The sequence below is a fragment of the Gouania willdenowi genome, chromosome 12 (genome assembly GCF_900634775.1).
Source record: "Gouania willdenowi chromosome 12, fGouWil2.1, whole genome shotgun sequence".
Lineage (NCBI taxonomy): Eukaryota > Metazoa > Chordata > Actinopteri > Blenniiformes > Gobiesocidae > Gouania > Gouania willdenowi.
Genome location: NC_041055.1, coordinates 27,599,452 through 27,733,393, shown reverse-complemented (window position 1 = coordinate 27,733,393; position 133,942 = coordinate 27,599,452). Strand labels below are relative to the sequence as shown.

Here is a 133,942-nt window from a genome sequence, read left to right as displayed (position 1 = left end):
TTTCATCCAAATAAGCTAAGTTTTGCCCAATAATACCACTTGTTTCATTTTTGCCCTACATTTTTCATCTTTATGTTTTGCATTTTTGCCCTTTTTCACTTTTTATTTGCCACATTTTGCCCATTTTAGCTACCCTTTGCCATTACATACTACCTGGTTCCTCATTATTTGCCCATTTTTGGCCACCTGTCACTATGCCTCCACTCACTCATCAAAAAAAAAAACATAGCAAAAGTAGCAGACCAGCCTATTTTGGGTCGATGGCCCACCGGGACGATGCCCGGTATGCCAGATGGCCAGTCCACCCTTCGTTCATTTTGTCCTTTGAGAGGAGCAGAAAGAAATTGACTCTGTCTGAAGATCTTCCGCTTTTGTGGAGATTATTGTGGTTCAACCATAGATAAGTGCAATATTTATATGTGAAATACGATCCACTGCCACCCTGTCCAGGGTGTAGCCCCGCCTAGCACATGAAGAAGGCTGGAGATAGGCACCAGCAGACCCCTGCCACTCTAAAAATTAGCAAGCGGGTTGGAAAATGGATGGAAATACGATCCACCTTGAGTGTTTTATTTTGAAAATATACCGGATGTTCTTTCTATGCACTACTTCCTGTCGCACACAAGCTTATCTTTGCTGAATTTATACGGTGTTTGGCAAAAATAGAAGGTCTGCGGATCTATTGCGTAGGGTTCTGGACTGGCGGAGTAGTTGATGGACCACTCATGCATGCGGTGGAAATTGATACATTGACTTTAATGGAATCGTATCAACTCTGTTACTTTTATGCATCCAATAGATAGTGGGGATCAGCCAAGACGGCTCCTTCTGTTGACATCATCACTCGCCCTTGTAAAATCCAACATTTGTAAACCCTGCTCTACACATTTTTTTAAAACATCCAATTTGATTGGATTGCTATGCCTACACACTGTAACGGATGTCCAAGCTTAAGAAGCTGGCAATTTCTCAAAGCTTCTATTCATGATCATTTTTTTATTGGAACAAAACTTCATTTAATCCCCCCCCAAAAAGGAAAGAGTTTGAAATTGCCGCTCGATAGTTTGCTTCCATCTCCACCGTGAACACTCAGTTTGTTGAAATTGTAGGCCATTGTGGGCTATGGAGTCCCATAAACATTCTGTATTTTTGCTCATTTTTTAGGGTTTTTGCCAGACGAGGAGAGTAAATCGCTTGACACCATTTTATTTATGGTTTGTCCCCAATACTTCCTGTAATATCAGAATGAAGTAAAAACACTTCAACGCATCCGTCTCCCCAACTCCACTTCCCAGAATGCATTGCTTACTGTGTCGATGAAAAACAAAATTTCAAGTGGCAATTGTGACCCTTTTTCCTTTCTTTTTTTAGATTAAATGATGTTTGATTCATAAATATTTGAGGTATACACTGATTTTATTTAAAATATTAAATAAAAATATTAGGGGTAGCACCTTTAATAGAATGGCCTAATGGAACCAGAAATCTGTGTCTATTTTAGTCCTGTGATGCACAAATGATGGATGGAAAGAAAAGCTTTCCTTTGCCTTCTTTTGTTTGCATGTGACGTCTGAGCACACATTAGTGAACGGACATGGTTGGCGTGTTACATGTGCTGTTCTGATGAATGGAAACCAGGTGGGGGTTTGTTTGTTGTTTTTTCTCCACCAAGTCAGGCAGTTGTTGCATTGTCAGCTCGGTGCATCTACCAAGAGCTTAACAAGCCCAGCAGGAGCCCTCACATCAAACACTCCACTAAAGAGCGATAAAGCCACTGCGTCTGGTCAGACAGGACAACAAATGGGCACCTTTACATCCCAAGCAGACTGAAAAACCTCACTGTGCCTCTTTTTAAGCCATTCATTTAGATCTGAGATAACTATTTTCATTACATGGTAAGAGGAAACAGTTTTTGGTTTATGAGAAAGCAATAAAACGTCGAACCCGTCACGGGTCACAGCTGCAGTTGGTTGGGAAAAAGGAAGACGAAGTGAGGTAACCAATGACGAAGGCAGATGGAAATAGCATGTGAAAGTGATGTCATTTGTGTTTCTGTAAGACCTTAGCCAAGAGTGTGCACATGCAACACTAGAGGAGCCAAGAAACATATCAGGACAAACCAACAGAGCCATTTGCTGGAAATAGGCTCATCTGGAAGAAGGAACAAGTAGAAAAACAGATGTTCTGCTCATCAGGTTGTCAAGTAAATGGCAGCTTGTAAATGTCTATCACTTTGATGTCCTTAGCTGCTCACACGTTGCCTCTAAAGTAGCTTAATGAGAAAAGTGTGGCCAAGCTTACTTCAGCAAAACTTTACTGGCTTCACTTTCTCTACATTGCTTTTTTGATAAATGCCTGTAAGGCAGTGTTTCTCAAACTTTTTCAGACCAAGGACCACCTAACCAAGGGATGTCAAACTCATTTTAGTTCAGTGGCCAAATATGGACCACTTTGATCTCAAGTGGGCCAAGGATTTTAGGTGGGAAAAATAACCATTTTAACATAAATTGTGCCATAGTTTTTATCATCAGCCCCTGTCAGAACTGCCCTTAACAATGATTGATTTTGTAACCAATTTGTGTAATTTAGAGGAATTTTGTAAAAATTGTTTGCAAAAAATTGCAAGATTTGTGGGAAAAAAAAAGTTATTTCCACAATTTGCAATTAAAAATGGCTGCATTCATGTGATATAAACAAAGAAAAACTACAAGCCCCTAAAAATATTGAAGAATTTGATTAAATTAGTGAATTTTAGATATCTAGAACTGGATTATTTGGTAATTTACTAATTTACACAGTAATTTATGTCATCTCATTTTTACTTTATCCTTCGGGCCAAATTGGATCCTCTAAAGGGCCGGATTTATATAGTTATAAATTATATAAATATACATGCCATTGTCTCAAAATGTTGCTTCATTTTAAAAGGCTTGATGGCCTCGTTTACTTGTGATGTAATAGTTGGTTATTTTCTTTGGTTATTTCCTATTTACTTGTGATTCTTAGTAATAAAAATAACTATTTTAACATCAATTGTGCCATAATTTTTATCATCACTTCCTGCCAGAAATTCCTTTTAAAAATGATTGATTTTGTAACTAATTTTTGTGTAATTTAGAGAGATTGTGTAGAATTGTTTGTAGGAAATTGCAAGATTTGTGGAAAAATGGAAAGTTCTTTCCACAATTTGCAATTAAAAATTACTGCTTTCAACTGATAGAAGAAAACTAACTCGACAAATATCCGATACCCAAAAGATCTGTTTCCTTCTACAACAGTATGATTAAAAAAAATGATGATACATTTTTATATAAATATATGAATATACAGGCCTTTGTCTCAAAATGTTGTTTAAGTTAAGGTTTCTTGGCCTCGTTTACTTGTGATTCATAGCAATAAACAGAGTCCCAGTCCTAAAGAATCCAAATGTAATAGTTGGTTATTTTCTCCTCACTTCAGTGCTGGTTTTTTAGCATTCGTAGAATCACTTTTCACTGTAGCTGCACCCCTTTAGGGGTTTGAATTACATGCATCAGGATGATGCACCTTTCCTGTTGTCAGCTTCTTTTTATTTTCCTTGAAATTGACCCTGTCTTGAGCCACCGATTCCTCATTTTGACGAAGATCGTAAAACGCACACCTGCGCAGCTAAAAAGTGGTGTCGTTAAATATCCATAAAACGATTACCCTCATTAGACACCTCATTTTTTATATAGTTTATATCGTTATGGTGTATAGCAGGGGTGTCAAACTCATTTTAGTGCAGGGGCCAAACACGGAGCAGCTTGATCTCAATTGGCCACAGAGTTTACGTGGGAAAATTAGTAATTTTAACTTTAATGTGCGGTTTTTTTGAAACCGAGAATATTCTAGCAATAATTGACATATATCAGTCCCTACAGGATCTTCACATTAAATTTCCTAGAGTTTGTGGCCAATTTCTATTTAATTAAGGGAAATGCAAATGTTATGAAGGAAAATTGAATGATTTTGTAAGAAATGTGAATTTCTTCAACAGTTTAACACTAAAAATGACTGGTGATGAGTTTTATTTACACAATGATTCATGTTTTTTCTGTAATTTTCACTTCCTTCTGCGTGTCGAATTGGATGCTTCCCTAATTCCTCTAGTGACGCAGTTTCCTCACCCACTGCGCCGAATCCACTAAGATTGCAGCAATGATTAGTGCACATGCAGAACTGGTGCAGACCTCCCTTATTTAAATGAGCATTTTGTATGTGTTGTGTTGAACATGGAGGGTGAACATGAGTGCGCGGAAGCAAAATTAAAAATTTGAAGCAGCAGAATTGGAGGTGTTAGTAGAGGAAACAAATAAAAAAATGGATGAATTACAGCAGATAGATATTCTTTATTCATCCCGCAGTGGAGAACTGTGACTGTGAGTGACGGATGGGTGCGTGCACGTGGCTGATCACGTGCGTGTGTGAGACAGTGATCGGCGAAGGAGAGATAGATGCACATCTAGCATTTTTCTCTCTCTTTTTCTCTCTCTCTCTCTCTTTCTCTGTCACACATACACACACACAACTGGAACCTTTTTTTCCATCTCCGCTATGTTTTCTGTCCACATTTACTGGTGCAATCTCTGCACCTGCTTGTAAGTCGTGCTATTTTCTGGTACTAAAACAATCACTGCAAACAGTTCCAGATTTCATGAATCGCATTGCTCCCCCTGCATAAATGTATTTGCATTTCCTCCTCCTATATTTTTGCTCCCCCTGGGAGATCCGCCTACTACGCATATTCATTAGGGGGAAACTCGCTAAATGGATTGAGGGCGCATTGGGAAGCGTAGCGGTGGCGCACTCCTGATTCCCTGGGGTTTGTACTCATTAGTGTGTGGAGTGACGTTTGCTCACGTTTTAATACCACTAAACCTTTAGTGACTCCGCCCCTTAGTGTAATTAGCTGACCACTGACCAGTAGGGTTCTCTTTAGGACCACCAGTGGTTCGCGTACCACTCTTTGAGGTGATTTTAGAAGGGAAGTAAAGGAACACTGCTAGGATGATGTGAAAATGGGGAAAGAGAGATCCAAGCTGCTTATTATGGTTTTGAGGAGTGAAGTTTAATGGGATCATGATTTTCTTCGTCAGGGGTCACAGACTCAATTGTGTTATTGAACAAAAAAGCACAAGCAGAACCATCTCTACATTCACTCAGCCAACTACAAAGTCTCTAGATTAGATCACCCATGAGGGCAGACAAAAACTCAGGAAACACTTTGAGCTCCTCCGTCCTACAGACGGTCATTACTTTTGACAAATGACGGACATTTCTCGTCTTTTTTTTTTTTTTTTTTTCAAAGGTTGAGGAAATGGTTAGCACATATTATCTTTTTCATTTTGTCTGAGCACACCATTCCCATGGAGCCATCTTCCTATTCTCCTATCAAAGTGATTTATTACTTTTGCTGGCTAAAGTTCTCATTCTTTCTTTCTGCCTGTTTTCTCCGCTTTGATTACACTTGGCTGCATGGCTGAGATCAGCGTTACTCGGAAAGAGTAAAAGTGATTTCACTCTGTGTCATTGGTCATCTTAAATCCTCTCTCTCAGCCATATAAGGCGATTTATAGAAACAACAAACAGACGGGAGAACTAGACAGACAAACAATGGTACAGACAGGCAGGGGCATAAGTTTGCCCCATCACAATAAAAGAGGTGAAGCTATGGCCCTGCTGGTCAGACTCTGGGTGGTAGGTGGACTGTCTTGAAGCCGATGTCACAGTGTACTAGTTGTAGAAGCAGCTAACCGCTTTCCAATGTAGATACTGAAAAGAGAAAGCAGAAGTTAAGAAAAATATCACTTTAAATCTCTTTTAAAACATGGAAAGGTTTATTCGGGTCATTTTAGGGTTAAAAATTTTTTAAGAGAAGGATAAAATAAACCTTTATTGAAAAAATGTAGATCAAGATGCTGAAATCTGGAGACAAAATTGTCAAAATTAGAGCTTTTATTATGAAATTAGGCCTTTAACTTCCTGCGTTATTATAAAAAAAAGGTGGCAACAAATATTGACAGTTGTTTCTTCGTAATTGTAGTGGTTAGACTTGATTTTGTTTTGAAATTGAGCTATTTTAGAAGAGTTGAGTTGTCCGTTAAATATGGTGTATACTGCCTGAAAGGGGCATCTGTTGTTTAAGGCTAAAAGTAGTAATTGATGTTCTGTGTGTGCTGCACTTGACTGTGAGTTTGACAATTTAAAAAAAAAAAAATGGAGAACATCTGTTCACGTAACAAATAGTTTCTGTTATTGGTTTTATAATGGTTTATCTTACAGGAAGTTGCACCCTTAAACAGGAAGAAGTGGTTCACAGAGCAGTACTTGCAGGCCCTGGCCAAGACCAGCACACTACATTATCAGCCGATACCACGTAGAAGTCGTTATTAAGTCAGTTATTCTCAACATGAGGCTTTTTATGTCTTATATAATTAATATTCCCCCAGAAAACCTTAAAAGTGGGAAACTTTTTAACTCCTATTTCCTTTGGCCATTTTGCAACTCTTTTGTCCCATTTTTGCCCATTTTCAAAAATTTTGAATACTTTTTTCACACTTTAGCCACCTTTTGCCAATAAAAATCCCATTTTTTTCCTTATTTTTTTTATCTATTTTTCTAAGTTGCTTTTGACACTTTTCTCCAATTTTTGTCTTTTCTTTAATTTTTTGATCATTTTTAACCAAAATAAGCTAGCTGAAGCCCAATAAATATACATTTAACCTCTTTTTGTTCCACATTTTTGCCCTTTTTCACTATTGTTTGCCACATTTTGCCCATTAAAGCTACCCTTTGCCATTATATACCACCTGGTTCTTCTCTGTTTGCCCATTTTCTGGCTACTCTTGACTGCTTTTGGTCCATTTTAGTCACTTTTCACTCTTTTCTTGCCATGTTTTTGCCACTTTTGGACCATTTTTAGACCCCTGTTACCATGTCTTCCTCCACTACCTCACCTGGTATGCCATATGTCCATCGCTGGTACTTGGTATTGTTACCTAGTCCAATGCATTGTTAAAGGTAGCTGTTAGCGATTAGCTAATCAATACTTTCCAGAAATAATTTTGTGCTTATTCTTTTTGTTACACAGATGTAAGCTATTTTGTAATTATAATTAATGCCTGTCTGAAGGAGCTGAACTTATCAGTTGATAACAGATGGAAAGCCAGAACCAAGGCTCTTGCTTTGTAAAGCAAAGATTGGTTTTGTAATGGAATTCGTACGATCATAAATGACCTTTTGTCTGTGCACTCTTGCTTTTCCTGTGTGACTTGTAGTTTTATTCTGTTTTATTCTCACTAATCTTTTTTCCACACAGTCGGTTTAGTGCATCACACTGACAGGAAAAACACTCATCTAGAATTCAGCTGGTTATAAAAGACATACGGACACCACTAAATGACGGTCTGTTGTGTGCTGCTAAAGCTACTGTAAGCATATGTCAGCGTAGACGTGCCGTCACGACTGAAGCCCCTGTTGGTTTGAAGAAATCTACTCTCCAGACAACCAGGCTGTTGTGTCGGTAGATAAAGTCCCACATGTGCTAAACAGATGTAAGTGCTCTTACACCTCGCAGTTCTCAAATCTGTATAAAACAAGCTGGGAAAAGTGTCTCATAATACAAAAGCGTAAGCTAAGAGCTATTTAGATGTTGACATCAGTGGATCGTTCAATACAGCTATATAACGTTGAACATTCACCAAAGCCATTGTACTTTATTTCGCAATATTTTGTCAACCTTGGTTGCCTACGGAAGCTTATTGCATTCACAGAAGAAAAAACGTTTTGGTGTTTCTGAATTGATGAGATAAAAATAAGTGAATAAAAAATTTGGTCCCGTTTTTATAGGAAATATTTTTTGTTTTTTCTGAGTTGATGAGATACATTTTATAGGAAATTATCTCATTGAAAATCGAAAAATATTTCCTATAAAAATGATCTCATCAATTCAGAAAAACTGAAAAATATTTGCTTTAAAAATGTATCTCATCAACTCAGAAAAACCGGAAAATATTTCCTAGAAAAACAGGGCTATTTTTTTAATTAACTTATTTTTATCTCATCAACTGCATGCACTAAGCTTCCGTAGCTGCTACGATGTGTCTTTGCTAAAGGTAAAAACAGTCGTCAAATCCCAATGTTGGCCAACAAAGGCAGGATGCTTGTTTCACGAGTCATTTTTCCGGAACGTTCTGCCTCCAGACTTACATTTACCCGTACTTTCTGTTTTCTGGCTGGGAATGGCAGGGTTCATCATGATTGTCATGGCTCCTGTTGTGTTTAGCTTGTCTGATATCCCAGCGCTGTCCAGAACAGACGTTTCTAACATTGTGAGGGCCCAATGCAAGATGCTGTTTGGGGCCCCAGTTTGTCAGACTATGTAAAGCAGGGGTGTTAAACTCATTTTATTCAGGGGCCAAATACAGACCAGTTTAATCTCAAATGGGCCGCAGATTATAGGCGATAAAATGAGCAGTTTCATCATTCATGTGCCCTACTTTTCACTTCTAAGTATTTAAAGTATGTAAGGCAACGACAATATCCATGCATTAAGTGACAGATATCAGTCCTTGCACGATCTTAAATTTTCTTGATTTTGTGCCCAATTTTTATTCAATTTGGGTAAATTTGGTGGAATAATTGAGGAAAATTGTAGGATTTTGGAAGAAATTGAGATTAAAAATGACTGCCATCATGTGATATATGCATGAGAAAACTGTGAGCCTTGGGGAAAATGTGCAGTTTCATTGAATTTGTGTATGTGGAGGTATTTAGTTGGTGATTTACACAATGAGTCATGTTTTCGCTGTCATCTTTACTCTACTTTTCTCATTCCTCAGTTGTGGCTGACGACTAAGCTTTGGGGCCCCCTAGTGGGTCACGGGGCCTAATGAAATTAGTCCACCTATAGACAAAAACCCCTTTAACTGCCAGAACAGTGATAGAGGAAGTATTTCCCCACAGCAGATTTAATTCCACACTCATCTCTGCAGTAATATATTTTTTATAACCTTTTTTCTTTATTTTATTCAAAAATATAATGACTTGAATTACCATTGAACTTGACTGCAGCAAACCCTCAGAACCCAGTCTTCAATTTCCTGTCTCAGCAATTTCTTCTTTTATGTAAAACGACTTGCTTGAGTTTGCTTTTATGAATAATAAATAAAAAGATAATATTATGATAATTACTTTAGCTTGGTATTTTTTTAAGGGACAGTGAGTGGTTTTCATTCTATTTCTCATTCATACATTTAGCGCTATTTTATAATCTTTTACCTAAGGTTATGGTACAGTTTCACATTTTCAACTAGAATTACATCAAAAGTGCTTGACATATTTTGACAAAATTTTAACTAAAGATAGACCTTACACCATGGAAGATTCCATTATCCAGATCAGTATACTGATTCTGGATCAGCTTGAAAAATCAAAAAATCTGTCATCATTGGCAAAAATTCATATCTTGCTTCTGAATTGAATGATTTTTATTAAATTGGTCTCAGTTATGTTGGGTTGGTTTCTCAATTATTCCACCAAATTTCATCGAAATCGAATCTGAATTGTCCATTTCATTGCATAGATTTGGACGTACTGTCATTATTAATGACGATCACATTTTTTTCCAAGCCTTTAAAGTGGGAATAATCATTGATCCAGATAACTGCCAATATCTGACCAAGAGGGTCTTATATTCTTACTTTATCAAGGTGTAAACTTGTCAGAAACACTGTTCTTCTTTGTTTTCAAGATGCTCGCTCAGATGCACATTCATATGCAGGCAGTAATGACATTTTTTCTGTATTTATGAAGACTACACAGGGGTTTGTTGTTTGTAATTCTTGTGAGCAGACACATCACATCTGCCTTGTTGTGTGGACTGGGTGCAATCGTACAAAGTTTTTCCAATGTGAAGCTTGCACTGCTCAGTATTATTTATTTGCTGTGTGTGTGTGTATGGTGGGAATCTGAGCACAAACATAATATAGATTTTGCGACATTTTTTTCGATGTTGCATCTGATATGTTTGAAGACGAGCTCACAGAAAGACAAAAGCAGCAACACAAAGACAAAATATAATCAGTCCTCTAAGGCTAAAAAAAAAAAGATTCATTACGAATTGAAGGGAATCTTACCCGACTCCAAGTGTAAGCAGGTGTGAAGCCAGCAGCGAAGGGATGAGGATGAGGAGAATGTCTGAAGAGAAGATGCCCCTCTTCATCACCTCTGTCTTCCTGACACTGAGTGATGTTTGCTGCTTCGGGTGCTGAAAGACAAACTCTCTGCAACCAGAGAACAGAGGGTTCACAGCTAAGTGATAAAATAGAACTGGAAAAAAAGCACCAAAGATGGAAATGGATAAGTGAAAACAGAGATAATGAGAGCACAAGAGAGGAGAAAACAGAGGAAGTCTGAGACACCAGTCTGTCAAAAGGAGTTTTCCTACAGCAGGAAATCTGCCAAGAGAGGCAGAGTAAAAATAAAAAGTGTTTGATTCAGGTGCATCAAAGGAGAGAAAACCATTAACGATATTAAAAATGCATTACGTAGAAATAAAAGAAGAGAAAACAAACCCAGCGTTTTGGCACTCCAGTGTTTGAGAGTTGGGCCTTTGAACCAACATTAACAAACAACTAATCCTGTTACTTTTTAATGATCATCTTTCATTCATGGATCTGAACTCTTCACCACAAAGAGACAATAGGATGAACTTTTACAGAACCTCGTCAGCACACGTCTCAGTGCATTTGTCACATTCCCTAATCAACAGTGATAGGCTAATGATGAGAGAGCTGTCAGGTTAGCTAGCGCTCTATTGGGAACATTTTGAGTTTTATCGTTTAGCCTGAGGTCGTTTTTGAAACTTTGCAGGGTAAACTGGGAATTGAACCAATTACCTCTTATTTTCAAGCCAAGTATCTGAGTCATGAGTCATGACTACCCATAATACATCATATATTCACCTTTATCTTTACCATTTAATCCTGCTTCAGGCTAATAACAAATGTAATTTTAATAGTGCCATACGACTTTTTACTCTTATTTCCTGTGAAATGTGAAATGATTAAAGCCAAAACAAAATTGAACCTAGTGGTTCTTACTTTGGTGGCATATTTTCGGGTCTACTGGACCAGTCCCACACCCAGTCCGTGTCCACTCGTCTCTCTGCCTCCTCCTGCAACACAAACAAATCAACAGAAAATCGTTTTTTTTCCCGCAAAAATCTGACAACTGGAGCTAATCAGATAAGTTGAACACTTCGATATGACACCTACATTACAGTGTAACTAAAACCCAAACTTTTTTCTGCTGAAAGTCCAACTCTTGACATTTTAGTCAAAGTATTACAATTTGGCATTTTTTGTTGAAAAATGTAAAAATGACTGCCCTCTCTGGGTTTGAACTGGGCTATTGCGATCATATTTTGCTATTTGCTGAGAATGGTGGTTTGTGATGTTTTGGTGGCTTATTAAATCACCGTAGGCCCCGCCCCTCCTAAAAAAACTAGCACCTGTCGAGTCAGACTTTTGCGAATTCTTAAGAAAATTGTAAATAGAGCGGTATAGTGCAGTGTTTATATTGTCTACTAAAAGTTTTTGTTGACTAATTTTTTTAAGTGACAATAACTAGACCATGACTAATTTAAAAAAATCACTATTTCAAAATATGTTTACATTTTCATTGACTAATAAAAGCTAAACTATGATTTACACATTGATCACATCAAGTCTGTCTTTGTGCATTTACAAACATTACCACCATCCAATGATCAATGGTAATTTAATCTTTGGGAAAAAAAAGGCGTAAACTCTTCTGCTTTATATTATAAAATCTTAATGTCATTTCGTTGACTGAAATAGCCCTGATGACTTAATTTTGACTAAAACTAAGTTGCATTATAGTTAAACGACCATGACTGAAACAAAATTAAAATTTGCTGTTAAAATCAACACTGGTATAGTGAGTATTGAGTAGCTAGTTAGCATAGCATAGCATAGCATAGATGTATTACCTGTATGAGAACACAGTCACTGTCCTGGTCACTTGGAGTTCTGGGTGAGCCGGTAGACTGAGGGGTCGGAACCTGTGGAGGACTGTGGGTAACAAACAGTTTGGGTTTAGAATCCATGAACAGAAGCAGGGGCTGAAGCAGAATTCTGTAGAAACGGGGGAAGTAAACACACATTGTGAGAGAAAAACAAGTTTCCTCTGAGCAGACTGAAGCTCATCACTGTGCAAATGATTTCCACCCCTCGCTGTGCAGCTCAGCCCCTCAGACAACAAAACCCAGACAAATAATAGCAACAATAATGTGTATCATCACCTGTCTCGACTCCTCTCACACTCCAGCTGTGCCTCCAGAAGGATCCTCTCCAGCTCTCCCTGCAGAGTGCTGGAGATGCTGTCCTGGGGCCCTGTGAGGCTCTCCCTGCGGCTCACGGCTGCGATCAGCTCCTCCAGCTCCACCCAGGACCCTGAAAACAACACAAAGCCACTCACTTTGTACTGAGAATCACATCGAAAATGGACTCATTGGTCTGTAGTGGGACAAAAATGTAAGTTATTAACCACACAACTCACAAACAAATGTTGAAGGTAGAAATTGCCACTTGAAAGTAACCACGTTGCATTGTGGAATTTGTAGTCTATAGAAGAACGCAAAGGCAACGCTAAATAATATCAACATCCGCCATTGTTTTGTCAACAACCTTCAGTCCGTGAAAACCCCAGAAATGTTACACTAGCATTATGCAGATGAGATTAACTTTCTAAAATAAATGCCCACGCACTTCGGTCTAAAAGTTCTGAAAACTTTACCAGTTGTTCCATGATTATTCAATAATCCATGATTATTCAAAATTTTTAGTTTGATTGGATGAATATTTTTTGAGATATGCACAATTTAGTGACGGGGGGTATTTGTTATTTTTCTTCCATTTTCAGCTTCCAATATCTCAGGAATTACTTCACATAGGAAACAGAATTTTGGTATAGTAATACAGCTCCACCTACTCTCAGAATATACAAAAATATCTGCAATACATCCTATCTGGTGGACATGACAGCCCTTCAAATTTGGAAAAAAGTTTTTCGGGGTTTGGGCCTTCAGTAAAAGACTTTGCCTTTGCCTCAGCTCCCTGTAATTTGATCAGTTTCTTGAAATCTGAAGAAATACTTTTACTGTTTTTCATTGGCCCATAACTGCATGTGAGAATGTAAAAAAAAAAATATATATATATATATTTACTGTTTTACTTATAGTATAAAGATTACTCTTTCTTGGGATATGAAACATTTTTTCTTCATGTGACTTCTTTATTTTTATTTTGGACCCCAACTTTTGGTTATTTCACCACTCGTGAATATTGAAAATCCTTTACTTGAGGCCATTTTTTTTGTATATTCTGAGAGAGTAGGTGGAGCTGTATTACTATACCAAATTTCAGTTTCCTATGTGATGTAGTTGAGATATTGGAAGCTGAAAATGGAAGAAAAATAAGGACTCACGAAAATTGACACATTCCCCCCAAACTAAATTGGCCATATCTCAAAAGGTATTCATCCAATCAAACTAAAAATATACAGTGTGCCTATTGAATAATCACAGAACAATTGGTAAAAAATTAATATTCTTTTCAGACCGAAGTGCATGGAATGTCCTGAGAATTTGTTGAAATGACATGGAATGACCCATGTATAGTGTGTGTACTACAGTTTGTATTTATAAAAGTTGGCTGTTTATCTTGTTTATCACTAAAACCAACAGGCCTGTGAATGGACAGGTCAGGTGTGTGTTATGTGTCATGTTTGACTGATCGGCATTGTCATGAGTGTCCTGATGTAACGTCAGATGACCTGAGGGACCTCAATCGCAGGTTTCATTGCACTGTGTGCACTGTGATGCACTTGGTCAGTGAGCTGTGAACACACACACACCCACACAAAATAATGAATGGACACCTAGGTTCACAGGGTGCAGGAGCAGGAAGGGATTTACACACGTGTGTGTGTGTGGCGTGCACACACACACCCGGAGCTAAACCCATTGGGCAGGGCTAACTCGGGCTGACAGCATGCTGCTTACATAAGATCTTATTTCTGTGTGAGATTAGCCACTCGCCCTCTTCAGGCTCCCACTTGTTTCTCTTTTGTCCAAATGTTGTTTTGGGACACAAGCAGTTTCTATAAATCAATCCACAACACCATCCCTCGCTCCCGTCTGATCCTCTTCCCTGTCGACCACACCATGTAATCACCCAAACAGCATTAGGGGGGGGAGTTAGCATGAGTTAGCACAGGGCTGGAGAGTGGAGAGCAAACTGTGCCAATGCCCCACTTATTTTTCTGCAGAGGGTGAGTTATGACATAACTGCTTTGCTGCCTGACTTATCTACCCATCACCGCTCTGCACCACTGGATGTGTGCAGTGCAATCCGGCACATTCATCATCAGCGCCATGCACAGCCAAATCAACTTGTTATAATGTAGGCCCAAGATAAGCAGAGGTGTGAAGAGTAGAAGTACTGTTACTTGATTGAAATTGCACACAAGTACAAGTAAGTCAAATACTCAAGTACGAGTAAAAAGTTGCTAAATTAAATACTCAAAGTAAAAGTTACTAGTTACTTTCACCCCCCATGTATGTTTATTGTTGGTAATAAAGCTTGCCATGGTTCCCTTGCATACAGTAAACATCTCATGTATAAAACTTCAAGTAAAGTGTTACCATTTATTTTCCACAAAGACATCTGTATAAAATAATAAGTGTTACTTTTTAAAACAAATAACACCAATGAATTAAATTAAAATAAAAAAAATGCTCAGGGTCTAAGTCGAGCTACATTTATGAGCTATAAAACCGAGAAAATAAAGGCATTTAATGCGCCGTGCATTACATTTAATCTGGTTGGTCGCTGTGATGTGATGCATTTGATTGTTGTGTGGTTATTTCATTTTTTGTAGTTTCACAATACCTGTTGACCATTTTAATTAAAAAAAACAATAATTTACTCATTAACACTTGGGTGTTGAAATGTAATGAATTACTTGACTTCTTTTAAAATGTACTTAAGTACAAGTAAATTTACTGATTTAGAAATACATTCAAAAAAGTGCAAGTAGCCATAAAAGCAACTCAATTACAGTATCATGAGTACTTGTGTAATCCATTACTTTCACCTCTGGTGATAAGGCTGAATGCTAAAAGGCTCAATGGTCTTGTTTACATTCGAGGTGCATTGAAAAGCATTGTGTGATGTGCAAAATATGGTCTACTGGTTTTACAGAAATGTACTTTACAAAAAGAATCAGATCATGTCAGAAAACCAATACTGTATGTCTTAAGTGTGTTGGTGCTAATATATACAGTAGATGTTTCTCTTTTCTGATTGGAAGAGATAAAACATTTTACTTTTAAGTCTTTCACCTCATTTTTCAGACTGTTTACATCTTTCTATAGTCTGCTTGGTTCTTTTTCTGCTTTAGTGATTTAAAGGAGCCTGTCTGTGATAATTTGAATATGACATCCTAATATTTACAAAGCCACCTCTGATGCAAATATGCCAACTTTTTTTTTTCTTGCTTGCTTATTTTATTTGACATTTGTCCAGACTATTGGATTATAATAAAACATAAAGGTGACATTGAATTTAAATAGTGACTAAATGTTTTAAATACAGCTTATAGTTTAAAGTGTAATTACATATTCATCTATTCCTCTATCCTCTGTTTATCCTCCACAGAGTTCTGCTGACTCCGCTATTAGCAGACATTAATGGAGCATGTTTATGTTAGACTGAGACAGATGATCACTTTTACACAACAGCTCATTCATTCATTCTATTTTAAAGATGAAAATAAACCTCAGATAGTCCTCAATGATTTTGGACTGTTTGAAGACACTTAAGGGAACCAACAAAACCAGTGGAAGAACCTCTGGTAGTTAAAACCACTACTGCACAATCCCACCAATAATATAGAATGAAATAAAAACTACATTAAACTAATTTTCAAACTAACTTACAAATGCAGGTTAAAATCTATTTACATTTAGATAGAAAAATAAATAAACAAAATAAATCAGATACATTTGATGATTTAGATAATATTGACACTTTTTTTTTTTTTAAAAACAGATAAAATAAATTATCATGGAATACATTTCCCAAAAAAGTAAAGAGCTAAAAGAGCTAACTACTGCATAATACCACAAATAATATATCATTAAATTAAAACTGTTAAGATGCTTTTTGAACTAACTTTAAATATAGGTGAGAATCTATTTACATTTTGATAGATAATTAAAAAACAAAACAAAAAGTAAAATAGAGAATTTTAAGGCTTTTAACCGATTGATGAGAATTTTCCTTAAAAAGTCCCTGAAGTTTTTTAACACTACAGAATTTTTTTCCTTCATATATATATATAACATTTCCATTGAAAACATTTTTACTTCAATAAAAAAGTGTCTCAAATTTTATTTTATTTTATGTTTTGCATTTCAACACTTCTTTTGAAAAAAAAATCTTTTTGATTGAATTCAAATTTTTTGGATTGAAAATGTTTTTGTTTTTTTTTTTTAATTGAAGTGATTTATTTTTTTTTCTTTTAAATAATAAACGCACACATCTACCTCCACACAGAATAAAGTATTGAACGAATCAGTTTAAATAAATTACATACATTTGATGATTTAGATAATTTCAGATTTGAAAATAGATTAAAAGAATTATTATTAAAGTGGAACATATTTCCCCCCCCAAAAAAAGGATTTATAACTTTCAATCTATATGCAGATACTAATGTGGCGTCCAGTTCTCCCACTGATCCACATGTTCTCCATCAGTACCATCTGTGCCAGGCTGTGTGCAGCCAGCACAGTGGGAGCTATAAGTGTATATCAAAGCTCCAGCAGCTTAATTGGCTTACAAAGATACAAACAGGTGAGTCAGGGGGAATCCATTTATACAATGACGGCGTCACTGGCAACAATAATGACACCTACAAAACACTGGCAGCGCTTTATTCAGGATGTTGGTGCCACACCTGCTCTGATAAGCAACTGTTGTTGGACATCACACCTGAGGACACACTGGGAGAATGAACAGCCCTCATTGTTTACACAGATTGCTGTTATTTACATGGTGAGAATGCTCTAAACCAATGTGTGCGCACAGAATTGATTCAGGCTGTGCTATTTGAGCAGACCCCACACCTCAGTAGGATGACAAATATTTAAACAGTGATGATACATAAGCTAAAACAACAACAACAGCAATGGCCTAGTGGGTGTATCTCCTCCCATCACTCACCATAGAGTCCATCTTCTGGTGTCTGGGAGCCAGACAGAGACATGCTGGGATGCCAAGGAGGAGGTGGAGAAGGACGTTAGAGAGATGCTGAGCAGGAGGACTATAAAGCAGGTGCACTGGAACCAATTCTCCCTCAATCACCCTTGTGTTTGTTGTGCTCTGTAGATAGAGGACACCGGGCAGTGACGCTGTACTAATCCCCTCCTCCTGCACCATCATCCTCCTCCCCCTCCTCTCCCTCCTCCCTTTGGCCTCCCACGTGTCAGGATGAGAGAAGTAAACAAAAGCAAGCTGGCCAAAAGGCAAGTAGCATGAAACCAGCACAACGGTAAAGACAATCTGCACGAGAAACACACTTATAGCATAGAAACATGGCAATATGCAGACATATAGAAAATAAGGTAACACTTTACTTGAAGTTTTATACATTAGTTATCTTTTATTGTGCATGAATAAGGTGTCATGTAGGCTGTCATTAAGTGTTGTTCGCTAAAGTATGACACCTTTGGAGCTATGTTGGCATTTTATTGGGGTTAGGTGGAGGGATCTAGTGGGGTTAGGTAGTTGGAGTTGGGGGTTAGGGTAAATAATGGGTTGGGTTAGGATAACAACACTTAATGACTTCTTCTTCATGACACCTCATCATGCTAATGACAGGTGTCATGTCATAATAATGACAGCATAATGTCAGCCTTTATCTATCAAACTTCAAGTAAAGTGTTCAAATCAACACGTTTAGATTAATTTAACGCGTTCAGAAAAGTGCTTCACTAGTAGGAAGTTTAACGATCTAGATAGAAATGATCAAAGATCATTCAATATGTTAAGGTTTGATTTATTCAGACGTTATCAGGAATTTTATTTTGAAATTTACTTTGATCTCCTATCATGTTTCGACTGCCAACTGCCAGTCTTCCTCAGAGGCATTGATTTTGACACATGTGCATTAGGTGGACATCTAGGGTAACAAGAGGCAATAGATAAACTACATATCACTTAGATCCTCACTCACTTATGCATGCACTGTGCATTCACACATTTATTTAGAATGTTGACTTTCTGATCCAGCAGGAGCATTTGAAACAGACTCCATTAAAGATGTGTGTTGTGGGCGTTTTGTCTGTTCTCCTGCCAAGGAATGAACAAAACGTGTGTTGTATTAGCAACAGAAATGTATACCATGAGAGAATGAAGGCTTCAGGATTGGGTTGATGTTGGGTTTTTTTAATCTCTTGCTTTCGATGTGCTTCTTAGAAACATCAAATGCATGGAGCAGAGCTGATCAATATATAATATGTTCATGGTTGCTGCATCATCACTTTATCAGTGTTATTATTTTCCTTGAAAATGCAAGACCTTGTTGCTATAGCTACACATGTAATTGTATTCTTTGCTGAAATATGTGCTTCAGATGCTATTGTTTGGGCCTGTATTGAGGTGTAACCCTAGTATTCAAAGTAAAAGTTACTTTCACCCCCCCACGTTTATTTTTGGTAATAAATCTCACCACGGTTTATTTTCCACAGACATCTGTATAAAATAATAATAATAATAATAATAATAATAATAATAATAATAATAATAATAATAATAAATAATAATTTTCTAATCTAAATAACAACAATTAAATTAAATAGTACTCAAAGTAAAAGTTACTAGTTACTTTCACCACCCACATTTATTTTTGGTAATAAATCTTGCCACGGTTTATTTTCCACAAAGTCATCTGTATAAAATAATAATAATAATAATAATAATAATAATAATAACATATTTTTTAAACAAAGTAACACCAATGAATTAAATTAAATTGTACTCAAAGTAAAAGTTACGAGTTACTTTCACCCCCCCCATGCTTGTTTTTGGTAATAAATCTAAATATTAAAAGGAAGAGGCCAAATCTTGCACAATTGGAGCTTAATTTATTTTCCACAAAGGCATCTATATAAAATAAAAGCTTTGTCAAAATGTACAATTCTCTTTAAAAATAAATTCAATTCAAAATAATAAAATTCTCAGGCTTTAAGTATAGCTACATTTATGAACTCTAAAACAATGCCATGCCAGTAGAAATCCCAACCTGAACCCAAGAAAGTGGCTGGGTGTTGATCAGAAATGGCACGGCTAACAACGTATGGATTATGTTCAATGAAACGGAAATATAATCGAAATAATAATCACAAAAAATAACAATTTACTTGGTCACGGTTGTGTGTAGAAATGTAAGAAATTACTTCTTTTAAATTGTGCTTAAGTACAAGTAAAATTACTGATTCAGAAATGTACTTAACAAAGTACACATGAATGCTACAGTAACGTGAATACTTTCACCTCTGGTAGCGTGTGTGTGACATAAGCCAATGTACAGACTCAGGGTTGGAAAAGGTGTTCATGTAATGCACTAAAACATATTTATCATCCTTACTCTACACAGTCAAATAGGTGTGTAAGATGTTGAAGGCTGTTTCCATACTATTATGAAAGAATGCACCGCTTTAACACTGCACCAGACTTTATGAACAACATCACCACCTGGTGGAAAGAGTTATTAGGCAGCGTCATTCATGTCCTTGGGCAACACATTTTAATTTCCAAAGCATGAAAACTGATCATATTACAGCAGCTTGTAAACATCTCCTAATGTAATACAAAAAAATATGTATTGTTTGAGTGAGGAATCTCTCTACCCTCACTGTAAATCATTCTGTGCCCACCTCAAGCTAACAGTCATTATTAAACCCAGAAAACATAGAAAAAGCTTCTTTCATCAATCAGCAGAGGTGTAAATAGTACTGATATACCCTAGTGTAGTAGAAGTACCGATACTTGATTTAAAATTGTACTGAAGTACAAGTACAGGTAGGTCATACATGAAATACTCAAGTAGAAGTAAAAAGTATCTCAATGAAACAGTACTCAATGTAAAAGTTACTAGTTATTTTATTACACAGTACTTGCATACAGTAAACATGTCATGTAAAAACTTAAAAAGGAAGAGACCAAATCCTGCACAATTGGAATTTCAATTATTTTCCACAAAGGCATCTGTATAAAATAAAAGGTTTGTCAAGATGTACGGTTCTTTTTTTAAGAAAAAAAGATAGCACAAAGGAATTCAATTTGCTCCAAGTATAGCCACATTTATGAACTCTAAAACTGAGAAAATAACCTCCATTCAATGCTTAAGGCACAGTGCATTACGTTTAATCTGATTGGTTGACTATGACGATGCATTTGTTTGTAGTCTGGTCATTTCATTTTTTTGTAGTTTCACAATGTCCGCTGATCATTTTAAAACAAAAATAATTACAGTTTACTTGCTAACGGTTGGGTGTTGAAATGTAGTGAATTACTTTACATCTTTTAAAATATACTTAAAGAGTAACTAAACCCAAATGTATTTGGTTATGAAGTAGTGCTGTTCATTGGTCCAACGCTCAACATTTTAGTCAAAGTATTTCAATTTGGTATATTTAGTTGTAAAATGTCAGAGTGACTGCCCTCTGTGGGTTGGATGGTTTGGTATGTTTGAATATGTTCTTCTCTAAGGTCCATAAAATAACATGTGGTGTACCTCAGGGATCAATTTTTGGACCTGTTTTATTTAATCTGTAAATGCTCCCTCTTGGTGTTGTCATTAGGAGGCACGGAGTGAACCTCTACACTTATGCTGACGATACACAGCTGTATATCTCTGTGTCTCCTGATGCCACCAGTTCAATAGATGCTCTTTTTAATTATATTTTAGATATCAAATCATAGATGGCAGAAAACTTTCTTCAACTGAAGTTTTAGTTCTCGGTCCTAAGGCCCAGAGAGAGAAACATTTACCTCCGGGACTGGCCTTTTAATAATCCCTAAAGTATGTCCATATTTTTAAGAACAGACTCAAGACCCACCTTTTCAAATTAGCTTTTAACTAATTATTACACATTTTAGGATTGAGATATTTCATGTTTTTACTGTTGTCCTTTGTTGTTTTTATAGTTTTAGGATCATTATCTTTTGTTATTTTATAGTTTTTTTAGGATTGTTATCTTTTATGTTATTTTATAGTTTTCGAATTGCTATCTTTTGTTCTGTTTTTATAGTTTTAGAATTGTTATCTTTTATGCTGTTTTCATAGTTTTAGGATTGTTCTTTTGTTCTTTTTATAGTTTTTAGGTTTATCTTTTAGGATTACTGTCCCAGTGTTTCCTCAGGGGGAGCCCTCTGCACTGGGGGCTGTGATGGGCCGTGGCTGCGGTGGTGCTGTATCGTGGCCCGTGTTGGTGAATATATGAAAAGTGCTTTTTATAAATAAAGATTGATTGATTGATTGATTGATTGATTGATTGAAACCCAGGTATTACAATCGATTTTTGCTATTAGCTGAGAACAAGATCATGTGATGTTTTGGGACCGTCTTGCATCACAAACAAGCACTATTAGCCCCACCCCTTTTATTAAAACTAGCACCTGTGGGCTCTACAATCTGTGGTGATTAAGTTACATTGAGAGAAGAGTGAATAGAGAGGCATATTGAGTAATGAGTAGCTAATTAGCGTAGCATAGATTGTTCATTGGAGATCTTAAAGTATAGAATGGGCGTGTCTTAACTGCTCCAGGAACCACGCCCATAATCAAGGCATTTTTTTGAATTTTCCTCCTAGTGGCAGGTCAGTAGAAACCAGAGGTTTAGTTACTCTTTAAGTACAAGTAAAATGACTGATTTAGAAATATACTCAAGATAAGAAGTACCCATAAAAGCAACTCAATTACAGTAACATGAGTACTTGTAATCCATTACTTTGACCTTTTTCAATCAGATGTCAAAATGTTAGATGTTTTACTTAGTTTTAGCCCAAATCAAATTTCAAAAGAATGATGCTAGCTCTGCTCATACTCTAAGTTCCCTCCTTTATTCATCATGATTTTAACAGATAACACAATATTTCAACCTCATACAACGGTAATAGTCATTCACACGATTGGACTTTGTTGTTTTGTTGCCCACATCCTTAGTACAAAGCTTTTGATTGATGACTTGATGTGAGCGAACATAATAGAATTTGGTTGAACTGTTCCTGTTTTTGTAACAAAGTAGACACACAGGGTGATTAATGAAGTTAATGTTGCTCTGCAGGCATTCTGAAGCAAGACCTGATTAGGTATATGCTGAGTAGCCATTGGGTATGTTTGAAAAAAATTGTAATTATAGTCCTTCAACTCAATAAGCATGAGTTAACTGTGGGCAACAGAAGAAGAAGAAAAAAGCTCAGGCGAGGAAAATTTATACAGAGAATGAAAGGAACGCAGCCTTATATGTAGTAAATGCTTGATTTTTATAAAACTATGCAATTGAAGGCTTTAACATTTATAGAGGAATGTGAAAAGAAAAGAAAAGAAAGGACAGTGAGGAGGTGAATGGATAGAGTGAGGGATGAAGAAAGAGGATGATGGTCTGTGGTGGAAATTCAGAGAGTTTGCAAAAAGTAAAGAAGAAGACGAAGAAATTTTCACATTTTTACGCGTATTTTTTCTCAAAGCTGTGTGAGCAGTGCAGGCAACCTAGAATTTTTGGTTACCATCACATTTTCAATTACCCATGTTCAATTACAAATAAAAAAATTTTTATCCTCAGAAAGTCAATTACAATTACATTCTAAATTACTGAGAGTTAAATAAATAACCAAATAAAAGTTAACCTTCCTCTTGTGTTAGCTTTTTGTTAGCATCTCTTATGATAAAATACACTAAAAACAAATCTATCATCCAATTTCTTATCAATTGTTTAATCTAAATGTTATGGGTAAAACTAAATATTTAGCTCATATACAAATGTACTGTTTAGATTTAGCATTTAAGATTTAGATTTAGCATTTAACATTTAGATTTAATATTTAGATTTAATATTTAACATTTAGATTTAGCATTTAACATTTAGATTAAACATTTAACATTTAGATTTAGCATTTAACATTTAGATTAAACATTTATATTTAGATTTAGCATTTAGATTTAGCATTTAGATTAAACATTTAGATTTATCATTTAGATTAAACATTTAAATTTCATATTTAACATTTAGAATTAACATTGACAATATTTTTACGAGAGGAAAAAAACATCACAAATATTGCTGTAAATGTGGTCACAAGTAACATTCAAAAAAATTACATACGCTTTATAGACGTGGTTTGTTAAATGCTGCAAAAAGTTGTTTATTTTAACATGCGCAACTTTACAATCTGCGACCCATATAATTAATTGTACCCCTAAAATTTCTTTCCTATTTATTGGTTCCCTTGTTAGGCCTAATCAATGAAAATATAGGTTTTAATATTTTTGGTGTGGGCGTCTGAGCTTTTTTTAGTGTCAGTATACCACTAGATTTCAATTTTTTTAAATTGTTAAATGTGGGAAAGCTTGATATGAAACATATTGTAATAATTGTTAACTACATACTGTATGTGTAGAACTGTACATAGAACTGTAACATGGCTCCCCAGTTTTGCGTTGAATTATAATTGACAATTTTTAGAGAATTTCATGGCAATTAAATGTACAAAGTCATTATCTAAACTCAATTCTAATTTCATTAAGATTACGACAGCAACAGATTTTTAAAATTACAATTACGTAATTAATCATAAATTACGAGATTACAATTATGACTGATCACAACCCTGGCTTATACACACACAGAATGGTGTTTTTAGGTCACCCAAAATGTCCATTAACTATCTATACTAAACTCTGTGTCTAAAAATGTAACAGCTGAGATTGTAGAGAGCTTCAAATATCATCAAAACCGAATGAAGAACAAAAACAAATTGTGCTCAGAAACACTGCCTGTGTGTGTGTGTGTGTGTGTGTGTGTGTGTGTGTGTGTGTGTGTGTGTGTGTGTGTGTGTGTGTGTGTGTGTGTGTGTGTGTGTGTGTGTGTGTGTGTGTGTGTGTGTGTGTGTGTTTGATGTTGTCTTCCCTCCTTCCACTGTGTCTTTCATTGGTCCATCTGCTCTTCCTCTTTCTATCAGGCTGACGGTGTCCCACAGACGAGGTCAGGCTAAATCTGGCATTGGCTCGTCTTTCAACTCTTGCAGTTGGGTGAAAGCATAAAGTCTTAATGCAGTGCGTGACTGATGTCTTTTATCTAACAGCCTCTATCACTCTATTAGCTAAGTTTAGCTACAGCAGCATGGCCAGGGCTCAGATAAACTGCCTTGGAGTGGGAACATGCAGACACATCCAAATCATGCAATCAGTACAGCCTATTGATGTGTTTAATTATAAGGTGTAGTACTCTCTCTTCAACCTATTCCTAAAATTAGTATCACCATCATTAAAGCCAGGTAACTTTTACCCAATATATTCTACCCAATAAATAAAAAATTATAATCAAAATATGACAATACATGAGAAATTAGAGTTATTCCTTCTTTTTCTACTCTGCAGTGCTTAACAAAAAAAATACATAAATTTATGAGATTAAAGTCAGAATATTTCAAAATTAAAGTTAATTTCAAAGCTTCAGACTTCAGTGTTAATTTTAACAGCAAATTAGATTTAGTTTTAGTCATAGTCTACGTATTATCACAATAAAGAAAACCTTAAGTCAACAAAATAAAAAATAAGTTATTGTTAAAATTCATTTAAAATATATTACAATGTAAGTTAGACTATATTATGTGGGCTATTTTATGTTTATTAAATTCAAAACACGTTATTGTGGATTGGACACACATTTATTAGGCTGTAATATTTTCTCTTTAATTTTTTTATTTTTGAATCCCAAAAATCAATGGTAACAAAATCCGAGATATGATTTTTCTCTTCTTAATTCTGAGCAAAATGTGGATTTTATTACTTTGTTACTGAAACCATGGATCCGTTTTTATTTATTTTTAAATGACGTCCTCGACAGGACATGAAAAGAGGATTTATGTCTGAGTTAACCTAAAATTGAAGGAATACCTATTGTTTTAATGTTCTTTAATGTCCTTTTACATAGTGGTACATCATCCATAACACAACTTCAATAAGTATCAGGTTTTTGCAGTGAATGGTTTAGTCTTTTCAGCCTGGATTACTGTGAAGTGACTTTTTTAATAAATATTTTTGGCAAAACATCTTTGAAATCCTGAAAATTAGCTTGAAAGTGGAACATCTAAGAGATGTAAAAATGAGATTTACAGGAATGTTCATCCACATTTGATAAAAAGTGAAGAGATGGGACAAGATAAATGATCATAGCTGATAAAATGAGATGAGATGTTTTAGCCCTCCAGGCATGTAGGTGTAGACTTTATCTTTCTATCGCTGCTGTGTCGACTCTTTCTACTATCTTAGCCTCAGGTGACGACAACCACTACAGTGGAGATAGGGTCCATGTGCAACAATAAGAAGATTGGGGGAAAAGAGGAATTTGCTTGTTTGTTTTTTTACTTTCTTTCTTCCAGTTTAACCCTCCTATTATGATAAAATAATATTAACAGTCTGACCCAAATGATATTTGCATCCAGAAAACGATTTTCAGAAATTATTGACCAGGTTTTTGTGTCAGGTAAGGTTACACGTGTCTCACACAGACAAGTTTTATGCAGCTATAACAGCTTAGGGGGAAATTGATAGCGGAGGAACACCAATGTGTGAAAAATGTATTCAGCACATTGAAAAAATATCATTATGATAATTTTATGCTTAATCATATGGGGCGTCGATTGTAAAGTTGCTAGATTTACTGCAATATTTGTGAAATTTGTGACGTTTTTTTCTTATAAATATAAATCTATATGTTAAATATTAAATCTAAATCTAAATAATATATTTAAATATAAATGTTTAATCTAAATATTAATACAAAGTGTTAGATCTAAATGTTAAATCTAAATGTTAACTGTAAATGTCATGGGGAAACTAAATATTTAGCTAATATGCAAATTCGCCATCTAGATTTAGCATTTAACATTTAGATTTGGATTTAACATTTAGATTAAACATTGACATTATATTTTTACAAGAAAAAAAGAAGTTGCGGTTTATTTTATTTGATTATTTATTTTATTTCATGCACAACTTTACAATCGGCGTCCCATATAATCAAAAGTACCCATCAAATTAGAAAGCAATGAAATACAAAGAAAAAAAATAAAGTCAACTATTATTTTTTGAATGATAAACATTGAACGGGGTCAACTTCATGAACGGGGTCAACTTCATGATAAGAGTGATAAACAAAACTAGCAAGTTCCTGATACATTTAGATTTAGGTTTAACGTTTAGATCTAACATTTAGCATTTAGATTTAACATTTATATTTACATGTGACATTTAAATTTAACATTTAGATTTCATTATCATTTAAAAGAGAATAAAAAATCACAAATTTGACAAATATTGCTGTAAATCTGGTCAAAAGAAACATGAAAAAAATTTACATATGTTTGTAAACAAAAATCAAGAAATATAAAGTAAAAAAATATTTTTTTTGAATGATAAACATTGAACAGTGTCAACTTGACCCCAAGGATAATATGAGGGTTAAACAAAGTTAGCAAGTTCCTGCAGCGCATATGTTTGAACCACAAAAAGAAAGAAATGAAAGAGAATGTGGCAATGATTTAATCCAAGCTGCTGTTTTTGTTTGTTTTTTTAAATTTGCATGCACAGCACTTACACACGGGCCTGAAGCACAAGCACAGAAGCTGTTTAACCTTCGGTAACAATGGAGCTGCCTCTGATCCACAGGGCCATTGTCCATGTGTCTCTATTATCCTGCTGGTCACGGCTCCCCAGCTCTCATACGGGGGGAGATATCTGTAGAATAATTCCACCTGTCTGTTCCTATTTCTTCTACCTCCTTTCCTTCTCCCTCTCTCCACATCTGACCTTTTCTTGCGTTCTTCTCCAGCTGACCTTGCTGTCGTGTCTCTTCCACCACCATCCTCCCTTAACACCCCGTGCCCTTTTGTTGCCCCCCCCCCCCTCCCCCCCGCTGACTGCCTCGTTCCTTCCCGTTTCCGTTGGTTACGCCCCTGGACCACTTTTGCTCCCCTCACTGTTTTCCTCTTTGCTCTCTGCAGCTGTACATACTCTGCTTTTTAATTAGACTGGCTCCTCCTTCCACTGCCTCACATTTTCCATCCCACACTCCACCACTACTCCTCTTCTTTTGCTTGTTTTTTTTACTAGAATTTGGGGGGGGGGGGGTTCTTGGTGCTTGTATGGCGACACAGAGAAGAGGAGGTCATGATAGAGAGTTGCATGCACAGAGGAGGAGGAGGGGAAGAGAGGAAAAGGAACAAGATGGGAAAAAGCTAGAAGAGCATCTGAGGGGATAAACAGCATGTATGCTCACTCTTGTCTTCTTGCTCCCCCCCTCCTGTCATTTCCCTTCCACTCACAGCAAAAACGCTCAGACTACTAAGGTAGGCACAGCACAGCAGAGTTGGGTAGAATAGATTCCCACGTGTGAGCCATGAATCCACGAGAGGACGGGAGGAGAGTGGGATAGAAGATCACAACCAGAGGAGGAAAAGAGAGGAGCAGATGGACTCTGACACATAATAGAAGAAGAAGAGGAAACAGTGCACCAGTGAGTGACAAAGAGGTGGGAATAAAAAGCAAAGCCAAAAAAAAAAAAAACATGAACGCCAGAGAGATGGAAGAATGGGAGGCAGCAACGGGAAGGAAGGAATAGCTGAGAAGAGAAGCGAAGGAGAGGAGAACAACACAGAGAGAGGAGGAATCAGGAAGAGACAGATGTGGTATGTGTGACTCAGATTCTAACAGCCATCTCCACACTAACCTTCTCTTATAGCATCACCATGTTTGCCGTGCTTCACTGTCTCATTCTGGAAGCCAACGAATCAGGATGCCACTGAACATCCATCCCTGCATGCGTGCAATGCATGCATGTGTCCCTGCATGTGTGTGTGTGGCTGCTGAATGTGCGTACGTAATTACTTTGACAATGGAGGTATATCCTGTGCATGTGTGCGTGTGTCTGTGTGTGTGGTGAAGCCAGAGAAATATACGTGTGATATGTTGGACTGCAGCTCTGGCACTTATGCAGCTTTTTTGCAGCTTTTTTAAACCTGGCAAAGATGAAGCTTTGCAGGTTCCTGCAGCGTGCATTTTGTATTCATCATTAGCAGAGATGTGAACGACGTGTGTCAAGCAGGAGTGCACGTGTGCGTGCGTGTGTGTGAGCGTGCACACAAAGTTTCAGCAGAAGGCACTAAGTGAGGGAATCCCATTTGTATGGATCTGTGTGTTTGTGTGTGTGTGTGTGTGTGTGTTGCACAAAATTTTAATTTTTGCAAAGCATCAACTGAAAGGGTTCGCGCCACAAGCAGAGTTTGAGATTCTTGCCGGTGGGGGGTGGGGAGTGTCAAAAGAAAAAGTAGAATTAAATTTGAAAAATCACAACATGTGTAACATATACAATACAATAATGTTGACAACAAAAATTTGCATCTACACGTCAATTAATGTTGTAAATTCATGACAAAATCTGCTTCATTTTTGCTGCAGTACCATACATGAACTGTTGGGTGCAGCATCGCTTCACTATTTACATTGTGAAGAAGAATTGCGCAACAGAAGAACCAACCTAAAGTCTCAAAAGTCAGGGACCATTTCACTGAAATTCTCTACTACACACCGGAGGTAGAATTATCATCTGTGACATAAAACTAACAGTAATATGTTAGAATCAATTTTATACTTTTTTTTTCGAATGAATTTGGGAAAACTGCAATGAAAACTTTTGACCACTAGGGAGGCATCTCCGCAAATGGTTCATGCATATCAAAGTCTTAATCATGCATTCATACATTATAACCAGCTAATGATAATAGTTTATTTGCTGGTTAGTCTATTTCATTATTATTGAATAAATTATTATTTATTTATTTTATTACCAATCATGCAGTTCTTCAGGCACACGGACTGAAAACCAAAAAAGCATACAATAGCATTCGGGTGCAAATGTGTGGACACTCGTTGATAATGTGAAGAAATGCTTTGCTGTTGTTTCTGTCCTACAGTGCACACAAGTATTTGCTGTTGGTTTCACACTCACTACATCTTCCCCACTGCCTTAAGAGGCCATCCATCTCCCAGTTTACTTTTTCACTCTAAGATTGTGTGAGAAAATTTGGTTTTGTACCCTTTAACCATCTAAGTCAGCCCTGTTTGTTACTTACCAGACCAAGACTTTATGGTAAAATGTTGACTTTTAGTTAACGCACTCTGATTGCCTGATGGGACGTTAGTTTGGACAGGGACACAGTAGCACCACATTCCAATGGAGACTAACCTTCCTGCTGTGTAGTGACTTGTCCCTTTGATCAATGTTTTATAGATTTATTATTTATGCAAAATGAGCCTCCTATCATTAAAGAATCACTAAAGTTCTTACAGCCAATTAATAGAAATCAAAGCGCCAGTATCACTACCCCTAGGCAAAATATTACATTTCCCAATAACTTATAAACACTCTATTGTATATTGAATGAAAACTAACCCATGCTTCAAATTTGGATATGTATAGATAGGAGTGGTGATTTTTTTATTTTTATTGAAAATCGATTAGTCGCTTTTTTTTCATGAATTGATTCTTAAATACCCAAAATACTAGTACAGTGCCCCTCGGAAGTATGTATTTATATAGTGGGGGCTTAAGTAGAGTTGTCATTTATGGCCAAATGAGTATGTGTTTGAAGGTTGGATGTACAAAGAGGTGTTTTTGGAGTCATTATGTGAATTTTTGTATCTTTTTATTGTGTTTTTGTGCATTTTTTGTATAATTGTAGTTTTCTTGTTGCCATTGTAGTGTGATTCTAGAGTCATTTTGTGTATATTTTGGTGCAGTTTTGTGCATTTCTGTTGTCATTTTGTGTTTTTTTTGTATGAATATTTGGTTTTGTGTATTTTGAGTCATTTTTCATATTTTTGTTGTCGTTTGGTGTATTTTTCTGTAATGTATGTTTTTTGGAGTCATTTTGTGTGTTTTTGGAGCCTTTTTGTTTAATTTTGTGAATTTATTTTGTTGCTTTGTGTACTTTTTGTATAAATATTGTTTAATTTTTTGTTTTGTTTTACTCATTTAGTATATTTTTATTATAAATACCTTATATGTGGTGGGGACGTATTTTGAGGTGTGTGTGTGTGCCTGGTTACCGTGTGGGACTCTCTCCATCTCCTCCGTGGATTCTCTCACACACACACACACGCACACATGCACATACTCTGTCACAGGTTGTTAAAATGCGTGTGTGGAGAGAAAAAAAAAAAAAAAGGACCCGCAGGAAATATTTGAAACTTCCGGGAACTCTTTTGTTGTCGCAACTGTCTCTCTAAACAGCTCTGTGTGCATTCAGCATGTACATCCAAGGTGCGCATTTAGTTATATAGCATGTGGTGAAAATATCAGCATTTATAATGCCGTATCCACAGAGAAATTTTCATACTTTCGCTTTCAACACAGCCACTGCCATTGCCAGCAAATAACTTCCGGGTCCCGTCCGTCCGGTCTAAACAGCGCACGGTCAAACAAACATGAAAATAAACGTTTTGAAACGTAAACACCAAATAAGGAACAGTCAAAAAGTATGTTTCCTCAAAACAAAAGTCCACAGGAGCTCAAAACTTGTAAAAGAGCCTTAAACAATCTTCTTCTCTCTCACTCGTTTGCAGGTTTGCATTTTGCAGGTCTGGTGCTACTCCAGGTCTTCAGCGAGCGATTAGCTCTGGCCTCACATGTGACTCTGGCTCGCCACTGTGATTGGCTCTGGCACACACACCGGAGGGGAGCTGTGCAGTGAAATAGATATAGATGGTGCACTAGCGCCCCCTCACACTGAGGTCAAAAGCTGAATATGTTTCACTTCTGGGTGAACATGAATGTGCCGTCCGGGTGAAATAACATCAAAATAAACGTTTTGAAATGACCAAATTACTCCAAAATAACAGATACACACATTTGTGGCATTTGGGGTCCAACAGATACCGCATCGGGGAGATATTCGCTCCACAAACGCACACGCTTTTATTATTAAATGTTCACATAGATTAGGGGTGTCAAACTCATTTTAGTTCAGGGGCCAAGTACTTAAATGGGCCGCAGATTTTAGGTAGGAAATTAATGATTGGTTAATTATTGTGCTCTAGTTGGCATTTCCACGTAAACATAAATTATAAAATGATAGTATCAAAACAATTGACAGATATCAGTCCCTGTAGGATTTTTACTTTCAACATATTTGATTTTGTGCTAAATTTTAATGTAATTTGTTGACATTTTGTGGAATAATTTGAATAAAACAGCAGGATTTTGGAAAAATGTTAAATTTGACATTAAAAATTTTGCCATCATGTGATATAAGCATGGGGAAAATGTTAGGCCTGTTAGTATTGTGGAGTTTCATTGAATGTTTGTATATATTTGGAGATATCTAGCTGAAATATCTACAACTGAATTAGTTGGTGATTTACACAATGATTCATGATTTGTCTGACTTTTTGGGTTTGGATTATTTTAAAATACTGAAATACTAAATTTAAAAGAAAATAATAATTTTGATATTTCAATTACACTAGAGAAGTCCAATAATTTTAGCAAATGACTGATGTTAAATGGAATATCAAAAATCAGAAATAGTTGAAAATCGACTCGATAATCATTGATAGTCGAGAATTGGTTTGAATCGGAGACTTCAATAATCGGAATCGAATTGAATCGGGAAAATGGGTTGATGCTTGTGTCAAAAGTGCCCAACTTGTCTGTCCTGCTTTTTTTTAGATGCCATCCTGCTCCATCCAGTCTCATTGTTGAAGCTAGCTTGTTTTTAGGTCATCTGTAGAGCAGGAAAACATGAGAGAACCAGACACACTAGGAGAGACTTTTAAGCAAGGTTTTACAATTCCCAACAAATCAACCATACTTGCCACAGATTTGCAATTTCACCAAAAAGGTAGCCCTAATACCAAATAAACATTTGTGCATTTAAAGCTACTAGAACAGTGCCTGTTGGAAGGCATTCATGTGGGAGCTTAAGTAGAGTTGTCAATTATGGCCAAATGAGTATGTGTTTGAAGATTAGATGTACACAGAGGTTTACATACTCTGTACTCTGTAATGTTATAAAGGGGTTTATTTGCGGGTGCAAAGTAAAATAGTGTGTGCGATTTCCCTAGTATAATCCTATGGGACATGCGCATGATAAATGTGTTGTTTTTTTAATTCATCTTTATATTTTTTTCGTTTGGTGTAGTAATGTATGTTTTTAGGAGTCATGTGTATTTTTGTATCTTTCTGTTGTCTTTCTGTGCATTTTTTGTATAATGATTTCTTTTTTGTTGCTATTGTAGTGTGATTCTGGAGTCATTTTGTGTTTCTTTTTTAGTGTGGTTTTGTGTATTTCTGTTGTCATTTTGTGTATAAATATTTAGTTTTGTGTATTTTGTGTCATTGTCGTGTGTGTGACTCGCGACTCAGTGGCTCACACACTAGTGTTGTGTTCAAGACCACACTATCCGAGACCAAGACTTGCCCGAGACCAGAATGCACCGAGACCAAGACAAGACCAAGACTTTCGGGAGCCGAGACTGAGTCAAGACCAAGACCGAGACAAGTCGAGACCATAAACATTTTTTTTTTTCAATTTAAAAAAATCTATAAATAAATAAAATGATGGCAAGGTTCAACAGTTAAATAACATTCTCTCTTTAATTTTAGTTTATTTTAAATACATTTGATGGACAAAAAAGGTGCCTGCAAAAAATTAACTAAAATATTAAAACTACTACTGCTAATGATAAATTCACAATTATTCTACATATTTGAAAACAAGATTTTTATGTCAGCTGAATGTACAGCAAGTGTTTAAAAGCATTTCTGCCAAGAAATAATGATTCTTGATTCTGATTCTTTGAGTTGTGCAGGTCAACAGGTCACAGATTTCACAAGATAAAGTTTTTGTTTGAAAAAAGCCTTTACACAGGTTATTTTTATTAATTCACTTAGCTGATATAGTTTAATTTGGTTGCTGTAATGTAACTACAATATTCAATTAACAAAGGTTTCTAACTGTAACTGTAAAAGTGAAACTTTCTGAAATAAAACTACAAACAAGTTGTCAGCAGTGTAAAAAACATAGAGCTACAGGTAGATGTGAAACTAAATAAAACAAACTCAAACCCTGGAACAGTCATGTGACAAATCAATCAATAGTTCAGACATGGATATAATGAAAAGAGTGGATGGACAGAAGCATAAACATGCAGACTTTCACACGGACACACACAGACTTATTAAACACACACGGACCTCAGTACACACGGTAAACGGAACAGGCTTCACAGCTCAGCTGGCACTAGGACCCAGAAGCAGAGTAAGTGCGTCCCCTATCCAGCCTTCACAGGCTGTAATATCATCAGTTTATCATTTTACCTGTTGTTAGAGCTACTGTCTTTACCAGGGAGATAATATGTATTACTGGTGATTGTTTTCTGGAGTTTTACTGGGATTTTTACCGGTGATTAGTTCATATCTCCCTTGCGCTCCGCGGTCCAAACTGACACCGTAGCCACACACGTATGAGTGTGTCACACACGTCACTCAGTCACATTAAGGAAGGTTGTGGTCATTATACGGGATGGATTAAATAATGAATAAAGGATTGTTTTATCTCGTTCTTCTCAGTGTTATCACATTATAAAAAAGTTTTAAAATAGCAGGAATTAGTGCTGGTCTCGAACGGTCTTGATGGAAAATCCCGAGTCCGGGCAGCCCGAGTCCGAGACAAGACGAGTCAAAATGCTTCAGAGACCAAGACCTTTAAAATTTGGTCTCGAGACCAAGGCCGGTCTTGACCACCACAACACTATCACACACACACACGTACTTCATCACGCACATGCACACACATCAGTGACTCACATCAGGCCCAATCAGTGAGACTTGAGAGCTTTGCTAGTTTATCAGTGTGAGCGCAGCTACTCAGATGCCCCTCTACGGCCTAAACTATCTTCCTCTTTCTCACTTACAGTCCGTGTCTGCTTGGTTGTGTGCGCAGTGATTGGCTCTGGTCGCACACGTGACTCCAGCTCACCATTGTGAGGAGCTTTGCAGTGAAATAGATGTAGATGGTGCACTAGCGCCCCCTCACACGCTGAGGTCAAATGCTGAATAGGTTTCACTTCTGGGCAAACTTGAATGTGCCGTCCAGGCAAAGTAAAATAAAAATGAACATTTGGAAATGACCAAATTTCTCCGAAATAACAGATGCGCACACTCTGGGTATTTGGAAGCCATTGACAAAGTGTGAAGTTGAACAGGCACCGCCTCGGGGAGATATTTGCTCCACACGCACACACATGCACACAGAACATTCTTACTTTTATAGATAGATTGCAAATTTTGAAGTCCATCACTCATTTTTATTTATTTTTTTCAAAAACTTTGTTTATTTACCTAGTATGTTTATCATAATAAAAAGCAAAAAATTAAGGTTAGGATTGAATATGAAGAGGATTTAATGTTTCTGGTACTAATAATGCAACCATCTTTGCATTAAACTGTTTGAAGAAGCCACACTAACTGTAATGAATGTTTTTGAAAGGATTCTCTACCTGAGCTTAGGAGATTTAACCTTGCAGAGCATTGGAATACAGCCATATAAATGACGACCCCCCCAAATACAAATTTGGTTATATACCCAATCAATTCTAATGCACTATTACCGACAGGTTTTGCTGTGGGCTGCAAAAGCAGCATTTTTCAGTAATTCTGAGAAAACATCAGAAGCTAATCTAAAATGCACCAACGACTCAGCTCTTTTAGGATCTCTGCTGTTTTTGGTGTTGGATCAAAAATGTATTAAGGAGGGGATTCTGGTGGCAATTTACTTTATTTACTTAATATTAATACAGATATTTTATATACCGAGCAGACCGAAAGAAACGCCACCTCCTGAATAATCTTTAGCATCTAAACGTTCTGATTTTAACTGTGTTTCTGGTTGTATTTTAATCAATCCAATACAAGTGTTTGTTTGTAATGCACTAAAACGTAAATCTAGTTCACTTGAGGTTTTTGTGTACACGTGTGATTAAAGAGATTTTACAAATATGCTCAGTGTGAATGTTGCATCTTGATTAATAATTACCTATATTTTGATCATAGAGGAAAAGGACAACGTTATGGACATTATTGACACGGTTGTGGTAATTGTGCCTGCATAGTACGCCTGCTTGCTGTAAGTGAGCTAAATAGACACAAGTACAAAATTATAAACTCATTTACATCTCGATACTAATATATGTGAGTCTGACATGAATGATAACAGCTGCATTTACGGTGTTGCTTTGGATATCATACATTAGGAATAGTAATTTAATTTGTGCTTGTTTGTATCATTTCATTTGATGATAAGCATGAAAAATCGGACATTTCCTCAGTTTGTGACGGCTACATGACTCACAGTTTTCACATTTCACAATGTTGCCGCACAAAAAGTTCTCTCCGCCTATATTTTTGAGCAGTAAATTAAATATATTTGTATATTTACAGAACAAAGAAATCTATATTGATATCAAATTGTCATGTTAACCTATTATTACCTCATTAAACAAACATTTTATTAATGTAATTAGTATTTTAAAAAGGTTTTTATCGCTGCTGTCACTGAGAAAACAAGTATCCAAGTTGTGTGAGAACCATGATTTCTGTTTTCTGATCAAAAATTACATACATTACTTAAGTAGCTTAAGTAACTAAAGAGGCTGAAAGAAATAAAGCAATGTAAGTGTAAAACCATAACTGCATGGGTTTCTCCTAGCTTGGAGTTAGCATAGACATCATATAGCGGCTAGCTTATGTATATATGAACACTATGGGAGTTAGCTTAGCCTGCTGTTAAGCTAGGAGAACAATACCCTTTTACAAAACAAACTTAAGCTCAGAAATTTAAAAAAAAATTAAAGTTTTCATGGAAATTATTGATTGAAATTAAACAGAAATCGGGAGTAATTTTACATCAATGCCTTATATCCAAACATAGATATTGGTATCCATGCAAAATAAAACATAAAAAACCAAAATAAAACCTTTTATCAGTTTTATTTGTAAGTAGAACTTTTTCGAAAGTACTGCTCAATCCTCAAATTATTTGACAATTTCCCCAAATTAGGTAAATATTGTGCCTGTCTGTCACCTATTGCATGGATATTGTCAGTGCATTACATACCGGTACTACATACTTTTATATCATTTATACATGGAAATACAAAGTAGCACTAATGTTGAAATTGTTCGATTCCCCACCTCTCAAACATGTTTGAGATCCTGGTCGCTCCACTGTTGAAGCTGTGCCACAGATTGGCTTACCTCTAACTCTCACACTGTGCATGTGCGAATCCCGTAGGACAGCTGTAAAATTGACGGACTGTACTGTCCATGTCTGTCCTGGTCCTGGTTGTCGTCGTGGTCGTCCTCCTCCTCCTCCTTCTTTCATTGCATACCTGGAAACAATACTCTGACATACAGTGTGAGCAGTCAGGTCGTGTCGGTTCGTAACGTGTGAGAACATGAATCGTGAGCTGGAGCTGAGTACAACGATTGAAAAAATCGAACAGTGTCTGCCCGCCTTTATTTTATACAGATGCCTTTGTTGAAAATATGTTCCAATTGTGCTAGATTTAGTCTTCTTTTTAAGTTTATATACAGTATGAGATGTTTACTGTATGCAAGGGAACCGTGGCAAGACTTATTACCAAAAATAGACATGGGGGGATGAAAGTAACTAGTAACTTTTACTTTGAGTACTGTTTGCTACTTTTACTTGAACTTGAGTATTTTATGTATGACATAATTGAATAAAATTTCAATCCAGTAACATTTTACTTAAGTAGGATAAATTAGTACTCTTTACGTCTCTGGAGCTTGCAGTAAAAATCTACTACATGCACCCTTCAATGAAGAGGTATTTGAAATACATCAGCAAAAGTATGCATAAAAAAACATGAATTCTAATAATTACAATATGTGATAGGGAAATATGTTAAATTTGCTTTGGCATTCAGTTCATCTTTCTGTGGTAATGAGCTTATGATCATAAGTCATGGTTACAGTTTTCAACCGTTTATGATGTTTGCTTGCAGCGAGGGAGCTATTTGTTTCCCCACTCCTGAAATAGCTTTGAGTAATGACTGACCAGCAAGGCTTATAGTCTTTTAGAAAATAAAGAACACCCATATGTTTTAGATATTTGTTTTCATTGCTGTACTGCACACATGGTGCTTTACAAAAAAGAGATTTAGCCACAGGCAATTCCCAACAAGTTTTTCTTAAAGCAGAAAGAGGGTGGAAAAAAAAATCACTACGGCTCGTAAATGTTACATCTGTTCTATGAGCTGTATATCGTTGAGCTTCCTTCTGCTCGCAGGACCGATAATTGATCATATAGCTTTTTTTTTTTTTTTTAGTTCCTCTCCACTTCCCCCTTAAATGGCCTGACACGCTGATGCTCCTGATTTACCACTTCACTGAACCCAAACCATGACATTTCCTCTGCTGCCAGGGGTTGCTCCCTCCTGCTTTGCTCCCATGTCCCTGTACCTCTGCCTGCCTGTCGCCTTCCTAATCACATTCTTGCTTCTCTCTCTTTGTCTCATAGCATCTCTAAATATACCCAAGCATGTTACTCCTTTTTCTTCCTTCCTTCCTCTTCTTCTTTTTGCCACTTCTTCATGTCAGCCGTGTCTGACAGATTCAAGTGTGCCGAGACAATTCCATCTGACATGCCTTTTCCATAACAATTTAATACAGAGCATCTTCCACCTCCTTACCACTGTGAGACCCAGAAGTGTATTACAGGCAATGATGCATTTTTTGGGATCCCTGAAAGACTCATTCTCCGAAAATTGTTGCATCCATGCAAGTAAAAGTCTACGCTTCCTGTAATTTGAATGCGTTCAATATGCTCTATAGAGTCAGCGCAGCAGCACGGCTTAGCACAGGGAGATCAGATGTGACCTTAGCGTCATCATTGCACACATACGCAACCATAAAAAAGCACACAGGGGGAAAAAAAGAGTAAAGCATAGATTCACAGCGGAGATGTAGGAAGGCAGCGAGGATAGAGTAAATCTTAAATAATAACCTAGAAGAGTTATGACCCTTGCTGGCATTATGCAGTTGCACACCTTCCTCCTCTTGCCTGGTGATTTATCTCTTGTCTGCCAATAAAGCTCAACATGGAAATGTCACATGTGGGAAAAGGGCCGGCCTCAAGCCCGGGAGTGAGCCCATGCTGCATTAAGAAGGTCTGGATTCATTAAACTGTCAGCATAAATTTTGATCCAAGGGTAGTTTGCAGACTGTGAGGGAAGGAAGTGGGCAGAGGAGGGGTTGGTGAGCCAAAAAAGAAGCAGCGGGAGAGACTGCAGCAGAGCAAGAAGCAATGGAGGAGGAGCGAAAGATGCAAGTGATGGGATAGAGGAAGAAAAAAGCAGATGGACCAGATGGAGCAGAGATGGAAGGAAGGGCATGCTCAGGATGACACCCAATAGAATGAGCGAGCGCGGGTAATAGCCACACGGTGGCTAGATGAAACCGAGTGGAGATCTGTCAGGCTGAAGGTTGAACGTAGAGTGCTTTTTACTCAAAATGGATTGGAAGAGTGAAGAAAAGAGCAAAATGGGTATATTGTAAAAAGGGGGAAAGAGGAGGGATTCTATCAGAGGTGAACTGAGGGACAAAACATCCATCAAGGTGAAAATGAAAGTGTAAATGGACTTATCTCACTCTTTTATTACCCCCGAAGTAGTCCCAAAGTGCTTTACAATATCAGCACATTCACCCATTTACACTTATATTCACACAGCAATGGAACAGAGGCACTAGTCTACCTTTGGGAGCAACTTAGGGTGTTTTCACTCCCAGGCATGGCCAAATAGGTGGAGAACAACTGATAATTTTATCACCTTGATTTGACTCAGTTTATATTCACTTTTTGACCCACTTTAAACAGCCTCTGATGCAGTTGCATAGGCTAGTTGCTTGGGGGACTTCTCTCTGAATATATTGGTCAAAAATGGAGCAGCAACAAATTGCTTCAGTTTTGTTTCAGGCCGTACCTGGTATCCTGCCCACCCACAATGCCGCGCACTCTACATCATCTTTCAAACATCCTGTTTTTGTCCAAAGTGTTTGTGTTCACTGCATAACTGAATCTCTTTCAGTCTTCAATTGGAAGCTCTTCAGGTTTGCCCAAAACGAGCACTCTAGTCTTTGTTTGCATGTTCACATTGCCCAAAAGAATCGGACTATTTAGAAAAATGAATCCTAGAGCAGGTAAAACACTTCTTTGGTTCTTGGTGTGAAAACACAATTGGGGTTGACTGTCTTGACCAAGGAGACTTTGGCACATAGACAGGCATAGTCTTGGAATTCAATCCCCGACCTCTCATTCAGAAGACGATCCCTCACCACCTGAGCCACGTTTGCTAGAGTGAAACTTTTTCATGTAAGTGGATTGATAACGTGCTATAGATAAACGTTTTTTGAAGTATTTCTGTCTTTTGTTACAAGTTTTGGGTAAAATCTTGTGGACATCAGACAATTTGTATTTGGTCTATTGCGTATCTCGGAGTTAGGGCGCTCTTCCCTAGGGATGTACTGTATATTGTACGGTATTTTGTTATCGATACCGATACTCCTTATCGATGCCGATATTTATTGATACCCTTATTGGTATAACTATATGTAATTTGGTATAATAAAAGACGTGACAATATTCTTTTTAATACCATTGTTATTAACACAAGAGGGGGTAACAAACAATGTAACGTAACATCTCACATCAGGGAAGACTTTTTTCAACACGTGCCTTTTCAACCTTTGGTAAGTCCACTATTTTTGTAGTGCACAGTACCACCAAAATAAGTAGTATCACACCATGCATACTGTGATGCTGATAAAGTGCCTTTAAAGGAATGCAATGCTTCAACAGAAGCTAAAGTGCTTTTTATAAGTAAAAAAAAAAATAGATTAAAAATAACAGAGAAAAGATGAACAAAGTCCTTGGCTTCAACCCAACAGGCTGCAAATAAACATATATGTAAACAGAACTATGTAGAGGTGGTGCTTCAGTTTTTGTTTAGGAAAACCAAATGTTGACTTTCTCTGTTGAAGAAGCCTGGACACAGAGGTAGCTGGAGGACAGCTGTGATAGTAGGGGGAGTGTGTCTGTCTTACCCCACCACCAGTGGACAGGGTCATGGTCAGTAGGGATAGGGGGAAGACCTCAGTAAACTGACATTTCTTTTCTGAGTCTTTCTCGAATTGGTGGTGCACTGTGCTGCTGCTGACTGAGCCGCCTTTGCAGTTGTCTCTCTTCTTCTGCAAAGAGTTGTCAGAGTGCAGGGGCAGGTTTCGGATGCTGAAATACTAAGTCATAACATATTTTGTAGTCAAGTTTGTTGCTTTTTACTGCAACACAGCATAAGAGCACATAAAGATGTCTGAGTTACATCATCATCGTTCTCTTCTTCATCATCATCTTTCTGAGCCACAACCTCAGTCATCATCACATCTGGCTGTAGATCCTTCAGAATGAACCTTGTAAAGACCCTATGATATTTTTCTCTTTTTTCTGCCGTCATGTTCATTTGCCCTCGTTTGCTGTCGACGGCCTGCATCATAATAAAACGGTTAGCGGGATAAAAATACCGATAGCGGTATCGTTTGTCCAAAATCATAATGGTCCTCCTGTACCGACCGAATTTGGAACCGGTACCAAAAAATACCTGTTCTCGGTATGCATCCCTACTCTTACTACACATGAAATTGGTCAGAACGTAAAATATCCAGTGGTTTGTCTGTGAATCTATTATATATCCAAGTATAGTGATTATTGTGTGGTAGGTTTTTTACCCTAAGGCTCTGTTTCCTGTGTCTTTAGTCTTAATGACCATTATTTTTTTAAGTAGTTGACAGAAGATCCTGCTTTTCAAAGCCAGAGAAATAAAAAAAAAAAAAAAAGGAAAACAGTGGATGTAAATAAAAGTGGCAGCCCCTCGGGTATCTCTCTCCCTAAATAACCTGAAAGCTGTGAAGGAGTCACTAATTACCCCTCCCACGGAAGAGCGGCGAGTAACGGGCAGTCACACGCACAAACAAACCCAGCCTGTCAGAGTCAGCGGTTATCACCAGGAGATAACAAGAAACAGATCTATAGATTGCACCAAGCCAATGACAACATCAAGCCTGACTGCCAGTGACACAGACAGGAAATAGAAGTGATGTATGTATACATGCACGTCCGAGGGCTGTAATTTGTCACAAACTCAGCGCAGAGTCAGAGTGACGAAAACATACTCCGAATTACAGCATGGTGGAAGAACTGCCACAAAGTGAACAGATGAATCAGAAAGGATGTCACCATGGCAGATCGTCTAGGACTGATGACAGGCCCATAGACTAATAAAACACATGACAAAGAACAAATCCATATGGCACAAACAGCAGATGACTCTTCAGAAGTATTAATAAACATTATGAGTAGACTGGCATTGCTACTGCGTTGATACTTCTTGAAAAAACAATGCAACAAGTAGCCCCTTAAACCACTGTGAATAGGCTTTATTTACAATCTCGTTTCGCTTGTTTTGAATCTGTTTCTATTCTGATTTGAATTTAAAATTCCTCTACCTATGATGATACACAGAGTGGTTGTTCATTGCTTATGAACTGGTGTCTTCTCTTATTTTGTGTCTATCAGTGTAACATGCATTATAAAATACTCCCCCATCTTATATCTTCTTCATTACATGAAGGATCGGTTGCGGTGTCTAAATGGAAATGCAATATTAATACAAACTACATCTCACTCTCTTTTCCTTTCTTTTCTTTTAAGAGCTCTTGCAGTCCGAGAAAATGAGTCACTGAGGGAAGAACCAAGAGGAGAAAAAGATAAAACACAGAACGAGAGAAAGTGATTAGAAGGGAAACCAAAGACAAAGACCATTATGGGAAGAAACGGAGGGCTCTCCTATACGTTGGCCAATCAATCTTCTGACTGTCCAGAGGGCAATGCAGGTGGAGTGGGAAAGACACCAATGTGATGGACATGCAAGAGATGGACAAGCTGTACATGCTTTTTCCAGTCTTCTATATAGAAATCCTCTGGGCTCTGATAAGAGTTAATTTCCCAGGAAAGCTAAAGAGAAATGGGAATAAGAAGCAAAAGTGCTCGACTTCAGAGGACATCATACCATATGGACATGCTTATTTTAAAGAGTATTTGATGCTGCATATATTTATTTTTGTACGAGTGTAAAGGTTATACATCTGAAAGGCTCAGCCAGATAGCCTTTCTCTGAGTGAAATATTCTGACTATTGACTTTCTGTGCTTGATTTTACCTTGAAAGGTAAATTCTTTATTCTGACTTTTCTTAAGGACAATCTTACATGCAAATGAACCCCATGCTCCTCGGTTAGCCTTAGCAGCTAAACACAGTCTTTTACAAGAAAGCTATATTGTGCTGTGATGAGCATGTAGTTATGCTTTCCTTGTTCAAGCACTAACGTAAAAAGGCCTTTCCAAAGCCAACTGCCTGCAGAGCCAGTGGATGCTCAGGGAGGGAGAGAAGCCTAAGAAATGGTGAGTAAAGAGCCCAACCACTTGCTCACGGGCCAAAACAACGGCAAGAGCACTTTGGCAGATAAGCTGCCTGGGACAATGACTGTGCGTTCTGTGCTGCTAAACCGGGACTCTCCGGACATTGAGAGTCGCCTCAAGCGGCGTCGCAACCGCACGCACCAGGTTCGCTTTAAAGACTTGGAGGATGGCAGCAGCAGCAGTGGCAACAGTGGGACAGGAGAAAACAATAGCCATCAGAAGCCTGCCAAGGACTGTGACAGCCCGCATCCGTTTAGAAAACACAACAGCAGGTCGGTCCAGCCATGGACAGACAGGGACAGGCCACTAAGTGCAGGTCTACCAGGTCAAACCTCTGTAGTGGGAGCTGTGCGTGGAGACATGGCAAGTACAATTGAAGTCGTGGCTGCTTTTTTAGCCAGGGCACCTCCACACCCACTGACACCTGGTCCTACACGTCGATGCTGGGCTCCACCACAGACTAACTCCTTGACTTTGCCAATGACGCGCAAACCCAGTACAAGCACTAGCACAGCCATTCAGACTTCTCCATGCCTAAAAAAGCCCCAGCCCCTCTCTTCCACTCACACTCGAAGCCACAGCCTGGGAGATTCAGTTGGTGTAGATGGTGACGATGAGCACGACTCTCAAGACGAGTACATTGCACACAACAACGTTTCATTTACTGGGTCCAAGGATCAAAACGGAGCCTCTGGAGCTAGGGAACAAACTGCTGTTGAACGCAGGTCTAAAAGTTCCAGGACAGAACTGAAGTCGGCTGTTACTGTGTTGAAAACCTCAAAGCACAGTTTCTCATCCTCAGCCCTTCCTAACTCTGAGCCATGCCAGTGTTCATCTGTACCCTGCCGAGATGGTTCCAAGCGCCAGGGTAGCAGCACTCCTTCAGTGGTTAGAAGGAGAAAGAGGCTAAGCAGGACGACAAGTGACCCTGGAAAAGAAGTGCATTACTGCACAACGCCAACACAGACTGAAAGCCCAGCACTTACCCTATTGACCCCAAACACAAAACTCTGTACCACTCAAGTCCAAACTGAGAGTTCCTCACCACCTCCGATATCACAGTACTGCACCACCCAAAGTCAAACTGAAATTCCACCCCAGTCTTCAACTCTGACTGACAAACAATGCACAAACCAAACTCAAAGCATTAATTCTTCTTCTGTCCTACCTCCCGATTCTGAACAGTGCACCACGCAAGTCCAAACAGACTCTCCACCTTCCTTGTCTCCTGATCATAAACCTTGCACTACACAGACACAGACTTCCAGCCCTGATGCTTCACCCACTGTGACAATATCACCAAGCTCAGACCAACATCAATCTGAGACTCTTGCACCTCTACCTGAAACTGAAGACCCTCCCAGCACTCAAATAGCTACTGTGCCTTACTGTCCAACTCCCCCACCTAAAGCATCAACAACACTAACCCCTGAACACTGCGCAAAGCCCCCATCCTCCCCTCAAACCAAACCAGCTTGCACAATCCCACCACCACCCATAACATCTTCCACATCTGCACCAGCTGTTACCCAGTTTCCCATCCCGTATTACACTGTTGTGTCCCCACCAACAACCACTAGTTCAGTGTTGGTCTGCTCCACTCCTTCCCCAGTGACAGCTCAATGTCCCTCCTCTAACTGCACATTTATAACCCCTTCTGCGACTTTACCTGACCCCATAGCTCATGTGTCAATAACTCCAAATACATCACATTCACCAGAAAAAATTGTATCAAGTTCTACATCGATAATGAATTCAGCTCCTTGTACATTTGTAACTCAAACTGCCATGTCATGTACCTCCATATCATATTACACAACTACACATCCAGTTGTTCCTCATGTGCCTCACATAAACACAAATGCACCCACTTATGCAACTGTTATACAAACTGTTTCTCATTGTAACATCCCATGTCAAGTACAGCAAAATGCCTCATCTGCCAAGACAGGAATAACCCCCTATTCCTCCCCAGTCCCCAAAATAAAATCTTGCACTTCACCCATTCCACTTGTACAAACACTTGTATCCACTCTTCCAAATGCTAAATCCTGTGCAACACCAACAAAAGTGGTTCCTCTTTACTCTTCCACCTTTCGCCCTGCTCCACCATACACTCCTCCCTCCCAGGCCCCCCACAGTGCTCAGGATAAACGGGGCATCCGACTTCCTCCTCCTCCACCTCCACCTCCACCCTATACACCAAGAAAACAGGGAACTGACCCACCTGGTCCCACATTTCGAACTCCCATACTCAGGTCAGAGACTAAGACAAGTGAGAAAAGCAAAGAGAAGGAGAAAAGGGATGATACCAAATGTACAGATTCGCCCAAGCGATGCGAAAGAGCAAACTCTCTGAAGCACAGGGCTCAAACTCCACCAGTCGCTGTGATGAAGGGAGAGAGGCCGTCCTCCACTTCCTCCCCTGCCAAGGCCTCTTTTAAGCCCAGCTGTCTAAGCTCAGCCCAGGCTCACCTTGGGGTGTTACACAAAATGCTGTGCTCAGGAGCTAGTGGAAGACCCCACACTCCTAGCAACTTTATCCCTCCAAATCTGCAAGGCTGCCCGAGAGCAAGACGCTGCTCTGCGCCTGGGGAACAGCCAACAGCTGGACCTCTGACTGCCACTCAAGCTGACACTTTAAGACAGGTCCAGGAAATATTGGGGGGGCTGGTGTCAGGGGCCAGGTGTAAACTGGACCCAGCACGGGTGACAGAAAGGCTCCTTAGTCCTAATGGACCTCTACATGACATCAAAAGCCTGCAGAACCATCTGCACAGTCTGGAAGGGGTTCTGGAGACAAGCCAGAACACCATTAAGGTCCTACTGGATGTAATTCAAGATCTTGAAAAGAAGGAAGCAGAGAAAGACGGGTGAGACAATATTTAATTTCACTGGGGCATTTTACATAATGATGAGGTAGTGTTTGCACATTTGACCCACACATTTTGGACCAATCAGCTTTTTTTTTTAGATTGTTACATTTACCTAACAGCGTCCTCAATCAATTGCTGGAACTGCTGACATTTAAACTGTTGAAATGGGTTGGCGCGATAGCTTTTTACACTATTGAATTCAAATCAGTATACCAGAACTCATAAGACTTTAAGTGGGTGGCCCAGGGTTTGGGATGCACAATATTTACAGTACTGTATATAATGCCATATGTAGTATATAAATAACAAAACAGTTAAAATCACCAAACTGTTTTTTTTTTTTCTTATTTACTCCCTCTTTGTATAAGTTGTTTTATTATGCTACTAAACAAGACAAATGATGTGTAAGATAATTTGTGCCCCTTTAAGTTTTTAACAACAGCTTATCTCAGCCCTGGGCAATTGGTGGTGAGGGGGGCCACATGCGGCCCTCGGACTAATTTTTTGCGGCCCCCAAAATAAAACAAACAAAATGACTCCTAAAAGTAGAACAAAATTATACAAAGAGAAAAAAAATGCATAATTTTACAAAAAATATTTTAAATGCATACAAAATTGTAATAAAATACACAAAAGGACAACAAAAAATACACATGAATGACAAAAAATATAGAAAATGACAACAAAAGTACACAAAACATTTCCAAAAATACAAAATGGCAGCAGAAAAATACACAAAAATAGCAAACACACAAAATGACTCATAACACACTTGGGAAGAGCAAAAACACACAGAGTGACTCTAAAAACCCACAAACCGCCAACAAATATACTATAAAGGAGTTTCAAAAACATAAAATAGTAGAAAAAATACATAAAACAACAACAACAACACAAAACACACAAACCCTTTGTTCTTTCCAATGTTAATGCTCATATTTGGTCAACATTCCCAATGCTGTCATGATAGCTGGTCAATGCCACACAAAATGTAAAAATGTTGCAGTATGGGGAAGCTTGTCAAATATCACAGTACAAATTGTTTTTAAATTCTACATTAAATCTGAAAATATACAGTATATATTTTAAAAGAGTCATCCCACAAGTTGTTAAGTTATTATTCGTAATAAAAAAACAAGCAAATTGCAAGTGTGTTTAAGGGACTCAATATCTATAAATAATATTCATACAACTCCATGGCTGCAAGAGTGGCAGAGATAAGAATAAAATAAAATGAATAGAAACCAGTCCGTTTGTTCACATCTGTGATGCTTGTACCAAATCTCAGCATGTAGAAAAAGTCTAAACAAAAATTTGGTTGTTCATATATTTTCTATTTCATCATACAAGTAGGAATTGGAATTTAGTAGCTTTAAATGAGGCGCTCTATGCCTGTTAGTGTAAAGCTTTTATCGTTCTCATCCAGTCTTTAATTAAACCTCTTCCTACATTATAAGCTCCTTAGAAAATTATCCCACCTCATGACACCAAAACACGACACATTACAGAGCTAAGAGAACGGCTAAATTTAACATAATTATTAATGACAACATTGTCCTAACACAATACAAACATTTTAGCATTTGACTTCGCAACCTTTAGACTCACAATTGCATGCTCAAGTGAGTGTCGAGTGTTAACTAATGGCTCCAGTGCATGACTTTTACCTTGTAAGTTTTATTTGATGCCTGGAGCGATGTAGTGACTCATGGTTTTACATAACAGACTGAACTCGTTGGAAAGGGTATCCATTAGAAAATGATAAGGGCTGATTTTAGAGACGAGGATGGCTTGATTGTAATGACAGGAAGTGGCAGAAAATTCAGTCTAACAAAGAAAACAATAACCTAAATATGTCTTTTTGGGCTTACACTAGCAAAAACACACGCATACTCTTACAGATTGAAAAGGTTTTTTTTTACCCCTGATATTTCATCTCTTTGCTTTTCCACAGAAGACATCTATACAGAACCGGACAGGACATTGAGAACTGTGGGACCTGCAGAGACTGTGCCTGCATCATCTACAGGTGTGTACATACGCATGCATGAATTTCTGCATATTTGTTGTTACTTTAACATCTAAATCTAAACGCTGTAAGCACCGAGCTGGTCTCAGTGCACAGTTATCTGCATCACGTTGTCATGTTGAATCACATCACTTTTGGAGGTTCAGTTTTACAGCTTTGTATAATGTGTCATTCTGCTTTTTGAATCAGCACAGCCCAATGCAGCACTTTAAAATGCTGCTTACTGGGTAAAAACCAGGAGCCTCATTTATAACCGTTGCACAGATTTTCCACACAAAGTTTGCGATTTATAAAAATAAACGTAATGTGAGAATGTGTGCATTGGTGCGTTAACTATAAACCTTACGCACAAACGTTTTGGAGACTTGGAGAAACAACGGCGCTGGTGGTAAATTAGCCAGATTTATCTCATATAGGCCTATTTATTGTCCTCACATATCAGACCTAAATATCTGCATAATCATTTTTAGCCAAGCCTGCTGTGTTGTTTATCTGTGTATATCACATCATACCACCTTTTCCTTCAACCCGTCACTAACTTACTTTTAATTTATATGTATTAGTGCTATAACTACGTGTGAAAACCAAGTATATAATCTATTTTTTCTGGCCTATGTCAATTACAAACACCTCTACTTCATTCAGAAATCGATTTTCCTTTTCTGCCACGATCGTGCGTAAAATCTCATTAGTCAGCAGCTCGTTTAGATGCAAAAACCATTTATGAGGTCCTTTATGGTAGATTGTGGTGAATATCCCTGCATTAGGTGGATTGTGATTATTAAAGGAAAAAGTGTTTGTTTTATTAATTTGAAAGATTTTTTTTTTTTTGTTTTTTTTTTAAAATAATAATCCTATGCATTGCTTTTTAAATTAGGCCCAGAGCATGTTAAACAAACTTAACAGTACTGACACTACTCTACCGTCAAAAAAGGTGAAATATTTGTTTTTCACCTGTCCTTAACTCTCACTTAAAGCCTTGAAATCCAAGGACCTGGACAGGCCGGGTCACTTCAATTGTTTTTTTGCATTTGTTTTTTTCTCTCTCTCAATTTCTCAGTGTGTTGCTAGTTTGACATTGGTGCAAGTGCCAAAAAATGAATTGCCTTTTAACCAATACCAAGAAGTATGATAGAACTGTGGGATGCAATACTGTATACAATACTGTATACAATACTGTTCACACTTATGTTTTCTTGCCCATTACAATGTGTCAGGTATAGAACAATGCCTTTGAAAAGTAAAAAAAAAAAAGGTGTCAATATTACCAGAGCTCCAACAACATTACAAGCAGCACAAACACTTCACACCAAGCATATATAATTGGATAGTTAGATCTATACATAGTATCAGATATAAAGCAGAAGTCGAATATTGCGCTGGAGCAGCCTTGACATACGCGCTCCTTATTCTATCTTTAAAACATGTAATTCTAGTGTCATTTGGCCAATTTGGGTGTCACTGTTGCTCCTTTGCTGTTGCTACCAAAGGTATTTCTGTATCCCCACGCTATAGGGCGGAGCCTAAATCTACTCTGCAAAAGGAAGAAAAAAAAAACTGTCTGTGCAGGTCACATAACTTAAGGAGATAATTTGCCCAACTGAAAAGTAGCAATTACACACAAACATACACTTAAAATACACATTAAAATAGAATAGGTAGTTTTGGTTCTTATTTTGGATTCCTCTTTGTATTGATTAGAAAACCCACAGAAAGAGAAGGATAAAAAAAACAGGGATGCATGATGAGAGATGAAAAGCATCACCCAGTGCAGTGTTGATGCAATTACATCATGGCAGGAATACAGCAACACGTCTAATTAGGCAACTTTTTATGTAATATATTAATCTAATGATTAAAGGAATGTGGAAAAAAGTGTCAATTAACAAGCCACGATTTGTCATCTTTCCTTTTAATTGTGTGTCGGAGCTGGGAAACGTGGCATGTATATATACCTCAGCCTGATTGATTTTATACATTTGATTTTGCACGCTCGCCCACTCACTCATTTATTATTTATCATTTTGCTAATAAGGTATTTCCTGCAGCTGCAACAAATCCTCGCCCGTGACACTGTTATCAAACACACAGTATTACAGCAGGAAGTTCAGTTACTGTAAACCACATGAAAGATTCAATTATAATATCATCCCAACCTGGTTATATGGTGTAATATATTTTTAGCCGGAGGAGGAGGAGGAGGAGGAGGAGGAGGAGGAGGAGGAGAACTTCACTTTCAATCTCCTAGATTTTGTCACCAGGGAAATATCATATAATAATTTGAGGAAATTTTAAGGATTTTGTATCAACATTAAAAATTATGTTAATAATTTTATATTATTATTTTATATTATTTAAATCATTTTTAACAAGTGCAATCAAAATTTGCATTAATACATATTCATAAAATACAAATTATGTAAGAAACCGACAATAAATTTTCTTGATTTTGTGACCAATTTCTCTTTAATTAAGGGAAGTATTATGTAATAATTTGAGGAAGATTATAAGAATATGAATTTTGAGTTTTTTCAACAGTTTAACATTAAAAATGACTGAATCATGCGATATAAGCACTGGGAAAACTGTGAGCCCCTGCAAATATTGATGGGTTTATTTTCAAGGTAGTGTGGGGAGGACAATAAGTTAACTTTGAAAAGGAATGTAGAAAGGACAGATCTGAGAGAGAAAAGATGTGGGACATAGAAATGGAACAAGAAAAATGATTGAGGAAGATGAGGCTCATAAAGAAACCAATTCATTCAGAAACTGCATCTTCATCTGGAAAGATTAGACTATTACAGCTCAGGAATGTCAGAGTGAAGCAGTGACTCGTTTCTCTTTTTCAAGTAAGAGAATAAAAGGTGCTGATGACAGCACCAGAAATGTATTATCTCCCTGCTTTAACGCAATGTATCATCACTTTTTCTTCCGGGTGGTTTTTGGGATCTACTTCTCCAATTGTGACACCGGACAGACAATGTTTTCACTCAATCTTTTGTCGAGTCTATATGCAGCTTTCATGTGTGACAAGGAGACTTTCTGGTGATGAAAATAGAGAAGATTCATCTTCTTCTGAAGCTCGAGTTGAGCCCAGTTTAAAAAACGAGAATTTAGCGGCAGGAGAGAGGAAGGTGAAGAGGAAGTGAAGCCTAAAATAAGTAAGTGATGGAAAAGCCATAAAATCTGACAAGAAAGATCCCATCAATTAAAAAGCTTCTTGAAATCTTAGTCAGGGAGGAAAAAGCGCGGCTCAGCAACGCCCTCGCCGTCAATCTTGCTGAAAGGCTCAGAGAAGGAGGAACTTTGGGAAACATCTTCAATGTCGGATTTTTAAAAATCACAAATTTCGCTTTGACCAAAAATTCGACCCGAGTGAATACTGCAAAGAGCTACTTTGAAAATAGATTACATTCCCCTGACAGTTTTGGCACCTATTATTTGTCTTTGACTGCAAATGTTTACTTTGTATTCAGGGAAAACATTCTGTTTTTATCTAATGCTGCCATTTCCAAACATTCAAACGCTAATACCCACAAAGAACAGTTTCTGCCAGGCCCTGGACCCTATATCTCTGATTTAAATACTAAATTTAGGCAGTTTTCCCATTAATTCCAAACAGCGTATACCTGTTTATTAGTTTATAATTGATGAACTCCTCAGAGTCAGTGTATCCCTCAGTTTAACCCCTCTTACTCAGAGTAACCCCTCGGAGTCAGTATAAATCCAAGGAGTAAGTATAGACCTCAGTATAACCTTTTTGAGTCAAAATGACCCCTCAGAGTCAGTATAACCCCTGTGGTGCTAAAATGAACTCCATTAATCATGAAAATGTTCCCGCACAAAATAACTATTGAATGATGTCATTGTTCTAATAGGTTTGAATGAGTAATTTCCACTTTTATTTTTGCCAATTAATCAATAACCAATAAACTTACAGAAACACGACTATATGTGGAGGATTAGTTGACGTTCAAATATATATAATATGTTTTAGTTCAAGGTGAAAGTATTGCAAGTATACATTATTGTAATTGAGTTGTTTTTAAGGGTAATTGTCAGTTTTTGAGTACATTTCTAAATCAGTAATTTTACTGAAGTAAAGCAATTCATTACAGTTCTACATCCAATCATTTCTGAGTAAATTCTCGTTTTTTGTTTTTTTTTAAAATGATTAACGGACATTGTGAAACTACAAAAATGACATCATAGCCGACCAATCAGATTAAACGTAATGCACCACAACAAAACAGCATAAATTGGAGGTTATTTCTTTTGTTTTAGAGTTAATAAATGTATCTATACTTAGAGCTTGATTATTTTTTTTTATTTTTATTTTTTTTTTTTGAATGAATTAGTGTTATTTTATTTAGAGAACAAATTTATTTTATGCAGATGCCTTTGTGGAAAAGAAATGAAGTTCCTTTTTTAAGTTTATACATGAGATGTTTACTGTATGCAAGGGAACTGTGGCAATATGTATTACCAACAATAAACATACTATTTAATTGAGCTACTTTTTACATGTACTTGAGTATTTTATGTATGACTTACTTGTACTTGAGTACAATTTCAATCAAGTAGCAGTACTCAGATATATCAGTACTCTTTGCACCTCTGGTTATAATATATTATATCATACAGTACATACTCACTAATAAGAAACATGTCAGGTTTTTTGTTAATTTAGAAAATTATTTCATTTCCAAAGGTTTTTTATGTTCTTAGCTAAAAATATCCTCTCACAGCCCATGTGCAGTACCTTTGCATCCTATGCACTAGTACACAAGGTAGCTATGGTTATCTTTTATAATGCAACACAAAGGAGCTGAAGCAGTTCCCTGATGGTGTGAAACGGATTATGGAGGCTTGGGGAAAAGGTGGTCGAACATGCTTAACACTTCTGTGAAGTGTACTCATTTGTGTGTTTGAACACTTGTTAATCAGGACATCTTTCAGGCCATAGCTTATATAAGAATAACAGTTACGCTTTAATCATGAAAATGTAACATTTTGAACATGGACTTGGACTCCTGAATAAGGCCTGTTTTTGTTCTGCTGCTTTATAAAGTCTCCTATCACAAGAATAATAACAATGTATCTGATGTTATTTATCCAGCACCCGCTGGCACATTAACTGCATACTAATATGTGAATCCAATTGTGTGGCCGTGCAGGATTGTTAATTAGAAAGCGAAGCTGTGATTTTCTCCCAGTTATTCTTATTGTAAATGGTTAATGTGCAGTATAGAACAAAGTAGGGATGTCTAACAAGGAGCTGTTGTGCCTAATCCCCGTAGAGTGTGCAGAGACAGCAGCCTAATCAAATGTGCACTACGCTGCTTTATCTCTGCATCTCCTCTGTCTATTGCTCCATCACGCATTCACTGGAACAGCTCGATGGGCATCCAGATGGATTAATGACTCTCCTGACCGTACGTTTGCAGCAAAACTATAAGCCCACTAAGAGATTTCTCCTTTTCTTTCAAAGACTGTTCGTCATCACTTTCACTGAACAGCAGATAATTGCGAAAAAAGGATTTGCTGAGGAAGCTTTCGATCTCTCTTTTCCTGTTGGCTGACAACAGGAAAGGGAGATAGAACATCTTCACCGGGGTCTCGTTTCACACTTGTATTGGTTTTTTTTGTTTTTTTATTTTATCTCCATTCCTCTCATTTTCTGTATGCATTGACTCCTAAAGGGTTTGTCAATGAATGTTTCATCTCAACAGGACGGAGATGTTGGGTGGGCTTGAGACGGAACATTTTGTGACAGTGCCTACAGTAGCAATTCATCATCGCCCCATTCTCACCACACACTAATCATGAATCAGCGCATCTCAACGCACATTCCCCTTGATCCAACATTGCATGACAGAGCAGGATACTCGCACGCAGCCCTTCCATTGTGACGGACCACAGAGTGAACTGGTGGACCATAAGAGACTGGGCATTGTGGGGGGAAAGACTCTATTTTCTCTCCCTAAGATTTCATCAGGCTTCTTTTTTGGAGCTTCACTCTGTGCTAAAATATTCATCCATATTAAAGTTTAACGGCAGCAGCGTTAAAAGGTTTTAAAAAGTAATAATAGAGTCAAAGGAGAACTGGAAACATCTCTTGGTTGGCTTCTTTGATGTGGTTGAAGAATCATTAGCAGACACGTTTAATCCAGTGTTAGATGCACTTTGTCACGTAAAGATACCCTTAAAACAGGGGTGTCAAACTCATTTTAGTTCAGGGGCCAAATATGGTTTTATCTCAAGTGGCCCACAGATTTTATGCAGGAAAATGAGTAATTTTAACACTATTGTGCCCTAGTTTGCGTTTCTACATAAACATTAAATCAGTGGTTCCAACCTTTATCGACATCGTTTTGATATAAAAAACTTTTAACTGTTTTTAAGTTGACATTTCCATGATGGAATTAAAAAAAACTACATTTGTTTAAGATTGTGTTTGGGGTTTTAATTTGAAAATGAAGAATAATTAAAAATGTACTTTTAATCAGTATTTTAAAAAAAGAAAAAAAAACTATTTGGACATTTCAGGAGACCACATTTGAATTCCAGGTGACCCCACATGTTGTCATGACCGTAGGGTTGAAAAACCAAGCATTAAATACAAACTATGTAAATATCCAAGTAAATAGTAAATTCCCTCAATTTTGCAACCTGTTTCTATAAATTGAGGAAAATTTAAAGATTTTGTAAGAATTTTGAGTTTTCTCAAGTTTAACATTAAAATGACTGCAATCATGTGATATAAGCACGAGGAGTGTTGAGTTTTATTGACACAATGATTCGTGTTTTCCCCAGGCTTTGACTTTGACACGTGCCCAAAGATAACTAGCTTTTAGTGGCCTAGTTTTCATAGAAATGTTGTTCTCTGAGCCGTTGATGTCTTATCATTGTGAAGTAGGATTCATAAAGCGTTTGATTGTTTACTGGCTGACAGGGAATGGGAGCTTGGTTTAGAGCGTTGTGAGACAGGTTATTTTTTTTCCGAACGCTGCTACAATAGTCTTCATTTATTGTTCTTATTCCTTCTACTAGTACAGTGCCCGTCGGAAATATGCATTCATGTGGGAGCTTGAGTAGAGTTGTCAATTATGGCCAAATGCAAAGTAAAACAGCGTGTGTGATTTCCCTGGTTTAATTCTATGGTACATGCACATGATAAATTGATAAATAAAGTTTGCACCAATGCAGCGGTTTAGGTAGAATCTGATAAAAGACATAAATTCGTACACATAAAACTATTTATTTATCATTTCTTAGTGCAAGGGTGCTTATCTTTTTTGTGTGTGTGTGTGTGTGCGTGTGAGACTGTCCTGGTTGTCGTGTCGGACTCTCTCCATCTCTCCTCCGTGAGCTCACTCCCACAGACATGCGCATCAGCCGCGTGCATGCACCCGCTCCGTATGGGGGGTGGATCGCTTCTAAATTCATGCGCAACAGTCCATCGCATGTGTACCTGCCTAACTAACTTTCACTAAACTTACCTAATTTACGTAGTTAGGTGTAGTGGCAGGTGTGGCGTGAGTGAAGCTATAGCGATCAGGTGCCCTTCACTATTTATGTGACAGCACCTGATCGCTGGAGCTTCACTCACGCCGCACCTGCGTCTACGTGTGACTGATGTATTTTTGTTTGTTAGGTGCACATCCAGGTGTGGCGTAGGTGTGCAGACTGCAAGCACACGTTTAGACACAGACCAAGCCTTCATTTATGCGTTATGTACTCCGTCCAGTGTAGCGCACGGCTGATTCCGCATTGATTTCTAAATAAGATGAAGATAAACACTTTCAAACGTAATCACCAAATAAGTCAAAAATAATGGATGCACACACACGGCCTGTGTGCAAGCTTTTATGAAAGTTTCAGGTCGATTAGACGCACGCACACACACAGACGATCCTTGCTTTTATAGAGAGACTAGTACAGTGCCCGTCTGAAGTATGCATTCATGTGGGAGCTTAAGTAGAGTTAATTATGGCCAAATGAGTATGTGTTTGAAGGTTGGATGTACAAAGAGGTGTACATACTCTGTACTCTGTAGTGTTATAAAAGGGTTTATTTGCGGGTGCAAAATAATTCTATGGGACATGAACATGATAAATGTTTGTTTTTTTTTACTCACTTTTATATTTTTTTGTTTGGTGTATCTTTTTCTGTAATGTGTGTTTTTTGGAGTCATTATGTGTATTTGCGTATCTTTCTGTTGTGTTTTTGTGCATTTTTTGTATAATTATAGTTTTTTGTTGCCCTTGTAGTGTCATGTAGAGTCATTTTGTGTACTCTTTGTATAAATATTGTTTATTTATTTTTTTTATTTGAGTCATTTTCATATTTTTGTTGTATTTTTCTGTAATGTATATTTTTTTGGAGTTGTGTACTTTCAGTTGTCTTTTTGTGCATTTTTTGTGTTTTATTTTACTCATTGTAATGTATATTTTTTGGAGTCGTGTATTTTTTTTATCTTTAAGTTGTCTTTTTGTGCATTTTTTGTGTGTGTGTTCCCGTGAAATGTTTGAGACGCTGATAACCAAACTCCATAGACATTGTAGCGCAGAAAAGTAACAAAACTAAGCAAAACAAAATTAAAGCTCCAAACTACATGAGTGAGTAAGTAAATTAAAGTATTATGTACAATTCGGCTGTCTTTTTAAAAAAAACAAAAATACTCTTTTACCTTTGAACCGAGTGGTCAGAGCTTAGCTTCCATGCACGGCATGACACAGAATCCGCAGTTTTATAGATGGAGTATTGAATGGGTTGGGAAACGTGTCTGCAAAAGACTCACCAGTGGCTGACGGTTTCAAATGATCTATTCAGAGAGCTCCCGTGTATCGGTCTAAAGTATCTTCTTCTCTATCGCTTGTGTGTTTACAGTCCGTGTCTGCTTGGCTGTGTGCGCAGCGATTGGCTCTGGCCGCACACGTGACTCTTGCTCGGGTGAGGAGCTGTGCAGTGAAATAGATATAGATGGTGCGCTAGCGCTCCCTCACACACCCTGGGGTCAAAAGCTGAATAGGTTTCATTTCGGAGCCGTCCAGAAGTGAAATAAAATTAAAATAAGCATTTTGAAATGACCAAATTACTCCAAAATAACAGATACACACACTTGGGGTATTTGGAACCCGTTGACTAAGTTTCAGGTCGAACTCGCTCCGCATCTGGGAGATATTTGCTCCACACACAGACGTTACTTGCTTTTATAGGTAGATAGATAGAGAGATAATGCATTTCTGTCTCCGTCTTTTCCGTTTGAGAGCTACTTCTCCTTTTGCCACCTTTTGAATCTTACTCCCATGTGGTCCAGTGGGGTATAGCTGTCCAATTTAAATACTCTTCTCATGGTCTAACAGTGGCCTGCTTACAGCCTCTCATTGTTGAGGATTTATCCAGGGAAATATGCGATTTGAAAGACACAATAAAATGACGCTAGCAGATTGCTTTTGTCACTTCCTCTGCTTTCCTTCTTTCACCATGTACACTATCCATGTACACTATACACTTCTCTCTTTCTCTTTTCTGAATATATGCTTTTTCTACTAATTTAGTCCCACACAACATGGTTAAAAAAATTTAAAGCCGTGAAACACTACGTAGTAGCCATAAAACACTGCGTGGTAGCCATACTTCGTTGCCATGAAATGCTACGTCGTAGCCATGAAACGCTACGTTGTAGCGATGACTACTACTACTACTACTAATACTACTGCCATGAAATGTACTTCATAGCCATGAAATAAAAAAAAATGTGCGCACGTTATATTTATTTCGTGGCGAAAAGTAGTTTTGTTTTTTTTTTAACCATAAATAATTTGTTTATGAAAGAAGAGCAATTGTTCTTTTAGAAGAATTTAAAGGTTAAAAAACCAGCAATGTTATATCCTTTAACTAAATGGCAAATAGAATGCTACATAATTTAAAAGTGATGCACCTCTTCTTCTTGATGCTCAGGCCACATTTTTCATTTTCCTAAAGTTCAGTGTTATTAGCCACCACAAATGAAGAAACTGCCCTGGTAAACCACTAAATACACACTTAAATTAGTTTTAAAAACAGTAACAAGAAGGAAAGTGCAACAAAGTCAATCATGCCTCTGGTATTTGATTTGTTAATTTATTTTCAGTCAAGATAAATTGGGCACTGGATGGTTAGGGAGAGCTACCAGAAGACTGGAAAACTACTGAAATGCCTGTGAGGGAGATTACTGAGGCTTTCAACAATGGGTCAAAGCGAGCACTTAAAAGTGCGCCGAAACTTCTGCCCCCTTCATTTGTTTTTTCACAACATTCAACAATGGAACAGCAACAAGTTGCTGTACTTTTGGTGGTTATAAAGCCCTGTTTTGCACCGTCGCCAGCTCTACTGGTCACCCACGGCGCTCCTAATCGCTCTAGGCTTCAATTAGAAATGCTCCGAGACCTACAAAACAATCGGCTGTTAGATCCGCTCTGGACTTGGTTTGTGTGTTCACACCGTTTTAACCACTCTAGGATCCGTTGGTGTAAATGCACCCTTAGAACTCCAACAAAAAAAATGTTGTTTGTTTTGCCTTTGTTTGACAAAACAAAGAGTATTTGTACAGCTGTCTTTCTTACCACCAATCTTAGAATTAGCCAAAGAGTGATCAGGACAGGCAGAGACGAGCGGTATGTGAATGTGAAGAGGGAGGCAGTGTGAGAAGTCTACAAAAGCAGTAGCATTGCCTGCACAAACTGTTGCTCTCAATGGAGACTACTAATCTGTGAAGTATTTACCTCAAAGCTACTTAATACATATGCAAGATTCATAATTTTCTCCTGCAGAAAAATGCAGTGCAGTCTTTCTTTAATCCAGAAATACTTTTTCTTGTGAAGTTACAAAAAAGGTTCCACGGGAGGTACTTCTCTAAAAACTTAGAATTGTTTTTAGTAGCAGACTTAAAGCATCGCCATAAAGATATTTGTTTTCCTTCAGAAGCAATAACAACTATCACACAGAGAACCAAATACATCACATAAAGGATGATCTGAAACCCTGTGTGATCCAAGCTAGCATGTAGCCTGTCAATAATACACTCACTGAATTGTGAGGTTAATCCCCTAGAGTCAGTCAACATCTAAACATAATCTGAACTGTGCAGTCTGGATTTGTTTTTTGCTTGTATTTCAAAACCTGCAGGTTGTCTATATTGGACAACAGATTGATTTGTTCTTTACTCGACTCACAGATCAATAAATAAGCCCAGAAACGGTGAGGAAAAAGAAGATACAAGGATGAATAGAAAAAGAGGGGAAAAACGAGACAGGACTTATTCAGTTTGAATTCTCAGTTTAGTTCCACACAAGAAGTTTTCGTCTCTTTAAAGGAAGATTTGTCGGATTCTTGACTCTGACCTTTCGCTAACGACTCTGTCAGAGCTCTCAAACCCCGTGTCGATGCGAGCGCTGGAGAGCGTGTGCACGTGGACAAGGCTGATAATGGAGAAGTGGCGTGTTTGAAATGTGTAAAGGGTAGGGCAGGCGCTTCTCCTGCAGTAATCCATCTTTACTTCAAGGCTGAGCCGCAGAGCAAGAGGCGAGAGGGAGCGAAACACACAGTGGGCATCACTCTCATTCTCATTGGAAACTACCAATCCAAATGTTCAGCCAGCAGGGGCACCACATTTACAAAGAAGAAAACACAACCTCAATATCCTCTTCTTTTGATGGCATTGTAGATAAGGAAAAAAAAGGCACTGGCTTTTGCCATTTAAACTAGAAATACAGTTACATGTAAAGAAAAATAGACAGTATTTTTACTAAATATGTATGTATATACTAAACAGAGTTGAAAGTAATGGCTTACAAATCACGTTACTGTAACTGAGTTGCTTTTATGGATACTTGTACTTTTTTTTTTAGTTTATTTCTATATCAGTCATTTTACTTGTACTTAAGTATGTTTTAGAAGAATCAAAGTAATTTGTTACATTTCTACACGCAACCGTTACTGAGTAAATTATTATTTTTTGTTTTGAAAATCCAAAAAATGAAATGACCAGACAACAATCAAACGCATCACATCATATCCGACCAAAACAGCATTGAATGCTGGTTATTCTCTCAGTTTTAGAGTTCATAAATGTATCTATACTTTTTTTTTTATTATTTATTTAATTTATTGGTTTTATTTTATTTAGATAATACATTTACATTTTGAAAAACCTTTTATTTTATACAGATGCCTTTGTGGAAAATAAATGAATAGTTTTCATGAATAGTGTTCTTAGCATTGTAATGTTCTTACTCATTTAGTATAAATACAGGGAGAAACTATTAATGGCCATACAGCACTTACCTTTATATCGTTAAACATTCTGATATCTGTGAAAGTTACGCATTCTGTGGTTGAGCAAAAAAAATTGTGAAAACGTGTGCCACCCTTTATTGATGTTATATTGGCTGAATGTTTGGTACAGATGTTCAAACTATCAATAGGAACAAGAAAAATGTGATTTGGAGTTTATACATGAGATGTTTACTGTATGTAAGGGAACCGAGGAAAGATTTATTAGCAAAAGGGGGGTGAAAGTAACTATTAAGTACTGTATGTACTATTAGTATAGTACTATTTAATTGAGCTACTTTTTACTTTTACTTGAGTATTTTATGTATGACTTACTTGCAGGGATGGACTGGCCATCTGGCATACTGGGTATACAGGTAATGGAGGACCATCAATCCAAAGTGGGCCGGTCCAGGGTCACGTACTGAGATTACCTCTGTACTGAGATTATAACACTAACCCTAACATAATCCAATAAACAAATAAAACATATGTCCATTCACTTTGAAAACAAAAATGAACAAAAAGGATTTTTTGGTAGTGCGCATGTGCATATATGCGCATATACAATCTCAGTACGATGTGAACTCAGTACATGACACCGGTCCGCTACGTTTTTATTTAGTTTTTTTTGACAAGTGAGTGGAGGCAGACATGGTAACAGTTGGCCAAAATGTTCCAAAAGTGGCTAAAACGTGGCAAGAAAAGAGTGAAAAGTCGCTAAAAAGGGCAAATAATGAGGAACCAGGTGGTATGTATTGGGCAAAAGTTAGCTTGTTTAGATGAAAAGTGGCCCAACAAAATTATAGAAACAACAAAAATTGGGTAACAGTGTCAAAAAATACTTGCAAAAATTGACAAAAAATTGGTATTTATTGGCAAAACGTAGATAAAGTCTGAAAAAAAATGTGCCTAAAGAAGTTGCAATACAGCCAAAGGAAATAGGTAAAAAGGGGTTGAAATGTTTCCTACTTTTAAGGTTTTCTGAGGGAATAATAACTGAAATTAAGACATAAAAAGCCACATGTTGAGCATCACTGACTTAATAACGGCTTCTACGTGGTATCCACTGATAATGTAGTGGACTGTTCTGGACAGAAAATGCCAAGGCTGAATTTATGTCCCAGTCACTCCTGCTTATTTCTACTTAAGTATTATTTCAATCAGAAACAGTACTTGAGTAGGATGTATCAGTACTCTTTACACCTCTGAAGAAAACACAACCTCCATATCCTCACCTTTTGATGGCGTTGCAGATAAAGAAAAAACATCTAGTGGCTTTTTCCATTTAAACTGGGAATACATCTAAAGCTGTTTGTTCTCAGACCCTAAAATGATGTGTATCCATCCCACGCACGTTGTTTTTATTTTTTATGTGAGGACTCGACAGATATAGAGCTGGGTGTGAAACCACCGAGGAAGATGGAGTGAGGAGACTTTCCAAGATGGATGTTGAGCGGGAACCCTTGTTCACGCTGTTTGGCAATAATCACAGAGCCGAACTCCAGCCAACAGCGAGTGCCAGATGGTGCCCATCACCGTCGTGCCATATCTTTGTAACAGGGAGGAGAGAGGAAGATCAAGAGTGTCATGTGGAACTGGGAAGCACTGCCTAATGTGGGCTGATGTGTCATATAAACACTAATCACGCTGGAATCACACCCACAGCTAAATTAGATCCGTGAAGCTCATGCACAAGCGCCCACTCGCAATTCTCCTCAGTATTTTGGCTTTGTGTGTTTGTCATCATCAAATATGATCAATAGATGAGATGGAAAATAACAAGTCGTGCTTATAGTAACTGTGGTCACCACTTTACAATGAGGGCTTTAAAATGTGACTACAGGTTTTTTTTTAATTATTATTAATGAAGAATTAAAGAGTAAGGTTCCTAAAATGACACATCTTTAGGTTGTTCACCTCTTTTGTGTTTGTCACTCATTTATTAATAGTTACCAAACCCCACAACTAGTGTTGACTTTGTCGACTAAAGATTTTCATTTTAGTTATGCACTTTTTTAACACTAGACTACTACCAATTAGAAAAAATAAAAAAAACATTTTCGTTGACTAAATAAAAATGTATCTATAATTCGTCACATGGGACAAAATCCAATGAGCTAGTGTGATTGTGATTTTATGCATTGATCACATCAAATCTCTTTGTGTGTGTATTTACAAACATTGATACCATCCCATATCTGGTTGATCAATGGTAATTGAATCTTTAGAAAATGCATAAACTCTTATCTTTGAATTTTAGTCGACTATATCTGTAACAGATCTTGTCAACTAAAACTAGACTATAACTGAAACTTTGGCTAAAACTACATTGTGTTTTAGTCAAAAGCTAAAACTATATCAAAATCAACAACATTTCTTTCAACTGAACCAAATGTATGGTTGTTGGGTATGAAGTAGTGTTGTTCATTGATTCGTGTCCAACTCTTGACATTTTATTTTCATTTGTTGTATTTTGTTGTATAAATGTAAGCGTGACCGCTCTCTACAAGTTAATTTTGCTATGGCTGAAATGGTGGTTCGTGCATTTGTGGCTTCTTATGTCACAGAGCACCATTGTTAGCCCTGCCCCTTCTATAAAAACTAGCATCTGTGGACTGTGCAATCCTTCCGGATTGAGATAATTGTGAATAGAGAGGTTTAGTGAATATTAAAGAGGTATTTAGCATTTAGCATAGATTTTTTTTTTTTTTTTTTGAGAGTTTTTAGTAAGACTGGGCGTGTCTTAAATTCCCATAATTGAGGCATTTTTTTTTTTATTTTTTTAAATTTCCAGCCTACAGACATACGTATATCAGCCAAAACCTCAGGGTTTAGTTACCCTAGAACTTCACTTGCTGTCATAGGGGTTGTGGCAGTTTATTGTTTAATTGAAATATACAGTTACAGTATGACAAGAAAGGACGTGTATATTTCAAAGGCAACATACAGTATATGTGAATTACTTTCAGATCAGGGCCGTCTACAAATGCCGTGTATCGATGAACGCGTGAAACTATACTTCGAAGTTGGGTTTAATAACAAAGAGACTCTTTCTTTTTTTAGCTCATTAACACAGTTGTTGTAATCTCTTTAAGTGCTTTGAAGAGATATTGCCAAAAACTTTATCTGTTCAGAATGAAAAACCAGTTAATTTTGGAAGAGGCGGAGCATTCAGTCCGTCTGTGGCGCTGTACGAAAACAGATTAGGGCCAATTATGATGGAGACTGTTGTCGATATGTGAATTAGCCTCCGTAGATTATATATACATATTTCAACTTTATTCTCGAAATTTCAACCTTTAAACCTCACATTTTGACTTTATTCTTGATTTGCCAAAATTATTTTCTCCATCAAAATTGTCCCTAATCCTCTCTGACTTATCTCATGAAGTTAGCCAACCCGTCAAACATTGCCTACAGTCCCGGGCACCCAATACAAGCTGAACCAAAACAGAAAGTCGGCTCATTGTTTCTGATTGGGTGTGACGGAGATAAATAAATATCTGGTTTTTGTATTTTTTTTTCCCAATGTGGCAAAGTGCCACCATGCCGTCACACCTCTCTGTCTCCCTCGATCTCAACAGCCGCTCATCCATCAGAGCTTTCCGCTCCACCAGCTGTCACTCAATACCTCAGTGATGCTGAGGACAAACAGGTACTGTGTGCAACCAGCTATCACCTTTTTGCCTTTTTGATTCACGTTAGCTGATTTCCTATATATGTTTTAGCCAGGCACAAAGAACATACAGTATCTTACTTTAATTACTGTTACCCAGACAGCACAGCCCAGCTCTGATTTACATTCAAGTGAATAGAAAAAGACATGTCGGGCAGTTCTGTACTGTCGTAAAACGGACGGTTAACCATTGCAGCACAAATCATTACTGCTCAGCAATTCAGGATCAGTGCTACGTAAGCAAACTGTAGACGTGAAATACTTGCTTTCAAATCCCACCTCGACCATTCGTGTCTTCCGTTAAGTCAGCATTAAGTGAAACATACTGCGCTTGATGTAACATTTGAGTAGCCTTACGTTAAGTGGCTCACTCAGCAATATTCTCCTAACATGTTGTTTCATGTAGGAATATTTAAGTTTAGCTGAATTATGTATGAAGTAGCATCAGCCGTACGTCTTGCCCTATGCGCACATATTATGATTGAATATTATCTGGACTGTCATCGTACAATTGTCTCTCAGACTGTACTACAGTCTAGAATTGCTCTTATCTATCATCTGTCATGCATTGAAGCTCATGCAAATGTCAATATAAGCCTGTATCTTACTTACAAGACTTAATAGCAAGACTTTATCTTGATTGTATAAACATAATTTTATTGAGAAATGTCTACCATTACAACTTATATCTCCTGATTGTGATTATATTACAAATACCTGCATCAGGTATGACATTTTGACATCCAACACAAATTTCTGGTAAATACAGCTTAGGATTCATTCAGAATTCTACACCGTCTTCTTAAATCCATTAATAATTGATCTTAACCAGAAGAATTTGAAAAGTAAGAGTTTGAATGATACAGAATTAAATATAATACTAATACATGTTCTGTATTGTATTGTCAATAGTAAAAGCAATGTGTTAACTGCTAAAATTGTGAGCATTAATCAATTAAATAGCTCCATAGACCCAATTTAGTACAATATCAATCCCAAACTCAAAGTTATGTGTCAAAAATCAATCTACATACCATAAACATCTATTCAGCAATATTTAGCAAATATATGTTTACAATAATGTCTACAGTCAAACATGTTGATGCACTATATGCATTTTTTGATGGAGGAGATGTTTAATAGGTTTTACAGTTTTTGAACTGAGTGATGGACTGTTTAGGTTTAGGTTAATGTACAAAAGTTTCTTTGGTATTGGGACTACTTTTTTGGTGAAGTTGCAAATCTCTGGTGTAGTCCATCTTTAGGACTGTTGGTTCTGTGTATGCAACTGATATAGGAGTGACCTTGAGCAAAGTGAAGAAGAAGAAGAAGAAGAACAGAAGAAGAAAGAAGAAGAAGAAGAAGAAGACTGTACAGCTGAGAAACTGTCACTAATAAATAATGACTCCTGGAATGTCAGATGAGGTTCCCTTAGGAAGTGATCAATGCAGAGCCTGATACTGAACTGTAATATCTACCCTTCCCAATGAGTCAACAATGTTTAGAATAGGGATAATGTTCATGAGGCTAATGGCAGAAGGAAAGAAACTGTTTTTGTGCAGAGTAGAGAGATTGAAACAGTGTTAGTATTGAAGCAGTCCGCGACCAAGTTTAGACACAGCTGCTTTGGAATATTTTAATTCACCAAAATCATTCCAGGCGGAACACAACCAGTTTCCTGTATGGACATTTGTTATACAGCCTGGAATCGTGCTTATCATTAGATGGTGTTTTTGTGTTTCAGAACATTACCAAGTCTATCATCATTCCAGCGCGAGCTAATCATTGGATAGCGCTAGGAGCTCTCTGTGTACGACTGCTTGGGTTTCTTCAGCTATACCTATACATACTTAACCTCACTTACTCTTTATTTATACTGCTTTTTATTACACTCCAGCTTTCTTTGATCTCCAACCCTTCAGCTTCTTCATCTTTTAGCTTCAAAGAGAAACACTTTGAGTTATTTATTCATGCACAACAGAGAAAATCAAACAAGGTACGTGCCAATTTGGCTGTCTGTCGGCTGTGTTGGTTTTTGGTGAAGAATACCATATGGGGAGTGCAAGAGTTTGCTAATAGCATCATCAACATGTGTGTGTGTGTAAGAAAGTAAGTGATGGATCTTCAATATTAGGACATCAGTTTAACAGCAAGAATAAATTGATGACAGTTTTGGTTTGCTCAATGTTGAAGCATTTTTTAGACTGGTTAATGTTCAGAATTGATATTAATTTGTAGAACAGTCATTAGGTATCAAGCTAAATAGAGGGACCAATCACTGTTAGGTTTAGCAAAGTATATTGTTATGGCGATGTGTTCTGAATGCTGGTGATTTACCTTCAGACGTTTAGCATCCTATTAGCATACATTACGGTGTGTATCCTAATGCTCCATGGATGGCATAAAGATCTCTCCCAAAGTATTAGTCATGTTAGCGCTGTCTTGTTCTAGCTCAGTCACACAGACTCTTCTTGGTCCATTGCAGACATCATCTCACTGGTTTCTTGGCTGGGGCCACTGTCTTCTTAGAAAAGCACATTTTAATTAGATTTCTTTGGACCTGGTTGAGTTTGATGGATTGCAGTCTGGGCTTTCTAGTTTTTCTGTGATTTCCCACCAGGATTTAGTCTGATCCCTCTGGGACAAAAATGTCAATCAGTCCTAACCCAAAGTTATATTAAAAAAAAATTGACTGGAATTTGGCTGGAATTTTGTATTATTGATCTCTTTTTTTATTGTAGGATCCTTATGGTATAGTAGTAAATTCAAACCTGTCATTGTAAGATTTTTTCCAGATATTGGACAATGTTTAAAACCCGTTGGAAATGTCACACTGCATAACGTCTTCACCACTTTTGAGTTATAACACAAGAATTATCAATGAAAGTGGTGACTGGGATCTTTGTGAAGTGCATCTTTTCACTATGTGAGTGATTCTGTCGGATTGTTCACTTTTATTCTTCCTAAACATGATATTTTTTTGACGTAGGCAAATGAGACAATTAAAACACAGTTTGGATTGAAGGAGTTGAGGATAAAGTAGTCAAATTCTTCCTCTATAAATGCATCAAAGCCTTTCTTTATAGTACTGGTTTTGTACTGTTGGGCAGAGTCTTGTTGCGATTATAAAGGCCTTTCCCCAAACTGTTCCCACAGAGTCGGAAGCATAGCATTATCCAAAATGTCTTGGTAAGATTAAGAAATTAATAACCCATTACTGGATCTTTGTCCTTCTCAGGGTCAATCTCTGCCAAAGCAATTGATGAGTATCACACTTTTTGGTATCAGAACTGATGCAATGAAAAAAGCCTGAGCTGAAAGGAGAGAAAAAGTACTCAGTAACGAGAGTATCTGTCGAAATGTAGTGGAGAAAAAAGTACAATTATTCTCTTAAATGTGGTGGATTAAAAGTAGTAAGTATCATGCACGGAGTTTGCTGGGGGTAGGGTCAGCATTGCCCCCACTAGTGGTCAAAAGTTTTCATTACAGTTTTCCCAAATTCATTTGAAAAAAAAAAAATTAATATAATTGTTTTCTGCTGCTTTCATTCTAACATATTACTGTTAGTTTCATGTCACAGAAATTAGTTCTATCTCACGTGTGTCGTATAAGTTTTCAGTGAAATGGTTCCAAACTTTTTGACACTTTAGGTTGGTTCTTCTTCTGTTGCTCAATTCTTTGTTACAATGTAAATAGTGAAGCGACACTGCGCCCAGCAGTTCATGTATGGTACTGCAGCAAAAAGGAAGCAGAAAGCAGCCGCCGATTTTATTGTGAATTTACATTAACCTCGACGTAAATTTTGTAGAAATTTCAAATTTATCATTGACATTTCAATTTTCTTAATTTGCCCAAAATGATTTTCTCCATCAAAATTAGCCCTAATCCGATTCTGTAATAAACAACAGATGCAGATATATTCTCTTTTGTTTTTGTTTCAATTGCTTGGGTTCTTTTCTGTTCACAGCACCATCACTGCTGGTTCTCTCAAAACATGATGATAATCATGTGCATATTTTATTTGTGCCAACTCACAGTTAGTAAATGTTGAGTTGTCGGTGTGAAACATTACTTCAAACATGGACTTCACATAGTTAGAAATAATGAGAGACCTGGAGACTAAATATCTATTAGTCTTGGGCTCAGAGATGATTTTAAAAGCTGAGATTTAATTAAGTATTCTGTCAGTATGACTGGGGAAAACTCTGTCTATGGACCATAACAAGTACGTGCACAACCAGGAACTTGAAACATAGTTTGCAGTGAAAAATAAAACGTGCTGAAAAGGAAAAAGATAAAAGGTTAAAGTAGCTGGTAGACAGAAAAGCACAAGTTTCAGATACGTATAGAGACTCCTTGGCATGGTTGAAAAACAAAAAAACATGCGTATAATCACATAGCTGCAGAAGAATGATCCAGGTGTGTAGGTGTGAATATGTTTTCTCGTCAACGATCAGAAGAAGGCTTTATGACAGGAATCTTTAGAGGATTCATCATAATACACGGAAGCTTGAAAAACATAGAGGCAAGGAAAGAGCTGTGGATACGGATGTTTCTCCTACACAGTCCTGTAAAGGACCCAACTCTAAAAAAATATATTACATGATGAGGCTAGGCGCCTAATGTAGATTTTCTAGTGGTGCTGCAGCATTCAACCAGAGGAGGATATATTTATAGTTTCTACAGCTCAGATATGGATAATCCTATTAATTTTCCTTTTCAACATTGATGCTGTGCATGGGTTTTAGTTCCACTAATTGGTTGGTTGGGTTTCTCCATATTGCTGATAACACATCCTTATGCAGTGATGTATCAGTTTTGTGTTTGTTCTGGAGGTTTTTTGCCAGGATTTTCATATCTACAAGTGTATTTTTTAATTTATTTATTTTTTTTAATCATTGATTAGTTCTCAAAGAGCCCAGGGGTGGAGACAGAGAATTATCAACAGGTGGCCAGGCTGTGAACACTGGGGTGTCACGTTTCTTATTTCATATTATGTGGCAAAGTGAATATGATTCAGCAACAGCAAAACAAGTTCACCTTCCTGCTGCACTTTTGCTCATTGGATCACACAGTAATCCATATTATTACAACTGCAAGTGTATAGGTGGTTGATATTCACGTTTATAGATTGTTTTCATAAGGCAAATGCAAGGCAAATTTATTTGTACAGCGCATTTCATACACATAGCAATTCAATTTGTTTTACATGATTTAAAAAGTGCAACAGAAAACACCGAACAGTTTAAAAATCAATGAGGACATTAAATAAGCAGTAAAAACAAATTAAATCAACAATAATATGAGTAAAAATCTCCCTCTCAGTCATACTTAGTAAAGAAAAAAGTCCCTTTAACTTGGATTTAAAAATTCCCCATAACAACCCATGTACCTTATAGGTCTGTGTGTTTTGGTGATTAAAAAAAGGAGAGTCAATATTTGATTTTCATTTAAAAAAAATAAAACATTAAGCTTGAAATTTAAGGCATTTTAGTTCACCAGGGTAGAGAAGGGATAAAGAAAACTATTATTTTCATTTTCTGTTTCTAAAAACAAGAAAATCCACTTTTGGAAGGAAAAAACGAAACAAAAAAGCCCAGTTTTTATAATGTGTAAACGTAAGTAAGACGCCATTTTAAAATTAAGCTTTGTAACAGAAGTTGATGGACATGGATCAGTACATTGTTTTTTGAAACAATAAAAAAGTGTGGCCATGTTCCAAATGTCACACTAACATAGTACCAGTGACGTGCCGTGAGCACTAGGACTGGGTAGGCAGGGCGTCGCAAATCGAGACCACCAATGTCGACACCAATGACAATTTCATATGTTTCATATGGCAAGTCTTAATCTAACAAAATCAACATCGTAAAACACCATTAAAAATTGTTTGTGTTAGAAACATGGAGAAAGTAACAACAACAATCACAACAGCCTCAGTGAGGAGCATCCACAAAGCCAATCATTTCTTTTGTACCATTCACTGTGGAAAATAAGAACAATTTTCTGACCTTACCTTTGCTGAAGGTCTGGTAGCTCAGGTGTTGATCTCCCATATTTTAAAAGCTGTCGTTTTTTCCTCAAAAGAAAGTTTCTTTATTGTCTCTAGCGCTATCATCCTGCCTGTAGTGTTATCCCGCCTACTAGCTAGAGAACGTAGCAGAGGCCACGCTGTATCAATTCACTAATGCGCTGTGAACGTACGTATAGCATTTAGCATAGCACGGTTTACGCCAAAGGCAGCGTAGAGAGCTGTATTTTACGTAAATGGTTTTCATCTCGGGGAAAACACATAAAACACGCTATGGGAACAGAGGCAGAGCTGCAATGTGCTTTTGGGAGGGGGTGTGGCCTCCTCCTGCCTTACAGCGGAGTGAGACTGTTGCAGCGTCTGTGCCGTACCAGGAAATAGCAATGTTAGTCCATTTGGGCTATGAAAAGCACAAAATGCTGACATTTTCAAACTTATTGGTACTGTCGGCTATCGGAAATTTAAAAATAAATAATGAACAGACTGTAAATGAGCCAGATTTAGCCAAAAGAGGCTAGTTTTCATCTGGTGTCCCTCGCCGGATTTTAAAAGGAAAATAAAAACAGAGAGAATACAACATGAAAAAAGAGAACAAGTATGACAAATAACAATAATTACTGATAAAACAAAACTTTAAGCCAGGACAAAAACTTGCACACAGTATATTACAACAGGAACGCAGTTCAAACAAAATAGTTAATCCATACTTCACACAAGAGAAACAAACTTCCATTAGTTTTTAACACTTTTGTAAATAAAGTTAACTGGAAGTTTTGTCAGTAGCACAATGGACGGTCTCTGAAAATCTCCCAAATGTCGGCATGAAATGTGTATACGAGAGTTTTATGGATCTGTTCATATTCTACTTGATCACTTTCTCACTTCAAATGTTTTCAGAACTTTCAAAGGTGGAAAATCAACAGAGATGTTTAGCCTCAGTGTGATTCAGGTTTCTGTCATTGTAGGTTTGAAATGCATCTTAGGAAACTTGGAAGTATACTTCAGTGGGAACGATCGTCATCCTAATCATACTTATAGTATATAGTAGAGAGTATATACTCGTTGAGTTTGTAGTGCATAGTACACAGTGGCCCACTTCGAACACAGCTGGTGTCTCAGGGAAGATGACAAACTCCTGAAACCCATTTATATCATTACAGTTTTTTCAATTCAGTAAATAATGCAGATGTCCAGTTGTTGAATGATATGATTTTAAATGTATCATTTGTTCCAATCCCATGTATTTGGGGTAATTAGCTTTTCTCTATTAGTCCACTGGTTGAATGGACTGTCAACGTGGTTGTATTTCCCTGAGACGAACTGGCGTCATGTTAAAGGTGTTACCTGGCTTGTGCTGAGATAAACTCCTGCATCCCTTATCATAATAACGATGATAATGATATTATGTTATGTTATTACAGCTGTGTGTTCAAGTGAGGACTGTTGACATTATCACTGTCTGGTGTGATCTTAAGCATTCTGGCCTTTGAATCTAATTTTCTCTAAATAGACATAACATTTACTTTCCTGGCAACGTTCACATTCTTTTCATTGTACTTTTATGCTAAACCTCTTCATCAAACACCTTGTTTGCCAAAGCAGGCCAGACGTAACGCTGGGGCGTGCTGTAAAGGCAAAAATTGCAGAGGATGTAGGATGAGCAGCAGGAAGAACAACGATCGCTGCCTGCATGCCACCAACGGCAGATAATTAAGGGTGAGGGTGGACAGATCCCTAAAGCACCGGAGTGTCTTGATCATGTAGAACTCTGGACGGAGGCTGTTCATTTAACAAAGAAGAATTAAGTCAGTGATGCTCTTTGGCTCTTTGTCTTATTATTTATTATTATTCCCCCAGAAAACCTTAAAAGAGGACCATTTTTCACCCTTTTTACCTCTTTCCTTTGTCCCATTTTTGCCTCTTTTCAAAAAGTTTTTTCACTTCCTCCACATTTTCTATTTTTTGTCCATTTAGCAAGTTCTTTTTGACACTTTTATCCAATTTTTCCACTTTTCTTCTGATTAAGCTAATTTGCCCAATAGATATCACTTGTTTGTTTTTTTTCTCTACATTTTGCCTCTTTTTGTTCCACATTTTTGCCCTTTTTCACTATTGTTTGCCATATTTTCTCCATTAAAGCTTCCCTTTGCCATTACATACCACCTGGTTCCTCTTTATTTGCCAATTTTATGGCCACTCTTGACTGCTTTTGGTCCACTTTAGTCACTTTTCAGTGTTTTTGCCACTTTTGGACCATTTTTGGCCACCTGTTACAATGTCTGCCTCCATTCACTCGTTACCCTAACCCTTAGTTACCCTAATGCAGAAACCCGAGTAACATGCATCTACCCACGTCCTGCCTTTGACTTCCTTTTCCAAACTGAACTGTCCAGAACCGTTCAGGGGGTTTCATCGAGAAAAAATAACCAATGCACCTAACCCAAAAATGCCAACATAGCTCCAAAGGTGTCATCATTTAGTAAATGACACTTAATGACAGCCTTCATGACACCTTATTCATGCTAATAACAGTTGTCACATCTTAATAAAACAGAATAAAGTGCTACCGCAACGTTTACTTTGAGTACTATTTCATTTAAGAGCTACTTTTTACTTGTACTTGAGTATTTTATGTACAATTTCAATCAAGTAACATTACTTCTACTTCAGTAGGATACACCAGTATTATTTCCACCTCTGCTTCTCTCTACCAACTGTAAATTGTGCAGAAAAGGGAGAAATTATTTCTTTCTCACCCACTCACTTTTTTTAACGGGTTACCTTGTTCGGGTCCAGTGGCTGCACTCTGCTTCTGTCTGGAGTTCAATATTTTATTTATGTCGTTTTTGCGGTAAGTGCATAACATTTTCGGTGGGCTCCACTCACAGTGAATGAGTGAGAGTGGGAGTCATGGAGCCAGATGCATGAGAATGTGAGTGTCCTCATTGTTCTGCATGAGCCCAGTCCCCCCCGTCGCCTCCTCTGCAGTACTTCTCTCCACTATCCTCAACTGAGGGAGTCCTCTTTATTTCCAGCATCTGCGGCGCGATGAGAAACACCAGCTAACTAGGCCACTGCATAATAAGCAAGAATAGAAACAAAGAGAAATGAAAAGAAAAAAGGGAAGCGGGATCCGTTCGTGGTGGGGATGCTTAGCTCACATCCAACTGCTGACAAAAGTAACTCAGCAGGCAAATATTGTTTTTATTTCTTTAGTGCAGATGGGTTCATTTATTATTTCCTCCCTTTGCTGGTATATTTCAACAGCAGAGTTCACCACTCATTTTGGCAGTGCAGCCCTTGAGCAATCCAGTCATGTGACTGTCGGGGGATCCATGGAGCTCTGCTAGTACTGCAACATTTTTGTGATACTCAGCGTTTTGGCTCCTGCTTCACTTCGTCCACGGATTCATTATCTTATCATCCCCAGGAAAGCAAAACACGTCAAGTCTTCCTCTCTTTTTTTCATGGTGGTTTATTTCTGTCACAATGTTCAGAGCCCATCGCAATTTCATACGTGCCATCATTTTTATCGCCATTGCTGCAAAAATGTGTTTACTTTATAAAAAAAAATAAGGTAACACTTTTCTTGAAGTTTTACACATAATGCTGATATTACGCTGTCATTATTATGACATGTCACCTGTCATTAGCATGAATAAGGTGGCTGTCGTTCATTGCCCTAACCCGCATGTGTCCAACTCATGGCCTGGGGGCCAAATCTGGCCTTTTGGAGCACTTCTACCGACCAAAATACGGTTAACTTCAAAACAAAAGCATTATAAAACGAATGGAAGACACGAAGGGGATGTTTTTATTTTTACCTTGAAGCCGGTCCTAGGACGATTTTACATTCCGTTTGCAATGCATCATGGGACGGTTGAGTATGACTAATGTGCCCACCGTGCACACTTACAAAATCCCCGGTGCCAATGGAGTGCCTTCAAGGTCCAGTGGGCATCACGGGCATGCCCTTACATGCCCTTGTGCGGCTTGAGGCGTCCCCCGCTTAAGCGGTGTCTTGCGGGACTGGGGTGTGCAGCTCCGCCGCCTCAGGGCTGTGCATGCCGCATACCAATGTATGCGCCTGGGTTGGCAGAAGTGGTTCTTGCACAAACATTGTTCGTGGACGCACTGGCCTTGGGCTGTGGGATAAGCTCGTACTCTGCTTAGACCTTAAACACGTTGATCCCAAATACCAGTTTTAGGTATAACCACTCACTCCTTCCCTCTGTTCACGACCACCGCCATTATACTTAAGCTGGGTGCTTTGTCACCCGCTTCAATTTCTCCACACTTCAGACTGGCTGAACTGATTACACAACACAATAAGCACAGTGGACTCTATTCTCCCATGTGCTTAAGTAAAAAAAAGCTGCGCAGCGGCGCTGTTTTTGGCTGCGTGCTATTCTCCCCCTGTACTTAAGTCAATCATTGCAGACCTCCATCCCAGTTACACCCTCTGGGTGGAGCGGCCCTGAAATGTGGGCGTTCCCATTCCAATCTGGCCTTGCGCGCACTTCTGCTTAAGTTCTTTTCCTCTTACGCGCTCCTGAACCTGGAATAAGAAGGTGAAACATTATATTGCACAAGAAGTTTGGACTTAGTTACAATTGAAACCACATGCACTCATAATAATGCAGAAGAGACTCCCAGACAGAATCTATCCAAATTCACACTGTCACGCTGTCACGGGAGTGGGGGGCGTCACACAAGCACGCCAAAGGATTGCCCATGTTGACCATCAACATTTCTTATATGTTCACATTTACCAGTTCTAGATGACAAAATATGTTACATTTCATTATATTTTATCTGTGCCGTCCACTCCTTGTTCTGGTCGGGCGTGCGTCGCAGAGCTAATCAGTTGTGTGCCGCGGTGCGCGGCTCGGCTGCTGCAGCTTGTTACAGTGAAACTCTGACAGACGTCAGACTGATGTCTAACTATTTTAACACCGTGTATAATGTAAAGCCACTGTTTGATCACATTACAATAGTAAATAAGTGAATCATTGATGATGACGACTAATGTGCACTGATCATTTCTGAATGCAGGAATGACAGGAGTTAATAAAATTGGGCTTTCAACACAATCAAACGTTAAACTGGCATTAATATGTGGGGAAAAAGAGACATTTTAACTCTGGCTAACATTGCAGTAATCTGATCAAATCAACCTGTTACATTGTTTATCAATGAAGGCGTTTCAAATTAAAAGTGTTCTTAATCATTTTCACGGATTTAAATAACATTTACAAGCGTTAAGAAAACTACATGTTCTGTGACAGCCCAAAAATAATGACCTCCTTTGCTTCAGACTTCCATCATTCACAGACTACACATTTTTGGTTGATTTACGTGTGGTGGGCGTGTCTGGAACCTGGACCGGAGAATATGCGCAGGTGAAAGGCGCGTAACTGTAGGCTCGTAAAGAAGCGCTTAAGTCCAGACCAGAGGATAGGGCCCAATATGCACAACTATAACATCACATTTCACTCTCACCTTAAAACAGTCGACTCTTCCCCACTGCTTCTATTTCCTACCCTGACTCCCTCTTCCCTGTTCCTTTCCGCCTCACCTAGGTGTAACACTGCCCTCTCTTTTTATATCCTCCCTTTAATAAAGTTTTTTCTTACCCTTCCTTAGGGAGCTCTGGTGATGGTCACAATTAAGCAAAAAAATAAATTAATGTATTTAATTGCGATAACAAAACATGAATTGTCGTCTTGAAAAGATTGCTCTTCTTGTTTTGTTGACCTTTGACAGCATGTGCAGACAAGGTAGAAAAAAAGTCCCCATTTTGTATACATCCTGGTATTTCTCGCATACTCATTCTTTTCATACTATCTAAGATAAACGCACTACATACTAACTTTGACATCAAACTTATTATGAGTAGTACATTTTTTATGACCATTGTCTGCCAAATGTGAGTGTTTAGAAGAAAGAAAAAAAAAACATGAATTCATCTTTTTTACGTCTTCTGTTTTTTTTCTCCAGTGTGGAGCACGATTTTCGTCTTCAAGAAGGTCAGGTGGTACGCACGTGGAAGGTTGGCGATCCTCCAGAGGAAATGCCCGAGACTCAAACTCCGACTCCAACTCCGACTCCGACGCCCTCGACGCCGAGCCAACAAGACTCCCCCCAACCAGTGCGACCGCCTGCCACCAACAAGAAGAACCGAAAGAAATGCTTTTGGTTCCTTTAATCACCGTTTGATGGAGAGAAGGACTTTTTTTGACACTTTAATGCACTGCAGACCCTTCTTTTCAAACAACAAAACGATTACCTTTGGAGATTTGCCTTGAAGGGGAAAAACCTAAGCCTGAAATGAACTTCTTGAGGATTACAATGCAAACACAAAACTATGGAAGCAGAAAGAGTAACACAAGTTATTTTGATGTGAGCATTTTTTAGTTATTTATTTTTTGTTGGAGTTTATGACACTTGTTTTTTGAATGCATCTCTGGCACTTTCAAGCCTGGCACATGTGTGGGTGAGTAAAAGTGTCTGAGTAAAATTAAAAAAGACAAACATTCATGGGCCACGATGCAATAGGTACTTCATCCGATAGAATGTAGTTTATTTCTATAATAAGAATAATATATATATATATATATATATATACAGTATATATATACATATATATATATATATATATATATATATATATATATATATATATATATATATATATATATATATAAAGAACAGAGTTATTTGAAAAGAGACAGCAGAGAAAAGGATTTATCTACGTTAAAAGACTGATGAGGGTCAGAACACCAGCTTTTATATGCAGAAATGTTTAAAGAAAAGTTACTATGGATCTCTATCTGAACATTTTAATATGCTTTAGTTGATGAAAGACAAAAAAATCTACATTTCTTCATGTACATACAGCACACATACAAATGGACATATTTAAAAAAGGAAATACATACATAATTTGAAGAAAAAATGGTAAGTTAAGTTCTGTATATTTCAGAGCTACTCTGCTTGGATGCTATATAAAAGTATTTTACCACATGGGCTGGTGTGTGTCATTCATGGTTCAACTCTTGTCAAAAGACAAAATAGATTTAAATAGATAGACCGTCTCAAGATTAGCGCCAACCACAATGTCTGTAACATATACAATAATGCACAAATGATTAATAATTGATAATGCTGACCCCAAACATTGTGAAGAATTATTATGCTACAGAAGAAGAACCAACCTAAAGTGTCAAAGGTTTGGGACGATTTCACTGAAAACTTATATTACACACCTGAGGTAGAACTAACATCTGTAGAGTTGGGGATTATTTCATGGCAGGGATTGGTTGAAACCAGTTTTTGCTGGATCAGTTTGAAAAAAAAAAAAAAAAAAAACCCTATTTCTCATCATTGGTGAAAATCAAAAAATTAATATCTCAGTTTCTAATTGACCGATCTTTATGGAATGTTATTAAGTTATGTCAGTTTGGTTCCTGAATTACCCCAGATAATTCCATCCACATTCCATCTAAATTATTCAAAAAAATTAGAGTTGGCCATACATTCAAACCTACTGTGTCTTTGATAATGGGGATGCTTTGTTTTTTTTTTACCATGATCAGAATCACTGATCAAGATAACTGCCAATATGTGAAAAAAGGGATATTTGGCACTTGGTGGAGGTTTTTTTTCAAATACATTCTCAAAATAAAGATAATGTTTTTATAGTTATTCGTGGGAGTCAATTGAAAAAAAGTCCAAATTTAAAGATATGAATTATTAAAACGTTGCATTTTGGTGCTGCATTTTCAGTCGTCAGATAGCGGTTCAGACGAGTCCACTTTTGGGGACACTTCAGGCTGAGTCTCAGGAAATTAAGCCTCGACTGTTGGTTTGGCTGTGACAAGACACTCCCCCCCCCCCCCCCCAAATATTTCCCACTTAGTATTCAGGCTCACATAAGCAGCTTCGATGAGGCTCTGAGGTAATATGAGATCTAGGCCTATAATTTATTCCAAACTTCCACAAGTGTTGGCGCTCGGTTTGTTTTGCCTGCTTGTTTGGATTTGGGCGACTGCTGCCAGCTTTGCCTCACTGACACGCACGCACGCACGCACGCACACACACACACACACACACACACACACACACACACACACACACACACACACACACACACACACACACACACACACACACAAGTTAGAAACAGGCTGTGTTTTGTAATCATTGGGAAAAATTATTGGGGAAAAACCAACGCAGCCATATTTACACACACACACACACACACACACATGTTCGATCCTTTGTTAACACGAGCCCCACGCTCCTCTTCGTAATCCTGTCCTCCTGAGCTCGAGGTTTTTCAGATCTTGCACCATTTTCAAAAACTAAAAACCGTGCAACCCCAAAACTACACAATTTACACACAAAAATAACCAAACACAGTCTCTCAGCTCACATATTGTTCTCAAACACCAATACAATGCATTATCTCCCCTGCATCCCATAGTCGCTCAACTATTCTCGTATTTATTATGTATGAGGTAGATTTTTATGTTTATTTAAAACTCAAGTGGTTGGTTTGTCACTTGTTTTATTCAGAGGATAACGCCAAGTTATAAATTGCACATGAGCTGCAATGAGACACAAAATGAGTCCCTTTTTTTGTTAAAAATTTGCATTTTACTCCTGGTGCTGTTGCTATTATGATGATAGCAACAGCACCCAATAGCTACTACTATACTAAAGTTATAAATAACTTTATTAATGTAAACCTGGTTGTGGGGTCCTTGTCCTTCCACCAACACTTTCCATTCTGCCGCATCGTTGCTGCTGCTGCTCAATGGGTCTTAAAGGAGTTTTTGTAGATGTAAACAGGAGTTCCATGAATCAGTGATTGATTAATCAACCTCGCGGACCGGCAGTGTGTTTCCATGTAGTGAAATTCAATTGCGTGCAGTGAATTGGAATTTGAGAAGCAGAAATATATAGATTTTTTGAAATGTATGTTTTCAACAGGAAAAAAAAAAACAACATTTGAAGTTACTAATTCAGTTTCAAAACAATAAATTCAATTTCAAATTCAGTTTCTCGTAGCACAAATCTGAGCCCATAGTTTTATCCTTCTCCGCTGGCATACTAATGTACTACTCATATACAAATTCTGACGTCACTAGTTCCATGCTCCTGTACTCAGAGGTGTAAAAAGTACTGATGTATCCTACTCAAGTAGAAGTACTGTTACTTGATTGAAATTGTGCTCAAATACAAGTACAAGTAACTCATACATAAAATACTCAAGTACAAGTAAAAAGTAGCAAAAAATATCAATTTACTCAGTAATGGTTGTGTGTAGGAATGTACCGAATTACTTTACTTCTTTTAAAACATACTTAAGTACAAGTAAAATTACTGATTTAGAAATATACTCAAAAAAGTACCCATAAAAGCAACTCAATTACTGTAATGTGAGTACTTGTAGTCCATTACTTTCACCTCTGCTAACGTATACAACTCATACTAATTCTGAAGTCAAAACGCTCCTGTTTTTCAGATCTTGCACCGTTTTCAAAACCAAAAACCAAACAACCCTAAAACTACACAATTTACACCCAAAAATACCCAGAAAACACAATCTCTCAGATCACATATTGTTCTCAAACACCAATACAACACAATGCATGATCTCTCCTGCAGTTGTTCCTTTTTTTTCTTTCACATCCATCCCATAGTCACTGGATGTGAGCCTGTGATGCTGAGAGCAGTGTGTGTAGTTGTCAGTCATTAATCTGCTACAGCACAGCCTGTAATCCTGATGACAGAGCAGAGCGGGAGGAGCCAGCCAAACCTGGAGAGGGGGAAAAGGAGCCGGAGGAGGCGGGCTCTGTGTGTGTGTGTGTGTGTGTGTGTGTGTGTGTGTGTGTGTGTGTGTGTGTGTGTGTGTGTGTGTGTGTGTGTGTGTGTGTGTGTGTGGTTGGTAACTTTGTCAGCAGAGCTATTCCCAATTGTTGGCACACACACAAAAAGAAGAACATCCTCAACCATCATCAAGCCAATAATCTGTCTTGTTGACACATTAGATCACGTGTCAAACTTAAAGCCTGGGGGCCAAATCCGGCCCTTTAAAGCTCCCAATTCGGTCCCTATGCAGGAGAAAGTAAAAATGACAGAGAAAGCATGACTGATTGAGTAAATCAGATTTTCTCAAATGGGGGTTCGTGTACCCTGAGGGATACACGATGGTACTACAGGGGGTACTTGAGAGAGAGAGAGAGAAAGTGAAAAATTAAAATGTGATTTTTATAATGTTTATTTTTAGTTAAAAATGATAATCATACTAAATATTATCAGCAACTCACTAAATGACAGCAAAATACCCAAAATGACACCAAGAGAGAAAAACACTTAATATTACCAGCAACACACAAAACGCCAACAAAGACACACTAAATGAGAGAAAAATACACAACATCACTACAAAATACACAAAAATAACAGAGAAACGACACAAAAACACACACACTAGAGAGAATCATTTGAATAATACCAACAAAACAAAAAAGTGACAACAAAAACGCACAAAATAAGAGAAAAATATACTGAATAATAAAAAGAACAGACAAACAACAACATAATACACAAAATGACACAAAAACATAAAGTGATGATAGTAATGATCTCGATTAAAACATGAACTGAAAAGTCTTGGTCCCACATCAGGAGGAAGATGAACAGAAATGATAAAAACTATAGAAATAAATGTATTCAGGAGGCACTAAATACTGTTTAATTCACTTATTTACAAAATAAGATTATTTAAAATGTGTGTTATTACTAATTCATTCCATCATTATGTTCTATAGTTGTTTTTTCACATGATTCTGAGAAAAATGTTGTAGTCGGACAAAAGGTGGTGGTAAATAAATCACCAACTAATTCAGTTGTAGATTCTCATTTCCTCCAAATAAACAAATTCCATGAAACTGCACAGTTTTCCCACACTTATATCACATGAGGCCAATCATCTTTAAGCTCAAATTGTTGTAAGTACTCTCATTTTTTTCCCCAAAATCTTAAAATTTTCCTCAAATTATTCTCCAAAATTTCCCCAAATTGAATAAAAAATTGGTCAAAAAATCAAGAAAATTTAAGATTGTGCGAGTACTGATATCTGTCACTTATTGCTTGGATAATACCGGTGCCTCACATACTTTAAATAGTGTTTTATGTGGAAGTGAAAACCAAGGCACGTGAATGATACATTTGCTCATATAATATGTGGCTCATTTGAGATTAAACTGGTCCATATTTGGCCCCTGAATAAAAATAGTTTGACACCCCTGTATTAGATTTTTTTTTTTAAATGTATATAATAAGAAATGGAGCAAGAGGGCTTTTTGGTTACAGAGATTTGGGGAATTGTGGAGGTCTGTAGAGAGAACATCAAAAAAAAAAAAAAAAACATCAAGGGTCAAAGTTGGCTCACGCAATTCAGAGCAACATCAGTTTTGAGGCTGAGCGGGAAACGGGGAAAGAAAAAATAACCATGTCTGGAGGCATCAACAAGGATGGATAATAGGCCTATGAAAACAACTATAACTGTCCCCCCCCCCCACCCCCCATGCACACACACACACACACACACACACACACACAGTAGCTACACTAATGCTGCATGAATCATTGAGCTTAGACAGCTATAGTGGTGGTATTATGTTTCATTTTACCACATTACAGCTAAAGAGGTCATTTCACAGTCAGTGCCACCAAGAAGTCGGACTTTTTGAAGCTATAACGTACATGTGAAGTCATATTTATGACATCTAACGATGCAACGTTTGGGTTTTCTTTTCTAAATGGAAATACAAAATAAACCCTGAAGTGTCAACAGTGCACAAAGGAAAAAAAAAAGTAATGGATTATAAGTACTCACGTTACTGTAACTGAGTTGCTTTTATGGGTACTTGTACTTTTTGGAGTATATTTTTCAATATCAGTAATTTTACTTGTACTTGAGTACGTTTTAAAAGAAGTAAAGTAATTTGTTACATTTCTACACCCACCTGATACTGAGTAAATGATAATTTTTGTGTTTTAAAATGATCAACAGACATTGTGAAACTAGACAACGATCAAATGCATCACATGATCATAGCCGACCAATCAGATTAAATGTAATGCACAGCACCAAAACAGCATTGAGCGCAGGTTATTTTCTCAGTTTTAAAGGTAATACATTTAGCTATCATTTAACAATTCTTATTATAATGTACATAATATACAATTTTTTTTGTGCCATAAAATACAGTGACAGTAAAAAAGAAATATATGAATTCATTTGTTGTTCTTTGAAAAATACTAGCATACGTAAGTTTTCGGTGAACTTTTGAGACTTTAGGTTGGTTCTTCTTCTGTTGCGCAATTCTTTTTTACAAGATTTGGCAAAATGCATTACCATAATTAATGGTGGAGGGGTGAAAGTAACTAGTGACTTTTACTTGAGTTAATTTTAACTTACAATCAATTGCATACAATACAATTTCCATTAACAGTACTTGAGTAGGATACATCAGTACTCTTTACACCTATGTTAATAATCAAATAAAAGAACAATATACATTAGATGTGAAGTGGAGAAAAAACAAAAAAAATCTAAATCTTTAATCTAAAATACAAACACACACTCACACCAACATAGAAAGACTTACACAACGCCTGTCTGGGCAAATCCTGGATCAGCCCATTGAATTTCACACCAGCACACACACATCCACATGGTTATTTTGGTCACATGCGTGAGTGCACGCGCACGCTTATCTCTGGGAAATAGTAAATAATAAATATAAAAAGGAGCCATTTCAAGATGACATGCCAAGTTTCTGAGTTAACGGCGATAGCTGCAGATTGATTTAATAAAGTATGAGCTGCGTTTCTCCTCCTTCCTCTGCTGTTACTGATGCAAAAAAGGGCAATGAAAAGTTAAAAGCATGTCTGGGCCAAGGAGCACACACACACACACACACACACACACACACACACACACACACACGGTGGCGCTGAAGTAGGGAGGTCGTTTGGATAACACCAAAATAGAGGACATTTTTTAGCACACGATAAAGCCAGGATTTAAACTGAAAAATAAAAGATACCCATGATAAAATATGACTCGAAGAGAAAAGAGAATTGAGAAATTCATCCCTGGCATTTTGTGTCCATACCAGCACTCTACATTATCAGCCACACCATGTAGAAGCCATTATTAAGTCAGTGATGCTCAACATCATGTTCATGTTATAATTTTAATTATTATTCCCCTAGAAAACTTTTTAACCACTTTTTACCTAATTTGTCCAATTTTTGCCACTTTTCAAAAGCTTCTGGCACTTTTTTTTCAGACTTTAGCTGCCTTTTACCAATAAATTGACAATTTTTGTCCTTTATTTTTTGGCCCCTTTTCATTCATATAAGTTAACTTTTGCCCTATAAATACCACGTGTTTCCTTTCCCCTACATTTTGCCACATTTTGCCCATTAAAGCTACCCTTCGCCAATACATACCACTTGGTTCCTTTTTATTTGCCCATTATTTTGCCACTCTTGACTGATTTTGGTCCATTTTAGTCACTTTTCACTCTTTTCTTGCCATATTCGGACAATTTTTGGCCACCTTTTACCATGTCATTCACATTTTTGCCCTTTTTCACTATTCTTTGCCACTTTTAGCACTTTCTCACTATTGTTGACCACATTTTGCCCATTAAAGCTACCCTTTGCCATTACATACCACCTGGTTCCTCTTTATTTGCGCATTTTGCAGCCACTCTTGACTGTTTTTGGCCCATTTTGGTTACTTTTCACTCTTTTCTTGCCACGTTTTTGTCACTTTTGGACCATTTTTGGCCACTTGTTACCATGTCTGCCTCCACTCACTCTTCAAAGAAAACAAAATTGTAGTCCACCCCTACTTGAGAGTCACACAGTAGGTTAAACAATACAACAAATGACATCTTCTAAGTTAGTTTTAGTGTATAGGATTTCATTCAGCTCACTTACATTGTCTCACATACAATATTTTTCGCTGAATCTAAAATCCATGTAAGATTCAGGAGATTTAGTGTGAGAAGGATATAGAGGTGGGGGCCACAGGAGGCTTCATTCTACTTTATTTACCAGGCAGTAACACCAAGGCGTCCCCACAAGGCAGACGCTCCAGGCTGCAGCTGAGTCCAGGCTTTGAACATGTCTATTTCCTTTGCAGCCGCAGCAGGATAATCAGACCAGTAAACAAACCAGTGCAAGAATGGATTACCAAGCATTTATTATATATGAGGTTGATTTTTATGTTTATTTAAGACCTGAGTGGTTGGTTTGTCATTTGTTTTATTCAGAAGGTAAAGTCAAGTTATGAATAGCACATGAGCTGCAATGAGACCAAATTAGTCCTTTTTTTTTGGACACTGCCATCCCTTCAGTCTGCCCTTCCTAGTCCTTCCTCTCTCAGCTCAACACCTGAGTTTAATTTACCATCAGGGAAGGAGGAGGAAGTGGATTAAAGGAAAACATGAGGCGCACACACCCAGAAACAGACATGACCTTTTCCTGCTCAACGCTATGTAAGTTTGTTTGGACTTTTACTGTTAGTGATGTCTCTCTCTTTTTCTTCTTTCTTTTTGTTTGTTGTTCAGTTTAGTCAAGGTCTCCAATTCATTCTGTTTCATTGATTATATTTGCGTATGTCATTTTTTTTCATTTTCGAGAAAATATGTTACAAATGTCCATCACTTTGCATTAACGGCACTTTAAATAGCACTTTACAATCCATCCTGTATAAATGTCATAGTCCCCAAACTTCTAGATCTGTCTTTAATCTCTGCACTATATGTGACATAGGTTGTTGTACTCAAAAGTGAAAATAATGGATTACAAATACTCATGTTACTGTAGTTTCTTTTTTGAGTATATATACAAATCAGTAATTTTACTTGTACTTAAGTACAATTTGAAAAAAAAAAAAAAAGTAATTAGTTACATTTATACATCCAACCGTTACCGAGTAAATTCTAATTTTGTTTTAAAATGATCAACGGACAATGTGAAATGAAGAAAAAAATCAATTGCAAAACATTATAAACCTCCAATCAGATTAAACATAATGCACCTTTTTTTTTTTGCTTATTTTTAATTAAATGAATTGGTGGTATTTAAAAAAAAAAGATTTGTACATTTTGACAAACCTTTTGTTTCATAGCGATTCCTTTGAGTACTATTGAATTGTGCTACATTTTACTTGTACTTGAGTATTTTATGTATGACGTACTTCTACTTAACTACACTTTCAATCAAACAACAGTACTTCTACTTGAGTTGGATATATCAGTATTCTTTACACCTCTGGTTGTATGCTACCTGTCTTTTTAATATGCTGTGTTTGTTTTATTTTATTACTGTTGTGGATGGAAATTAGCCCTCTGGCTACAATCCCATGTATTTACATGAAAAAGTTTTTTAATACTTATTTTATAATTTAAATAATACCAGCAACGCATAAAAACTACAACAAAAACACCTAAAATAAGAGAAAAATATACTGTATAATTGAAAAGAATAGACAGACAATGACAAAATACACAAAATGATGATATAAATGATCTTCATTAGAACATGTCTTGGTTCCACATCAGGAGGTAGATGACCAGAAATGATAAAAACAATATAAATGTCTGTTTCATTCACTTATTTACAAAATGAGATTCTTTAAAATGCGTGTTATCACTCATTCATTCCATCATAATGCTTTATAGTTGTTATTTCACAGAATTCTGAGTAAAGCGTTGTTGTCGGACACAAGGGGGGACTTGAGCCAAAAGAGTTTGAGAACCACTGATTTAAATATTACAAGGCTTTATAAAATATATCTGAAATGTAACATAGTGTTTAACTTTATTAACGATATTCATTGAAAAGCTTTTAGAACGTGTTAATAATACATCACCAACCAAATCTGAGCCACTGAGTGTTTTTTTTTAAACGTACAATTGACATATTTATGAGTGTATGAGTGTGTTTGTTTCTTTTGCCTCTTGACTCTCACGGGGCAATTTCAAGAATCATTGCCATTCAATGTGAGGTGGAGGAGGAACTGCTGTTAAGAAGATGAGATCAGCTCCACGTTATTGAGCGCCCTGCAATCAATAGTTTAATAAAAAGAATTGATTTTCAATCAATAGCACAGACTGAACTGAAATGAATTCTTGGAGAAAATCGACCCTCGGATCGCTTAATGTAGTGTTTATGTAGATGAGACAGTCTGACCTCTTAACATGAATAATTAAACAGATACTGAGGATTGATTAATCCTACAGCTCAATAAACGCCTGGTTAAATAATCCACCAACTGAATACAGCTGTAATAGTGTTGCATTAAAATGTGAATTAAAACGTATATATGGTCAAATGTATTAGTTAAACTCTAACGTAGTATTAATTGTTATGAATATGTTAAAAGGGAATTGGACATGTGTGTGGCAAAATGACTCAATGGCGCCCCCTTGAAAATTGTATTTGCTCCCAGCTGGTACTGATGACATCATCACTGTGGAACTTCTGCAAAATTCTGACATCATCACTTTCTACAGGGATGACCTCATCATTACAGACAGACAGAGATTCCTTGATTTTTATAGAGAGGTATGTCTTGCATCCAACACTGCACTGTTAAAGTACTTCACACATTCATATTTTTATTTTAAACATACATGTTTATTTGATTGTGTTATAAAACAATCTTGACACTAAAGAATTAAAAAATTAAATTAAAATTTTGAAATATTCCTGTTTACTTGGATGATGTGCTACGCTTATAGAAGTTAAGAGTTTGTAGAGCTAAGTAGATGCTAATTAATTATAGAAGCTTTCATTTGCATGCCAAAAAAATGAGTTATGGTTTAACCCAACTGTCATTCATAGTCATAGCGCCACCTATTGGTAAGAGAAAATTATAGGCATTATATTTGCACAAAACATTGCGGGAAAGTTTGAGATGTTCCTTGAAAATGGTCATCACAACACACCAACGTGCCCCACGTCCCGACATGCGTGTGGTTGCAAGGGCCTGTTCATTGCTGCTTGCAGCTTTAATTTGAATAGTTATTCGATTCAATGTGATCTTGAATTTAGTTTGGTTGAGTTAAAGATGGTCAATCACGCGACAATGGCACGACAGGGGGTATTTGAGAGAGAGCGAAAAATTGCAAAAGTTTATTCCCAACACAAGAAATATTAATTTGAGACACTTGAAGTTGCATCTTCTCAACAGATTAGGGCCAATTTTGGTGGCGAAAATAATGTTGGGAAAATCAAGAATAAAGTTGAAAATGAACGTGAACATTTTGTATTTATTCTGTGGTTTAAATACTTGAAGCCCTTCTAACTATTCACTAGCTTTGAAGTAGCTTGCAGTTTCAGAAAGGTTCGTGACCCCTGAATACTGAGTACTGTAATCTCAACATTTCGACTTTATTCATGATTTGCAACAAAATTTTCTCCAAAATTGGCCCTAATCCGCCTCCGTAAACCTGACCATTGTAAAAGCAAGAATGGTGAAATTCCAATCTGCAAGATGGAAACTTCTCATCCTTTAAAGCCATGTAGCAGATCAAGTCCCTTTGCCACCGTGGAGCTTATATAAAAGTGCAAAATGTAGAATTGCTAGAGTTCATTCCTCTGTCGCCTGCAGGGCCGTCAGCGTGCGTGGAAACACGTTTGACAATTATTTCCAGGGGAATGTGCCACTGTTTGGGAGACACTTTCTGAACATCAAAGTCAGTCTCTGAAGACATGTTAGATAACTTCAAAGTCCTTGCAACGGCTTTTTCAAAAGGTGCTTTTCTCTGGTTTTTGTTCGCCTGGATTGTTTTCTCCGTGTGTGTGTGTGTGTTTGTGAGTGTGTGTGTTGCATCACAAAGCAGATCACTGTTAAAAAATTCAAGGACACAGTGGACACTCAAACAGCAAAACCTCCTGACAGAAAGACACGCAGGAACATCTTTAGGAAAATAACTACTTTGTCTGTCAGTCAGACTTTAACCTCTTTGTCCTCAATGTCCGTATTTGTTTAAAAATAACTATTTTGTAGCATAAAATGTTTCTCTTCTCAAGCTTCCACATTACACACAAAGTTAAGTCATTGGAAATGCATGCATTCTGTAGAATTTAACTCAATAACACATTTTAGATCAGTGACATGTTGTGAGCACTATGGTTGGGTGGGCAGGGCGTTGCAAATTGAGACCACCAATGTCGACACCAATGACAATTTCATGTTTCGGCTGACAAGTGTTAATCTAACAAAATCAAGATCGTAAAACATCATTAATGAAAGTTGAACAAATAATCAATAGCATCCTCCATACTCTCCCAACAAGATATATCTCATGACACGGCAGCGCATCCATTGTTTGTGTTGGAAACACAGAAACACAGAGAAAATGACGACAACAACAACTCAGAACAGCCTCAGTGAGGAGCATCCACAAAGCCAATCATTTCTTTTGTGGCATTCACAATTGTCTGACCTTTGATTTTAGACCAACACCTGAGCTATCAGACCTTCAGCAGTTGTTTTTCCTCAAAAGAAATTGTGAACATGTCTTGTCTCTAGCGCTGTCATCCTTTCTGTAGTGTTATCCCGCCAGCTAGTTAGAGAATACGTATAGCGTTTAGCATAGCACGGTTACGTTCAAAGGCAGATTAGAGATCTTCCATTTTCCATAAAAGGTTTTCATATTTGGGAACTGACTGTGCATGCGTGAACACACATAAACACAGGCTATGGGGCCAAATACAGAGCAGCCTTCGGAAGAGGGTGTGGCCTCCTCCTGACTCCTCCTTCTGCCTTACAGCTTAGTGAGACTTATGGAACATCTCTGCCCTACCAAGAAATAGTGGTGTTGAGTCATTTGGGAAATGCTGACACTTTCAAACTTATAGGTACTGTAGGCTGTCGGAAAATCAGGATGAAATGCAGGATAAAATTCTCAAATCTGATCCAGATTTAGGAACCAACCCAAGATAACTGAATGAAACTTCATAAAGATCGGTTAATTATGTAGATTTTTTTCAATTTTGCAAATGATGAGAGAGGAATTTTTGAAATTGATCCAGAATCGGTATATTGATCTAGATTCCCAATAAAATGTAATGAAATCTTCCATGGTGTAAAATTTCTTTATTAAAAATGATCATTTACATTTTAAAGGCTTGGAAGAAATGTCAATCCTCCAAATGTGAGGGCACCTCCATTTTTATCGGATAGATTGCGATGAAAAATATAATCTGGATCCAATCCAGGTAAAACTCTGTGAGGTAAGTGATGAACCAACCTGGCAAATTTCATAAAGAATTACAAACTGAGAAATGTATTTTTTATTCTGATCTCTTTCAAATTTAATGAAATCCTCCATAGCGTAAGGCAACTTTTGACATAATTCTGCTAACAAACATCAACCTTGTGAAAAAGTGTGCCACCCCTAAATGTGCAGTGATTGACAATAAGCAATCTGGCAAAATTTGTTAAAAACTAATTTTGTGAACCACTCTGGGGCTCAGCATCTTGTTACATTATTGACCAGTTATTATTTTTTTGTTTTATTGCATTTTTTTTTAAAACAATTGTTACATTTCTGGTCATGAGGCAATTCAATCTTAGACTAAGTTGATTGTTTAATCTGATATAAAGCTTTTGATTTCTCATTTTTGCAGTGTTATATTTCTGCTACTGCTGTGCTGCATGAGGCCTATATTAATACAGATTAATCATGTTTATCAAAATTGAGATTGACTGTACACCAAACAAAATCAGGCTAAATTATATGCATTCCTTCATACTCCTTGAATGAGAAGAATGGTCTAATGTCAGTTTTTCAGACTTATTGTTACATAATAGGAACCATCTGACTGTATATCTTGGCATGGACTGAAGTGTGAGAGAAAAGAGCAGCTGTTCAGGCCAGTTGTGATGCTGCCTTTTATTTCCCACAGCATCAAATCTGCAACAAGAGGCTGGTGCTGACAACTCTTCTTAATTAGTCAGGCGTCCTCCAACCATATGCAATATACATCACATTAAGAAGCTCATCTACCTGCTGCACACCAGGTCTCCAGTGGCATAATTATATGACTGATGCTTTGGCATTAATTGGAATTACTATCCCTGAAGATCAGCATCAGTGGATATTACATACAGTGTCTGTGATGTTTGTTTGGAGCCCACTCAGGCAAAGGGAAGATGAAGTGTCATTAAAACTGTCAATGACAACTGTGTGTTGTACCAAATGATCTGGTTTACATGGTATGAGCTTTTAGGCTTTATTTCAAAATCAGAATAACTTTTCTAAATGTGGTCAAATAAGAGATTAAAAATAGAATATCCTTTCTGCACGGAGAAATACTAGCATGTTGGGAGTTTACTTTTGGCGATTTTCTCTCTTGATAACTCCAGCAAGTTCAGATGCCTCTGAAGAAGACTGGCAGTTGACAGTTGAAACATGTCAAGAGATCAAAGTCAATTTTCTGAATAAATGTCTGAATAAATGAAACCATAACATTATTGAAAAAGTTGACAAAAATAACTTGGTGGAATTAATCTAATCAAAGTGATCAGCTGATGCCTCTGACAGCTGACCTCAGAAGATCAAAGTAAATTTTCAGAAAAAAAATTCCGAATAAATGAAACCTGAACATATTATTAAAAAAGAAGACAAATGAGCATGCTGGAATTATTACGTGGAACTCAACAACACATCAAAACGATCAGCAGACGCCTCTGAAGAAGACAGCAGACAGTTGAAAAATGTGAGATCAAAGTAAATTTCCTGATTTTTTTTTTTTTTTTTTTTTTTCAGAATAAATGAAACTTTAAATTTTTATACAAAAACAAGGGAAAATTAAATTGCTGGAATTATTACACAGAAGTCAAAAACACATCAAAGCGATCAGCAGATGCCTCTGAAAATTTTACAGTCGAATCACGTCAGGAGATCAAAGAAAATTTCCTGAGAATAAAAGAAACCATAATATATTATTAAAAAAGAAGCCAAAACTAACTTGTTGGAATTCTTTTGCGGAAGTCAAGAAAACATCAAAGCGATTAGCAGACACCTCTGAAGAAGACTGGCAGTTGACAGTCAAAACATGTCAGGAGATCAAAGTAAATTTTTGGAAAAATTTGTCTGAATAAATTAAACCTTAACATATTGTTCAAAAAGAAGACAAAATGAACTTGCTGGAATTATTACGCAGAAGTTAAGCTCACATCAATGTGATCAGCAGACGCCTCTACAAGATCAAAATACATATCCTGAAAAATGTGTTAAAAATTAAATGAAACCTTAACAATGTTTTTTTTTAATCAATAAATTTAGAATAGAACATTAAACTAAAAGTGATAACGGCCTACATGAATGAATTAATAAATCTGGACAATAATCTGACTACTGAAATGTGAAATAGTGTTTTATTTGTTTGATAAATCAAAGGATGAGGAAGATAATGTGATCATGTCCTCTTCACAGATTTATGTAATATAAAATGTCAGTTTCTAAAATAGTCCATGTGTTTTTAAGCAGTGTGAATTGTATTTTAAAGTAAAAAAAAAAAAGTCATTACTGTACTGTTAATATTTGTTTTACATTGGGATTTATTTGGCGGGACAACTTAGTTGAAGGGGGACATATGAGAACCTGTGTCCCTGTTTGTCTTCTCTAAACCTCATTTAAAAAAAGTGCATACTCTTCATAAAAAGGTCAGAACTCAAGCACCATTGCGCTGCACTGTTACAAAACAACACTTGAATCGAACTGCGACGCTGCTAAAAGCAGTGAACCCAATGCCTCTAAGAAGACTGGGATTTATTCCTACCCAGTTGTTCCAAACCTTTATTCCTGTGCAAAATAATGCTGGTACTTTATGCTTTATGGACACAAGGGCACAAAGACACAACAAAAGAGCTTTGTGTGTGCTTTTTAAAACCTTTTATGTCAGCAGTAAAATGGTTCAGAATGTTGCAACGGTTGGCTGTTATTTTGAGAGTTAGACATAAGACCAAAAGGAAAACTAAAATAAAATTCAAATATAAAATCTCATAAGCAAATGTGATTAATAAGACTCAATGGTTGAAAAACTCACTTGAAAATATATATAACAAATAAGACTATTTAAAACATGTGTCAATATTGGCTTAAAAGTGGCAGAAAAAAGTAGCAACAATTAGTTTAAACTAAGAAAAGAGATTAAAACTGACAATAATGTGTCAACATATGCAACATTTGGTGGCAAAAGCGGTGGAAAGGGCTTATAAGTGCCGGAAATATCTTAAAAGTGGAAAGAATGTTCAGAAAAGGCATTGAAATTTTATGGAGAAGTGGCAGAAATGGGATTAATGTAGCAAAAAGCTTTTAAAAGGAGTAAAAATATGGCAAGAAACAAATGATTAAAATATGGCAAGTTTGGTGTAGTTGCAGGAAAAGGGTAAAAAGGTGGTGAAGTGGGTTTTTAAAAACCACAAATTGGTTAAAAGTTGCAAATTAGAGGGGCCAAAAATGCAAAAAAAAATAGCAACATTTAGTTTAAACTGGCAAAATAATGGACATCTTGAATGTGGTTAAATTGAAAAAAGTGATGAAAATAGGTTCAAATGTGGCAAGTTTGGAGTAGTTCCGGAAAAAGGTTAAAAATAAGCAAAAATGGGCTAAAATTGTTCACAAAATATTCTTGGTTTTTTAAAAGGCCTCTGGCTCCAAATGGGGTTGAGAACCGTTGGTGTAAATTACCAACTAATTCAGTTGTAGATATTTCAGTCACTTTAAATACATACATTTAAAACTCCACAATATTTGCAGTAATCTACACAATATTCCCAAATGAAATAAAAAAAGTGGTCACAAAATCATGGAAATTTAAGAAAATATCCTGCATGAATGGATGCCGTGTGTCTCTTAGTGCTTGGATATTGCTGTGTCCTTACATACTTTACATATTATTTACTGTATATGTGGAAGTGCAAACAAAGGCACAATAATATTGAAATGACTCATTTTCCAGCCCTGAACGAAATTGAGTTTGACAGCTCTGATTTAAAGCTAAAAGGCTGTTTTGCAATAATACGTAAACATTTCACGGAACCATCAAATAGTGAGCTTGACTCAAAGATTAAAAGAAAAACAAACATACATATGGTATGACATAAATAAGCTCCCATGGTGTAATCTTTGGAATGTGTTTATTTACTATGACTTGGTTTGTTCCTCACTCCCACATTAAAAGCAATGGTTTGAATCAAACCGAGGCTTGTATTATTGACTACTTTCTCTTGTGTTGTGAGATGTGCAGAAGGCAGCAACTCCCACACTCGTGTCGTCGTGTTTAAAACACTGCAGTTGTGGTTTCAACTCAATTTCGAAAGTGCAATTTATCACCACCCAAGCTCTCAGTCTTCTCCTTCTGCGGAGAATTGTAACATTAAAATGTGAGAATATCTTGATGGCTCTCTCACAAGTCATCATTCCCCCCATCCTACCCCCTCCCCCTACTGATTGCTTCAAACTGACCCAGTTAAAGCAGTGGATTTTTAAAATGAGAGAATATTGCTTCACAATGCAGACCAGTGTGGTGCCAAGAGGCATTTGGCCAAAATAAAGTCGGCTTGTTCACAAACAATTTTCCTCTTAAAAATGCTGAACACGTCTGACGAGTTAGAGGAATAAATATACAACGTAGAGAGAAGCGAGAACGCGCATCTATACTGTATGTATATATGTGCACATCAATGTGTGATTGTCTGGAATCCCACAGGCTTGGCTGGAGTCATCAGATGAATTTGGAAATCTTCTTTAAAAGGAGTTTTGAAGAGTTTAGCATTAATAAAGTGGGTAACATTTTAAAGACACCAGTAGAAATCTAAAGATCACATCTCATTTTTATTGTGTTATACCAGGGTTTCTCAACCTTGGGGTGAGGAACAATTGAACAATTTTGCTAATTTTTACCTTTTTTTTTAATGCAACTATATCAAACTTGTCATATTTTAACCTATTTTCGTCACTTTTTCTAGCCATGTTTTTGCTCCTTTTAATGCATTTTTGCTACAGTACTCACATTTCTGCCACTTCTACATCAAATTTCAATGCCTTTTCTGCACATTTTTTCTACTTCCAAGACAAATTTGGCAATTATACAACCTTTCCACCACTTTTCTCACCATAGTCAGTGACATATGTTGACCCATTATTGTAATTTTTAACTTCTTTTCACCATATTTCATGCCTATTTTGCAAATTTTACCACAATCACAATTTGTCCTGCCCATTATTTGCCAATTTAAACAATTTGTTTCAATATTGACACATTGAACCCTTTTTTTTACCACTTTTTCTGTTTGTTTTTGGCCACTTTAACCAATTTCTGTTGTTTTTTCCACCATGTTTTGTCACTTTTAACCCATATTATTTCTAAATAAACAAAGATTTACATCTATAAACTATGTAGCAAACAAACTTCTTACTCTTATTCTAAAGATAACATTATATGTTCAATGTGTTAAACTAGAGGTTTTTAACAGCCCATTTTAGCTTGTTTTTACCCTTTTTCTGCAACTACTTTGTCTCTTTTAACTTCTTTTCACCATATTTCATTCTTGTTTTTGCCAATTTAATCATTTTCGCGATTTGTCATGCCCATTTTTAGCCAGTTTAAACTAATTGTTTCAATATTGACACTTTGAACCCTTTTTCTAACCACTTTTTCTGTCTGATTTGCAGTTTTTAAAATCACATTTCACCACCTTTTCCAACATTTTTGGTCACTTTTAACCCATTTTATTTCTGATTAAAACAAGGTTTTACATCTTTAAGATGACTATACTATAGAGCAAACAATAATGAACTTTTTGGATAACAGTGGATATTATTCAGATCAATAAATACATTCTCACAGATTCATAGAACAATGGACCATCATTTTGCTGACTTTATGGATGGGCCCCAGAAATCTCTCCCCTTTATCCCCCCTTAAACATGACTGTTCTTCAATGTTCATATCTGTGTTCAACCACCTTCAGGTATAGTGGGGGTCCCCAGTCTCTGGAACTTTTATTTTGGGGGTCAAGGACTGAAAAGGCTAAAAGCTAAGGTACGACACATTTACTGCCTAAAAACACCACCTGTTTTACTGTTTCTTAACTCCTGTTTAAACAATGGCAACCAAATGTAACCTCAGTCTGTAGTCTCACTAAACAGGACGGACTGCATCTGATCCCTGGATGCCATACTGTTGTAATTGGATCGGTGTGTGTGTTTGTGTGCGTGTGTGTGTTGCCCATGAAAGAGAGTCAAGTCATCTTAACAAGTTCATCCCCTGGTGTCGTCAGAACATCACAGAGCGACCTGCTTTACTTTACTGAAACCAGACTCTTCTCACCATGAGACTCACCTTTGGCATCATTGGGCGCGAGGACAGCAAATGAAACACCTGTGCACCGTCTAATTGGAGAAAGGCCTTTTTTTTCCATCCCCACTGCAGTAATGGTGGGCTTTTTCTCGCTGTGGATGGGAGCACTGCTCCACGTTTGTCAGCCAACGATTTACACCAACGACTGGGCGATAAAAATCAGAGGAGACCTTGAGTCTGTGGACAGAATAGCAAAGAAATATGGATTCACTAATATGGGTCAGGTGAGTTCACACAGACGGAAACATCAGATAAAAAGGCAGCGCATCCAGTATTTACAGTAAAATCAATCTGCCGTGTTTAGTTTATGTACTCAGTGTGTGCTCAGTCTATATGCTAATGGAAAAGGCAAAGAGGATAGGTTGAATAAACACAGCACTGTTACAAATATGCTACAGTTCAACTTTAATTTATTGCAAATTACTTTAAAGAAAACTTTGTCAAAAATGTGTTTTTAAATGTTGTCAGCTAGCTAAACTAATTAAATGAGCTTTTTATTGTGACCTCATTCCAAGGTTGGGCTCAATTATAATTGGGATTGAAAATTAATTATCATGGTGTAATTGTAATTTTAAAAAATCTGTTGCTGTCACAATTGTAATTTAATTGTAATTGTAATTATCGTGAAAATTCTATAAAAAAATGTCAATTATGATTTAACTCAAAACTGGGGAACCATGTTACAGTTATCCACATATGTAGTTAACAATTATTAAAATATGTTTCATATCAAGCTTTCCCACATTTTACCATTTAAAAAAAAAAATGGAAATCGATGCGTATACTGACATAAAAAGACTCAGACGCCCACACAAAAATATTAAAACATATATTTTCATTGATCAGGAAGTCTAACAAGGTAATCAATAGATAGGAAATAAATTAAATGATAGATATTTGTTTTTAATGTATTTTACAACTGATTTAGATCAATTATTATAAGAAATGCTAATTGAAACATTTAATTGACTCCAACCTTGTCTAATTCCCTTAGATTCTAGTAGGGGTGTACATTGCATACATACATACAATATCACAATATTAATAGTTACAAATTTCAAAAGTATAAAATGGTATGATATACAATTATTTATTTTAAACTTGTGAGAACAAGTAAATGGTAACCAACTGTAATTCAAGTACCAATATCCAAAACAAAACAAGTGGTATATTTATCAAACTGTCAAATTAAAGTTTTCAAAAAAGTTTAACTTTTGCTTCTACAACAGATTCTGATTCTGTTAAATTCTTAAAAAGTAACAACATTCATATATTAAAGTGTCCAGTATGTTTTATGAAAATAAAGTGTAATCAACTTCCAGCTAAAATGCATTGAGGAGTGAGGTAGTTTAACAAGGTGACCGGGCGTTTATGTGCTATACATATGTTGGCAAAAATAAATAAATAAAAAAAAAAAAAAAAAAAAATGAAAATCGATACAATAATCACGCTGTGAATTATCGCCATATATATATAAATCAATTTTTTTTTCTTACACCCTTAGATTCTAATATAATGTAGCAATGCATCTCAGAAAGAAGTGAAAGTTTATTATCTTAAACCTTAATGGTAGATTTCGACTTTTCAATTCGATTTTAAAAAATAAAAATAAACAACATAGAAATGTATTCCTAATGACATGCTGGAGTTAATTCGAGAAGAACCTTTTTTCTATAATTATTGAAAAAAAAAAAAAACACATTTAAATATTTAGCAGAAGCTCGTGACTCGTGGCCTTTTCCACTTGGCATAAAAACCTCACCCTTTGTTCTCCTTTTTCCTCCTTTCACCTATTTGTTTTGATATCTAACACAAAGTACCAGCATTTTATAGCTGTTTAAATCAAGCTAGCAAAGAGTCCAGCTACACAGAAGAAATAAAAGTGGAAATCAATTCGACAGGACTTGTCGATGGAGCCGTAGAATTGGTGAATAAATAAAGAAATACAGCAGATAAATAACAGACGTATAGATCCTAAACCCATAAAAACGCAGCACATTTTCTCTTTGGTTAAGTAATGAAAGCTTACGGCTGATTGGTTGAACAGAACCAGTATGAACTGGTTACAAAATGGTTTTGAGGTGAAAAACGAATATAGACTGTCAAGCAGGGTTGGGTCAATTACATTTTTGAGTTACAATTACATTTTCAATTACCCAAGTTCATCGACTATTCAATTAATATTAGTTACCAGCATTTTTTCCAACAATTAAATTACAATTGTTTTTATCCTCAGAAAGACAATTACTAAAGTCACGTTTTACGTAAAATTCTAATTGCCATTTTTTTATAGGATTTTCATGGCAATTACAATTATAAAGTCAATTATCTAAACTAAATTATAGTTTAATTACTAGAACGACAGCAACAGATTTTTTTAAATTACAGAATATTTGCATTTCCTGAAGAAAATGCAAGTGAGGATGCAGGTGCTTGCCTGTGTCGCACAGCATTAGCTTAGTGTTAGCATTACTTAGCCTTACCATCCTTACCATTAACTAGCATTAGCATAAATTTGCATTTGCTAGCATAACATTAACATAGCATTCACATTAGCATAGCATTAGTATCCCATTAGCATAGCATTAGCATTAACCTAGCAATAGCATTAACCTATCATGAGCACTAACTTAATATTAGCATCAGCCTAGCATTAGCATTAACCTAGTATTGGTATTAACCTAGAATTAGCACTAACTTAGCATTAGCCTAGCAATAGCATTAGCCTAGCAATAGCTGAACATTAGCAATATGGTTGAAAAAGGTTGAAAAAACTGAAATTTCCAATAGAAATAAAATTTAATTAGGCAAAGTTTAAAAGTTACAAATTAAAAAGGACATAAATACTTCCTCAACATTTTGATAACTTATTTGTCAAAATAATTTGTCATAATTGCTGTTGAGACATGAACCAAAAGATTGATCCTAATTCTGTATCAACACATACTGAAAATATTTTTTTAAAAAAAAACCTGCTTAAACCATGACATCATGAGCCGGAGACTCAGGTTCCCTTTACCTGAAAACCTATCACAGGTATAAGGTAGCCGCCATTTGGAATGACACCAGAAGGAACTCAATTATTTAACAGATCATTCAGGAGCAACTGCTGAACTTTTTTTCTGTTTGTCACTGAAAAAAATAAAAGAACTTTGGTAAATTAAATGCTTGTGTTTCCCAGATCGGAGGCCTGGGGGGTTTCTACAGGTTTCGTTGCGGTGACTCAGCGAATCGGTCCACCGTGTGCAACCGGGATGTTACTGATCACGTCGCCAAAGAAACAAAGGTACAGCAGCGGGATTAGAGGGGAACATGAAGACATTAATGGATTATTAATCAGCAGTAGGTCGACTCCCTCCCCGTGGAGAGGAATAAGCACATGTGAGACCTTGTACCACGTTCCACATCATCACACACACAATTCTTGTTAAAGCAGCATCCAGAGAGTAACTAATAAAAGTACACAGCAATGAAAATGTTTGATTTAAAACTTGAACAGGCCTGGTTTAATATGTTTATGGTATAAACAAACTGGTGCTCTTAAAGCCAAGGGGATGCTAAAGTTAAAAGCACATGCCTATTTATCAAGTCTGCATGGACATACTATTAAACCCTCTTACAGTGTGTATCTCAAGTCTTATCATCGTTTTCATTTATTTATTTTAAAAATGATTTACATTTTGTCAAAATCAACTGAAATGACAAGATTTATTTCATTTTAAAATTAGCAAACATTCCAATCATTGCACTGGACAAACTTGGACTGAAGATAAACTGCAATGGTGATACATTTCATAACTGTTATGAACATACTGTATGTTGTACCTGGTAGAGTAGCACTAAGAACACTTCTCTGGTTTTAGGTAGCATGCAGCGTAGCAGGGATTATTGATACATTGTCCTTACACCATAGGCCAAGTTTAACATTCTTGACAGAGGTAGCAGCAAAAAAAAAAAAGAATTAAACATATAGAACGTGGCTATGAATGTGCGTGAGCCAAAACTGTCAAAATCCTTTGACTTGTGAGTGAGAATAGGATTTTTTGAAAGAGAAAAGTTGAGTTAGCGTCATTAGCTAATAACGCTAATTAGCTTCATTAGCATTGTTTTAACCAAAACTATTAGAACCTTTTGTGATGAAATGGGAAAATGCTTGAAAACAATTAAAATGAGCAAAATCATAAAATATCCAATTTTTTTTCTTTTATAGAGGAGAGAACACAAGTTGGCTACATTTACTAATCACGCTAATTAGCTTAGGAAGCTAATTAGTTTAAAAATTTTGTCTTGAATTGAAAAAATTTAAAAAAGAAAATTACCACAATTTTTGAATGTGAAAGCGAAGCCACCCCAAGACAATATTTGGAGATGACACTGTCTTTTCTCTGTTTTTCCGCTTGGTGGTGTTACTGTGCTTAAGTTTACAAAGAATTTATTAATCAGTTCATCTTTAAATATTTTTTCATTACGTAAATATAAGCCCTTCTGTAGGCCTAGGCCAATTGGGTAAATGTGATTGGTTCATTTTAACCTGATTGGCCGAGAGAGAGAGAGAGATCTACAGTAACTGTTTTTATTATTATACAATAATTTCTCATTTCTGTAGCATAAGTTTTGAAAGCTGTTTTATGGACCTGCCAAAATAAATCCAAAATGCAGCTTGAAATGTTCAGCATCCTCCTGTAACTTAAAGAAGGACAGAGTAAAGATGCTCAAATTGAGCAGTGTGTTATTATTTATGATGTTCTCCATGCACTTAAAATATTTGTATATTATGTACATTATATTAAGACAATTTTTTTTTTCCGAATGAATTTGGGCAAACTGCATATGCCATATACATTTAGTTTTTTGGAATCCACCTGTGGAATCATCTGCTTTGTGCAGTATGAAAAATAAGATGATTAATTTAATTGAGATGAGATAACTTCACTGGTTTTAGGCTTTATTTTGTCTAAAGTGCATCTCAATATTCAGGTCAATTTCTCTTAATGTTGAATCAGTCAATCAGTTAATAAATGTTTATTTACTCTGAACTTTTCATACAATACATTGTGCCGCAACAATAAAACATATGAAAAATGATTTTTAAAAAAAAGGTGTCATTCACTTTCCTCACTCAGCTTCATTCCTGGCACTGTTCTAGGATCCAACAGAATAGTCATCATGAACAAAATATCTTTAAAAATTCATTTTAAATAAAAAAGTCTCTTGACATCATTTACTTTAAAATGAACCATGATTGGATCAAATCAGGTCCTTCATTGGCTTTAATAGTATTTTGCTATTTTACACATAACCATGTTTCCTTTGAGGTGGAATGGATCCAACAACAAGTTGTCCTGAGACGAGAAATGAGGAGCATCAGATCAAGTCAGATTTATTCCTCTGACGGAACGTCAGGACAACATCCTTTTACACATCACCGGTCCAGACGCATCCAACCACTACTCTTCAGTGACCCACTGCTGAACGGCCTGTGGAAGAAAGTGAGTTTTTCACTTTGCTCGAATCAAACACAAGCTAGCACCAAATAGCAGAGGTGACAAGTAACAAATGAGCATTGTCAAGTTTAAAAAAAAAAAATAATATATATATATATTCTCCAGGTGTTCAAAGGTGACTGATTTAACTTGTTTCCATGTTCTTAAAAAATACATGATATAAAATGTTCTGCTTTAAAAACACTGTCTTATATTTAAAGGGACATTTTTTTTTTTTACTATTTCACAATAATAAAATAATATTTATAAACTTGTAAATATGCAGTAGGAACTACTCGCTGGTAAATAAAGCCCTATTAAACTCTGTAAAACAATAACCAGGAATAAATACTGTATTTGCTCCCTGGTAAAGACAGTAGCTCTAACAACCAATACAATGATAAACTTGGTGATATTATAGCCTGTGCATGCAGTATGGGGCAGAATTTACTCTGTCTCCAGTAGCATATGTCTCCGAAATGTTTCTGGGTTTTAGTATTTTGCAACTAACACTTTTGCCACCTCTGCTAAAAAGACCCTGATTTGTTTTTCTCCCTTCACTGCTACATTGGGTTGTTGATTGTACCATTTTGTGCTCCACAGCACTGCAGCAATCAGACGACACTCTGTCAGACTCCCATGAACATCGGCCGGGCCTGGAGGAGAGGCTACACCGGGAAGGGTGTGGTGGTGTCTGTCCTCGCTGATGGCATTGAGCGCAGGCATCCAGACATAAAGCTAAATTACGTAAGTGCTCCAGGATGAGATGCTCTTTTAGGAGGGGGACATCAATCATAAGCTATTTGGCAGAGCTCTTAGTGTAAGAGCTGAGAGAGATATCGCAGGCAAAGCTTTTGGGGCCAAAGGTTCGGAAAGGCCAGTTAAGAGTATTGGAATGGATGGTAAATGACTGATCCACTTATCTGTCGGCTAGGCCGGTGAATAATGCTCTTCGTGGGATGTTTTGTAAAATGGAGACGGATAGCCACTGACATCCCGTTACGTGCTGCTGCTACTTACTATCTGTCTGATTTAGGATCCCATCGCAAGCTATGACTTAAACGGACAAGACCGGCAAGATCCTTCACCGAATTATTCCAACCAGATTGTCAAACAGTGAGTGCCTCTTATCTCTCGATTTCTCATTGCACCTGCTCGGCAGCTTCCCAATCATAATTCCAAACCCTAATTAATTCATGCTACTCCTTTCCATTTTTCAGTAATTACATGCATATGTGGATATGCAAATCGGCCTGTCTAAATTCTCGTCTTCTCACTGCGTGGATGTAACGGAAATAGCTCATCATCATCTGCTCATGCATATGCATCTAACCTCTTGTTCTGGTGTTCTCCTCATTTCTCAGAAGCCATGGGACTCGATGCGCACAAATGGTTGCAGCACCAGTAAATGCCTCCAAATGCTCAGTTGGAGTGTCATTCCACACACGGATAGGTGGTGAGTAGAGCTGTAAATAGTACTGATATATCCTACTCATGTAGAAGTACTGTAACTTGATTTAAATTTGACTTAAGTACAAGAACAAGTAAATATACATAAAATACTCAAGTACAAGTAAAACGGAGCTCAATTAAATAGTACTCAAAGTAAAAGTTACTAGTTACTTTCACCTTCCACATTTATTTTTGGTAATAAATCTTGCCATGATTCCCTTACATACAGTAAACATCTCATGTATAAACTTAAAAAGGAAGAAGAGACCAAATATTGCACAACTGGAATTTAATTAATCAATTTTCCACAAAAGCATCTGTAAAGTTTAAAAAAAAAAATAAAAACAACATCAATGAATTCAATTCAAAGGCTCTAAGTATAGCTACATTAGAATGGTTCACAATACAATGGTATAAAAAAAAAGTTTTATACATTTTGCCTTGTTCCTATTGATAGTTTGAACATCTGTACCAAAAATGTAGCTAATAGCACACACAAAATGTAAAATTTAAATTAAATAACCACTGAATTCAATTCAAATTAATACAATTCTCAGGTTCTAAGTATAGCTAAATTTATGGACTCTAAAACCAAGAAAATAACTGTCATTCAGTAATGTTTTGGCGCTGTGCATTACGTTGTCTGGTCGTTTCATTTTTTGTAGTTTCACAATGTCTGTTGATCATTTTAAAACAAAAAATAATAATTTACTCTGGAACTGTTGAGTGTAGAAAACGTACTTACTGTAAGTACAAGTAAAATTACTGATTTAGAAATCTTTACAGTAATTACAGTAACGTGAGTACTTGTAATCCATTACTTTCACCTCTGGTGGATGAACCGGTGCAGTTCACAGATGTTGTTTTCTTGTTTGTCCTAAAGGCATCCGAATGTTGGACGGGGATGTGACGGATATGATCGAGGCTCAATCGCTGAACTTCCGACCACAACACATTGACATTTATTTAGCTGGCTGGGGGCCAGAAGATAACGGGCGCACTTTGGAGGGACCTGGATTTCTGACTGGACTTGCTTTACAGAACGGCATTCAGAAAGTGAGTGAGTCTATTAGAAAACTAAAGGGCTTGATCTTGTGTGGTTTGCACCTGCATGTGTCACGTCAAGGTTGTTTCTTGTTCTCCTTTCCAATCTTGAAATATTTCATTTATGAATAAATCACATCTGTCTGTTACCTCTATTAATCTCAGGGCCGTCGTGGGAGGGGTTCTGTTTATGTCTGGCCGTCAGGAAATGGAGGTCGTAGAGGTGATCATTGCTCCTGTGACGGCTACAGCAGCAGCATCTACACCATCTCCATCAGCAGCAGCTCTTTGCATGGAGTTCCTCCAGATTATGTGGAGCGGTGTTCCTCAACGCTGGCAGCATCTTACAGCGGCGTGGAGATGGAGGAGGGGGTAAGTGGGGACCATGACCAGCATGTTCATTATAATTTAACAATATCAGAACAAGCACCCGGACCTGTAGTCTGCCCGTCTAGGCTTTTTCAGCCACAGAAAAACACTTGTTCCTTTCAGCTAAGGGCCACAGCACACTAATCAATCAAGAGAGGACAAAATTACACAGTAATAACTCTCATCTATCATTTACGCCCTTTTGAACTCAAATTATGTGTAGAAATTTAACAGCGTGCCAGCTTGTGAAAAGGGTATTTCCAGCAAATACAAGTCAAATGTTGATCTGTCATGTCGTCTCATAATTTACGAGTTACTCAAAAAGGCAAGAGACAAATGGTTTAAAAACATTACACTTTACTTGAAGTTTTGTACATAAAGGCCGACATTACACTGTCATTGCTATGACATGACACCTGTCATTAGCATGAATAAGGTGTTATTAAGGGATTATTAAGTGTTGTTTGTTACCTAGGGGGGTCGTCTTCTGATCGAGAGGTTGGGGGTCTGATCCCAGTCTATACCTGTCTATGCGTCGAAGTGTCCTTGGGCAAGACACTGAATCCTAAGTTGCTCCCAATGGTTGACTAGCACCTTGCATGGCAGCTCAGTCCCATTGGTGTGAATGTGAGTGTGAACGGGTGAATGAGCTGATATTGTAAAGCACTTTAAGACTACTTCAGTGTAGTGATAAAGCACTGTATAAATCAAGTTTATTTACCTATTGTACTTATACTAGAGTACAATTTCGATCACGTAACAGTACTTCTACTTGAGTAGGATGTATCAGAACTATTTGCACCTAACCCCGTTAGATCCTTCCACCTAACCCAAAAAATGCCAACATAGCTCCAAAGGTGTCATAATTAATCAAACTTCACTTAATGACAGCCTTCATGGCACCTTATTCGTGCTAATGACAGGTATTGACAGAAAATGTCAGCCTTATGTATAAAACTTAAAGTAAAGTGTTACCGACATTTATTATACAGTACATGTTTTTTCATACAGCTAAATCTTTTCTTGGTGTGCGTTTAGTAAAGCCTGTAGGTTAAATCAGGGGTCGGCAGTTTTGGTTGGGAAATCCATGCACTTTACAAAAAAAATTCAAGGAATCGTTGCATTTTGTCTAATACTTCTGTTTGTGTGTGGTAGAAGTATCGGTACTTGGGATTGGAAAGTACGCAAATCCAGGTATCGGTAACTTATCGGTTTGGGAAAGAGTGGTATCACTGCATTCCTAGAAAAAACACTTCTATGAAATAATCTCCAGGATATCCCACAATGCAATGTGTGAAACTTTTACAAAAATGTTAATAAACAATGTATTCACGGTGGAGATCAAAACCGACTTTCAAGACAGTAAGGCTGTGTACGAAATGGCATACTCCATACTATGCACTACAAAACTCAAGTATATACTGTCTACTATATACTATAACTATGATTAGGATGTTGACCGTTCCCATTAAAGTTTCCGAAATGCATTTGGAACCTAGTTGATTCTCCACCTTTGAAAGTTCTGAAAACATTTTAAGTGAGGAAGTAACCAAGTAGAATATCAACATGTGCTCATTTGATCCATAAAACTCATGTATACGTATTTCATGCCAACATTTCAGAGATTTTCGGAGACCTGTCATTGTGCTACTGACAAAACTTCTGGTTAACTTCAAAACAAGAGCCCTATTTAAAAAAGCGTTACAAAACTGATGGAAGACAAGAAGAGATGCTTTTGTTTTGAAAAGTGGATGTTTGATTGTTAGCTTGAAGCTGGTCCCAGGTTGATTTTACATTCCTCTCGCAATGCATCATGGGGCAGTTGAGTATGACTAGAGTGACCACCATGCATACTTAAAAAAATGTCCCCATATAGGATACATCTGTATACATCTGGGTATTTCTTGCGTACTGAATCTTTTTAAACTACATACTCACTCTGACATCAAACTTAGTATGAGTAGTACGTTAGTATGACATTTCAAACACCGAACAAGACTCGGAGCAACTCCACAAAAACTCTCTGCACATATGCATTGACAGGACAGTGGGTAGAATACACAATAGATGACTCTAACCCATAACCTGGAGAAACACAAACAATGAAACCACCAAGAACTGGAATAAAACATGATCTGAATGAATAATACAGAACCACAACAGATAATGAGCTCTACCATGGCTTGAACCCACAGCTATCAGAGCATGCTAACTATAACTATAACTAGCATATATATATACACCCAACACATCCCACATCCTGACAGGAACAAAAGCAGAAATTTGTGCCCTGAATCAAGGCATAAATAAAGCTTTTGCTCCAGAGACAGAAAAAGCGTAAACTTGTCACGACTCGGGACTCGTTTCTTCATTAGAATGAAACGAGTGAACATTGGGAGCAGTTTCTCAGGCCTCGGGCTTGTGTGGTTTAAACTTTAGTTTTATTTAATCTGAATCCCTGCTGACAACATATCAACAATCCTGTCATGCAGACGCAGTATATGTACACACGCCTTTATTTGTGTCACCTGGTTTGTTTAGTTAAGTTCTCCTGGGACAAACAAGAAAACTGATCGTACAGAAGATTAAACCTTTTTAAAAATTCGTTTTTACTTCTGCTTCATGGGAGCTCATTTATGTGGTGTAAAGAATTAACTTTTATGGGCGTTTAGAGGAAACAATGAATAAAAAGCCAATTTAGGCTCCCTCTATATCATAAGTGGTCTAATCTTCGCCTTGTGTGAGTTGAAATTAACATAGGATCAGATCTTTTTTTTTTTTTTTTTAAATAATCATGTTCGCCCTTTGCGAGTGTACAAGGTTTTTACTGTGTAGCCTCTAAAAGCCTTTAAGACTTTAGTTCTGTCATCCAAAAATGTGTAAATAAGATTAGCATACACTTGTGTGTGTGTGCGTGTGTGCGTGTGTGTGTGTGTGTGTGTCAGTCACATGGAAAATACTTCATCGCCCAGTGAAACATATTTAACACTCATAAAACACCATGCAAAATGAAAATAAAAATAGTTAACTTTAGTAAACTGAAAAAATTAGATTTATTGTAAAGCTTTTTCAAAATGGAGAAAGTCCCACATTGTAGGTTCCCAAAGTGAGGTACTCAAATTGACAAAAATAAATAAATAAAAAACAGCTTGACAACAATGGAAACTAAATAGACCAGCAGTCAGGAGCCTCCATGCATTGCCACAAATTACACATTGGCCTCTGTAAGACTGTCCTATAGTGGTGACAGAGAAACAATCTCATGAAAAAGTGCAAATATGGCAAGAGCTACATTGCTGTACGCTAGCCAAACGACGGCTTGATGTCGTTTGCTATCACGTACTTGTGTAAAAGTGGATTTTCAGCGTTGGCAAACTTGAAAATAAAACACAGAACAAGAGTGGAGAACAATTTAAGCCTCAGACTCACTCAAATTCAGCCAAACACTAAGTTCTGTGCATCCTCCCAACATCAACCATCACATTAAAGTTGCAGCTAGTTGTGTTTTACAGTTTCAGGATGATGAATATATTGTATGTATGAAATTATAATAAGATGTTTCATTGTGTGCTTATGGATTATTATCCTTTTTTAAAAAATATTTCTCAACAGGATAGATCCAAATTTCACTGTATGGCTACATTGGGGGTACATGGCCACAGGTTAAATGTCTGAGGGGTACCGGTGTCACGGTCTGAGTTTACCTCCGTACTGTGATTCTCTGCCAATCTCAGTATGTGACCGCTACGTACTGAGATGTACCCGTGCTGGATTAGCCATGCACAGAGATTACTGTACTGTTTTTAAAAAAAATGCTTGAAATATCACATCAGTCGACCATCGATTAAAAATAGACCATCAATAAAAAAAAAAGATTGTTATGATCAGATTTATATGAATACAACAGCTTATTACAGTTTTTTTGGATTGCTTAAGCACGATTTTCTAAACAGAGCCCGTGTTTTCAAAACACTGCACACAATTAGCACAACCACACACCCAATTAGCAAAACTCTACAGATCCTTTGCATAATTAAACACTCTTGTAAAAACTATACACTTCTTTTTAAAAACCACACTTTGTTGCCATATGAAACACACACGTTTCACATTACTGTACTCTGCATGAGTTACACACTGCTGTGATAAACCTAAAACACTTTTAGCACTTCTACTTCCCTATGATTAGAGTAGGCTATTATCAACAAAGTACAAATATAATGTAAATTCACCAAACACTACACAAGACCCATGTTGCAGACTGAAGAAACTCATTTATTTCTCAACATGCCCAAAATGTTGACATGGAGATTCATAATACTGAAACAAAGTGTGACAAAAAAACCAAAAAAAAACTAGACATCGTCTCTTCGTCTAGCTGGACTCTTTCCATTGTGCTAGAAGACCGATGAACTCACCTGCTGCTTTTTATAGGGCTTACACACCTGATGACTGTGTTGAACCAATTGGTTGGACGGTGTGGTAATTTGACAGTCAGTGCTTTGGTATTGCAAGGAAGTGACTTCATGATAGAGTTTTGTGTGTAATGTGTGTGAAGCGTGTTTAGTGTTTTGCGAATCACTGTGTGTAGAGTTTTGCAACAAGTGCGAGGTTGACAATGTGCTTATAGTTGAGCAAATATGGGCTGAGGTTTTGCTTCTTGAGTGTAAGGTTTTGCTAATAGTGTACTACTTATAATTTTAGTGTGGAAGCAATCCAAAAAAACTGTATTGTAAAGTCACATTAGGTTAACTGTTTGCAATGTATATTATAATCATCGTTTTTTTGGAAAATAAATGACCTTTCACCATGAAGAAGATAAACTGTCCATCCTTTCTTTGTGGCGTTGGAACCTCTCCTGCCTCGTATATTGAGTTGTAAATTTTTCCTCAGGAAAAGGAGCCATTCGGCACACGTCAGATAACTTTAGCTTTGAACATTAGCTTTGAAATTGAATTTTCAATCTCAGCACAGCGGAAGTAGCAAAAATTCATTTTCCGGTATACAAGGTAAACTCAGACACCGGACTGTGAAAAGTTTGGGAACCACCGTCTTATATCAAGGTTTGGTTTAGCTCAGACAATGTTTTTTTTTTAAATTTTTTATCTTACTGTGATCTAATTTAATCGAACACAATTCTCGATGTTTATTCGAGGCAACGATGACAAAGAAAGTTACTCCATCATTGCAGAATTATATGTAAATCATTTCCCGAGGTTATTATTTTGGTTTTGGTTTTAAATTAAACTTAATGTGGTTTATGTGACCTGGCTACAATGCATAAAAGTAAAACGCTGTCCAGGTCCAAATAACTATTTTCAAACACAAAGATTAGATTAGATTAGATAGAACTAAATGTCTAGCAGCATTAAAAAGAAAAGGAAATCAGCAATTAGGGTTGAAATAATATATAAATATAGAGAATATACAAAAGAAAAACCCAGAATATACAGAAATAAATACACAGTCTTTACAGGTAACCTTGGGAGCTCAGACAGGGACTTCTCTCTCTTCCTCTGTGGCTGCAGGCGTCATCGCTCTCGCTCTAGAAGCAAAGTAAGCATCTCTAACACTCCTAATCCATACATGTAGCTCTCATTAAAATCCCCTGAGAATCAGCTGCTGAGTCGTCGCCTGCTGTTTGACCTTTTTTTTTTTTTGGTCTTCTTTCTTCTCAGTCCTTTGCTAACCTGGAGGGATGTGCAGCATTTAATTGTCCGAACATCAAAAGCTCATCATCTGGTTGCTCCTGACTGGCATGTCAATGGAGCCGGATACAAAGGTATTCATGGCGGGCTGGATTTTTAATGACTTTTGCCTGTATTTTGGTAAAAGAAAATATAGATTCAATCTTCTAGTTTAATAATAAATGAAAGATAATGAAAGCAGGGATATGGGCCAGGGTTGGGGTTAATTATAATCACGTAATTGATAATTAATTACAATTACGGCATAGTTAATTGTAATTTGAAAAAAAAATTGTGCTGTCATAATTAAATTGTAATTGAGTTCAGATAATTGACTTTGTAATTGTAATTGTCATGAAAATTCTGTAAAAAATTGTGAATTATAAATTAACACAAAACTAGGGAACCATGTTACAGTTCTATGTACAGTTCTACACATCTGTACTTAACATTTATTAAAATATGTTTCATATCAAGCTTTTCCACATTATACCATTTAAAATATTTGAAATCAATGGGTATACTGACACAAAAAAGCCTCAGATGTCCACACCAACAATATTAAAACCTATATTTTTCATTGATTAGGAAGCCTAACAAGATAACCAATAGATAGGAAGGAAATTAGATGATAGATATTTGTTTTTAATGTCTTTTACAGTTGATTGAGGACCAGTTATCATAAGAGATGCTAACAGAAAGCTAACACAAGAAGAAAGTTAACGTGTATTAGGTTATTTACTGTATTTCAGGCTCCGTAATTGTGGTTAATGGTAATTGAACTAGTAATGGAGAACGTAATTTTAATTGACTTTCTGAGGATAAAAAATAGTTGTAATTTAAAAAAAAAAAATGCTGGTCACTGTAATCATAATTAATCTGAGTGAACATGGATAATTAAAAACGTAATTGCGACTGAAAAATGTAATTGACCCCAACCCTGATATTATCATATTTGAGTAAATATTTCACAGTTTAATTTTTGGGGGGGGGGACAACAAGCAGTAAACATTGTAACTAATGAGGTAGCATGAGCAGAAGAGTCATAAACGCCTACACAGTCCCAGAGGTGGGTGAAGCCTTCTTTAAGCCCAATAACTGTGTGTGTGTGTGTGTGTGTGTGTGTGTGTGTGTGTGTGTGTGTGTGTGTGTGTGTGTGTGTGTGTGTGTGTGTGTGTGTGTGTGTGTGTGTGTGTGTGTGTGTGTGTGTGTGTGTGTGTGTGTGTGTGTGTGTGTGTGTGTGTGTGTGTGTGTGTGTGTGTGTGTGTGTGTGTGTGTGTGTGTGTGTGTGTGTGTGTGTGTGTGTGTGTGTGTGTGTGTGTGTGTGTGTGTGTGTGTGTGTGTGTGTGTGTGTGTGTGTGTGTGTGTGTGTGTGTGTGTGTGTGTGTGTGTAAGTGAGCCATGTGTATGGCTTTGGCCTGCTGGATGCTGAGGCCATGGTAAAGGAGGCACAGCGTTGGAAACGTGTCGCCTCTCATCATGTGTGTGTGGAGGAGGCTGACATCCAACCGAGCAGGTAATCCATCCACTGCACAGCTTTCATCCATCCACTTCTGTTCCCAGAGGTGAAAGTAATTGTAGGGGAACAAAGGGTAATTAATATTCAAAAATATGAATTATTAATTTTAATGTTCCTTTTGCCAGCAATGCCATCTGAAAGTGTTTCAGATCACTTGTTCTATTTAATTGTTTCAGTTCCCTTTTCGTGGTGTGGGTTCTTGACGTCAAAATGGAGGTTCAATAAAGTCTGAATGTCAATAAAAACGCAGCATTTTCAATATGTACATGTTTATTTTACAGGCTATTAACATAAGTACAAACATGATAAATTTGGCAGTCTCACAATTATTCACAGTTATTTTGACTCATTGGTATCACACAAAATGTACATTTAGACACAGATGTATGTAATTTGAGTCTTGTGGAGATGTCCTATATAGGTTTACTAATGCTCTAAGGAGGAGAAAGAGGGGAGGGTAGAGTTACTTTACCAAAATTAAAATGATGGACTATGAATCAAGAATTTTTGATTGAAAGAATTATAGACCACCTTTTGCCAGAATCGTGTGTGCGTGCGGTTTTTACCCTTCCTCAAACAGGCGTGACGATGAAAGCTCCTTATGCGTAACCATGCAGCGAGTGGGGAAAAAGCTTTTCCTGGAGCTGTTGGTTTGGATACCATCTGCCTGGATGGGTTTCAGTTCTGGATCTCCTCGCACGGCACCGACTCCTGGGTGTTGATGGGTAGTTTTAACCAACCAAGTTCTCGAATCAAAGATGCTTAAGTTCGTTTCAAGATTACTCATTGAAAGCTATAAAAATTGGATTGGCTCCAATAAAATGAAAAAGCTGGTTGGCTAATTTCAAAAATGGAGATAAAATGCAAAGTTGGTCATTGTGGAAGTGGCTTGCGGCCACTTCCTGACTGGAGAAAAGTTCAAATCATTTCTCAAAAATTCTGCATAACTACAAAACTGAAACTTCTGACAAAAAGCAGCAGCAGCAGGAAGAGAAGAGTAAGTGGGAACAGGAACCAGAACAAGAGATCTAAAACACTTTAACTCAATTTCCGATGGCATCCTTGGCAAAACGAGCATTAAAATTAATAATTATTTTTTTAATTATGAATTACCCTTTGTTCCCCTACATAATGGATTACAAGTACTCACGTTACTGTAATTGAGTTGCTTTTATGGGTACTTTGTAGTACTGCAAGAGATTAAAAAATTGAGCAATTAGCTAATTTTGCTCTGTGAATAATGAATCTAATTAATCCGGTGTTTTCATAAACTAAAATGAATGCCAACGAAAGCGCAGCAGTCTCCCGTCTTTGTATTGTAGTCTGTGCATCAGTATTATGGGTATACTGGGAGCTCTTGAAATGAGAAAGGTTCGCACCATCTGGTGTGCAAAAAAAACAAACTATTAACGGCTTTATTTTTATTTCTTTTAGTGCGTTATTTTTTTTCTGTGATTAATTAATTGCAATTAACACATTAAAGTGACTGAGTATATTTCTAAATCAGTAATTTTCCTTCTACTTAAGTAATTTGTTACATTTTTACACCCAAATGTAACTGAGTAATTTATTATTTTAGTTTTTAAAATGATCAGCGAACATCGTGAAACTACAAAAAAATTAAATGACCAGACTAGCTATACTTAGAGCTTGATATTTTTTATTTCTTTTATTTTGAATTGAATGAATTGGTGTTGTTTTATTTTTTCTTAAATAATTGTACATTTTGACAAACCTTTTATTTCATACAGATGCCATTGTGGAAAATAAATTAAGCTCCAATTGTGCAAGAATTGTTTTCTTCCTTTTAAAGTTTTTACATGAGATATTTTCTGTATGGAAGGTAACCGTGGCGAGATTTATTAACATAAAATCAAACATGGGGGCTGGAAGTAACTAGTAACTTTTACTTTGAGTACTGTTTTATTTCAATCAAGTAACAGTACTTCTACTTGAGTCTCTATTACACATGGTCTATTTCTATCTCTCTCACTTCAACTTCCTTGTAGTGTTTGAATGAGTGTCATTTTTCGCTGTGATTCTGCTCCCTTTGTAAAACTTTTTGGTGTTTGGTGCTTGTTATCCTCATTGCATGCTTTGTCTCTCTCTGTGTCTTGTCAGAATTATTCACCCAGGCTCGGCGCTGACGTCTGTGCATTGGACGACAGGCTGCGTCGGCGAGGCCTCGCAGCACGTTGTTTATGCCGAGCACGTTGTCGTTCCTGTTACTCTCACTCACAGACGTAGAGGCGACCTTTCCATTACACTCAAGTCGCCCTCAGGCACTGTGTCGCAGCTTTTAGCGAACAGGTAACTATTCTAACCACAATCAGGCCCTGAAACCAACTCTGTATGGGCTTCTTCTTTCACATTTTAAAATGTTTTTACCATTTATGTGTCATTTTTGACTAAATTATATTGCAACAACACATCATCAGTAGGGTAAAACTAACCTGTCTCACAGGAAGGGTGATTTGCAGCAGTTTTCTAATAAAATCTTTACTGTCAAACTCAAAATTGTCAACAGAAAACAAATAATCTACATTAAACCCATTTAATAAAATAAAAAAGAAATAAACAATGACTGGAAAATGATCAATCAACCAATCAGACAGATGATACAAATATCGAAGAGAAAAAGAAAAAGATATTTATTGAACTTTGTTTTACAGGGAGAAGCTCTAAAAGTCAACTGCACGAAGTAAAACAAACATCTTGTTATGAGAAATCAAGAAGTTCAAAGAGTTTATTGTTTTCCTACTGCACAGCTCACATTATTATCTGCAGTTCAGGAGGTGAAGCTGGTCAGTAAACAAAGAGTTGACAGTTTAAAACTTGCTCAAATGCATGTTTTTGTTTTGTTCTGGGGCAAACACATGCAGTATCCTAACTTTCCCAATAATAATAGTAATAATAATGTGAGTGAATGTTTTATGTTCATCAATAAACAGGTGTTAGCATTCTGTATTATTATTACTGCATTATTACCTCACCCAAGCCCGAAGGTCTGCGCTCTGAGTGCTTTTTTCGTTATTATTTTTGTCACCGTATTTTCACCATCGTTTAATGATTTATTCCTTTCAAAAATGAAAACGGTTTTTGGAAGTATGTTGGTCAGTTTGTTTGCGTGTGTGTATTTGTTTTTGTACACAATATCTTGAAAAGTTATGGATGGATTTTGATGACACTTTCAGGAAATATTGATAATGGGTCAAGGAACAGCTGATTAACTTTTGGTGATGTTCTGGCTACCTAAAGAAAATGCTTAGATATATTTCCCATTCTATTTCCCATCCACACTGTGGAACTCCTGTTAAACATTGTTTTAGAACACTGATCTACACTTTATTACACTGTTTTTAAACCTTGGGGTCGTGACCCCACGTGAGGTCGCCTGAAATTTGAATGGGGTCGCCTGGAATGTGTTAAAAAATAATTACTGATTAAAATTACATTTTTGAAATGTTTCAATTATTGGTGTTTTTCAAATTTAAACACAACACACAATCTTAAACAACTGTATTCTATACTTTCACTTTCTCAAATAGAAATTTAGTTGAAACAAAATACAGCATGCTGGTACATCTTGCCTAATCCTGGCTACTCTGTATTTGTTACAAAGTATAACAAACGTGATCAAAAACTAATTATAGTAAAAAAATTATTCGGGGTCGCCAGAAATTTATGATATGGGGTCGCAATCCAAAAGCAGTTGGGAACCACTGCTTTACAGCATGGATTATTCCATTAAATATTTTAGGGGATCTGGATCAATATACTGATTCTGGGTCAGTTTCAAAATTTGAAAAATCCCTATGTCTTGCAAAAATGTCAAAACATATCTTAGTTTATAATTGTATTTATGTATGTTTATTATTATCAATATTAGTAGCAGAAGTGGTAGTACTGTGTATTCTCAAAGCAGCTTTAAGAGACTAACCCTAACTGTAAGAGATTGTAAACAGAGACTTGCTAGTGTTTCCTGCACTTTGCCCTGTTTTGAATTAGAATACAAAATATTGCTCTTGGCTTTTTGTCTTGATGAGGCAAAAGTAGAAAAAAAATGGATTTCATTCTTAAATCCTCCCACAATGAGTCGTAGTAGATCTTTATTATGTAATATCTTGTTTCAGGCCCCTTGACAGCTCCACCGAGGGATTTCAGGACTGGGAATTTATGACAACTCACTGCTGGGGGGAGAAAGCAGCTGGGAAATGGACTTTGACAATTCAGGATACCTCTTCACAGAAGAGAGACGGCAATGAACCAGGTCGCCTTTACCTCTTACTTTGTAACATCTTAATAGCTAAAACACTGTGTGGGCCTCGAGGGAGGAACCTTTTATCTTTCCCTTTGTTGTTTCACAGGCCTGCTGAACAAGTGGTCCCTTGTGATTTATGGCACGTCAGAGCTCCCACATCCCAGGCATCGTAAGCGAGCTCGGTCGACTGAGACTCTAATGGATAGTGATCTGACTGAAGAATACAGCGGTGAGTCATTAGCTCTGCGTTACGTAAGATAATGTGATGCCGTCACACCAATAGTAAAGCCCAGACAGCCTAATGCATTAGAGCAGGGGTCACCAACAGGGTGGACTAGCACACAAATTCTGCTCTGGCATTTTTTAACCCCTTTTTACTTATTTCCTTTGTCCCAATTTTGCCCCTTTTCAAAAAAGTTCTGACATTTTTTTCAAACTTTAACTTGCTTTTGGCAATAGATTTCCCTTTTTCCTATTTTTACAAGTTCTTTCTGAAATTTTTATCCAATTTTTGTCCTTTCTTTAATTTCTTTGGCCACTTTTCATCCAAATAAATTATGGTATCTTTTATTCAATAAATATCACTTGTTTCCTTTTTTCTCTACATTTTGCCTCTTTTTGTTCCACATTTTTGCCCTTTTTCACTGTTGTTTGCCACGTTTTGCCCATTTTAGCTACCCTTTGCCATTACAGACCCCCTGGTTCCTCTTTATTTGTCCATTTCTTTTGCCACTTTTGGACCATTTTTAACCACTTGTCACCATGTCTGCCTCCACTCGCTCGTCAATAAAAATTATCTGACCGGACACTTCATGTTGAGGGCCCACCGTATCAATCAATCAATCAATCAATCTTTATTTGTATAGCGCCAAATCATAACCAATGGTATCTCAAGGCACTTTACAGTAGAGCAGTCTTAAGGACGGACTCTTCATTTTATGGATACACACATATGCATATATACGTATATACACATACATATGTATCCCACACCCAACATGAATTCATCATGGCGGCAAGGAAAACCTTCTGTTAAGCAGCAGGAACCTTGTGTGGATCCCATTCCTATGATGAACAGCCATATCAGTATCAATCAGAGCTTCATCTAAAATATGATTTACTTTCCAGGATTCAAACTCACAAATACAAATACAGATGACAGATATAGATAGAGTTTTTGTGTTAAATTACCATCTTTAAATGTTTATTTTCAGTAAAACGTGAACAGTGTTAGGTGAGTGGTAAGTAATACATGATATGATATATATATATGTAAGATATATTCTTAAAAGCGCAAGGTGGATTTTTGTAAAATATGACATAATTGTTTATACGATTAATTAAAAGTTGTTTGTTAAAAGGCAGTAAAACAGGAAGATGATCATTTTCTACGAAATGTAATGTAAATGAAACAATTGCATAAATGAGCAGTGCTGCATTTAGAAACTTAAACATTTCCTACCTTTTATTATAGTTATTCCTAGCCTTCCTTATGTACTACTCCTTAAGTAGCCCACAGTTTCAGAAAGGTTGGTGACCCCTGCTTCAGAGTGTGGATCTGTATTTTTATTTATCTATTCATATTTGTATGTTAATGTGTCAAATCTACAATCTGAACGCGTTGCCCTCCTGTTTTTCCTGAGCTCAAACTTTGTTGGTGTTTGCCCTTGCAGGACCTTGCGACCCAGAATGCAGTGACGATGGTTGTGAGGGGCCAAGCCCGCAGCACTGTGTCACATGTCTGCATTTTTTTCTGAAGTTCAAGAACAACACAAGGTTAGCACAGCTACACAGGAAGTCAAACAAACAATGTTTGCTGTGCTTTGTATCGTCAACAATGCAGTGTTGTCCGATGAAGGGTAAGTCCTCACCCGAACAGCTCAAAGAAAAACTGCTAAAGCAGGGTTCTCAACCTTGGGGTCAGTACCACATTTGGGGTCACGAGACACTGGGAGGGGGTCGCCAGATGCCTTCAAGAACCTAAATATGTTGTGAGCAATTTGAGCTAATTTTTGCTTGTTTTACCCTTTTGTTTTCAGTTTCAAGACATTTTCGGCACTTATAAACCCTTTCCACCACTTTTTCCACCTAATGTCACATATGTTGGCCCATTATTGTCACTTTTAACTTCTTTTCACCATATTTAATGCTTATTTTTTTGCCAAATCAAGCACATTCACGATTTGTCATTCCCATTATTTGCTAGTTTAAACCCTATCGTCCACCATTTTTGGTCACTTTTAACCCATTTTTTTCTGATTAAAACAAGGATTTGCATCTTTAAGATGACTATATACTATGGTGCAAACAATAATAAACTTCATAGCTAACAGTGGATATTATTCAGATCAATAAATAAATGTGGTTATCACAGATTCATAGAACAATGGACCATCATTTTGCTGACTTTATGGATGGACCCCAAAAATCTCTCCCCTTTATTCCCCCTTATAGATGGCCCTGTCTCCACACTGACTGTTCTTCAATGTTCATGTCTGTGTTCAACCACCTTCGGGTACAGTGGGGGTCACGGGTCTCTGGCCCCTTTATTTTGGGGGTCGCTGGCTGAAAAGGTTGAGAACCACTGCTTTAGAGAAACGGAACAACTGAATCCATATGAAAAAACCAAATCTCAGAAGTCAAATATCCAACTACATTATGTAAACAAACAAAATCCCCTTTAAAAATGCTTGGTCTTCTCCCAAACCAAATACATCTCCAATAAGGAATTCTGGGAAGCCCAACAAGCTGTTGATCTCCATGACGATGTACTCGGCTCAGAAAAGAACCTAAAAATAGGATGGTTTCATTTTCAACACCTCTCAAGAACAGCAGGATTTTCAAACACCATCTTTAGAAGAGAAACACCTGATGAAAGGAGAAGAGGAAGAGAAAACATGATTGAAGAAAAACATCAAAGAATGGACTGTGAGCAGCTGAGGACAGAGATAGATGATTGGAGCTGTAGTCATCCGCAGATCCATTAGGGCTTATTGTATGGAGGAAGAAGAAAAGGAAAACTCAAATGCTGTTGGAATCGTGGTGTTACAGAGAATACTCGCACACACTCACATAAAGGTGAATTCTGTATCAGCGTAATTGCCATAACTGCCTGAAATCTGTCAACCCTACGCCATGAGCTATTGCAGTATTTCTTTTGAAAAGTAACTTTCCAAAGCAAGTGTTGCTTCATTTTCTGCACAAAGATGTGTGAGTTCAACTCCATTGTGTTTTATTTTATTTTTCTCCAAATCCCAGTCACTTGAGTTGTGAAATTGCATTGTTGCAAAACATTGAATTCTGTCCGAGAGTAAATGAATGGGATTTGGTTTAGACCAGTGGTTTCCAACCTTTTTTGGGACGTGAGTCGTGAACCCATTGTTTTTGATGGTGTTTGTTATGCTGTGTTACAAATACAAACAAACCAGGATTAGCTCCACCTCAGGTATTTTTATACTTTTAATTTAATTTAATTTATTTACATTTTATTTGAACTACATTTGAGAAAATGAAAGTATAGAACATAGTTGTTTGAGATTTTGAGTGGTGTATTTATTTGAATTTCTGTAATTTTTTTTAATCAATTACAAGACATTTCAGGCGACCCCACATGGGGTCACAACACCAAGGTTGAAAAACATTGGTTTAAACCCAAGTAATAACTCTCTTCATTCCTTTTAAAATGTGGATACAGGGTGTGTGTGACAGCGTGTCCAAAAGGCTTCTGGGAGGACCGTCGACGTTGTAAGAGATGCTACTCGTCCTGTGAGAGCTGCACAGGAAGTCGCAGTGACCAGTGCACTTCCTGTCAGCCTGGTCATCACCTGACTGAGGACACCAACACCTGTACCACCACCTGTGAGGACAACTACTACCTGGACCATGGTGAGGTTCAGGCTGAGACTTTAATGCGTTGAATGCGTTTAATTATTTACAGAAAAGTAACATACAAAATCACTACTTACTGAAGTTTTATACTACGTTGTCATTATTATGACGTGACACCTGTCATTAGCATGAATAAGGCTGTCATTAAGTGTCGTTCATTACCCTTACCACACTAGCAGGGGTGAACTGGGACACTTTTTTCAGACTTAAGCCTCCTTTTGCCAATAAATATCCTTTTTGTTCCTATTTCTTTTTTTTAATACTTTTAGAAAATGTTTGTCCTTTCTTAATTTTTTTTTCGCCACTATTCATCCAAATAAGTAACTTTTGCCCAATAAATACCACTTGTTTCCTTTTTCCCTACATTTTGCCTCTTTTTGTTCCACATCGTTGCCCTTTTTCACTATTCTTTGCCACATTTTGCCCATTAAAGCTATCCTTTGCCCTTATATACCACCTGGTATCTTTTTATTTGCCCATTTTTGAGACTATTGACTGCTTTTGGCCCATTTTATTCACTTTTCACTCTCTTCTTGCCATGTTTTTGACACTTTTGGACCATTGTTGGCCACCTGTTACAATGTCTTCCTCCACTCGCTTGTCAAAAAAACCGAGCGGACGGAACAGCCCACTTTGGGTCAACGGCCCACCGGAACGATGCCCGGTATGCCAGATGGCCACACCACTCCGGCCCACTAGATCACTCTACCTAACGCAAAGAATGCCAACATAGCTCCAAAGAAGTCATGATTTAGCAAACGACACTTAATGACAGCCTAATGTATAAAACTTCAAGTAAAGAAGAAAAAATGCAGTTAATCGCTATTTTTGCACTCCAAACAGGGCAGAAGCTTTATCATTTCACAAGTTCCTGCTATACTCAAAATACTGATGCACAGACTGCAACACAAATCAGAGAACCTGAGGAGAAGTTGTTGCTGTGCTTTGTGGGCGTTATTTTTAGTTTGTATAAAAAAACGGATGGAAAACATAAGACCAGTTGTGTGCAAATTGTGCAAGAAAGAGTTTCCCGATCACCAGAGCTATTCTCGCCTCCGCTCCCACCTTAATGCTAAACATGTTGTAGCTAGCACAGACACGCGGACAGTGCTAGCTGCTACATGCTCAGAGCAGACAGTGTCCTCAATCCACACTGAACAAGTGACAGGGTTCAGAGCCAAAATCAATAAGTCCATGAAAAAGTCATTAAAAATACAAATTATTAATATTATTAGTTAGGTATTGCACAAAAAACAAGATAAATATAAAAAGCTTTGCCTAAATGAAAAAGAATAATAATAAACCAAACAATAATTTAACCTAAATAGCTGCAGCTTGAAGACTTTAGTGTAACTTGCTGTATCTATAAAAAAGAGAGATACATTTAAAGTGTCCTCTAGTGATAATTTAGCTCATCAAGTATTCTTTTTAATGTAGATACTTATGACTAAACGTTATACTATTGACATTCACGGAATATGAAAAGATCCAAAACTTCCAGGAGTAAAATTTTTTTTTTTTTTTAATATTATCATTAATAATACTATTAAGTTTAGTATGCTAATAATGTCAGTGCTTTGGTTGTTAAATTTTTTTCACTCAGCTAATTTGTATGGCGCCTATATTGCCTATATAACGGGCCAGCCCTGGTAAATGGTGTGGGCGGGGCTAGAAGCGCTGCTATGTAGAAAGACTATTTCAAACAAAACAAAATTCATCAGCTTCTTCAGTTTTTTTTTCTTTTTTTTTTATTTCATGCTAACTGTTTTGCAATTTTCAGTTTCAATTCATCCGGAATGTTCTGTACTAAGTGCTGTTTTTTTTATTTTTTTTATTTTAATAGACAAAAACATTTATTTTCGAAAGTTTACAAAAAAAAAAAAAAACTGGTAAAGCATAAATATAGCTTACTTAAATTAAAGTTTGTGCTTTATAAACAATGCAATCATAATACTCTTTATTCATATTGCACATTATGTTAGCACTCGGTGATGAAAATGATAAAAAATGAATTTTGTTGTTGAAGCTCATTTATTGTTTGAGTCATAGACCAAAACCCAATATAATTGCAAAAATGTTGCTTGTCGCGTCAAATATTAAGTAATTAATTTAAATTAATCAAGATTAATTAATTACAAAGTGTCTAATTAATTAGATATTTTTTTTTTAATTGAGTCCTACCATTAATCCAAACCATGTACAACACAGAGCCAAGCAGCAGCTATCGCAGCATCCGAAGCTGTTTAAAACGGCTGCACGCAGACGTGCTAATGAATAGTCAGTTGACGTAACTGCAGTGGAGAGGTGTTTGATGGAGATTGATTAATTCTCTAATGTGTATTCCACGTGTGTTTTCTGATTTCCCTGCAGATGTAAACATGTGTAGAAAGTGCAGTGAAAACTGCTTGAAGTGCATCTCATACAACATCTGCACTGAATGCAAACCAGACACAAGGTGAGACTGATGATGCTTTATAGACGCCTCAGCCAGGGTTGGGCTCAATTATAATTGTAATATATAAATATATATATATATTACAATTATGGAGTTTTTGTAATTGCAAAACAAGCATACGTTGCTGTTTTAATCATAATTGAATTGTAATTGAGTTGACATAATTGACTTTGTAATTGTAATTGGCATGGAAAATCTAAAAAAAAATCCAATATAATTAAAGGCAAAACTGGGGAAACATGTTGGACTTCTATGGCTTACACATATGTAGTTAACAATTACTAAAACATGTTTGATATCAAGTTTCTCCACAACCTGTCAGTTCTCATGAATATCATTTTATTTGTATTTTTTAATTGAAATTGAGGGGTTTAAGCCCACACCAATTTTTTTTTTTTTTTTTTTTTTTTCCTGTATTTTACAGCTGATTTAAGACATGGCAAGGCAAGGCAAATTTATTTGTATAGCGCATTTCATACACAAGGCAACTCAATGTGCTTTACATGATGAAACATTCAATTGTTTAAAATCAATAAGAACATTTAAAATCATCAGTAAAATCAATAAGAACATTTAAAATCATCAGTAAAATCAATTAAAATCATCATGACAAAATTTGAGCCCATTTATTCTTGTTTTTACCATTTTTCTGCAACGACATTAAACTTGCCATATTTAAACCTATTTTCATAACCTTTCCTTGTCATGTTTTCACTCCTTTTAATGCATTTTTGCCAAATTAGTCCCATTCCTGCCACTTTTGTATCAAATTTTAATGACTTTTCTGCATGTTTTCTTTACTTTCAAGACATTTTCAGCACTTATAAATCCTTTCCACCACGTTTCCCACTTAATTTTGCGTATTTTCACCCATTATTGTCACTTTAACCTCTTTTCACCATATTTCATGCTGATAATTTGCCAGTTTTAACTAACTGTTCCACCATTTTTGGTCACTTTTAACCCATTTTATTTCTGATTAAAACAAGGATTTACATCTTTAAGATGACTATATACTATGGCATAAATAATAATAATAAACTTCCTGGAAAAAAGTGGATATTACTCAGATAAATAAATCAATGTGTTTAATGTGATTGTAATTGAAAAATGTAATTGACCCCAACCCTGGCCTCAGCCATCGCCCTTTGGGTTGATATTTTAGCCAAAATATAGGATAAATGAACCGTATAGTTGAGTTTTATGTTTTTGGACAACTGGTTCCTTTTTTTTGTTTGTTTTTTGCTGTGAGCTTGTGTTGGTGTGCAGTGAAGTCTGAATGCAGTGACTCAGTTCTGTGGTGTCACATGATTGACTGAGTGTGTCACGGCGCCACATGCTCTTTCCACCCTCTCCAGTCTGTACGGGAACCAATGCCAGCAGAGCTGTGCACCCGGGTTCTACCACGACTCCCTGGAAGGAACATGCAAGGCGTGTGACCAAGCCTGTGCTACCTGTGCAGGTGAGCAAATAACTGAGGGCAGGGGTGGATGGGACCAGACCAGTCCACCATTAAGTCAGTAATGCTCAACTGTGGCTCTTTATGTCTTAATTCTAATTATTTTTTCCCCAGAAAACATTAAAAGGGGGAAACTTTTAACCCCTTTTAATTATTTTTTCTTTTGCAACTTCCTTTGTCCCATTTTTGCCCCTTTTCAAAAAGTTTCACACTTTTTTAAAGATTTTAATTAGCTACCTTTTGCCAATAAATTTTCCTTTTTTCTTATTTTTTGTCACTTTTATCCATTTTTTGTCCTTTCTTTTTTGTGACTTTTCATCCCAAAATACTACCTTTACTCTAAAATACTCCTGTTTTTCCACTTCCTTTTGCCATTACATACCACCTTTTCCCCTTATTTTCTGCCCAATTAATTGGCACTCTTTACTGCTTTATGCTGATTTTGGTCACCTTTCACTTTTTTCTTGCCACATTTTCACCACCTATTATTCCATTTTTGTGACTCACATTGGAGGGAATTTAGAAAATGAAGAAACTTGCACTGCCCCACATAAGCCGTCTGATGGGTCACTGGTTTCAAAAAGAAAGGGCATGTTTATATTTGAAAATGTAAGGCTTTTACTTTGGTGATGAAGATCTTATCATAAAAGCAGCTTCCACCTTATTAATGCTCACGTCAACTCCCACTCTTTTAAAACCCTTTTTCTTTTGCTAATATCCCACATTATGAACTTGTCTGCTCCTCTCTTTCTGTTCATTACTTTCTCCTCTTTCTGTTTGATATTTCTACCCATGCTGGGTTTTTATTACTTTAGGGAGAAAAATCTATTTTCCTGGTTCAAACACCCACGGATGTGTCATTTATTACATTTTTGTTATGCTTCATTGATCAACTTTCCCTCTGTACTATCCCCTAAAGCTCTGTTGTTTCTCAAGCTGAGGTCCACAGGGGATCCCTGTAATGATTTAATGGAATTACAGTTATACTGTACACACAGGAACAGATAAACAAAAATGCTCTTATACTTTACAAAGCTTAAAGTGCATGACATTGTATCAAATAAATATAGATTCTGAACCATAAACACAAAGCCTCATATTTTAACTTTGGAATTGGCACAAATGTCTATCTATAAAGCAAGGAATCTCTGTATGTCTGTTCCTTAAATATCTCTGTGAATAAGGCTCAGAGTGACCTGAGACTTTCAACATGGCTGCTGCTTGGTTCAAAGGTGTGCAACGTCGGATTTGTTCGGGCTGCAATGATACCGTTAATGAATTATTTCCTCAAATTTTACAGTTTTTACTCTGTGGGCGGCGGGGCAGAGGGCGGACGGTGTCCGGCTGGAGGCAGCGTGCGTGCGTGCGTGTGCGTGTGCGTGTGCGTGTGTGTGTGTTACTGATTTAGAAATATACTCGAAAAAGTAAAAATATTACAGTAACGTGAGTACTGTACAATCTGTTACTTTCACCACTGCATCTACTTCCTCTGTTCACTATGATCTTTATAGTGTCTGAGCATTGGAATGCTTCACTTTTATAATCTATCTACATACATATGTCACGACACAGGCAAAGCAGAATTTACTTCTCTGCACAACAGTCTCATTATACCAACAGCACACTCCTCCTTCTTTGTCCTGTGAACCCTAACTCCCTTACCCTTATGTTTCCCCCCCGAATCATGTGTGACAATGCTCTTTGTTTACATCTTTCCCTCTAATAAAGTCTAACTTACCCATTCTTATGGAGGGCTTGTGATGGCCACTTATGCAATATAATAATAAATTTAGAATTGTATCATTTGTTTACACTACATGTGGTTTTGACCTATAGCGACACATGCAAACATGGTGAAAATCTGCCTGAAGCCTTTTTTTATATTCAATCAATCAATCTTTATTTGTATAGCGCCAAATCATAACCAATGGTATCTCAAGGCACTTTACAGTAGAGCAGTCTTAAGGACGGACTCTTCATTTTATGGATACACACATATGCATATATACGTATATACACATACATATGTATCCCACACCCAACATGAACTCACAAACACAAACATGTTGTTTCCTCCTTGTGGGACTTCAGGCGCTGGTTTGGAGTCATGCAAACAGTGTGCAGAGGGCTTCCTGATGGAGGAGTGGCGCTGTGTGTCCTCCTGCAGCAACGGCTTCTACGCCACAGAAGCCAAATCAAAGATGGCCGACGGGCACAGCATGTGTAGGAGGTGAGCCCACTGGTGTGTGTTCAGGTGTGGGCCATTTGTTTATCTGCTGATGGCAGGCCCCAGTCTGGTGGTTGGCTCTCTGGGTGTTTGTGCTCGTTGTCCTATTGGTGTTTATTGTTGTGTGTGTGTGTTTGTGTTTGTGTGCGTGTGTGTCCTCAGGTGTGACGCCAGCTGTCTTACCTGTGCCGGGCCGGGCCAGGGGAACTGCAGCAGCTGTTCCAGCGGTCACAGCCTGCAGGAGGGAGTGTGTGTAGTTAGCAGTGCATGCACAGACGGTCAGTCACACATTAGTTCTTTTTTTTTTTTCTCCCAGCTGTTTGGATTATTATGAAACTTTTCATTTTTTTTATTTGGCACAGTTTAAAATACAATTAAACCTAATAATATCAACAGTGGACAGACGTGAACAGAAATCAACAAACAAGAGTAAGAATACATTAAGAAACACAAAGAATTACAACATTGCAGGAAAATACAGTAAAAGACAGAGAAAATACTCCAAAAACACACAAAATTACTACACAAATAAACAAAACAACAACAGTAATACACAAAATTACTCCAAAAAATATACAAAATTACAGAAAATGACAGTAAGAGTACACAAAAAAAACGAAAAACACAAAAAATGACAGTACTAACAAACAAGCAAAACAACAACAGAAATACACAAAAATAACGCAAAATGACAGCACAAATACACAGTATGACTCCAAAAAACATATATTTTACAGGAAAAATACACAAAAGGACTACAGGAATGCAGAAAATGTCTCACAACGAGCAAGACAACAACAAACAAACAAAATTACTTTAAGAATGATTTGTTCTTTGCTGTATTAATGCTCAGATTGCTCATTATTCTAAATGCTGACATGAATGTTGATCATATGCTGTGATCATATCTCTGCTTTAGAGGCATGCCAGGGAAAACCCCAAAATCCCTCAAGGTTCTTGAAGAAGGCTCCCAATACAACATTTGAACTTTAACTAAAGATAAATAATTGGGGAGTGGTGCCCTAGAAGGAAGCGGGCTTGTAATCGGGGGGTCGCCGGTTCGAATCTCACCCGGGTCAACACTGTGAGATGTTGAGCAAGTCCCTTAAGCCAAATCCAACTGTTCCCCGGTGTGCCCGCAGTGGACGCCCACCACCACCCCTCGGGGAAAAGTGCTTTTTTGAGTATATTTCAGTAATTTTGCTTGTACTTAAGTACATTTTAAAAGAAGTATTTTGTTACATTTCTACACCCAACAGTTAGTAATATTTTTTTTGTTGTGAAATGATCAACGGACGTTGTGAAACTCCAAAAATTGAAATGACCAAACGTTCATAGCTGACCAACCATATTAAAACGTAATGCACTGCATCAAAACACCATTGGATGGAGGTTATTTTACCACTTTCTTGGGTTCAGGTTTGGGTTTCTACCTATTATGTTACTACCCACATGGCACTTTTGGCATGGCACTGTTATAGAGTTAATAAATGTAGCTTTACTTACAGCCTAAATTCTTTTTTTCATTTGAATAGAAATCCTTGGTGGTATTTTATTTATTAATAATAAAAATTTTGACAAACCTTTTATGTTATATATACGCCTTTGTGGAAAATAAATTAAGTTCCAATTGTGCAATATTTGGTCTCTTCTTCCTTTTTAAGTTTATACATGAGATGTTTACTGTATGTAAGGGAACCATGGCAAGATTTATTACCAAAAAATCAACTTGTAACTTTTACTTTGAGCACTATTTAATTAGGCTACTTTTTATTTGCACTTGAGTATTTTACGTATGACTTTTTTTTTTACTTGTACTTAAGTAACAGTGCTTCTACTTGAGTAGGATATATTAGTCCTCTCTGCTATTAACGTTTTGCAGAATGGAATCAAACATATTCATATATTTAATACTGTTTTAAATGCACAGCATCTTTTTTCTACATATTTTGAGTCATTTCATCATGAAGTCACAGTGTTTTATTTTTCAAAAATAAAGCAAAGCTGTGCTCTTTGATGTTGTAGCTACATGTGCCTTTCTCTCTTTGGAGTCTGACACTAAATCCATCTCGATGCCTCAGATGTGCATTCATTTCTGACTCAGTGTTGTTTACTTGCTGGCTGTCTATCAGGAGAGTACCACGACAATAATGGAGAATGCCACACATGTGATGCAACGTGCCTGAAGTGCACAGGGCCTGGAAACCAGGACTGCATCAGCTGCGCATCTTCAGGGTGAGCTGGATATGAGCATCTAAGAGGAGGTTCATCTGAGTGAAGACCAATGCTTTAAAAAAGCTGCTGATTGTATACAAGCTATTAATGCATAGTCAGTCAAAAGGAAAAAAAAAATAGATTTTTATTTTAAGATAATTTATATGCCACTTGTTATCAAGCCCAGTACAACATGAATGCATTTTAGATTTTTTTTAAAAAGTGGTAAAATGAAACATTTATCGCTATGGTAGAGGTTCTCACATTTTTGCTTTCATCCCATGGCTTTGAAGACTGAAAGATTTTCAAATTTTTGCATTCCAATAAAATTTCAACAAAATGGATCAACTTAAAATTGATTGTTTATTCACTCATTATAGTTTTCTAAGTGTTAGTAAACTGATGTTTCAGTAATGAAAAAAATAAAGGGGTTGGATTAGATAGGTTTGTACTTCTTCCTACTTCTTTTCGTTCATGTAAACTAAGATGTGTAAGAATTTGAAGATGCCAGATACTGTTTTGTTGTTATTCCTAATGTAGCATGAGCTAGCATTAGCAGTAGCCTAGCATTAGCTTAGAATTAGCAATATCAAGCATTAGCATGAGCATTACCATTAGCCTAGTGCTAGCAGTAGCATTAACTAGCATCATCATTAGCCTAGCATTAGCATTAGTTAGCATTAGCCTAAAATTAACATGAGCAGTAGCCTAGCCTTAGCTCTAGACTAGCATTAACATTAGTGTTAGCCTAGTATTAGCATTACCTTAGCATTAGCTTACTTAGGCAGTAACAGTGTAACCGGAGAAATCCCATGCTTATCAGCGCTGTCATTAGTTACCATGGTAACTTAGTAAATTAGTGAGGATGCCGTTACATGCATTAATTTGATCTTTATCATGCAATTGCTTTTCAAGTTATGAAACTTTTTTTTGAGGAAAATGTTTATTTAAGGGCCCATCAGGCTCCTTTGAACTCTGGGATAGTTGCATATAGATGTTGCTACATCTGCACAAGTCTGCCTGGGTTTGAGTCCATTCATTGTGTGTAACCATGACTAATATGTTCTGCAGAGTCCTGGATGAGGGCCGCTGTGTGGAGGCGTGCAGTGTGGGGAAATACCCATCAGGTGGTCAGTGTCACCTGTGTGATCACACCTGTGCTACCTGTGTAGACTCTGCCAGCTGCACCAGCTGTGACACAGGTGAGCACAAAAAGAGCTCCTGCTGCAAGCGTGTGGGGAAAGATTATTCATTTATGCAGTTTTACAAAGTGTAGAGATTTGCATCTGTTGAATTGTTTTATGAAACGATGGACTTTTTGATATTATGAGATGTGAGTTTTCATATTGTCCGTTTTATTGTCTTAAAAATTTAAATAGTGGTGATTTTCTTTAATGCTAATTGAAATTTTGTTTTTCTTCTTCAGGTTTTAGTAAGCAGCAGATTTATTCACCTTATTCGATGATTATGAATGTAACTTTTGGTTTGCATGTAGTTAATTCAAGAATCCAAAAATTACGTTTTTATATATATATATATATAATCTGGGGCTTTTATTGTGAATGGCAGAAAGCAGAAGTTGGCTAAGGCATCAGCAGTAGTTCACAACCTTTTTTGGTTCGTGACCCCATTTTGATAAAACAAATTGTTGCCAGGTTTAGTGCATAAAGTGACAAAATGCGCCAGCTCAGATATTTTTATATTGCATTTTGTTTGAACTAAATTTACATTTGAGAAAGTGAAAGTATAGAACAAGTTTGTTTAAGATTGGTGTAACCCTCAGTGTTATTCCTCGGAGTCAGCGTAACCCTTAGTGTACCCCCCAGAATCAGTATGATGTCACTGTTCTAATAGGTTTGAATGCATTTTTGTTTGTCAGTTAATCAATAACCATAATACTTCCAAAAATGCCAGAAAACAGAATAATTTCCACAAGAATAATAATTAAAACTTTTCAAAAATAAATTTTTAATCAATCACTAGTCATTTCAGGCAACTCCATTTCAATTCCAGGTGACCCCACAACCCCAAGGTTGAAAAACACTGCATTAAGAGAGTTAGGAGGATGCCTGTTTCTCCATTTGCGATTAATTAATCATGCCCTGTAATTAATTAATCTAATTAATCTCTTTTTTTTAATTGTGACTAATAATTGCAGAGAAACACCCTCAACTTGTTTTCTAATAAATCACATTATTGTGCCAGATCAAAACATTGATATATAACAAAGTGGCTTTATAAAGTAATGTATTGTTTGTTTTTCACAGACTAGAACAGAAAACAGGCATAGACATTTACATTCCTCTGTATTTGAGGCTAGTCCCAAAAGCTACCTGTCATATTGCTGTGTACTTTTTGCCAATCTACAAATAATAGAAAATACAAGTGAAATAAAACGTCAAATGTAGTCCTATAAGTACATCATAAAGAGTAACTTGTTGCTTTGTCTTTAATTCAGATAATAATATTTATCCAGTGAGTTTGTTAAAAAGCCAAAATTAATGCAAATGAAGCTGAGCAGCTCGGCAGTCTCCCGTCTTGTTAGTGTAGTCTGTGCATCAGTATTATGGGTACATCAGGAACTTTTAAAATAAGAAAGGTGCCGTGCTGTTTAGAGTGCTAAAAAAAAATTTAATTACCGGCGTTAGTTTTTTAGCGCAATCATTTTTCCTGTAATTAATTAATCACAATTAATGCGTTAAAGTGACTATTTTTATTATAACATATTCTTTGTATTTTCATTTATTATTTACCAAACTGGTTGTTTTTTTTAATCTGTATTTTATCAAGGAAGTTGCACCTACAACCAGGAAGTAAAGGAATTGGAGTTGTTGTGGCAGACATTTAACTTTTAAAATTTCTGTTGCTTCTTTTGCTGCAGATAAGTTTGGACTGGAGCGTTACCTGTTTAAGGGCTGGTGTGTGGAAGCGTGTCCCAGGGCCACCTATCACACTAAGCAGAGAAGCTGTGAGTCCTGTATGCCGCACTGTCTGCTCTGCACAAGCCTCCAACATTGCCTGCAGTGCACTCACTCCCACTATCCATCTGATGGACAGTGTGTAAAGCTGGAGTGCGGAGAAGGTAAACACGGTTCGGAAGCGGTGTTTACAGCATGGTTTTCCTATCTGTTGCGTGACTGACTCGAAGATGCCCTTGAGTAACATTGTTTCACACCTGACCACCCTCAGCTCACTCTCATCCATTTCCCCCCCTTCAATGTCTCCCCTGGCTGTGTCTGTCCTCCTCATTCTATCTTTCCTCTGCTGTCTCAGGAGAGGTGGAGGATCCAGATTACGACGAGTGCATGGCCTGTGAGGAGGGTTGCAAGAAGTGTGTCCTGTGTAAGTCACGACTCAGTAGTTATAATAAAAAGCTATTCCTTTTATCAACACTCCCTGCAGTAGACCGGGCTCTCCTTCCAGTGTAATGCAGCCAGGGTTGGGGTCAATTACATTTTTCAGTTACAGTTACGTTTTCAATTACCCATTGTTCCAACGAGATTCATTTTGTCTTCTTTTTGAGCAGTATTGAGGTTTTGTTTATTCAGACAAGGTTTTTCAGGATTTTTTTATTTCCCGACATGTTTTGACGGCCAACTGTCAGTCTTTGTCAGAGGAGTTCTGCTGATTGCCTTTGATGGTTCCTTTGAAGTTTCACCTGACTTAAATTGTAATAGTTCCAGCAAGATTAATTTTGTCTTCTTTTTGAATAGTATGTTTGGCTAAGGTTTGGTTTATTGAGACAAGGTTTTTCAGGATTTTTTTTTTATCTCCAGACATGTTTCAACCATCAACTGCCAGTCTTTGTCGAAGGAGTTGTGCCAATCGCCTTTGATAGTGCCTTTGAAGTTTCCCTTGACTTCCATGCAATAGTTCCAGTGAGATTCATTTTGTCTTCTTTTTGAACAGTATGTTAATTTTCAGGTTTCTTTAAATCAGACAAGCTTTTTCAGGAAATTTTTATTTCCCGACATGTGTCGACCGTCAATTGCCAGTCTTTGCCAGAGAAGTTCTGCTGATCATCTTTGATGGTTTCTTTGAAGTTTCACTTGACTTCCATGCAATAGATCCAAAAAGATTAATTTTGTCTTCTTTTTGAACAGTATGTTAAGTTGAAATTTTGTTCATTCAGACAAGGTTTTTCAGGAATTTTTTATGTCTTTGACAGTTGAAACATGTTGGGCGATAAAAAAAAAACTCCTGAAAAACCTTGTCTGAATGAACAAAATCTCACCTTAACATACTGTTCAATTTTCCATATTCAATTACCACTCAGTAACGATTACGGTAATCACGGTATTTTTTCTGATTACAATTTAAAGAAAAATTATTTTCCCCTGCTCTCTATCTTTCATGATAACGGATCAGTTTTGACCCATATCTTAAATCAACGATAAAATACACTCAAAAATTATTATCTTTCATCCAATTTGTTTCTCATCTCTTGTTTACATTGTTAGGCTTCCTTAGCCATGGAAATATTGGTTTTAATATTTTTGGTGTGGGCGTCTGAGCCGTTTTTCCATCAGTATACCCCTCAATTTATTTATTTTTATTATAAAATGGTAAACGTGATCTGAAATGTGTTTTATTAATTGTTCACTACGTATGTGTAAGCCATAGAACTGTAACATGATTCCACAGGTTTAAGTTTAATTAAATTGTAAATGACAGTTTTTATGGAATGTCCATACCAACTACAATTACAGTCAATAATCTGAACTCTATTACAGATAAGTTATGATTACAACAGCAAAAGATATTTTAGATTATGATTATAATTGCGTCATAATTGTAATTAATTATGCGATTACAATTATAATTGACTCGGGCTGCACAATTAATCAAATTTTAATTGTGATCACGATTTTGGTTGCCACGATTAAATTAATCTGATCGTTGGCTATATTAACATTTAAAATACGGGCTCTGCACTCTTTAGCTATTATTATTATTCTGTTAGTCTTTGGAACATTTTAAATTCTTGAATTTTTTTTACATTTTTTAATTTAGTATAGTTCTTATTTAAAACTTTGTATGTTTAAAAAAAGAGTGTAATAAAAACACAGATTTTTTCATAACATGATAATTAATTGTGATTATAGTTGTTACATTATTGATAATAATAATCGTGATTTTTGATCATAATCGTGCAGCCTTATAACTGGCCACAACCTTGGTTGCAGCACATGTGGAATGATTTCTCCCAGTTGCAGCAGTTTAAAAGAAGCGCTAAGTTGGTTGTTTGCTTCCAACAGATAACCCCAGGCATTGCCTGTCCTGCATTGAGGGCTTTTACAAGTAAGGCTGCGTGCCTCACTGATGCCGTGTGTGATCTCACCTCTGTGCACGTGCTCTGACTTTCATTTCACATCTTCATTTGTCTTCGCTGAAAGAATGGAGTGGATTTCTATCATTTATTCAACAACACATCTATCAGTGGCTGCTTTTGTCATTAGTTTCCAGGAAGGCTGCTACAGAAACTGTCCAGCTCAGACCTACAGCGTGGAAGAAGGAATGACCTGTGTGCCATGTGAAGAGAACTGTGTGAGCTGTGATGAACACGAATGTTACTGGTGTGAAGATGATCACTTTTTATCAGGTAATAGTTTCACGACCTAGTTGTTTTTAGCACTGTCATTTGAAAGGTCATGCTAACTGTTGTACACTGCATATACTGTAATATTTAGACTTCATCAGAAGTGTCACTTAGGAGCGATATTTCTTAATTTTTTGCTGTCCTCTCCCAAAGTCTGTCCAAGGATAATAATTTATTTAATCACCATTTAAATTGACAAAATTAACTCAACTTAAATAATATAAACATAATAAAAAATAATAATAAATTAGACAAACTGGATTTCCCAAAGAAAATGGAAAAGAGGATGCATAAGCTTAGCCCCTGGTAGTCAGTATAACCCTCAGTGTAATTCCGGGAGTCATAAATTCTGCTTGGAGTCAGTATAACTCATGGGAAGCAGTATAACCCCTAGAAATTAGTATAACCCCTAGAAATCAGTATAACCCCTCAGAGTTAGTATAATTCCTGGGAGTCAGTATAACCCTCAGTGTAACTCCTGGTGTCAAAAATTATCCTCGGAGTCAGTATAACCCCTGGGTGTCATTATAACCCCTTGGAGTCGGTATAAAGCTAGGGAGACGGTAAAACTTCTGAGTCAGAATAACCCCTCGGAGTCAGTATATCCCTCAGTGTAACTCCTGGAGTCAGAAATTCTCCTCAGAGCCAGTATAACCTCTCGGAGTCAGTACAATCCTCAGTGTAACACCCCCTGAATCAATATGATGTCACTGTTCTAATACTGTAGGTGTAAATGTATCATTTATTTATTTATTTTTTCCAATTAATCCATAACCGTAAAACTTAGGAAAACACCTGAACATATAATAATTGTCCTGGGTATTCTGTACGTGGGGTACCTTGGTTGTTACAAATGGACTAAATGTGGA

At 36.9% G+C, this 133,942-nt stretch overlaps 3 protein-coding genes across 6 annotated transcripts in view; 2 read left to right on the top strand and 1 right to left on the bottom strand.

Moving 5' to 3' along the window:
• Positions 1-5,305: 5,305 nt before the first annotated feature.
• LOC114473277 (BCL2/adenovirus E1B 19 kDa protein-interacting protein 3) lies at positions 5,306-17,523 on the bottom strand. The gene is made up of 6 exons (XM_028462794.1): positions 17,334-17,523; positions 12,347-12,497; positions 12,035-12,116; positions 11,124-11,197; positions 10,158-10,304; positions 5,306-5,793 (listed from the first exon to the last, which is right to left on the bottom strand). Exons 1-6 carry the CDS (start codon positions 17,374-17,376, stop codon positions 5,745-5,747), a joined length of 546 nt encoding a protein of 181 aa, XP_028318595.1. The 5' UTR covers positions 17,377-17,523; the 3' UTR covers positions 5,306-5,744.
• Positions 17,524-27,540: 10,017 nt separating this feature from the next.
• LOC114473276 (mucin-5AC) lies at positions 27,541-76,473 on the top strand. 4 transcript variants are annotated; one of them, XM_028462791.1, is made up of 5 exons: positions 27,541-28,081; positions 42,239-45,877; positions 47,838-47,908; positions 63,804-63,885; positions 75,938-76,473. In XM_028462791.1, exons 2-5 carry the CDS (start codon positions 42,984-42,986, stop codon positions 76,143-76,145), a joined length of 3,255 nt encoding a protein of 1,084 aa, XP_028318592.1. In that variant the 5' UTR covers positions 27,541-28,081; positions 42,239-42,983; the 3' UTR covers positions 76,146-76,473. The 4 variants fall into 4 exon arrangements, with proteins under 4 accessions (XP_028318592.1, XP_028318591.1, XP_028318594.1 ...); XM_028462790.1 differs by having other exon boundaries at positions 47,835-47,908; XM_028462793.1 differs by lacking the exon at positions 63,804-63,885 and having other exon boundaries at positions 47,838-47,909.
• Positions 76,474-95,030: 18,557 nt separating this feature from the next.
• The window catches only part of LOC114472943 (proprotein convertase subtilisin/kexin type 5-like), a 49,394-nt gene continuing 10,482 nt past the window's right edge, over positions 95,031-133,942 (top strand). The window contains exons 1-27 of the mRNA XM_028462264.1: positions 95,031-95,098; positions 95,294-95,640; positions 98,598-98,702; positions 100,732-100,905; positions 101,503-101,646; positions 101,936-102,015; positions 102,264-102,355; positions 103,235-103,407; positions 103,561-103,767; positions 109,241-109,320; positions 109,443-109,546; positions 110,847-110,967; positions 113,092-113,280; positions 115,104-115,240; positions 115,338-115,460; positions 116,905-117,007; positions 118,926-119,116; positions 121,490-121,574; positions 122,933-123,036; positions 125,125-125,263; positions 125,423-125,538; positions 127,393-127,495; positions 128,546-128,676; positions 130,356-130,556; positions 130,748-130,816; positions 132,733-132,775; positions 132,934-133,076. Of these exons, the coding sequence (XP_028318065.1) occupies positions 95,491-95,640; positions 98,598-98,702; positions 100,732-100,905; positions 101,503-101,646; positions 101,936-102,015; positions 102,264-102,355; positions 103,235-103,407; positions 103,561-103,767; positions 109,241-109,320; positions 109,443-109,546; positions 110,847-110,967; positions 113,092-113,280; positions 115,104-115,240; positions 115,338-115,460; positions 116,905-117,007; positions 118,926-119,116; positions 121,490-121,574; positions 122,933-123,036; positions 125,125-125,263; positions 125,423-125,538; positions 127,393-127,495; positions 128,546-128,676; positions 130,356-130,556; positions 130,748-130,816; positions 132,733-132,775; positions 132,934-133,076 (3,307 nt within the window). The 5' untranslated portion in view covers positions 95,031-95,098; positions 95,294-95,490. The remainder of the gene's footprint in view (positions 95,099-95,293; positions 95,641-98,597; positions 98,703-100,731; positions 100,906-101,502; positions 101,647-101,935; positions 102,016-102,263; positions 102,356-103,234; positions 103,408-103,560; positions 103,768-109,240; positions 109,321-109,442; positions 109,547-110,846; positions 110,968-113,091; positions 113,281-115,103; positions 115,241-115,337; positions 115,461-116,904; positions 117,008-118,925; positions 119,117-121,489; positions 121,575-122,932; positions 123,037-125,124; positions 125,264-125,422; positions 125,539-127,392; positions 127,496-128,545; positions 128,677-130,355; positions 130,557-130,747; positions 130,817-132,732; positions 132,776-132,933; positions 133,077-133,942) is intronic.

Coding starts and splice junctions, on each gene's coding strand:
- LOC114473277 (XM_028462794.1), bottom strand. CDS start 17,376: ATGTCTCTGTCTGGCTCCCAGACACCAGAAGATGGACTCTATG. Junction 11,198..12,034: donor GTGACTGTGTTCTCATACAG/GTAATACATCTA, acceptor TTTGTGTTGCAG/GAGGAGGCAGAGAGACGAGT. Junction 10,305..11,123: donor CCCGAAAATATGCCACCAAA/GTAAGAACCACT, acceptor CTCTGGTTGCAG/AGAGTTTGTCTTTCAGCACC.
- LOC114473276 (XM_028462790.1), top strand. CDS start 42,984: ATGGTGAGTAAAGAGCCCAACCACTTGCTCACGGGCCAAAACAACGGC. Junction 45,878..47,834: donor AAGGAAGCAGAGAAAGACGG/GTGAGACAATAT, acceptor GCTTTTCCACAG/AAGACATCTATACAGAACCG. Junction 47,909..63,803: donor CTGTGCCTGCATCATCTACA/GGTGTGTACATA, acceptor TCTGTCTCCCTC/GATCTCAACAGCCGCTCATC.